This window comes from Vicia villosa, linkage group LG2 (assembly GCF_029867415.1).
Source record: "Vicia villosa cultivar HV-30 ecotype Madison, WI linkage group LG2, Vvil1.0, whole genome shotgun sequence".
Lineage (NCBI taxonomy): Eukaryota > Viridiplantae > Streptophyta > Magnoliopsida > Fabales > Fabaceae > Vicia > Vicia villosa.
Window position 1 is genome coordinate 201,823,844 of NC_081181.1, and position 144,179 is coordinate 201,968,022.

The following is a 144,179-nucleotide window of genomic DNA, read 5'->3' on the forward strand; positions in this document are numbered from 1 at the left end:
GCTAACCTCCCTATCGGTGTGTGGAGCAATAACAGCAGCAGGATTAATGGCAGCACATGGTAACAAGAATAGTTGTAAGAAGTATGGGATTATTACCCTCACTGACTGCCGGTCGACGCTTGACCCACCGCTCTCAACTCACCAATTTGGTATGTTTTTTAGATGCATTTATTAAACTGTTATTTATGTTTTATCAAGTTAGGCTCTACTATACTATATGAACTAGTTAATTGTAACAATTATAATTGCCATAGATTTCCATTGGCTGTAAAATTTGTGCGCCATTTCACCATTATAATTTTCATGGCCAGACTTTCATGGACGCTGACCTGAACCAAGATGGCAAAATAAACATGGTCGAGTGGCGAAAATTTGTACCTTATGTTTGGTGCTTTATGGAAATTCCTTTTCCGGGTCTGTTCCAAATGAGATTCAGAATCTTAAGTACCTTCAAACTCTTGATTTGTCTCAGAATTTCTTTAACGGGTCATTTCCTGATTCAGTTCTTGAATGTAAGAGACTTAAAGCTCTTGTTTTGAGTAGGAACAATTTTACTGGCTTTTTTCCTAATGGATTTGGTGCTGGTTTGTCTTCTCTTGAAAAGCTTGATCTTTCTTTCAATGATTTTCATGGTTTGATTCCTAGTGACATTGTAAAATTGTCGAGTTTGCAAGGAAATCTTGATTTGTCTCATAATCATTTTAGTGGTTCAATTCCGACTAGTCTTGGAAATTTGCCTGAAAATGTTTATATATACCTCATTTTGAATGCTAGTTCTGTACGGGCTTTCATTTGTTGATTATGTATAAAGGAAAATTGTATTCATCATGTAGTATCTCTCTTTACACATGAGTGTTTTGAATTTGATAGGGTGTAAAGGTTTAGGATCTCATGTATTGCACTGGTTGTAAACTTCAACCGGCACAAAGGAAACATCTATTAGGAAAGTTGTGGCAAACTTCTCTCGAAATCGAAGGTAATTAGATCTGCTTGTGGCCCTTTATTCCTCGTTGTACATGTTGCTTCAGGGTTATCTTTCAATCGCTTTTAATTTGAATTAATGATTTTATGAAACATTAGACATGGCGTTTTTTGTAGCGAGACATCAAAATATGTGGGAAGAAAAACCTTCTAACATTTTGAATCTTATTAGTTGAGATAACAATATATTCAATGACAAGGAGGTCTGAAATGAAGGAAGTCAGAATATTTTGGACAGAAGTATGTACAGACTTTAAAAATCCAATCCTAGAAATGAATAGAGTTCCTTTCAATATGTATTTGATTCCCATATTTAATTTTGAGGTTTTGGTGCTCTTTAATTGGCATGATTTATTTTTTATTTTATACAGATTATCTTCGGGATCAACTCAGTGCAAAAAACACGGAAGTGAACTATCTAAAAGAGCATGCTTGCGATCTTGATTTGAAGTTCAAGGAGATGGAAGATTTACGAAAAGAAGTTTTCACCTTAAGGGAGGAACTGAATATCTCCAATTCAAAGCAATTTTCTTTGATTCGTGAGCTAGAGACTAAAGAAGCGGAGTTAGAGCTATCAGCATTGTCCGTGGAGAAACTGGATGAACCATTTTCATCCATGGAGTCTCAGTTTGAAGTTGAAACTATGAAGCTTGATATGATGGCCTTGGAACAGGATTTATTTGAGACCAAGAAAGTTCAGGATGAAACTCTAGAAGAAAATAATAGAATGAGTAGATTGATTAATGAGTTACAGGGTGCATTGCATGAAGCACAAGATACTATCGTCTATTTGAATGAAGAAAATAAGGAAATTAAAGAGAAGTTTGACGCTGCCAACATGAATACTAGATTGTTTTCTCAAAAGGTTGAAGACTGGCTGGAAAGCAAGGACAGACTGCAAATCAAGGATCAGTCGAGAAGCAAAGCAGAGGACACAAGGTACATAAATTTTGTAATATGTTTGATGAATTAAAATGTAAAATTTGTGCATTTAAGTAACTTTACATAGGTTTTATTGTGGTTTGGTATTTACTCTTGCTGTTAAGATGGCTTGACCTTCTATTTGATAAATTAAGACACTGGAATTGCCAGTTCTGCTACTTCAAATGAAAAAACGGAAATTGAGTCTTTTCCCTTTGTTAGGAGCTTTTGTTAGCTATTGGTTTTTTCCCTTTGATTTTTTAGCTCTGCTGCTGTTTTGGTTTATGTTGCAGTATGTCCATTGTAATCTGTTTTTTCCTCCTTTCGGGTATACCTTGTGCTCGGATGTGAGTGTTTTTAGTATATTTGGTTATTTAAAAAAGAAAAACTGGAAATTTGGTTTCTCAATCTACTTTTCCTGCACTTTACCATGATAAATTTCCATTTTAACTCAAGTAAGCAAGTGAATTAAGTTGAAAAGAAACGAAATTGTACTTCAGGTATGACTGTTGAAGTTGAAAAGAAAAGAACCGAGTGAAATTGTACTAATTCAATGAAAGCTTGATATATGTTTAATGTTTAATGATATTATAAATGTCAATTTAATTCCGTTATAGTTAGAGTGATATGAGTGATGGTTCCTTTTACTTAAGCAATGTATGTTATTGTTGTTAAATTAGAACAACACATTATAAGACTTAACTGAAGAAAAATATCTAAATTCTTTGGCAAGGGAAGATTGAGAGAGACACTCTTTGGTGAGGGAAGTGTGTAGTATGTGGCATACTTGAGGGATGACTCTTGCTGAATTATAAAACTCTAATTCGACCATACTTTGAAATACAAGAAATGAACTTTAAATTATTATACTAAGTTCTGGCAACCATATGAGTTAACGTTTCATTTTTATGTAAAAGTAAAGTCCTAAAGCTCTAATGTTTAAACTTGTTTGGGAAAATCATCACCCTTTCAATCAACCTCTCACTCTTAAATGACCTGAAGAGTAATTTTTAAATCCTGTGGTTCTTCATTATTGGGGCATATGTAATATGTGGCTTTTGTGATATGTTTTTCTTACGGAATAGTTCCTGATCGTGATTCATGACTACAGAAATTTGCATGGAAATGTAGATCAGCGAAAATGAAGGACCTAAGAGATCAGCAGCCAAAAAGATACAACTGTGCCAAGTACTGGTACAGTTAACCTGCAATATTGGAATATCATGTTTATAATACCATAGACTGCTTTGTGTCCCGTAAGATAAGGTAGTAGGAACAAATCCCTAAGTGTTTGTAAAATGCTGTATACATGCTTGATTCTGATTTATTCAAATTTGAAATTTTATGAATAGTTGTCTCACTACATGAAAGAAATGCAACATAGAGATTAGACCAGAAATGCACTACAGAAGTGCAATAGCGAACGGTGAGAGTAGAATAAAAGTTTCTAATGGCATAATTATTAGTAATTTGAGTGGAGCATTTTGCGTTTTAATGAAATAATGATTGACTTTCAAATTCAAAGAACTGTCCTCATAGTGTTTAGCATATCAAGTATCAACAGTTGCATGTTAAACTCTGTTTTCAACTTGGGAGCCACCAGATGGATGGCTTGGCTTAAGAAGCACCTACTTTAGTCCCACTTATTTATATGAATCATGCCAACATGTAGCGAAATAATGGAATTGCACATTTACATTCAGTTGGCGGTCCAAAATTCACACACGGAAATGTGAAATCCTCGAATGTCCTCATAAGCCAAGATAACGATGGCTGCATTTCAGATTTCGGCCTGACACCAATCATGAATGTTCCTGCGACCCCTTCCAGAACCTCAGGGTACCGTGCTCCCGAGGTAATCGAAACTCGGAAACACACTCATAAATCAGACGTGTACAGTTTCGGTGTCCTCCTTTTGGAAATGCTTACTGGTAAAGCGCCACAACAGTCTCCAATATTAACACATTATAATAAACATACCAGAAGTTCAATCTTTGTTTCTATGTATAGATTTGTGATTTTGGTGTTTGAATTTGTTGAATGAAGAGAAGCGGAGTCGATCTCGAAGAGATCGCTACGAAACAACGCGGAGAAGTTTGAGTTTCAAGCCGAAGTTTCGCGACTTATGGATATTCTCATCAATTCGCTTTACAGTAACAAAGATATCTTCCTTAGGGAGCTTATTTCAAATGCTTCTGATGTAAGCTTATTTAGAATTGGAAAATTGTTGCATTTTGATTTTGTATACTGAAAATGAACTTTGTATTGATGGGAAATGAGTTGTCTATTTTAGGCATTGGACAACATTAGGTTCCTTTCTCTAACTGTTAAAGAGATTTTGGGTGAAGGTGACAGCGCCAAGCTTGAAATCCAGGTTAGTTTAGCTAAATATTTATTTATAAGCTTCTATCTATTTTAGTAATTATTTCTCTATAGTTTATTTCTTTGTAAATTATGACGGCGATTTGTGAAATATGTTTTAGTGCTGTTTTTGTAGTTTATTTAGTGAAACTAAATTCTATTATGTACTGCAACAGATTAAGTTAGATAAGGAAAAGAAAATTCTATCTATTAGAGACAGAGGTATTGGTATGACAAAGGAGGATTTGATAAAGAATTTGGGGACCATAGCTAAATCTGGAACTTCTGGTATGTTTATTATTATGGGTTTTTCTGAAATGGTTACTGCTAGAAATAACTTGTTTTCTGGTAATGGCTCATGAGTTAGGAATACTTAGAAATATTAACACATTATTTCATACTTTTAGATGAAGAAAGTGAAAAACAGAGCTAGTAAAATAAAAAGAACACAGCTCTGACATACTTTGTAATTCCATTCTTTCACGGATGAAGAAATATCAACAATAGCGGTTACAGTGGCCTCTAATTGAGGCTCCAGTCCAAACCACTGTCGCAGACCCTAATAGGGTTTCAGAGCGAAATTCCTCAGCTTTTTTTTCTTAAAACTGTCTTTTTCTTAAGTTTATAAATGTCAATTCGGACCATTTAAGGTAATAGGGTTTCAGAGCGAACATCCAATTGATGAACAGTAATTTGAGGTCCATAACGAAAGGTTTGTCCACTAATTCCAGCATTAGAGTAGAGAGTGTTCCTCCAACAGTCAAGTAAAGATAATCTGCCCAAGAAACAGGTGCAAGTCCATATTCAAGTGTTTCATATAAAACATCAATCCACAGTTGTTCCCCACCAACATCAACATAGTATCCAACCTTAGCATCTCCAAAAACCTTAATCCCCTCATTACCATTTTTCATTTTAATATTATTCTTAACCACTTCACCATATTCTCTTTCTCTTAACCCTTTCATGTCCACAACAACACTGTCACGTGCCATGGCTTGTCCCCGCGTGGAATAACTCTGTTGGTAGTGATGATCTCCATGGCTCTGTTGAACGACAGCTTGATGAGAGTTGCTATGTCGTTTACTGTTGTCGGTCGAAACACCGCAGCTGGTGAATCGTGTACGAGGTTTATTTGTTTAAGAAATGTAGAATTTGTTGTCGGTCGAAACACCGCAGCTGGTGAATCGTGTACGAGGTTTATTTGTTTAAGAAATGTAGAATTTTGGATTTTGTTTTTAGTTTATATAACTAAGTTATCTCTAAGAGAAAGAGGAAACGATAATAAATTAATGGGTTTAACATTGTTGTGTAGATACTCATACTGTAGCTCACTCAAGGAATAGGTCTTCTAAGACAACTAGTGATTTTGATAGTCCTCGTTCTGTGTTTCTTGAACGGGCATTTTTGTCATATTCTCGGAGGGGCACTATCAACGGCTCGGTATGGTTACCATTGATACATGTGGCTCTTGTAATAATTTCTTGTGTCTTGTTTTTTTGCATACAGAAAACAATTGCTTCGCCAGGACGTGGTATTTTGGCCATGGATAAATCCAATGCTACATGTGGAAAGCGGTTGGATTCAATTGAATTAGAGAACACCGAAGCTAACCGTCAAGCAAGGCGTAAAATTATATATGAAGAAAGTGTTATGACTTAGTTAAAATATAATTTTTATGTGTATGATTTTATAATACTTGAAATATTATGACTGTACATGATTTTGTATAATTTTTGGTTAATATTAAAAATATTTTGACTTAGTTAAAATATGATTTTTGTGTGTATGATTTTATAGTATTTACAATATTATGATTGAAAATAAAATATAACTAAATGGTGTTTATGAAATAGGGTGTAAATAGATATAATTGTTCATTCATAAATGACGTATTTACACCCGATTTTTACTAAAATAAGGGGTAATTAAGAACATATTTACACCCGATATTTATTAAAATAGGGTGTAATTAAAACATAATTAAGCCCAATTACACCCGATTTTTATTAAAATAGGGTGTAATTAAAACGTAATTAAGTCCATTTACACCCGATTTTTAATAAAACGTGTAATTAAAACGTAATTAAGTCCATTTACACCTGATTTTTATTAAAACATGGTGTAATTAAAACGTAATTACGCCCAATTACACCCAATTTTTATTAAAACAGGGTGTAATTAAAAACGTAATTACGCTAAATTACACCCGATTTTTATTAAAACAGGGTGTAATTAAAACGTAATTAAGCCCATTTACACCCGATTTTTATTAAAACAGGGTGTAATTAAAAACGTAATTACGCTCAATTACACCCGATTTGTATTAAAACAGGGTGTAATTAAAAACGTAATTACGCCCAATTACACCCGATTTTTATTAAAAATAACGGGTGTAAATTCGTTAGACATTTCTCACCCTGTGGATATACACCCGATTTTTATTAAAAATAATGGGTGTAAATTTAATAAAAAACGGGTGTAAATTAACATTTTTGTACTAGTGTGGGTCAAATATGCGGTCAGTGTATCATAATCATTCATAAATAATATTTTATATGTGATTAAAATAAAAGTCTTGAGAACTAAAAGTTATTTAAATTTATTCCGATTAATTTTTCTTGAAGATTGAAGTTGATTTCATTTTTCTAAATTATTCTTTGGAGGAGGATTTTTTTTCTCAGGAATAATTGTCTCTAAAAAATTATTTTAAAGAGACTAAGAGTTTGTTTGATAAAAATAGTGGTTGACTGATAAACTAGTTTATAGTTTATAGCTGACGAATGATGATTGATAACTTATAATTTATGGCTGATGATTGAGACTGAAGTTGATAAGCTAATTGAAGTGTTTGATAAAATTAGCGGTTCAAATAACTTATAAGTGTAAAATAACATAAAAGATATTTAATACGTAATTATTATATTTCAAATTACAATAAATTATAAAGGATAAAAGTGAGTTTTTACTAAAATAATAAAGATAAAAAAGAAAAAAAAATGATAAGCTATAAGCTAAAACGTTATTTGAAATAGCATACGAAAAATAAGTTATAAGCTAACAAAAAAGCTATAAGCTATCAAACATGTTTAAATTGTCATGTGAACTTATAAGCTATAAAGTATAAGCTATAAACTTAAAAATATGTCTTACCAAACAGAGTCTAAATTAGGTCTTGTGATTTTTTTAGAGACTAAAATAAGTCTCCGTTTTAAATAATAAATAACATATAGAAGTGGATATTGTTTCTGAAATGATTTTAACTTTTAAGTGGGGGTGTATTGGATAGAAAAGTTAGTCGATGAAGTATCAATTATTAACTCTCGATAAATTCGAGTATTTATCTTGCCACCCGTTAAGTTATACATGTCACCCCCTCCTATTTTTTATTTCAATTTTATCCCTGATGAGATACAAAGAAATTCCAGACGAAATTTCCGGTACTCCCTACTAAATTTTCGGTACGAGGAAATTTTCAGTGGTGTATTTGAAATTTCAAGTACACTGGAAATTTCAATTTTTTGGACAGTATCAGAAATTTCTTATAACTAAAATTTATGGATGTTTAAATATTAGGTTTTTTTCAACGGTTTAGATTTTGTCGACACTTTTGGAGGGTCTTGATTGCAAAAGTGTCTCTTCCTCAGTATTTGATTATTGTAGAAGTGTATTTCAATGGCTGCAACTCTGTTGTTGAAACCAAAATTCCATATGGCCCCAAATCCTTTGCCACCTTGAAAGAAACATTGAATAATTTGTTGCCTAATTCCGATAACAGAAGGGTGACAAAGATCGAGTTTCAGGAGGACTGGATTGATACAAATGGAAGGGTGAAATACAACCTAATCGAGTTGAAGAATGATGAAGATGTGAAGGCCATGTGGAAATCATTTCGTCGTAGGATAACTAAAGGTTCGATCGAGTTGGACGCGCATATCCGAAGATCTATGGATGACATAATGAAGTGTCTGAAACGTCTAGAGTCATTCGTTAGTGCCTAGGTTTTCATGTTTTGGAGTACTGTTTATGTTTGTTGTTTGTTATCTGATGTTTTGTTAACTATGTTTGTTTGTTATTCATGTTATTTTATTTTCTTTATCTAATCGAAACATGTACTAGCAAAAAAGATTATGCAATAAAAAAGATGTCTGTACAAAATATACATATAATACAATCATAAAAAAATAAATCTACATAGGCCCTCCACGGGAAATATCTGCCAACCTAGCTAAAATAGTATGAACCTCACCATCAGGGTTTACCAAATCCATGAGGCTATCTAAGTGAACGGCGATGAACTGTAGGCGGCTGTTCTGGTCACCTACGGGGGGTGGAGGTGGTGTTGGTGGATCAAAAGAATTCCTGATACTTGAAGGCCCTAGAACATCAGATGATGTGGCAGGTGGTTTGACCCTAGGGTGTGACACACTTTGGAACTACTCAAAGTATCCATCCTCGCACTGCCCAGGCTCCTGAACCTCAACGTCTGTATCAATGATTTCACAGGGGGAACTGATGATGTGACTCTGAAACCATCAATCAATGTCACCAGTTGGAGCCTCTGAGACCGGAAGTGGGATGCCATGTATATAACCATACTAGCGTAGACACCTCTCAGGCAAGTGTCTAGCCATATGGCTCTCCCATCTGACATACCCTGAATATAAAAGTAGATACATCGAAAGGACGATGGGGGTTGTATATGATGTTCAAATGACATCATCCAAGGTCAGAGCATCCAACCTCCGCCTGTACTCTATCAACCCTCCTGGAATGGCCTGTTTGGCCTTCCACCTCTTCGCACATGGGTCAGTTGCCATAACACGCTGGATCTTCCGCTCAAAGATGTGACGGAAGTGCTCGTAGATCCACCACTGCATAAATAAAAACCATCAAATAAACTCACCCAAATAATTAAACACAAAACCATCTAATAAATTATAATATACTTGTAACAAGCTCAGATAACCAACAAGTTATCTCGTGTCAGGACGAGATGCAACATCAAGTGTCGTATACAACATCATCAATGTCGCCACTCCCCAAGCCCTACATGGGGTGTCAAGGGCGTTGAATAGAGAAAGGTATTAAACATCTATATAAACTTTAGACTTGTCTGCAAGGAGAGTACATGCCACTAAATGTAGCATGTATGGTCTAGCGGCAGCCTGGTACCTCTTTGCATCCACAAGCACCTGATAAGTAGTCCTCAACGAAGACATCCTAAGATGAAGCCCCGAGCTCACCAAACTCAAGTAGCACATCCACCTCATCAACCTCCAAAGAATCTATACCCAAGTGCACCGTCGTCGCCTGGTCCTTATAAACTGGTGTAAAATATGTACCAGCAATCAGAATGTGAAAGAGGGCATCCTCGTCATCTCCTCAAATGGAAGATTGAAGGATGATATCTCCGGGTGCCACCTCTCAACAAAATCTGATAACATGGAGGTGTCCAACATCGTCAAGGAGAATCCAGGAAAGTCCATCAGATGGAAATCCTCAACTATCCTCCTCACCTGTTCAGGCATCAGACTCTCGAAGAAGCTCTTCAACTTCGTCCTGTGAGAAGCGACCTTCAAACTAGACGCTCCTTTAACAAAATAATATAATTAAAACAAATTAGTATACATTGAATCGCGTAATAAACATAAAAATTAAGCATTTAAACGAGACCAATATTACATACCTCGCTCTGCCTTATCCTATAAACGACATGGTCAGCGTATCCCGTCAACACGGACCTGTTAGAAGGTCCTCCGAGGAAACCTCCATCAGTGTGTACTGATGGCTCCGTAGATGCACGAGTGGTGGTTTCTGTATCCTGAACTATCTGATCCTGAACCAGCCCTCCGTTTCCGGTTAGAAACGGTCGGAGGAAGTCGTCCAGCACGTGGCTCTAAGGCATGCGCCTCATCAGCAACTTGAGCAACCGCACCGGCTCTATCGATGATCAATCCCACAATAGAACTGTCCATGCCTCTGGTCCTCACTGCAAAATTTAAAAATATAAGAAAAATAGCTTCTTCTTTTTAAAAAAAATTGAAATACAGGAAATTTCGAAATTTCCGGTATGATAATAGGTACCGGAAATTTCAAAATTTTCGGTAATATCGATAAATGATAATATTGGGAATTTTAAAATTTTTGGTACAAAAATACCAAAAAATTTGAAATTCCCGGTACAATATACAGGAAATTTTACAAAATATACCGTAAATCTTATTTGTTTTCGCCAAATTTTCGGTACGCCTTCAAAATTTTCGGTATTGTCAGAGAATTTAAAAATTTTGGTTCTTCCCATAAATTTGTGAAAATGTGGTAATGAAAATTGGTTGGACAATTTGATCTTTTCATAAATTTTAGGAGATGACATGTATAATTGGGGGTATAGCAAGATAAATTTCATTTGTTTTGAAGTGATTGTGTTAAGGAAAGAACTATTGCCCTCAACTTTGTGATTTTGGGATTTGAGCTACTGAGTTAAGAAATACAAAAAAAAAAAATAATAAAGACATAAAGATTAAATGATAAAATAATGTAAAAATATTATTAGTTTATGTTATAGAATGTTAATATTATTAGTCTTTTAATTTATAAATAATTATTGAATTTAATAAATATGTACAGATAGTATAAAATAGTTTTACACGGTCATCCAATAAAAAATCATTAATTTACCATGTTATTAAAAAAGATTTAAAACAAAAAGTGATTTAATTGAATATATAGTTGTGATTGATTGCACTTTAAAATTATTTTAAACTCTCAGTTTATCACCCATTCTCATAATTATTTAAAAATATTTATAATAGTTTTAAAAATCATTTTTATAAATATAAAAAAAATCAATTTTTTAAAGCAAAATCAAACGGGCCCATAATATTTTCCTCAAATGTAATTACTATTGCAACATGTTAAATATAATTTTTGTTATCATTTTCACATGTTCATAGCATACTAAACTATACTAGCACATTGAATTTTTCTTGTCAAATCCTCTAAAATGAAGTTTAATAATATATCTATGATTAATAATGCACTTTACATTGGATTTTTCTTGTTAAATCCTCTAAAAATGAAGTTTAATAATATATCTATGACTAATAACGCACGTTTGTATAGATATACAAATTTATCAATTTGTGCACGCTGAAGGCCACCTATAAATGAATCAAAGCTGTCTCAATTATAAGACAGTAAAAACATAATTCCATATGGTCTTGGTATCAATTTTTTTAAAGACAGTTCTTAAATTCTGTAAGTATTATAAATAAAGTTTGAACTAAAACATCTCTATAAAAGTAGGCATCATAAATATAAATCCCAACATTAACTAATTTTAATTAAAAACAAATTATATTCTACTTAACCGAACCTAAAAACTAGAAACTTATTAACTGAATCCAAATAAATAGCAACATAAATATAAATCACAACATTAACTAATTTCAATTACCTGCTTTCTATTAAAAAGGGTTGGATTGCTGTAGTATAATGCTCTTTTAGATGAAAAACGGTTGGTTTTCCATAAAGACATGAGTCTGTTTAAATGGTGTAGAATCTGATTCATTTCTTTTTCTTTTTTTATCGGTCGAGTGTTATAGATCAGTACAAGTTGATCCAATGTTTTTGAATATTTCGCCAAGCTGGGTGAGATTGAAGTTACTGGCAAAGTTACTTTGGCTTGTTTTGCAGTAACTAAACTAGATCTCTGAGAAATTCCCCAACCATTATCAAATCCTTTAAGCTCATCTCTTTCTTTACTTGGACTACCAGCTTCTTCGACTTGTTTGGAAATGATGTGCGTCTAGCCTTAGAAAGATTGTTTTTTAATTTCTCCATATCCACAACTACAGGTTCCATTTTTTTTTGTTGGTAATATGTTAAATGCTAAACCCTAACAAAATCCTAAAGAAGATAATAAAAGGACATATATGGCTCATGGGTCACTCTAGATAATAAAAGCACATGTATACGATGGCACCCTAAAGATAAACTAAGAAAATATAATTTTTTTTTTTAAATGTTCCTATAATACTATATTATATAATAAAAGCATTAGAGCTAGATATGTTCCGAAGGAAAGAAGATATGTTCCGAAGGAAAGTGATGGGGACTCTGGTATCAAAAGAAAAATAACACACAGGTATATTAGAGCTAGATAGTGCAAAGAAATGGTATAAAATTATTAGCCACTAAAAAAATAGTGATATAATTACCACATCGGAAAACCATTATACAACGAATAAAGCTAAAGAATTGGGGGAAGGTAAGCAACGTACACACCTGAAGTAGTCTTTGTGACCATATATATTCTATGGGTTTGTTTTTGGATTTCATCATGAGCTTAGGGCAGTCAAATATATATAACCCTGACCTATGATCACGAGATCCTGCTGCTATTTTACAATATCTTCCTCCAGAAGAAGCACTTCGTGAAGCACTTTGTGAAGATAGGAGTTCAATAGTTTCAAGCTCATGGCAATGAGATAAGTTTACATATGCTAGGTTGGGAAGAAAGTAGAAAATATCAGGTAATGAACGAAATTTGTTTCCTTGTAGATTTAGTCTTTCTAACGTGTATAACCTTCTAATAGTATTTGGTACTTCATGAAGATTGCAAAAGCTTAAATCTAAAAAAGTCAAAGATCTCATATGATTGGTACGAGTCCATTTCAGGGGTAGAATTGTAAGATTCGAGCAACCACAAAAATCTAGAGTTACCAGGGATGCCATCCTCTTAATTCTATCGGGCATTTCAACCAAATTTGTGCAATTTCTCAAACTCAAGAATTTAAGCTTTGTCAAATCCCCAATGGATTCATGAACTTTGGATAAAGTTGTACATTCATCCATATCAAAGTACTCAAGATTTGATGCCCCGGTAAGATCAGGCGTCTTTTCAAGTTTTGTACAACCAGAAAGGTGTAGAACTCTCTAAGAACTTAATCTTGATACACTACCAAAATCAAGGTCAACCAAATTGCTGCAGTTTTGCAAACATAAGAAAACAAGTTCTGTCAGATGTCCAATTGATGGATGGACCTGTATTAAGTTTGTGCATCCTGTAAAATCTAGCCGCTCCAGTTTCGGGGTCCAAAAAAACTTTGGAGTCTCTATAAGATACTCTGAGTTGCTCAAATCCATCCTTTTCAAATTAGGTAGTTCCTATAAAGAGAATTAGCAACCATCAATGAAAACGTTTCACCAAGACTTCAATTTTATTAACTAGTTTCGGGGTCCAAAAAAACTTTGGAGTCTCTATAAGATACTCTGAGTTGCTCAAATCCATCCTTTTCAAATTAGGTAGTTCCTATAAAGAGAATTAGCAACCATCAATGAAAACGTTTCACCAAGACTTCAATTTTATTAACTTGTCGTGGTGTGATTACTGATTACAAAATTAAGTGCAAACTTTTATATAAAAAAATGTTATTTAATTAGTAATAAGAGTTACCCAATCTCTCGAGCTTAAGTTATTGTCTGATAATTAGGCAGTTAGTAATAATTTAATTTAGTAACACACTTAGGTGTTGTGGTCATAGGATCAAGTGGTGTGATAATCTAAGGTGTTGCAACACTCACTAGAGCAGTAATAGAATGAGGAAATTGCTCTGCTGTAAGGTGTTGTAATCCCTCCCTCCCTCCCTCTAACCAACTAAATTTTTATTTTTATTTAGTGTTTTGATATATTCTTATGTTTTTAGGAACTGTTTTGGACCATTGAGACTATGGCATATGGATGACTAACATCTATATAGAATATTATATTAAGCTTGGAGTTTTCTTTCGGAAATACAATTCAATGAATGAAGAAAAATATTGTTTTTATTTTGTTAGTTAATGTCAACTACGAGACTAAGTGGCTACAAATTTTAAATTTATATGAAACTTTGAGTGTTTGATCTTTAATATGATATGACAGACAATAATCAACAATTAAAATGGTCAAATTTAAAAGTAACTAGAGTACCTTGCGCCCTTCCCACAGTCGTTGAATGCTACTATCAGGCATATTCAACTCCACGAGATAATCTGGCTCAAATTTGACGGCAAAGAAGTAAAAGGGTATCCATGCCACAAAAGATATCGCAAGTTGTTGGAAAGAAAATCCAAATTCCCTGAAAAGTTGTTATGATACAACATGAGAAGTATAAGGTTGCTCATATTTGAAAATCCTTCAGCCCTGCATTTGGAGAAATTTCCCTTTTGATCCAGAACTATAGCTTTAACATTGTTGTTTGTTCCCTGGGAAAAGAACAGAATAAGCATAACATGGAAAGAAAGTGTGTTTAAATTAACTGTGAAAAAACTACATAGTAAATGGTTTTCTTAAAATTATATTTTAAAACTAGTTTCCACTATGAATGTTACTTGAAATGAACTCCATGATGATGTTCTAAGGAAAAAATTGGTCTTATTATTTTGTTTTTAGGTCTATCTAATATTTGCTCACATTGAAATTAGTCAACATACTACACAATTAATTTCACTAAGAACTAATAGCATACAAGGTCTAAAACTAAACTAATGTTGACCAAAAACAACCTTTTCAATGTTCCTAGGATATAATGTGACCAAAAAATTACTGCATATATTTCTTATTATTTATCGTATCTAGAGAAATATATTTGTTCATATTTTCTTATTATTTTTAAAATTCAATACAATATTAATCATAATTTTTTATAATATCCTTAGTTATATATTTCCAAAAAAAAAATAAATAAATAATGAATTATTAAATATATTATACATAATGGAAAAACAATAATATTAAAAATAACAAATGCTCTATGAAATAATCAATGATTAATTATCATTTTCCCCGCATGACCCCCCACAAATTAAATTCACTCAAAAAGCATAAATGGCCCCCTCTAGATTTTAAAACATAATTTTTTTTTACCGTTTTTGTCTCCAAGACATGATAGAAATCATTGCATCGCCATACTCTACTCCACATTCCTGGATCGTCTAGATACCTGTGCCGAACAATTTTCTTCCCAAGTTCTTGTAACATATCATGCATATGAATCTCTTGGTTTTTAATGGTAATGAGTGACTTCTCAATGACTCTTTGAAGTCCTATGTGAGGGTATAAACCACATGCATCTAGAATTCTCTTTAAAAAAACAAGCAATGTGCAGAAATATTTCCTTCTCCTCGTGTTGTAGTCCATCAACACTCATCTGGAGCACTTCCATAACTTTATTGTCTGGATTGTTCTTCAATCTATCCAAAGCATCTCTCCACTGAGTAGCATCTCGAGTACACAAGAAAGAGCCCACTACTTTAATTGCTAATGGAAGATTTTGAGCATATTTTAGTATCTCTGGAATCAACTCCACACAATTGCTGCTTTGGTCTTCACCTTTGAAGGCTTTTCTAAGAAAAAGTTCAGAAGCATCATTACTATTCAACAGTGGAACTTTGTGAATTTTATCAGCCCCATATACTCTTAGAATATGCTTATCCCTTGTGGTTATGATTATTCTACTGCCACTCCCAAGTAATTTAGGATTTATACCTAATTCCTGCAACTGCTCTAATTGATCGACATTGTCAAGAACTAGAAGGACCTTTGTGCAACTGTGAAGCCTATTTATCATAATCCCGGAAATTTCACAAGTATCGTATGAGTCAAGATTTCTTTCGTCTAGAGCTTGTCGAAGAATTTGTCTTTGAACAGCAACAATACCACCATCCATATAAAGTTTGCTTGTGTTATTAATAAAACAACGAGCATCAAACTGATAAGAGATTCTATAGTACAAAAGAGTAGCATGAGTTGTCTTTCCTACTCCACTCATCCCCCAAATTCCTAGAACTCGGAAGTCATCATTCTTTGAGCTCAATTTTAGTAGCTTTTCTAATTCTTTTATGCGAGGTTGCATCCCAACAAGATCGCTTGTAGACCCTGAGAATTTATGATTCAAAGATTTTATTACTGCTTAAACAATTGTTTCAATCTCTATAGACTCTGGCCTGAAAGAGGAAAAACAAAAGGGTCATGCTAATGGGTTGTTTATAATTTAGTGAGAGTTAAAGAGTGCAACTTGGATTATGAAAGTTGATATGATGACATGCTATCAGACATTGTGATTCAAATAAAGGTCTAAAAATGCTATTGTTCTTGAGGCTGCATAGGGCATATTTCTCCACAAAATCAAGGATTGCATTGCAACTATAACTATTATTGCAACAACTACTTAAAACCATGCTGACTAGATATTGCTAATAATTTGAAAAAACAGAAATGATTGAATAAAACTTATGCGCGGAAACGTCTACAATAAAAAGTGTAGTTGCTAGGAAGATGACTAGTTATTTGCTGGAGTAGCTGTAGCACAAGCATCAGTATAACCAGGGGGAAAAGAGTAAACAGAACATGGGATTTTTATATTCTGAACCGGAAACATCACATATTTATTTTCATAAAGAACGTATAACAAAACTTGAGAGAAGATTTTTTATTTTTTTTTACTTACTTACCTCTAACATAAAATCCAACTAATTTGCCTAACTCAGGCAGAGCTCTCTGCCATTGATCAACCTTGTTGCTTAGGCCATATTTGAATTTCTTAGTGTGTAAAATCATCTTTGAAAACCCCAATATACTTTCGAACATAAGACAGATCAATACCGTAGAAAACAGGGATAACAGTCTTTTTCAAGTTTGTGCGGCCTTTTGCGATAGTATCCACATTTTATTCGAACTCAATGTTAACTTAGAATATCTTTTTTTTAAAAGACAACTATAGAATCCCTTGAATCTCAAATTGCTTGTAAAAGTTGTGGTGAAATTAATTCTCCTTTATGGAGATAGAGATGGTCGGTCAAAGTGTTGTGAGTGTCAGGGCCTTGAAAACTGAGAAATGTGTCGTATTTACAGATTCATAGAGAGCTGTTGCTAGTAGAATCTATAGCAAAAACTCCTGAGAAATGTCTTTTTTTATTCAAGAACATGAGGTTAAAGAAGCACGAAAAAGGATAGATAATGGAAAGGCATTTGGGCCCGACAACATATCTATTGAGGTATGGAAAAGTCTTAGTCTTGGTAATAGAGGTATTGCCATATTGGGTGGCTCACAAAGCTTTTTAGAGAGTCATACAATAAAGTTAGGAGAAAGAGTGATTGAGCAAAGACGGAGAAATGAGATTAAAATTACGGATAATCAATTTGATTTTATGCCTAGAAGGTCGATTACGGAAGTGATCTAATTACTACGACGTGTTGGGAGGCATGGAGCGATATCAGATGGATCAAAAACACTACATTAAGGATTAACTCGAATGCCTTATTTTTTTATTTTAGTAGTGGACGCACTTACAGAACGCATCCAAGTGCAAGCACCGAGATGCATACTTTTTGTAGATGATATAGTTATTGCGAACCCGAAAATCCGCAACATAGAGAATATAGAAGAAATGGATTAAAATGCACAAATATGAGAAATAGTGTATTATTTCTGAAACTGAAAGGTAAATGCAAGAGGATGAATATCCTAATGCCCACAGAGCAAAGATCCTACAGAGGCATGAAGCCAACTGTTCATAACAAACTATATTCTTCCATGATGATTTCACACTCCCTCACCTCACTCTATATACTACTATAGAGGCATAACAAACTTGCCAACTAAGCAGCCTACCCCACTCATTATTTACCATATAACCTCACCACACTCTTTATTACAATAATAGCCCTTTTCTTATAACTCTCATACTCAGGTCTCTATCAATATCGTCCTACTTGGAGAATCGAAAAAGGAACTAAATGGAAGGTTGGTGACAAGCCTTAGAAGCACATGGTTTCTCTTGAGAAGAAGCATGACAAAATATATGAAAAGAAATTTTAGTAAAAGGCAAAACATTTCTAACTTAAGGTGAAAGTTGGAGATTATGGCATTTCACAACTTACACGGTTTAAATATCTTGAGTCCATAGTACATAATGACTGAAGAAGTAAAAGGTGATGTAAACCATTGAATTCAAGTGGGGTGGTTGAAAAGGAGAAAGGGTCTCAAATGTTTTATGTGATACAAAAGTACATCTAAAGAAAAAACTGAGTTAGCTATAAAATCAACAATGTATTGGACGAAGAGTTTAGGCAGTAAAAAATAAACAGGCTGGATTTGTTAATGGCTATAAAAAAGTAATAAGAAAGGGAATTCAAGTAGAAAATGTAAAACAAGTGGCAAGAAAGGGAATAACACTTACTTCATAGCATTTGTCCATCTCACAACCTTGTTTGGATCATGCTTGAATTTCTTCTTATGTAAAACAAAGTCATTCTGGTACACCCCAATTTGTTTTCGTACATGAGATGGATCGACATCATAAAAAACAGGAAATACTTTTTGATTGAATTCTTTACGACATTCAGCAATAGTAGCCATCTCTTCCAAACACCACGTAGACTCTGCATATTAATTCTCCTAAACATAAAAATACATACATATACAAAAAAATTATTTGTGTCCACATCGGAACAGTGAAGAAGACTTCGTATCAATTTCTTTGAGGGCTGTGGAAACTACTAATTTGTGTGAGGGATGGAGCAGACATGTGAAATATAAGTTATCTGTTTTCATTCAATTGGATTCCAACATGACAATCACAAGAGGTGAGGTTTTTTTGTTCGGTTACATATTGTACATAATTTGTTTCTTAGTAATTCATATTCTAAATTGATTCTTCATGCATATATTTGTTCGGTTTCTTAGAATATATGTCAAAAGGTACATATTCTTAAAACCAAACTTTTCAAGACATATCTGCCAGATACTTGACAAAATAGATAGAAACAGAAATTATCAAAAGGAACAAAGAAAAAACAAAAACTCCAACCAATTATTTTGTCGTGAGTGAACCCCACTATACTCAAACAAGAAAATTCAACCCTCTTCTAGTTTTTAGGGAGAAGAAACCAACATTGATCAATACTTGTAATCCGCAACATGAAGACTCTCTGTGGCACCAGCACCAAGGTTAGAGGCACCCTTGTAAGTTCCAAGAGTAGCCTCGGAGTTAGCCTTAGCTCTTGTCAACAAAGCATCCTGAGCTGCCTTCACATTTTCTTTCTTTCCACCCCATGCCTTTAGGGTACTCTGTTGAAGTGCCCTTCCGAATGAGAAAGAAAGAGTCCATGGCTTCTTACCTTTGAATTGGTTGATGGCATTAAGGTTAACACTGGCCTCTTCCTCACTCTGTCCACCAGACAAGAAAACAACGGCGGGAACTGCGGCGGGGACGGTTCTCTGCAAAGCTTTAACGGTGTGCTCGGCGATAACCTCGGGTGCAACCTTTGGTGAGTTGGATCCGGGGGTCACCATGTTTGGTTTCAAGAGAGTTCCTTCAAGGATGACATGATGATCACTCAAGGCCTTGTAAGTTGCGGCAAGGACACGCTCGGTAATGGCGGCACACTTGAGAATATCGTGTGAACCATCAACTAGGATCTCGGGTTCAACAATGGGGACAAGTCCGTTTTCTTGGCAGATGACTGCATAACGGGCCAATCCGTAAGCATTCTCATGGATAGAATGCTCAGATGGTTCGTTGGCACCGATTTTAAGCACGGCACGCCATTTAGCAAAACGTGCACCGGCTTCGTAGTACTTAGCACATCGTGCACCAAGCCCGTCAAGACCCTGAGTGGTGGTTTCTCCATCAGTTCCAGCAAGTTCGACGGTACCCTTGTCAACCTTGATACCAGGAAGAACACCAGCTTCGTTCAAGACATCAACAAAAGGTTTGCCTGCAGCAGTGCTTTGATAAAGGGTTTCCTCAAAGAGGATAACTCCACTAAGGTACTGAAGAACACCCGGGGCAGTGAAAAGAAGCTCACGAAGAGCCTGTCTGTTGGATTCAACATTCTCAACATTGATGCTCGATAGACGCTTACCGATTGTTCCAGTTGACTCATCAGCAGCAAGAATACCCTTGCCAGGTGTGCCGATGTAGGCAGCATTGGCAATAAGCTCATCATGGTACTTGCTCTTGAAGTGCGACATGATCGAGGAAGAGGATTTTTTGGAAAAGAATCGAGATGGTTGGGTTAAGATTTAGGTGAGAGAAGAGAGTGATGAATTGAATTGGAGGGTTTTGGGTTTTTATATACTCCGTATAATGATATTGATGGATTGGGAAACAAGACCGGAAGTTGAAAAAGGGAAAGATGGCCTAATTTTCGATGTATTTTGGTATCGGTTATGTGTCTCTATGGACTGCGTTGGATTCGGTAACAACAAAGGCGGTTTTAGTTTTCAATTTCACCGGCCCGTTTTTGTTGCTAACAAAGCCCGTTAGGGTCCATCCATTTTCAAAGTCGTTTCTTTTCTACTACTCTAATCTAACTTTTTTTAAGCCAAAAAAAGGGCAAATTTCTAAAACATTGTGGACAATGGGGATTAAACCACGTCCCTTTAAATAGTATGAAACAGGTGCTGCCAGGCTATGCTGCTCTCTTTGAATTATTTTGCTATTGAGATCTATACATTACTTAATTGTTTGCCATATATTTTTAATAAATATTAAATTAATATTTTTTTAGAATAAACTGAAACTTTAGTAAATTCCAAATATGTGAACCTAGAGTATATTTTTAGAATCTATAGTATAATAAACTAATTTATAATAAACTGAAATTAATAATAATAAATTTATATAAATAATGTTCACATTATATATTTGTATAATGTTTTAAAAAATGTGAATTAATACAAATTTAAATAATATAAATGAATCTATAGTATATTTTTAGAATAAATATTAGAACCTAAAGTATATTATGAACCTATAGTATATAAATACGTATACATTAAAAAATAACCTATAGTATATTTTTAGACTCTATATAAATTGGAAATAATGTTTTAAAAAATTAATACGAATTTAAATAACATAAATATGAATTTTAAAATATTTAATAAATTATAAATAATATTCTTTATAATGAAAAAATATTTTTTAAATTTGAAATAGGGTTTCAAATTTAAATGTGAGGTTTAAATGTGAAATTTAAATAACATAAATTTAAATTAAAAGTAATTTGTAAATTATAAATTTTCGTTAAATAATTGTGAATTAATGGACTAAAATTCTAAAATTAAAAATAATAGTTTATAAATTAGAAATAATTTTCTTGTGAATTAAATAATTTTGAAACTAATAATATTTTATATTAAATAATTATGAATTAATAATAGTTTATAATATTTTATAAATTAGAAATAATTTCCTTGTGAATTAAATAATTTTGAAACTAATAATAGTTTATATTAAATAATTCTGAATTAATAATAGTTTATATTTTACAATTTATAAATTAATAACACTTTAATATTAAATAATGGTTTATATTAATTATTCAAAATATTTTCTAACATAGTTAGTTTTGGAATTATTTAATTCACAAGGACATTATTTCAAATTTATAAAATATTATAAACTATTATTTTTAATTCAGAATTTTCGTTAAATAATTTTGAATTAAATATTTTATATATAATTTGTTTCGAAATTATTTAATTCACAAGGACATTATTTCGAATTTATAAAATATTATAAACTATTATTTTTAATTTGAGAATTTCCGTCTATTAATTCACGTTTATTTTCAGAAGTTCATATTAATATAATACTGTTGAATATAAAATGTATAATAATTTACACACAAAAAATATATTGAAAATATGAAATATGAAAAAGAGGTATTGTGTAATTGATACATTTAAGTTTAAAAATAAATCAAAGCAAGTTGATTGGCCTAGTGCTAGCACCCTTCTCTCTCATTTAAGAGGTCATGGGTTCAAGTCTCGTTGTCCTCAAATTTTTGGATTAATAAAATGCCAACGTGGCATTTAAAATCATTGTTCTCAAATTTTTGGATTAATGCCACTAATAAATTTTCCAAACTTAAAATAATAATAAATAAAATGCCAACGTGGCATTTAAAATAATTTAAAAAATAATAAGAAAGACACATCAGCATTTTTGGAATTAAATAAAAAAATAAAAAGTTTATCCAGTCAGCGCACCACATAGGCACTTGGAGTGTGCCATTTGCTGCCAAGGTCTAAAACGACAGAATCTTCATTTGGCAAGGTTAGTTTTACAAAAAAAAAAAATTACAGGGGGGTAAACCAAAAGTCGCCTATATGGCAGGGGGCAAAAATGGTAATAAGCCAATAATCAAACAAAAAGATTACAAGGAACACAAGAGGGGGACAAGACCAAAACCTCTTAAGAGCAAAGCTTAAGTCTAGGAGTACCCGCCTTGTATAACAAGTAATCCGCCTTAATATCCAAATGAACACTATTATACCAAGATGTGTCTCTATTCGAAAAACCAATGTTTGCCAGGATATCAGCGCAAAAATTGGCCTCTCTAAAAATGTGCGTGATCATGAAATCTATGCGAAGAGTGTACGCCTAACACGAGAGCCAACGAGATTTGATTATCCAAGGCATAAGATGAACATTTGAGAAAGCTTTAACCAAAAGTAAACAGTAAGTTTCAATCCAAAGCTTATTCCAATTAAGATGCTTAGCCTTTTCAATAGTTATAATCGCTTCCATGAATTCTGCAAAAACAGGAGATCCCTCATTCAAAAAAACACTGAAACTTAACATGTGGATAGGGGTGGGAATAGGCTAGGCTAGGCTAGGCTTTATAAGGCCTGGGCCTGGCCTACGATAAACTTATAAGGCCTGAGTCTGGCCTATGGCCTACTATAGGCTCGTTTTTTCAGCCTGACTTGGCCTTTTTAAAAGTCTGGTCTGGCCTGAAAGCCTATTTAAAAGCCTCTTTCTTGTTAATGTTTTCAATTAATTCATATTACTTAAAAAGCCTTATAGGTCGCATATATATGAACATTTAGACTGACCTATTTAGCATTTTTTTCATATATATATATATATATATGTATATATATATATATATATATATATATATATATATATATATATATATATATATATATATATATATATATATATATATATATATATATATATACCAATCTATTTAACACTATTTCTAATATATATATATATATATATATATGTCAACCTATTTAGACTAATTTTAATTTATATGAAAATATAAGCTGGCCTACAAGGCTTTATAGGCTTTTTTAATAGCCTAGGCCTGACCTATTTTATTAAATAGGCTTTTGAAAAAGCTCAAGCCTGGCCTTTTTATCAAATAGGTCTGGCCTGTCCTTAACTAGGCTAGGCTATAAGCCCCTGTAGGTCGACCTGGCCTATTCCCACCCCTACATGTGGACAGCCTTATCATCACGGAAGATTCCACCACAAGCTGCAAACATAGGTGTTAGCTGAAGATTTCGTTTGGAAAGAATGTACTTCGAAGGTCTGAAATTCGAAGGAGATGGTTACTGATGACCATCTTTGAAGATAAAAATGGCTACTGATGGCCATGCTTCGAGAATGATGTTTAAAGTTGGAACAAAGATAGTTAGCACTGAAGTTAAAATTCGGAAAGAATAGTCTTTGGGACTTAGACGTTTTTGCGAAATATGCGAAGTACTGAAACTTAGCGTGGTTTCGTGGCATTCTCAATTCCGATTATGTTGCCACGCGTCGAAAGGATATTCAGGCGGGATGATTTGAATTTCGAAGTAGTTTATGTAACCGCACGAAGACAGATGGCATCCCTGGATTTTCTGCGGGCAACGTGGCATTAGATTAGTGTAGGACCGTTAGGGTCGAAACTAGTATAAATAAGGGTCTTAATGTTAGGATTCCGTGTGTTCATTTTGTACAAATCACTCACATATTACTCAAGTATCAAGTGTTAAGAGAAAGAGTTCGCTGAGAAATGTACGTATGACACCAACACCATTTTAAATACATGTGTATTTTCCTTTATTCAAGTATCTTTCGATATTACTGTGTTTCATTTACTTTCTGCCATTTATATTCCTGCACTTTATTTTCATGTCATTTATCTTCGAAGCACTTAACCTTTTTGCACTTTAAGATTCTTGCACTTTTACAGTTTTGTCTTATATTTTATCTTTAACTCACTTCTCACTGGTGTTATATTTATGTGTATAACAAGGTGATTGCTAATCTTTATTTCTTTGTTCAAGTATTTCTTATTTCGAGACGCATCAATCATAGACATAATTCGAACTATCATGAATAACAACCTTTTTGACTATGTCCTAGGATCAATCTAGTCGATCCTGCGAGTAACCAAATCATATTTATTATAGTTTGGAAGACTAACGGTTGTTTACCGGAAATCACCGTAAACAATAGGGGAACCAGAGGCAACCCTGTCTATGTTGCATTTAACCCAACCCGGAGCCGGCGGACACCAAAGTATTTCTCAAGTGTCAATCTGATTACGAGGGTGCAAATGAATACCAAAGGCTTTCAGCATAGAGAAACTAACCAAGGAACCATTGGCCTTTTTGGAAGTTTGATTACCCACTAGTTTGGCTCTAGCACCAATATTAGAAATGCAAAGTTTCCAATGAGTGATTTTGTTGTCAAACCTGAAGAGATTTCTAGCTTGCCATATTTGGTTGATTGTGTGAGCAAAGATATCTTTGATAACTACTAAGGCCTGGGGACTCCAAGGCTCATTCAATATCTTTATGCAGTCTGCCAAGTTCCTGATGGTGAAAGGTTGCTGAATCTGGGCACCGATCCATGTCCAAATTTTTGAGGCATATGAACAATCAAAGAAAAGATGGGAAGAGGTTTCAGTAGCAGCCTGACACAAAGAGCATTTGGATGGGAAAAGAATGCCACTACGTTGGAGTATCTCATCAGTAGGAATTTAATTATGTATGAGCCTCCAAACAAGCATTGAGTGGGCATGAGCAGTATCTTTATCCCAAGGGAAATCAGACCAAAAACCATAACTTGCAGGTTTGGTGATAAAGTCATAAGCCTGCTTGATTGCCAAGCAACCATTTTTAATGTTTTTCCAAGCTAAAAAAATCCTCCTTCTCCAAGTCAGAAACTGCAAAAGGAGATAGAGTTTCATTCAGATCCGGCAAGGCCATGAAGATGCTGTTATGCAGGTTCCAGCTACTGTCTTTCCAGCAATCAGAAATAGATGAGCTCAGAAGGTCATGAAGATGTTGTTATGCAGTTTGACACGTCTTTTCAGCACTGTCCTCACTCACACGCTATCTAGAAGGTCACTCATCCAAATACTACTCCAAGTCAAACATGCTTAACTATGGAGTTCTTATATGTTATGCTACCGAAAAGAAGATGCATCATATTGGTATAGGTAGTACAAATCAGTAGGCTACCGAAAAAGAAGACGCATCTTATTCGTATAGGTAGTACCACTCAATCATTATAAGTCTTCCTTCAACCATGAAGTCCCATACCTGCACAACCTAAGGATCCCTCTCATTCTGATATGAATTTGGTGACCACCCATCGCCCTCTTCGGTCTTCGGTGCGTGTCATTGTCATGCCTCGTGCACCAACTGAAACTGTGACCACTCACATGCTTTCTTGCTAGGTTGCTTGAGCAAAGGAAGTCTCTTATTAGGTTATTTGAGCAAAAGAAGTCTCTTGCAAGGTTGCTTAAGCATAAGTCTCTTTCTAGGTTGATTGAGCAAGGAAGCCTTAAGCTGGTTTGCTTAAGCAATTTGTAATCAAGTTTTGATTATAGTGGAAAATCTCTTGTGGGACAAAGGGAATAAACTATTCTCAGTTGTAGCAAAACCTGGATAACGTCTGTGCGTGCTTTTACTTATTACTTATGCACTTAACCTTTTTTGCTGCTATTCGCTCTATAATCAGATTCTGGTTTTAAAAATCAGTTTATGAAGTTGTCATAAAAGAAGAAAAAGATTCCACCATGCACAATTCAACCCCCCATTCTTGTGTATTTTTTTCACCTTCAAGATTTGCTAAAAAGATTTAATAAGACAAAATCAATTTAAATGAAGATTTAAATTGAATGAATATCAAATAAAATCAAATCAATTTTTCATCATAATCAAATTTACTGTTATCAAATTTAATGCTCATTGGAGAAAAGGCAAACAAATGAATTATTATATAAATACTCCTTCTAACATCAAAGAGGACATGAGCAATTATTGAAGATCTAGTGTGCTTTGAGTCTTTGTATTCTTGTTCTTCATTGTAAACCTCTAAAGAAGTCTAACATGAATATTCAAGGCATATAGGTTGATTGTTAGTTGAGTTGTAATTCAACAATTATCAATCTCGTTTTATGTATTAATCACTAGGGAAGTGATTGAAAAAAGTGATAGGGGTTCTCATATTTATTGAGAGTCCTAAATAGAAAGACACTGATAGTATTAGGAAGTAGGCATTGAACAATGTTTGTTCATCTAAGACTAATTGTACTAATACTATTGAGAGTGAGTTTCCTTTTTTGTGTTGGAAGCCCCCCGGACGTAGGTGACGTTGCATTGAAGTGAGTTACCAATTCTCGTGTGTTCTTTATTGCTTTATGACGTATCATCTTGTATTTGTCAAAATATTATAAGCTTGTTGTACACATTATCTCAGACATTGTGTCCAACATCTGTCCATGCGCTATAATAAAATTTCATAGGACATTGATGTAAAGTTTGACATGACCACAAGACAGAAATCAACTTTGGTTGTTTGCAAGCAGTACATACTAAAGATTTTCTTCTTGCTAGTCTTATTAACGGTCTAGGCCAGCATATGTCTCCGGTAGAATACCGTACCATCCTTAAATACCGGCTTATGATTCCCTTATTTCCTATAGATGAAGTTTGCCTTGTTTGTTGCAAGGCGTGCTCGGATATATTAGTGGAATACACTATTCTTTGTAAGGAGCTTCCAGGATTTAAATACTGACATGTCTTTGTTAGGAATGTCTTATTTGATATATTTGATCATGCAGAGATTGAGGACTGGAGGTCTTGCTATCGGACATACAGCTCTTGAAACCGTTCCAACTAAAGTGGACAAGCATGAGAAAACTTGTTGTAACAATAAACATGCTTTCATACCATTTGTCTTTGATACTTTTGCTTTACTAACACCAAAAGCCGTAGATCTTTTCGAGAGAGTGCAAAAGCTCGTGTCACCTAAATGTAGTTTTTAAGAGAATTGATTTTGTCATCCAAGAAGAATTACCAACACAATTTATTGTCCCGTTTTCCTGTAATTTCTTTATAATTTTGAATATATTAATATATATGAGTTGGATGGTTATAATTATTGTAAATTTGATTTGGTTTGAACTTTTTCAATGTTCATATAACTTAAAAAAAAGTGTGTGAACAAACTTACTTGAGTCAAGTTAGTAATATAAAATATCAAAATGAAAATGAATACATATGTGAACATGATTCATTACATATGTGAACAGGATTCATTTTATATTTATTCCGCTCTTTTCACACCCATTTTATTTTGTCTTCACTCTTGAATAAAGAATTTTGTTAGGAGGAATCAGATGGAAATAATGTGTAGTATATTCATTTATAAACTCATTCATACTTCTTTCTTCCTCACATGAATGAAATCATTCATCCATTGGCTTTGCAGTGACTTTTTGAAGATGGATTCAAACTCAAATATTACAGAATTGTTTCTCTCATGGAGCTCCACGCTCCTGAAACCTTTTTGGGCTCTGTTGGATCATTTTTTGCTATCCGACTTCAGCATGATGGAAGATACAGTTTCTTCCATGGATTCTAGTTTCACTCAAAACTATAGATAGGACGTGTTTATAAGCTTTAGAGGTCCTGACACGCGCAACACTTTCGTTGATCATCTTTATGCTCATCTAGCCAAAAAAGGAATCTTTGTTTTCAAAGATGACAAACGCCTTGAGAAAGGAGAATACCTGTCACCACAACTTCTGCAAGCAATTGAGAATTCTAAAACTTCTATTGTTGTCTTCTAAAAAAGATACGCCGAATCAGCATGGTGTTTGGAAGAAATGACTGCTATTGCTGAATGTGCTAATAAATTCAAACACAAAGTTTTCCCCGTTTTCTATCATATTGATCCATCGGATGTACGGAAACAAAGTGGACCTTACCAAAAAGCTTTTCTTTTACACACGAAGAAATTCAAAGATGATTTAGACAAGGTTAGGAGATGGAGGAGAGCTATGATTCGTTTGACTGCGTTAGTTGGTTGGCATGTCAAGGACATGTAAGTGTCGGAAGTTATTCTTCTTCTTCTTAGTTTGCATCTATATTAGTTAATCTATATAATTTGGTTAACGTATCTAAGTCGTATCTTGTTTTCTTACGTAATAGTTTAGTGTTTGATCTTTCCCCTCTCTTTCAGGCCGGAGTTTGAAGTGGTTGAAAGTGTTGTTCAGGAAGTGATAAAAACATTAGGTCATAAATTATCTGGATTTGATGACCTTGTTGGGATTGAACCTCGAGTAGAAGCATTGAAAGTTCTTTTAAAATTAGGCTCAAAGAATGATGAATTTCGGGTTATAGGAATTAAAGGGATGGGCGGAATAGGCAAGACGACACTTGCTAATGTCTTGTATGATAGAATATCTTGTATGTTTGATGCTTGTTGTTTCATTGAGAATGTAAGCAAAACTTATAAAGACGGCGGTGCCATTGCTATTCAGAAACAAATCCTTTGTCAAGCCTTCAATGAGATAAATCTAGAGAGATATAGTCCTTCTGAAGTATCTGCGATTATAGGAAATAGACTTGGCAACATAAATGTGCTCATAGTTCTCGACAATGTCGATGGATTAAAGCAAGTACAAGAGCTGGCAATTGATCCCAAACTTCTTCACCCAGAAAGTAGAATGATCACTACAACTAGGGATGCACAATACATATTCTAAAAGTGTTTGGAGCCCATGAAGTGTTTGGACCATTCACTGTGTAATGAAACCAAGGCTCTAGATACCAAATTGATAGGATCAATTTAATATCTAAATAGGGAAAATAGCAGAAACAGGATAATATAAGAAAAGACTGACGTTTATTTGAATTTCTCTAGAGTTCAAAGGGGATCTAGGGTTACAAATAAAAGTAGAAAGCTGTAGAAAAAATGCAGAAAAGATGAAAAGAAAAAGGAGGCTCTTAGAGAGGCCTAGTCTCTCCCATGTGGTATATCCACTACTAATTTCTGCGTACCCTAACCACCAGCAGCTCCAATCATTTATTCTGATTCCTAGGACCCTTCCTCCACTCACAGGCTGCCAGCTGTGAGCCAGCTGTAATAACCCATGTGCAGCAAAACTAACAATTATCATGTTCTCTCTCCTTCCCTTTTTGTCTTTTCCTTATATAAAACTTGCCATATCTACCAATTCTCCCCCCTTCAAAACTCTCCTTGACCTCAAGGAGAATGTTTGGAAATTCTATTCCCATCTTGTTTCTTAATTCCCACGAATTTTCGACGTCAGGCAGGTTCTTCCATTTCACCAAAACCTCTATCTCTCCCTGCTCGTTTCTCCTAGAAACTATCATCTTCTCAGGAGGAGGTTCTAAGTGCCACTCCTCATTCATACAAGCTGGCAGGGGCTGTGATTCCAGAGAAGATGAGACAGTTTTCTTCAATAAAGAAGCATGGAGAACTGGGTGTGCCCTAGTGTCTTCAAGTAGCTTCAGTTTATAAGCTACTGCCCCTATCCTTTGCAACATTCCATAAGGGCCATAGTACCTAGGGCTAAGTTTTTTATTCACTCTCTTAGCTAACTTCTTCATCTTATAAGGTTGTATCTTCAAGGACACATTTTTTCGTACTTCATACTCAACCCCCCTTCTATGCTTATTGGCCTGGCGTCTCATCACATCTTGAGCTCTAAGCAACTGATCTTGTAACTCCCTCAGCATAACATTTCTTTCAGCTGTCAATTTGTTAAATTCATCCACAACATAAAAAGGCGCGTCTCCTCTTATTAACTCAGGTGGTGCCCTACCATATAAGGCCTCAAAAGGTGTAGTCGTCAAAAAGGCGTGGTAATTGGTATGATACCAATATTCAGCCCAAGCTAGCCATTTAGGCCATTGTTTAGGCTTGAGACCAGTTGCACATCTCAAATAGGTTTCTAAACACCTATCCACCACTTCAGTCTGCCCATTAGGTTGGGGGTGATAGGCACTGCTGTACTTCAACTTAGTGCCTGCTAGTTTGAACAGATCAGACCAGAAATTGCTTAGGAATACCTTGTCCCTGTCATAAACAAGGGAATAGGGAAAACCATGTAATCTGACCACTTCTTGAATGAATAATTCAGCATTTCTCTTGGTTGTGTAGGGATGACTGACTGGGAGAAAATGAACATATTTTCTCAGCCTATCCACTACTACCATCACAGTAGCTACCCCTTGAACCTTAGGTAACCCTCGAATATAAATAGTATAGAATATCCATCCTCCATCCTTCTTTTTGACCAACAAAACCAGGCTAGAAAAGGGACTGGTGATGTGTCGGATGATCTCAGCTTGGAGCATGTCTCCCACTATCTTCTTAATTTTATTTTGTTGATAGAAGGGATACATATATGGTTTGAGATTTGGTATTGCAGCCTCAGCTTGGAGCCTAATGCCAGGGTCATATTCCCTCATAAGAGGCCATTCTGTAACCAAATATAACACCTCTTCAAAGGAATTTAACACTTCCTCCCCTATTTTTTCTTCAAGTGGGTCCACAGCTGTGTGATTCTCCAAAGATTGTAAATAAAAACCCATGTCTTCATCATTCAGTGCCTTGATCATGCTACCTTGCATTTGAAACTTCAGTCCTTCACAACTTCCTTGATTTGTGATTTTTTCTCCATTTCCCACTTCAATGACATAAGTGGGAGTGTCCACTACCTTAAACCTCAACTGTTCCACTAACCTTGAGTTAATAAAGTTGCTGGTTGCCCTTGAGTCAATCAAGGTCACCAACTTCTTATCCTCCACTGTCACTCATACCTTGAAAGATTTATTTGAAGTGAATCCCTCCCTACTTTGCAAGGATAGCTGCATAGTTTTCAACTCTTCCACCACTTTCTCAATCTTTTCTTGTTGAAATTCCACCTCCCTTTCCTTTTCATCTTCATCACTGCTATTGGCACACAATTTTAAACTCATATGCTTGAATTTACAAATGTGCTCTCTATTCCCCTTGTCCCCACATTTAAAACACAATCCCTTCTTACTTATTTCCTCCCGTTCTGTAGGGTTCTGTCCCCTACCCTTAGATTTCTCATTTCCTCCATTATTGGTTCTTTCTTCCTCCTTCTTATATCCCCCAAAATCTCCAGGATCCTTGATCCTTAGAGTTCCCCCTTTGTCTCTCCATGAACTGCTTTTCTTATTGAACACCTCAATTTTTTCCTCCTTCAATCCCTTCAAAAAAATGGAATCTGACATAACTCTCTCCTCCCTTCTCAATGGAGCCACCATCATCTCAAACTCTTCCATGTACTCCACCATTGTACCCTTCTGCCCCAGACTCAGCAAAGGTCCCATCGGGTTATGTAAGAGTCCCGGTTGAAACCTTATCATAACAGCTACCTTAAATTCCGCCCACTTCCTTAGTGGTGTCTGCTCCTCCCACCAGTGATACCAATTTAAGGCCTTATCTTCCATCGCCAACACCACCGTATCCAATTTGTCACAAACTCTTACCCCATTCAGCTGAAAATACCTCTCAACGCGTACGAGCCAACCATACACATCTTCTCCTTTAAAAATTGGGATCTCTAACTTTCGTCTGTTTCTTAAAAAACCGGATCCACTTCCACCACCATGACGACGATGTCGTGGTTGCGATTCTCGCGAAATCGTACTGCCATTGCTTCCTTCATCCTCTCCGTCGTCCTCGTAACTCCGCCCATGTGGTCTACCATATCGCCTTTGATTCCGAGCAGGTTGCTCTCGAATCAACTGCCTAATCTGCTCCACTGTGACCTGCGGTCGTGCTTGTTGCTCTACAATCAGTTGACGAATTTGTTCCATAGTTCCTTCAAAATTGTTCATCCTCTCTTCAATCGTGCCAACTCTGTTTTCCATGATGCTTCTAGTAATGACCATTCACTGTGTAATGAAACCAAGGCTCTAGATACCAAATTGATAGGATCAATTTAATATCTAAATAGGGAAAATAGCAGAAACAGGATAATATAAGAAAAGACTGACATTTATTTGAATTTCTCTAGAGTTCAAAGGGGATCTAGGGTTACAAATAAAAGTAGAAAGCTGTAGAAAAAATGCAGAAAAGATAGAAAGAAAAAGGAGGCTCTTAGAGAGGCCTAGTCTCTCCCATGTGGTATATCCACTACTAATTTCTGCGTACCCTAACCACCAGCAGCTCCAATCATTTATTCTGATTCCTAGGACCCTTCCTCCACTCACAGGCTGCCAGCTGTGAGCCAGCTGTAATAACCCATGTGCAGCAAAACTAACAATTATCATGTTCTCTCTCCTTCCCTTTTTGTCTTTTCCTTATATAAAACTTGCCATATCTACCAGTTGGTTCTTTCTTGTGCACCCGAGATGTTGCCCAATGGAGAGATGCATTGGATAGGTTGAGGAACAATCCAAACAATGATGTTATGGATGTGCTTCAGATGAGTGTTGACGGATTACAACACGAGGAAAAAGGAATATTTTTGCACATTGCTTGTTTCTTTAACGGGGAAAGGGAAGATTATGTCAAGCGTATTCTAGGTGCTTGTGAATTGCACGCCCACATTGGAATTCAAATCATGCTTGAGAAATCACTATTAACTGTTAAAAACCAGGAAATTCATATGCATGCAATGTTACAGGAATTGGGGAAGAAAATCTTGGACTGGATTATAGCAGTACAAGGATTTCAATCATGTCTTGATGACAGATACGGTAACGCATTTTGATTCCATAATTTTATTATTTCCGTTAAGAGTATAAAAATTTAATATAGTACATGCGGATAATTTTAGTTCAAGTAATTTCATTTTTTTCTTGTTTATGCATTATGTCTGTTCTATATTTTTTTTCCAGGGAACAAATAATGTTAGAGCCATAGTTCAATCTCTCATGATAATATATGATAATATTTGTTTATATTTATATATTAATATAGATAAATTTTTAATATTTATAAAATAATAACTTTTATTAAAAAGTACTACCACAAAATAGAAATTGCTAAGTAGAGCAGAAAATTAGTTAAAATTTTAAAATTGCTAGATCACTAACATGTAATACAAGATAACGAATAAAATTTACGATTTTAATTTTGGTGACTTTTCACATAACCAAGAAATTGTAGAATTTTTTTGATAGAAAACATGAGTAGAAAATAAGGGATGAAGACTAGTTAATTGGACTTAGAACCTCTCCTTTTTTTTCCTCCATTTTTCTCTTCTATTTTTTTTATTATAAAATTATTTTCGATTTAGTGAGAGTAAAATTAAAAGAGAGATAAAGACAGGAGGAGAGAAACAGGGAAAAAAAATAATAGTCAGTTTTGTTAAAATAATAATACAAGTATGAGTAAGTACAATTTGACATTGGATAGGAATATGATGACTTGAACATTTATAAGTGAAAGAACCTAGTCACGTATTATTTTTTTAGTTTTTTCTCTTTTTTTTATTATATATATATATATATATATATATATATATATATATATATATATATATATATATATATATATATATATATATATATATATATATATGCTTTTTATCTAAAGGAATATATTTTTCTTTTGGTTTATATTTTTCTTTAGATAGGGTAATAAAAATATATAAATAAATAATATAGTTATTTTTGACAAACAAATAATATTTTTTTATATTTTTATCAAATGTCAAAAGAAAAATATATTAGATATAAATGTCAATAAAAATAAAAAATATATTTAAATGTTAAAATTAATTTTTATTAACTAGAGTAGTAAAAAAATTAAAAACAAAAACACTAGACATTTTTAACTATGAATATATAAATGATCTTCTTGGGAATAGTTATAGTTGTTAAAATGGGTCCGACGCATCGGGACGGTCCATAAACCCAATAATTTAGCGTGGATCGAGCCGTAAAATACCTTAAAAACACGACCCTATCTTTTGGCCCAGCTCATCGGACCCATGTTTTTCATAGACTGTGTCGGGCCGGGCCAAGCGGGCTTCAGGCTGACCCATAAAATTTTTTTGATAAATTTTGAGGAAAAAAGATTGAGATAAGACATGATTGCATAAATGTGTTTTCAAGAGATAAAGAAAAAATAAAGAGGATGAATATATATTTTTAATATTAAGTGGCATCAAGTGGTTCGAGCCCCCTTCCGATTATAGTTGCGGGGATCGAACCGTGGTTCTCCCTTCCCAGTTCAACGTCAATCTCCACTGAACCAACTAACAATTGGTAATTTGATGAGTATTTTAAATATCACTTAATTAAGTTTATGATGACTCTCTACTTATGTTAGGTAGCTTTTATCCATTACATCCTTTTTTATAAAATTAAAACTATAGTATTGAATTACAGATCGGGCTGACCTATCGGGCTTCACGAACTTTTGATAAAAGGGCCGAATTCATTTTTTATAGCCTATTAAGAAATTGGACTGGGCCGGTGTTAGCTGAAGATTTCGTCTTGTAATATTTGTCCTTCGAAGAAGTGGAAAATCGAAGGAAAGATGGTTACTGATGGCCATCCCTTAAAAATAAAAGAATGTCTACTGATGGCCATGCTTCGAGAATAAAGATTGCTAAGTTCGTTATGAAGATAATGAATACTGAAAGCTAGTGAAAGTATGTGTCTTCGGGGACTTAGACAAAATTTATAAAATATATTCAAGTATTACTACTTAGCGTGTTTTCGTAGTGTTTTTAATACACTGCCACGCATCGAAGACGGACTCAGGCGGGAAGATTTAAAATTCGAAGACGGTTTCGTAACTGTCCAAGTAACAGACGGCGTCGCTGGAAGTTCTTATGAGAGACGTGGCAGCAGATTAGTGTAGGACCGTTAAGGTCGAAACTAGTATAAATAGGAGTCTTAATGTTAGGATTCTGTGTGTTCATTTTGTACAAATCACTCACATATTTACTCAAGTATTAAGTGTTAAGAGAAAGAGTTCGCTGAGAAAATGTACGTATGACACCACCACTTTAATACATGTGTATTATCTTTTGTTTTCAAATATCTTTCAGAATTACTGCATTCCATTTACTTCTTGCCATTTACATTTCTGTATCTTTACTTTAATATCATTTACTTTCGAATTACTTTCATGTCATTTATTTTCAAAGTCTTTAACGTTTCTGCATTCTAAGATTCTTTACGTTTTAACAGTCCTTTTAGTTTCATATGTTATGTTACTTATCTTTTCATTGAAATCATACTTACATATAACAAAGTGATTATCAAGATTACTTGTTCTTTAATCGAACAACGCTTATTGGAGAAGACGAATCATTAATATGGTTCAAATGAACATTGATAACAATCTTTTTGACTATGTGTCCTAGGATCAATCTAGTCGATCCTGCGAGTAACCAAATCATATTTATTATAGTTTGGAAGACTAGCGGTTGTTTACCGGAAATCACCGTAAACAAATTGGCACGCCCAGTGGGACTGTGTCAAGCGGATTGTTTTAATCAATTGATTTATTTTTGTCTAGACAATATCAAGACCTTGTATGAACCTTAGGAACGGTAAATTAACGAACAGTGCACAACCGATTCCCAAACGAAGGTACAACAAGAAAATGGTCGTTACGGCCAGTGCAGGGGGTGATCAAGATCCCCCACAAGGTTCAGGATCAGGAGCGGCAAATTCGACTTCCACTCAAGGAACACGGGATACAACGGGTCCAAATGGATCGAGACCTGCAGATAATTCCCAGGCTATGCCTGAAAATAATACAGGACCCTCAGGGACTATTCCAGTTTCAGTGTCGACAACCGCACCCTCATCCACAAGTGTAGAGGACGTACCGTTTTCCTTGACAAATGCTGCAAACAATTTGTTTGGTCAAGGCACGAATTCTGTTTTCGAATGGAGACCAAATAATCCATATGGAATGCCATACCAATATGGAACAGGCGTACGAGGGGCAGGACCTATATATGCCCCAACTAACAATGCGACATTTTCACCGAATGTTAGTTCAGTGGGTCGAAGTGCACACAACACTAGTTTTTCTACCCAGATGCCCCACTTTACCACAAATAACCAAGCAGCATTTCGACAAGAAATGGATGCAAGCAACCATGATATGCTAGGGGCTTTGGCCAGAGAATTGACTTCAATTTTAAACCCACTGGTGACAAATATTGCTACTACAAATAGGGAAAACGTGGAGACTTTCCAAAAGATATCATCTCAAATGAATCGAATGGCAGAGTTCATGGGAGTAACACCACCTAGAAGGAAAGACAAACAGCCTTCGAATCAAGAAGAGAGGCCCATTATGGAACGTGTACAAGATATAGTTCCGTTATCTAGGACAACCACTAGGGATGTAGGCCCCTCACGAAGAACAGAGACGATCGAAGGAACTCCAGTAATTAACTTAGAGGCTTCAAATCAAAGAACCATCCCCGTTCGACAGGAAACGGAGGAAGAGCGACCCAGATTAAGGGTTGTGGGTAGGAACGAACACCCAGATGAGGTTGTCCAAAGAGTCAGAAGAGAAAATCTGGCTACAGAAAATAACTTAACTGCCATGATAGAAAGGGTTATGGCCAATAATGGCCTTAGTACTGGACTTAGACGTCCAAATTATACATCCCCTATATCAGATTATATCTTGCAGACAGAATTGCCTAGGGGCACTAAGGTACCCAAATTTACAAAATTTTCAGGCGAAACTAATGAGTCAACGGTGGAACATATTGCTAGATATTTGACAGAAGCAGGAGACTTAGCGGGAAACGAGGATTTAAGGATCAAATATTTCCCTAGTTCGCTGACAAAGAATGCCTTCATTTGGTTTACTACTTTGCCACCAAATTCGATAGATGCGTGGGCATACTTAGAAAGGCTGTTCCATGAGCAATTCTATATGGGCCAAACTAAGATAAGTTTGAAAGAATTGGCCAGTATTAAGAGAAAATTCACAGAAACAATTGATGACTACTTGAATAGGTTCCGTCTGTTGAAATCAAGGTGTTTTACAACAGTCCCAGAGCATGAACTTGTCGAGATGGCTGCGGGTGGTCTAGATTATTCAATAAGAAAGAAACTAGATACCCAATACCTTAGGGACATGGCCCAATTAGCAGACAGGGTTCGACAGGTCGAACGTCTGAAGGCAGAAAAAGTTAGGGCAAATAAAAGTTATAAGAAGGAAAGGGTAGCGTATGTCGAAGCCGAGGACGTTGATGATGAGTCTTTCAATGACTCGTATAGCCTTGAAGAAGTCGAAATAGACTTGGCTGAGTTGAAAGAAGCGCCACCTTATGCCTGCAAATTGCTAAATCCTGCAAATGGAAAAAACCCAGTAGAAAACGATAAGAATGATAGGTTCCCTAAGAAAACTTATACATTCGACGTTACCAAGTGTGATGAAATATTTGATTTACTGGTGAAAGATGGCCAAATGATACTACCTCCAAATTCCAAAATTCCTCCGTTGGAACAACGGAAGAAAGGAGGTTTTTGTAAATATCATGGTTTTTTAGGCCATAAAACTTCTCAATGTTTTCTTTTCAGGGATCTAATTCAAAATGCTATCAATGATGGAAGGTTGAAGTTTGCTGACAAGACCAAGAGTCACATGAGGGTCGATACCAATCCCCTGAACATTGCTGGCGCTAGCCTCTGTGAGGTAGAAGATGTCAACATGGTGGAGGCATCTGAAGTCGAAGTGGTGGAAACTAAAACAATGTTCAATGGAAAGCAGGCTACTGAAAGCCTAAATAGTGACATAGTCTTCAATACTGATGTTGAAGAATCTTCCAAGACAGAGATAACTGAAGCATCGAAGGAAGAAAACAGTGAGGCCACTGAAGACCTCAGGATGAAACTCCAGAAAATCCAAATCTCTGAAGTTCCTCAAGCAGTGGTTAACATGGTCAGCGCCAGACGCCCAGTGTCTGAGTTTGGCGAACTAGAGACATGGCTGACGAGGCAAAATGGGGGCATCGAAGTTCCTCCAAAAACTGAGAGCCTCAAAGACTACCTCTGGAATTGCCATGAGAGGAATGGTGGTAAACAATGGATATGTCCAAGGTGTTCGATCATGCTGAATCGAAGGGTCGAAGCCAACTTCGAAAGGGCTCGACGTGAAAGATGGGAACACCCAGGAAGAGAGCCAAATCCCCTACTACAACTGTACCCAAGGAGGGAGGAAAGCTTAGTAGGATTTTTGGTCAGATGCCACAAAGGAAACACTGAAGTTGCTCTGTGCCCCAGATGTGGGGCAGTCTATGATGAAATGCTAGCACGATCATTCGAACGTGTGTACTGCTACATGAGTCGAGAAACTCAGGGGTTGCGTCCTAACCTGTACGGTTTCGACATATGGACTCCAACAAAGAGGCCTGATAGCCCACACCCCAGAGCTCGAAGGGTAACATTCAAAATCCCCGCAGATGCACCCAGGGATAGGTGGGTGCAAGCTGATGCAAGAACCAACAAATGACGAAGTTGGGACCAAGGAGGGAGAACTGCAATGGCATATAGGAAACAATTTCAAAGATCAAATCGAGAGGCGTATCGATTGGAGAATTATAAAGGAAAAAATCCTATGTCTCGGTCCCAGTGGAGAAGGCATCAGAGAATAAAAAAGGCTCAGAAGGAATACAGGCCAAGAGAAACTGGAGAATCTAGTACCAACCAAGTCCCACACCAGGGGGCAAAGTCAAACAAACCTCCAGTGGAATGCAGATTATTCAAAGCTGAAAAACTCTTGGATGAAGAAGAAAAGATGCGTTCAAATTCCTGGAAAGAAGAGGATAGAATGACAAATGATTTTGTTTCTGATGGAGTGTCATCTATAAACTTTAATTGCAATGTTGTATCCGTACTCCCTCACGAGTTTAATCAGGAAACTGAAGTGGAAGACTGTGAAGAGGCTGATATCGAAGAAATGGCAAAACACAGACCTGTGTGTTACTATGTGCTGAATAATGGTGCAGTTGAAGAACAGAATGCTTTCTTCGAAAGGCCTGATGAGGGTATGCGAAATCATTTGAAGCCACTCTATATCAGGGCTAAGATTGAGAACGTTGGCATTACTAAAGTCCTAGTTGATGGGGGAGCAGCAGTTAAACTAATGCCTCAATACATTCTAAAGAGAATTGGTATGTTCGATACGGATATAAGGCCACATAACATGGTTTTATCTAACTACGAAGGCAAAATAGGGCAAACACTGGGAGTCGTTCAGGTCAATTTGACAGTAGGCTCGGTTACCAGGCCAACTATGTTCATGGTTATACCAGCAAAAGCAAACTACAACCTTTTGCTTGGTAGGGAATGGATTCATGGGGTAGCAGTTGTGCCCTCAACAATGCATCAGAGGGTGAAAATTTGGAGGGAAGATGGTATAGTGGAAAATATCGAAGGTGATCAGAGTTACTATATGGCTGAAGTCAACCAGGTGAATAAAACCAACTTCGATAGGAACCTGGCAAACATAGGCCCTTGTCATGCTGCAGAAGAGATGTATACCCCAAATAAAAATGCATTGTACTATTTAACTTTACACCCAAATGGATTCCAATGGGATAGAGAGATCATGGATGGTCCAGCAGATACAGCACCATTGAAGAATTATCCAACAGTACGGCCAACAGGCTGGGACGATGACATTAATCATGTCTGAGTCTTCGTTCTTCGAAAAGATTTCGGCCTATGTGGCCGAGAACAAAAGGAAGGCGACTTTCGAAGCCGAACTATCAAATACAAAGATAGATGCAGTTCTAACCAAAGAAGGAATAACAGAATTGGAGATACGTACGAGTTTCGAACTCTCTGAAGACACGGCTCCAGACGAAGAGATCATAAGAGAAGAACCAAATCAAAGGTTAGATGCAATATACGACGAGGAACCTTTGGGATTCGAAAAAGACCCAATGGCGTCGAACATAAAGATGTTGGCCCAAGATCCACTTGAAGAAGTAAATCTTGGAGACAATGATCAAAAAAGGATAACATATATCAACGCGAAACTAGAACCAGAATTAAAAGCAACGGTCATCAAAATGCTGAAAGAAAACAGAGATTGTTTTGCTTGGGATTATGATGAGATGCCTGGTCTAGGAAGAGACTTAGTCGAATTAAAATTACCAATAAAAGAAGGGAAGAAGCCTATAAAGCAAACTCCCAGAAGATTCGTGCCAGAGATTCACTCGAAGATTAAAGCAGAGGTCGAAAGGCTCTTGCGTTGCAAATTTATCCAAACTACAAGGTATGTTGAATGGATTGCTAATATAGTACCTGTAATTAAAAAGAATGGCTCATTAAGAGTATGCATAGACTTTCGTGACCTTAATGCAGCTACTCCTAAAGACGAGTATCCCATGCCTGTAGCAGAAATGCTAGTAGACTCAGCCGCAGGTTTTGAGTATTTGAGCATGTTGGATGGATATTTGGGATACAATCAAATCTTTATAGCAGAAGATGATGTATCCAAAACAGCATTTCGTTGCCCAGGGGCAATAGGCACTTACGAATGGGTTGTGATGCCTTTTGGTTTGAAAAACGCTGGGGCAACTTATCAAAGAGCAATGAATTCTATATTTCATGACTTTATAGAAACATTCATGCAAGTATATATAGATGACATTGTGGTAAAATCTACCTCGGGTATGAGTCATCTCGATCATCTGAGCCAATCATTCGAAAGAATGAGGAAATATGGCTTGAAGATGAACCCCCTCAAATGAGCTTTCTTTGTGCAGGCAGGTGATTTCTTGGGTTTCGTAGTCCACAAAAAAGGGATAGAAATTAACCAGAACAAGACAAAAGCCATTATGGAAACCAAGTCTCCATCCATGAAGAAAGAACTACAATCATTATTGGGTAAGATAAATTTCTTAAGGAGATTTATCTCTAACTTGAGTGGACGCACGCAAGCTTTCTCACCTCTACTACGGCTTAAGCAAGGAAAATTTGAATGGTGTGCTGAACATCAAGAAGCTTTCGATCAGATAAAGCAATACTTGACTTGTCCACCAATTCTATCTCCCCCAAATGGGAAGAAGCACATGCGCCTATACATTTCAGTGTCAGATAAAACAATAGGCAGCATGCTGGCACAAGAAGATGAGAATGGCATCGAAAGAGCCATTTATTACTTAAGTAGAGTACTCAATGATGCAGAGACTAGATATACTGATATAGAAAAGCTCTGCCTTTGCTTGTATTTCTCCTGTATCAAACTTAAGTATTATATAAAGCCAGTTGATGTTTACGTTTCATCTCATTGTGATGTTATTAAACATATGTTATCTAAGCCAATACTACATAGTCGAATTGGCAAGTGGGCTTTGGCCCTTACTGAATATTCATTAATATTTCAGCCTCTCAAGGCAATGAAAAGTCAAATTGTGTCAGACTTCATTGTCGACCATGCGGTGGTTGAGAATCATCAGCATTATGTGGACTTAAAACCTTGGAAGTTATACTTCGATGGTTCAACACATAGAGAGGGTACTGGAGTTGGAATGTTGATAATTTCTCCTGATGGAATTCCAACAAAGCTCAAGTATAAAATCGAAGGTCCATTATGCTCCAACAATGAAGCTGAATACGAAGCATTAATTGCTGGACTTGAGGCTTTGTTAGAATTGGGGGCAACCATAGTCGAAATTAAAGGAGACTCCGAATTGGTCATCAAACAATTGACAAAAGAGTACAAGTGTATCAAAGAGAATTTGATCATGTATTTTGTCATTACAAATAGGCTACTCAAGAGATTCGAATATGTGGAATTAAAACATGTATCAAGGGTGAATAACCAGGAAGCAAACGACTTGGCACAATTAGCTTCAGGATATAAAGTATCAAAAGAAAAGTTGGAGGAATTGATTGAAGTAAGAGGAAGAGCAATATCTACTAAACTTTCTCCAAGTGATCTAGAGAACTCACAATTGGGTTATGCCAACAAAGAAGAATTCGAAGTACTAAATATAGACTCGTTGGCAGACACAGATTGGAGGAGTCCAATTATTAACTATCTGAAAAATCCTTCGACGGATACAGACAGGAAAATCAAGTATAGAGCCTTATCATATTTCCTGATGGGAAATGAATTGTTCAAGAAAACTCCTGAAGGGGTATTGTTGAAATGCTTGGGTGAAGCAGAAGCATACTTGGCTCTGTCGAACGTACATAGTGGGGCATGTGGTGCACATCAAGCAGGGCACAAAATGAAATGGCTCTTGTTTCGTTATGGGATGTATTGGCCTTCGATGTTAAAAGATTGTATAGAGTTTGCGAAAGGGTGCCAAGAGTGCCAAGAACATGCAGGTATCCAACATGCTCCAGCAAACGAATTAAGTACGATAGTAAAACCGTGGCCTTTCAGGGGATGGGCATTAGATTTGATTGGAGAAATTCACCCCAAGTCATCTAAATGTCAAAGGTACATTTTGGTAGGAATAGACTATTTCACAAAATGGGTCGAAGCAATACCACTGGCAAATGTGGATCAAGAGGCTGTGATTGAGTTTATTCAGAAACATATTATATATAGGTTTGGAATCCCAGAAAGTATAACAACCGATCAGGGATCAGTCTTTACTGGACGAAAAATGCAAGACTTTGCCAAAGAAATAGGTTTCAAGTTATTTACTTCTACACCTTACTACGCTCAAGCAAATGGACATGTTGAAGCAGCAAACAAAATAATAATTGGCCTTATTAAGAAACATGTGGGAAAGAAACCCAAGAACTGGCATAAGACTTTAGATCAAGCACTCTGGGCTTGTCGAACATCTCCAAAAGAAGCTACAAATACAACTCCTTTCCAGTTGACGTTTGGACATGATGCAGTACTCCCAATTGAGATATATTTGCAATCAGTAAGAATACAAAGACAAGCAGACATTCCTCCCAACGTGTACTGGGAGTTAATGATGAATGAGTTAGTAGATTTGGACGAAGACAGACTTCGAGCACTGGAAATGATAAAAAGGCAAAAGGAAAGAGTGTCCAGAGCATACAACAAAAAGGTGAAAGGTAAAACTTTTGTTAATAATGACTTAGTTTGGAAAGTTATTTTACCTATAGATCGAAAGAATCAGACACTTGGTAAATGGTCCCCACATTGGGAAGGACCCTTTCGAATCTTAAAAGTATTTTCGAACAATGCTTACGAAATTAAAGAGTTAGCAGAAGATCGTAGGATCTTAAGAGTAAACGGGAAATATTTGAAGAGATATAAACCAAGTATGTACGAAGTAAAGATTGCAAAAACGTAGATACTCAGGGTACTACGAAAGCCAAAATGGTCAGGCATGTGTCAAAACATATATGTCACATTGATCAAAATGGCTTTACAATCAGAATAGATTGTTAAATGGAAGGAAAAGAGTCTAAAGAGACACCAAAATATTTTTCATTCAAAACATAGGAGTACGTGCATTACAAAAGGATCCAAAGAACATGATCTGAGATTACAAAAGAAAAAGAAAGCATAAAAAACCTAAGGTAAATACTTGCTAGTTAATCCTTTGGTCTAAACCTTCCAAGGACAGCACAGGTGAGGGTTCAGCTTCGAACAGATCCATGGCCCCAGAATTGCGCATCCTCTTCACTACACCTTTCCTAAGGAAAATGTAACTGAGGAGTCTCCCGTATGGAAGACAGGTCACACTCCCTTGACGGTTGACACCAATAGAGACAGCCTTAACAAGTCCTTTAAAGATCATCAAAGGAATGTTAATTTTCTTCCCTCGAAGACCACAGAGGATAAACTCCAAGTCTTCAACCATGATGTTGTTTTCATCAATCCTCCGAGGTTGAAAGTTTCCCACGAGCATCTGGTGCCAGATCCTGATAACTTTGGCACTGAAGCGATCGTTATCCATAAGAGTTCTCAACATGAGATGAGTAGTCATGTTGAAACTGTTGTCATCAAAAGTTTCCCCAGAGTTATTGCATCTCATTAGGTTGGCAATAGTGGTGGGAGTGATGCTAAGACGAGCATGTCGAATAGCAGAATCAATGGTGGTCCTACCTTCAGGATCTATGCGTAGGGACGCATTCATCCAGAATTCTGCCAACATGTTGGGGTAGATAGCACCCTCCAAGACTTCTTCAAAATAGAAGTCCAGTTCTTGATTGACAAAGAGGGTTTCGATGTTGATGAAGTTACGAACAAGTTCATCCTCAGAGAGTCTGAACTCGTTCTTGATGAGGGCTTTGATGTTATTAAAGGAAAGAGGTTCAGCCATTGCAAGGAAAAGATAGGTTTTTGAGAAAGAAGTTGTGTGTTTTCTTTTTCTGTGTTTAGTTTGGAGAGAAAGCGCATGAATGAAGAAATGAAGGCAATATTAGACCCTTTATATAGACTGGGGATACTGAAGGGTGGTTTTAAATTGTTAATGATTGATTGGACTGCGTTTGGTTTTCCAAAGAGAGAAGTTATGGCTTCCGCCGTTTCCCGCCCTTGGAAGTTGAGAAGTAATCATGAAACTGATGCACGCACGTCTTAAATTGACGTTTTGGAGAAAGTGACGTCACTGTTCAATAATGATTATGGCTAGAGAAGTGGAAACGTCAAGTCTAGAGGCAAGGATGCTGCGAAGGATGTTCAGGGTCTTTACGTTGCATTAAATAAAAGCACTGTAGAAAATCTAAAGATATATTTTGGCAGAAATTGAAAGATTCGCTAAAATAGTGCTGGCGAACATTGTAGATATAAACGAAGAAAATAGAAGTCAAGCATACAAATAGATGTTTCTACAAAGGCTTCGATTACAAAACGAAAATGCAACAAGTTACAGGATTGGAAACAGCTAGTTAAAATCCTCAGGGAGATTGTTTTTGATCTTCAAGTATTGAGTTTCCCACGAAGACATACGAAGCTCAATTAATGCCCGTTGTTTCTTCAATCTTTCGATCTCTGGCACTAATTTCTGTGCAGTCTCGAAATGTTTAATCCCCGACTGCACCACTTCGAGCAAATCCTGTTGGTTGGATTTTTGTATGGCTGCCTGACAACGTTCAGCTTCCTTTATCTTGTCCTCGAGTACCTTTATCTCTTGTTTCCAGGAGTTGATGTTCTTCTCATAATCATCAAAAGCCTTCTGATTTTCTAAATGCTTAAGCTTGAGGGCCTCACCTTGTTTCGTTGCATCCACAGCAGAATTCCATGAAGAGTCATGAGAGGCCATTGTCTCAGATAGCTCTTTTTTGACATTTTGCTTTCGAAGAATGTTGGCCTGGAGTTGGTCAATTAGAGAACCTAGCAGAACAATTACCTCTGAAACTTCTGTGGAGACTTGAAGCAAATCTACTTTCTTTAAAAGTTGATTTAAGTTGTGACTCTTAATAGGTTCCCGGCTGAGAACATCCACAAGATTGACCCCAAAGAATCTCTCTTTTATTTGTCGAAGGAGGCTAGGAATATCTTCCTTGTCACTAGATTCTACAGTCACAGCTGGAGAGACATCAAGTTCCGAAGGCGAAGAAATATTCACATTCATGATAGCCTTTAGGAAACTAAGAGGATCAGTTTGCTTAAGTTGTTCCAGCTCCGAAGGAGTAGGCTTCGCAGGGGCAAGCGTCGAAGTTGTCCCAGGAATGGCTTCTGTATCAAGAGTCGAAGTTCCTTGAGGATCTTGTTTTTCTGGTTTAGAAGTCTCCTCCATAGCATCTTGCTCCGATGCAGTATCTTCGCTGTCATGTGGTTGTAGGTTCACATTGTCGCTGCCTGAGAATGGGTGATCTTCTTCCAAATTTTTGTCTTGGTGAGTAGGTGGGGATTCGTCAGTGGATTGGCTTTCTTCGACTGGTTCATTAGGAAATATGGTGGCGATTGGCCTAGCATCTTCGAAGACTGGGGAGAGAACATGAGTTTTGTTTTGAGAGGTATCTGTATTAAACGGAGCAGAGTTAGTCATAAAGATAAGCCTTTGAGGGGTTTATTAACGAAAGTTAAAGTTTGGCGATTACCGTAAAGTTTGTCAACATTAATGGTAAGGCCATGATCCTTAAAACCTGAAGTGGCAGTGCCAGCATCATCCTGCAATAACAAGGTAAAATGTCAGTTCAATCATTTAGTTAAAATTACAAGATAATATGTGGGGTGAAACCCAAATACCTTGGTTGGGATATTATCTGGACTTGAATTATGACTTTCAACAACGAAAGCATTGTTGGCAACTTTCAAAGGAGACTCTTCAGAGGATGCCTTATCGCCAGGAGAAGCAGCTTTAGAGGGACTTATCCCTTTCCCTTTTCTTGAAGGGGTAACTGTAACACCCGATATTTAATTAATTATTTAATTAAATACTTTCAAATTATTTTGAATTTAATTATTGAATTTGTGGAGTGTTGAGAATTGTTGACATGGGTTTTTATGATTAATTAGTCGATTAATTAATTAATTGATTAAGTTGTAGAAATAATATTGAAGAAATACTAAATTTATTATATGGACTTAATTAAGTGACGATGGTAGTAAAAGGTGGGGTGTGAATGTTAGGCCCAATAGATTTAATGAAATTAAGTTAAGATAAGGATTAGGTTAATTAGAAGAGAAAAAGTCTTGGGGAATTGGACATGGGAAGTTGTAGAGAAGAGAGAAAATAAGAGAGAAATTCATTCCCGTTTTTCTTGCAGCAGTCTCACTAAATCGAAGATCCCCGATTCGTTAACCGTTGGATCGCCACCAAATTTTGTGGGTAGGTTCGCAACACCTATAGCTAACTTTTGACCGTTGGGATCTTTAAAATAAGGTCTGAGTTGTGAGATATGATCATCTCACTGTAGCTGCATATTTGGGAAAATTTTCAACTTTTGATTCTGATTAAAAGAGGCAATGGTTGGGAGCTAAGGCTAGATGGCTTCGATCGGTAGAATTGTAGAAGGGACTCCGAATATAAGGTAAGGGGTGGGGTTCTAACTCTATAACCGGACTCATGATGAATGATATGTGGGGGTTAAATTCGTAGGAAATTATTCCTGATTATTTGTTGTGATTCTGTCGTGTTGATTCGATGAAATTAGTTGTTGTTGTGGTGATAATTGTTGTTGTTTTATGCGAAGTTGAAGGATGTTTCAGTGACGATGTATACCTCTATTTATTGGTATAGCGACGATATAGGCTTATGCCTTTGTGACGGTGATGTTGTTTTGTTTGTTGTGTGTGTTTGTTGCATTCATATACATATGCATTTTGGTGACGGCCTGGATTGGCAAATTAGCGACGAAGGCTTATGCCTTGATGCCTCTGTTTAACTGGCAATTGGCGATGGGGGCTGAAGCCCTGGGTACCACATGCATGTGCATTTGATAGAGTCTCATTATATGTGGCATGAGTGTGATTTAATTGTGATGTGTTGTGACTTGAGTTGTTGTTGAATTGTGATAATGTGAAGTTGAAATTATAAGTTGTTATACTAATGACGTATTGTGACAGGTATTGTCTGGAAGATGAGAAATAGTTGTTATAACTATTAATATGTTGTTGTTATTGATTTTTGTTAATTATAACTGTTCAGGTTAATTGTTATTATAAATGTAGTCTGAAACTGTAACGTGATAATTTCGTATGATTAAATTCTAATATATTGTTTATCATGCGTTTGTTTATATTGGTAGATATCTCACCCTTTCTGAATGATGTTTCCCTACCATGGGAAATTGACAGGTACTCAAGATAGCGGTGGAGGTTTGAAGTGATTTTATGAAGTCTTTAGTTGCTGTTATTCGAGTTGGTGTCTTGCTCTGATACGTAGCACTCGGGGGGATAAACTATTGTTTTAGTAATTATTATGTTTGATGAATTTTTAGTGATGTTTTATTTTGGTTGTGACTCAAACTTGTTTTGTGAAGATTCTATGATTAAAATAAATCATTGTGAAGTTTTGTGAATTCCGCTGCGAGATAAGATAATTATTTTGATATAGTGATTTTGAAAATTAATTTTAATTGTCCGTTTATGTCTATGTGCTATGTATCTATATGAAGGCGTGAATTACGTAAATGTTTTTGAGATGACGAATATGTGATACCTCAAATGAACTTGTTTGAAATTTATACTCTGATTTTCTGTATAATTTATCGGGTAGATTTGGGGTGTTACATTAGTGGTATCAGAGCAGGTCGGTCCGTCCGGCCAAGTTGTCTAATGTTATTTATTCCTCTGTACGCGACAAGTGTGTGAAACACTGTCGGTACTTGTTGCTTTCTGGTTGTTGCATGAATTAGTTTGAGCGAAGTGGGGGAGAAGCTTTGCTTCTCGGATGTGGTTCAGTTGCAAGTTCGCAAAGAGGATCGTTGTTTGGGTGTTTCGAAAACTGAATTTTGGCGAAAGAACGTGCCTCTCGAGTTATAAAAAGTTTGGGAGTGAGGAGATATGTTAAGAGTTATTGGAATATGTTTAAGTTGAAGAAAAACAGGTTTCGGAGTGAAATTTCCGTAAGCAAAACGTAGGAAATTGCTGAATTTGTTGTGAAACTTCAAAAATTCATAACTTGAGTTCTGGACATCCGATTTGAGTCCCGTTTGAAGCGTTGGAAAGCTAACGAGATGAAATTTATTTTAAAAATGGTTTTAGAAGCTATAATAGATTTATTTATAACAGGATGATGTTGGAAAGAGATGGAATTTGCGGTTACGCTTGTCCTTGGAACTGGACTTGTTTGTTGGTGCCGCACAGGACGTTAGCGTCAAAGTTGAGTGAATTTAAGGAGTAATTAACAGGTTTGTTGAAAATAAATTTTAAGAATTAAGTATCCCATTTGAGAAGTTTTGGAGATACCGTAAAGAGTGTCGCCGCATGGCGTCGATGTTCGCACTTTCGAATAGCGTTGGAATAGTTTACAAGTTAGTAACGGTTATGTTGAAGAAGTACCGGAATTGTCGACTTATATGTAATCGATTTGAGATGTGTTAATTGGTTGTTATGTTGGATGGTTGGACGTGGAAGTGAAGTAGATGATGGTTGTATCGGATAAATTTTCGAGGACGAAAATATTCTAAGTGGGGGAGAGTTGTAACACCCGATATTTAATTAATTATTTAATTAAATACTTTCAAAATATTTTGAATTTAATTATTGAATTTGTGGAGTGTTGAGAATTGTTGACATGGGTTTTTATGATTAATTAGTCGATTAATTAATTAATTGATTAAGTTGTAGAAATAGTATTGAAGAAATACTAAATTTATTATATGGACTTAATTAAGTGACGATGGTAGTAAAAGGTGGGGTGTGAATGTTAGGCCCAATAGATTTAATGAAATTAAGTTAAGATAAGGATTAGGTTAATTAGAAGAGAAAAAGTCTTGGGGAATTGGACATGGGAAGTTGTAGAGAAGAGAGAAAATAAGAGAGAAATTCATTCCCGTTTTTCTTGCAGCAGTCTCACTAAATCGAAGATCCCCGATTCGTTAACCGTTGGATCGCCACCAAATTTTGTGGGTAGGTTCGCAACACCTATAGCTAACTTTTGACCGTTGGGATCTTTAAAATAAGGTCTGAGTTGTGAGATATGATCATCTCACTGTAGCTGCATATTTGGGAAAATTTTCAACTTTTGATTCTGATTAAAAGAGGCAATGGTTGGGAGCTAAGGCTAGATGGCTTCGATCGGTAGAATTGTAGAAGGGACTCCGAATATAAGGTAAGGGGTGGGGTTCTAACTCTATAACCGGACTCATGATGAATGATATGTGGGGGTTAAATTCGTAGGAAATTATTCCTGATTATTTGTTGTGATTCTGTCGTGTTGATTCGATGAAATTAGTTGTTGTTGTGGTGATAATTGTTGTTGTTTTATGCGAAGTTGAAGGATGTTTCAGTGACGATGTATACCTCTATTTATTGGTATAGCGACGATATAGGCTTATGCCTTTGTGACGGTGATGTTGTTTTGTTTGTTGTGTGTGTTTGTTGCATTCATATACATATGCATTTTGGTGACGGCCTGGATTGGCAAATTAGCGACGAAGGCTTATGCCTTGATGCCTCTGTTTAACTGGCAATTGGCGATGGGGGCTGAAGCCCTGGGTACCACATGCATGTGCATTTGATAGAGTCTCATTATATGTGGCATGAGTGTGATTTAATTGTGATGTGTTGTGACTTGAGTTGTTGTTGAATTGTGATAATGTGAAGTTGAAATTATAAGTTGTTATACTAATGACGTATTGTGACAGGTATTGTCTGGAAGATGAGAAATAGTTGTTATAACTATTAATATGTTGTTGTTATTGATTTTTGTTAATTATAACTGTTCAGGTTAATTGTTATTATAAATGTAGTCTGAAACTGTAACGTGATAATTTCGTATGATTAAATTCTAATATATTGTTTATCATGCGTTTGTTTATATTGGTAGATATCTCACCCTTTCTGAATGATGTTTCCCTACCATGGGAAATTGACAGGTACTCAAGATAGCGGTGGAGGTTTGAAGTGATTTTATGAAGTCTTTAGTTGCTGTTATTCGAGTTGGTGTCTTGCTCTGATACGTAGCACTCGGGGGGATAAACTATTGTTTTAGTAATTATTATGTTTGATGAATTTTTAGTGATGTTTTATTTTGGTTGTGACTCAAACTTGTTTTGTGAAGATTCTATGATTAAAATAAATCATTGTGAAGTTTTGTGAATTCCGCTGCGAGATAAGATAATTATTTTGATATAGTGATTTTGAAAATTAATTTTAATTGTCCGTTTATGTCTATGTGCTATGTATCTATATGAAGGCGTGAATTACGTAAATGTTTTTGAGATGACGAATATGTGATACCTCAAATGAACTTGTTTGAAATTTATACTCTGATTTTCTGTATAATTTATCGGGTAGATTTGGGGTGTTACAGTAACAGCTTTTTGTTTCTTCCTGTGTCCTTGTCTAGTACGAGGAGGGGATTTATCTTCGCCATCTGAGGCAGCTGTCGAAGAAACTTTCCGCTTCGAACCTGTTGGGGGTTTCGAGCTCTGGAAAATAGATGATAAGTAAGATGAGTACTACTCACAGATTGTACAAGATTAAGAATATGAGATGGGTATGTACCGTGGGCTTCTTGTCAGTGACGATGGAGTCACTCTCACTTGGTTTGTTGCTCTTAGATGTCCCAGAGTCCTTTTGGGCAGGAGCTTCCTTAATCTTCCTCCTTCGTGCAACAGCTGTAGTTGAAACTGAAATCAGTATATCAGCAAAGAAAAGAAAAGTCAGTCGAAAAGATTGTCTGAATCCAAACCTTCAGGTATTGGAGTCAAGACACGAACATGTTCAAGATCTATATGTAGATGTCCTTTGAAAGTATCCAAGGTATGCTTAGTCGGAACCACTCGTTCGGCGCGTTTTTTAGTACTGTTTTGAAGGTCTTTTAGAACGTTGCCACACACAAACCAATTTGGAAAAGGAGGGCTCAAAGCCACACCAAAATCCGCACTTAGCAGTGGAGGGAATTTTGGAGGATTAAGTTTGAAAGCCACTTCATAACATAGTTCTGGTCGAACATACGAGGGCAATTTCAACTTATCCAGTTTGGCGGAAAACTTTTCGCGCAAAATGACTGCAGCCTCACGAACGGTCCGACTAAGATCATCAGGCCTGTAGATAGTTTCAAAGAATTTTTGAAAAGCTTGGATTTCTTTAATATGAGTTGAAGTACCTTTGTGAAAATTCTCCTGCACATCAGCAAAAGCTGCAGTTAGTTCTTGAGCAAGACTATCGGCATCAAAGATTTGGGAGCTATAATAATCCGTCCACCATTGGTGAAAATCTGGTGTAGAGTAAAAAGCAGGTTCGAAAGGAACAGGAGAAAAATTGGTGGTGCCAACGTATTTGTTGATTTTTGTTTCACATTCTCCTTCAGTCAAGTACAAGGTATGGAAACACATATGGCTCCTTTTCTCATATAAGCACTTGGGTTTTATTTGAACCAACCCAAACTGTCTCGAGACCAAATTTGGTTGATAGCACACGAGAATACATTGACCTTTTGATGGTCGAAGGCGATGAGAAAATAACCTTGGAGTCAGAAAGGCTTTCCAAATTTCCATAGACTCAGTTTGTTGATCCTGAGATGTTGATGGGAATTTTCGAGTAAACCATTCGGGACCTATTGTTCTGTGTACAAACGGGGCCATAGAAGGATCGAACTGATTACGCTGGGCAAACATCATTGAATACGCCAGAAAGTGTTCACGAAGCTTCCCATTTTCTTCTTTTGGAGTTAGGTAAGCTAACCTGGTCCCTTCTATAGTTCGATTCTTGATTTTGCTATCTTCCTCATTGACGTTTCCTCGAAAGGGAAGATGAGTTTCGAATGTAGCGTTAAGCCACAGTTGCAATAGCCAGAAAGGACCAGCATAAAGCAAAGTACCGGATTTGTAATTCTTGGTAAGGTTTGCAGCTTCGCTGAGGTTTTCATAAAGAAACCCTAAAAGCAGTTGGCTGAGGTTAAGCTTTTTTCCAGCATGCAACTGATTAGCCATGCAAAGGTATCTCTTTGCAACTTGTATGGATCTTGAGCAGAAGGCACATCGTGAGATCCATAGCGCTAAGAAAGCAATATGCTCTTCATCGGATACTTCCGTTTCGGTGGTGATATGGTGCTTCTGGATGAATGCAGTATAAGTGACTAGCGAGTCATTAAAACCAATAGTATCAGTATCCATCTCGTTGGGATCGAAGGTTTCGCCAGTTGGTCGAAGTCCTGTAATCGCAGCCACATCGAAAAGAGTGGGGGTAACCATTCCACATGGGAGATGGAAAGTGTTGTGAGAAGCATCCCAAAAGTGAACCGCTGCTACTAGCATGGGTTGGTTATATTCTAAGCCTGTTTTTGACAGTTGAATCAAATCGTATATTCCTAACGATTTCCAGAAGGATTCTTTCTGTTTCTCTACTTTTTCTAACCAGGCATAGTACAAATCAGGATCTTTGGCTAAAGGAATTGACCTAAACACTTTTACAAAGTTGGTCATATAGTTTAACCTAATTTTCGTCAAAGCCAAAGGGGTTACAGTTGAAGTTTCTTCAATGTTAGCAGATTCTCCTGAGGGAGAACAACCATCTTCATCTATCTTAGTTTTGCTAACTAATGGTCTAGTCTTGTAATAAGCAGGGAAGAATCTATTCAGAGATGAAATATTTTCACCTGGTAACGGACCCATAAAAGCAAGAGATTTTCCAGAAAGTTCAAAGGGAATGATTACCTGGGAAGCGTAAATAGTGCGTACTTCTTCGGTGTTAGGGTTTGGAATGTGCTCTTGTTCCCCAGACTGTGTTGTTGATTGGAGCTTCAGAACAGGTTGAAGAACATTTGAAGATGAAGCCATAGAGAGATTTTGATTAAGAAAGCAAGATTTTGAAAAGATTGAGGATGTTGGTTTTTCTGTTGAAGAAGATGAAGAAATAGGAATGAAAGGTTGTATAGAAGTGCAAGACCAAGTATTTAAAGGTTTAACGGAAACCCTTTTTAAATCTTTTGGGTAAAACCCAAAGAACACGTGGCGGCTGGTGATTTAATCCGACGGCGGTCGAATAAATTAGCTTCACTCCTAGTATGTAGGTGTAATGATCAAGAAGTAAGGTCAAAAACGTGGGAATGTAAGTTATGAGAAGACATCTTTGAAAATGACAAGACGTTTCGGGAACAGGGTCATCAATGATTATGACGTTAGTCAGCAGTCTTGGAACTCTCAAAGATCAATAAGAAACGAAATCTTATGATGACAAGAAACGCCTATTTCTGTTGATTTTCGAAACAGGCATTTATTGGGGGCAATTTGTTAGCTGAAGATTTCGTCTTGTAATATTTGTCCTTCGAAGAAGTGGAAAATCGAAGGAAAGATGGTTACTGATGGCCATCCCTTAAAAATAAAAGAATGGCTACTGATGGCCATGCTTCGAGAATAAAGATTGCTAAGTTCGTTATGAAGATAATGAATACTGAAAGCTAGTGAAAGTATGTGTCTTCGGGGACTTAGACAAAATTTATAAAATATATTCAAGTATTACTACTTAGCGTGTTTTCGTAGTGTTTTTAATACACTGCCACGTGTCGAAGACGGACTCAGGCGGGAAGATTTGAAATTCAAAGACGGTTTCGTAACTGTCCAAGTAACAGACGGCGTCGCTGGAAGTTCTTATGAGAGACGTGGCAGCAGATTAGTGTAGGACCGTTAAGGTCGAAACTAGTATAAATAAGAGTCTTAATGTTAGGATTCTGTGTGTTCATTTTGTACAAATCACTCACATATTTACTCAAGTATCAAGTGTTAAGAGAAAGAGTTCGCTGAGAAAATGTACGTATGACACCACCACTTTAATACATGTGTATTATCTTTCGTTTTCAAATATCTTTCAGAATTACTGCATTCCATTTACTTCTTGCCATTTACATTTCTGTATCTTTACTTTAATATCATTTACTTTCGAATTACTTTCATGTCATTTATTTTCAAAGTCTTTAACGTTTCTGCATTCTAAGATTCTTTACGTTTTAACAGTCCTTTTAGTTTCATATGTTATGTTACTTATCTTTTCATTGAAATCATACTTACATATAACAAAGTGATTATCAAGATTACTTGTTCTTTAATCGAACAACGCTTATTGGAGAAGACGAATCATGAATATGGTTCAAATGAACATTGATAACAATCTTTTTGACTATGTGTCCTAGGATCAATCTAGTCGATCCTGCGAGTAACCAAATCATATTTATTATAGTTTGGAAGACTAGCGGTTGTTTACCGGAAATCACCGTAAATAGCCGGGTCAGCCCATTTAAACATCTTGGCCCACTGGACCGTAATGGACTGGTCCGGGCCCCGACCTATTTGACAGCTCTAAGAATAATTGACTTAAGTAAATGAGAAAAATGAGAACAATAAATTAGAAATTATTTTATATATTGTTTAATTTATTATTATTATTTTTTACTAGTATATTATTTTGTTCTCTACTCTTATTTTTATTTTTATTCTTTATTATATGTTTATTTAAAAGACATTAGATTATATATTCTTTTGTTTTAGAAATTAAATATCACAGTAGTAAATAAATTAAAAAAAAAAGAGACCACTTAATCATTTTTAATATGCATATATAAATAGATTGTTAAGGAATAATTATATAAGATTTGTTTTAGTTATAAAAGATTTGATTGTATACAAATAATTAAATTGTAAATTCTAATCTAATGTGTATGACCAATCTAATGGTTAAGAAGAGCCAGACAATGAGGCTGCTGAGGAGTGGATCCAAATTCAAGTGGACCAACCTATCTGGTGAGGAATGGATAATGATATTGCGTCTGTCATTACGCGGAACCCTCCTTCGTTGACTTTCCTTCTTACAATCTGTTAGTATATTAATTCTATTTGGTGAGGAATGGATAATGATATATTGCATTACTTTGATTTACACATGAAGAAGTTCAAACGTGATCCTAACAAGGTTGTGAGATGGATGAATGCTATGAACATTTTAGCTAACTTAGTCGGTTGGGATGTCAGGAACAAGTAAGTGTTATTCCCTTTCTTGCCACTTGTTTTACATTTTCTACTTCAATTCCCTTTATTATTCCTTTTAGTAGTATCTTACAATTTTGGTTATGATTTGTCACCCCTTCTCACCCCCTCTCGATCTTACAAAAGTAATTCGGTAGAAACTTCCGATCTATTACAATATTCCTGTTTTTTTATATTCTTTTTCTTAATTAAATACAGTATGTTTTACACTGATATTTTTTTTTATTAAAACTTGTTGATCTTGAATTAATCAAGAGTCTTTTTATTAAGTTTTTCTGTTGATAATTTAATTTATGAATTTTGTATGGGTGTTGAGTTATTGGTTTAATTTTTCCATAAATATATGTTTATAGTTATTAATATTATTAATGTAATTTGCCTGGAAAAATAATCATATAGCTGTCATCCCGCTATCCCACTTTTAGGGTCGGACTCTCCGTTTTCCTATCCGGGAGACGCTTCCATCCATGTAGTTATATTCAATCATTTTTATTTATAAATATCTAGTTAGCACCTACATTTCTTTTGAAAAATGAAGAGGATCCTTATTAAGTTTTAAATGGTTGTTGCAATAAAGATTATAATTGCATCGCGATCCATGATATTATGGAGAAATGAGGCCAATGCATCCTTAATAACAACAGTGGTTTCAGACCTTTATTTAAATTGCAATGTCCTATATATGTGTCATTGCTTCATAGCATGTCATCATGTCAACTTTCATAGTCCAATTTGCTCTCTTTTACCTTCAATAAATTATAAACATTCTAGTAATATATGTTGTAATTTAAAGTGATAGTTTTGTGTTTTTGTTTTTCCTTTTTCAGGCCAGAGTCTATAGAGATTGAAAAAATTGTTCAAGCAGTAATAAAAACATTGAAACATAAATTTTCAGGGCTTACCAACGATCTTGTTGGGATGCAACCTCGCATAGAAGAATTAGAAAAACTTCTAAGATTGAGCTCAAAGGATGATGACTTTCGAGTTCTCGGAATTTGGGGGATGGGTGGAATCGGGAAGACAACTCATGCTACAGTTTTGTACGATAGAATCTCTTATCAGTTTGATGCTCGTTGTTTTATTAGTAACACAAGCAAACTTTGTACGGATGGTGGTGTCGTTGCTGTACAAAAACAAATTCTTTGTCAAACTCTTAAGGAAAGAAATCTAGAGTCATACGATACTTGTGAAATAGCCGGGATTATGCTAAGTAGGCTTCACAGTGGCATTAAGGTCCTTCTAGTTCTTGACAACGTTGATAAATTAGAGCAATTGCAGGAATTGGGTATAAATCCTAAATTACTTTGTAGTGGTAGTAGAATAATCATAACTACAAGGGATGAGCACATTCTAAAAGTATATGGGGCAGATACAATACACAAAGCTACCATGTTGAATAATAATGATGCCTGTGAACTTTTTCGTAGAAGTGCCTTCAAAGGCGAAGACCAAAGCAGCGATTGTGTTGAGTTGATTCCAGAGATACTAAAATATACTCAAAATCTTCCATTAGCAATTAAAGTAGTGGGGTCTTTCTTGTGTACCCGAGATGTTACTCAGTGGAGAGATGCTTTGGATAGATTGAAGAACAATCCAGACAGTCAAATTATGGATGTGCTTCAGATGAGTGTTGATGGACTACAACATGAAGAAAAGGAGATATTTTTGCACATTGCTTGTTTCTTTAAAGGGGAGAGGGAGGTTTATGTTAAGCGAATTCTAGATGCTTGTGGATTACACCCTCACATTGGAATTCAAATAATCCTTGAGAAATCTCTAATTACCATTAAAAACCAGGAGATTCATATACATGATATGTTACAAAAATTGGGCAAGAAAATCATCCGGGACCGGTTTCCTGAAGAACCAGGATTGTGGAGTAGATTATGGCAATACCATGATTTCTATCAAGTCTTGACAACAGGAACGGTAATAAATTATGTTTCCAAAACTAGAGGATGTATTTATACTTTTTGACTGAATTTAACTTGTGTGGGGGTATATGGGGTAAATGATAATAATAATTGATTATTTCATGTGGGGTGTGTAATGTGTTCTCTTTTAGGCTCAACTGTTTATTTTGCTCATTAAAGATACACCAATTTCATATAATATGTTGACTAATTTGGACAATTTTTTGTTTTTTTGAAGAACATGGACATGTAATAGAGGGACTAAATATAACTAAGTGATTGGGCTCAAGTGGTTACTGAACTTTAATTAAGGATAAATCGTTTGGGAGAATCCGAGTTTGAATCTTGACTATAACAATCATTGACTAAACTTTACTTATCTCTCGGTCAAACTCCAGATTATCTGGACCCCTTAGTTCTTACCCACCTAGGAACCGAAAGGCCTTACCAAACAAAAGTGAGACAACAAAAACAAAACAAAAAGGAACAATTTTTTAATCTGATGATTAATGATTAAAGCTAATCAGAATTTTTATTAAAGCTATTTTTATTATTAAATGAAATTTTATGTTGAGCTCACTTTATGCTAGTGGTGGTACCAATACGGGATTTCATTTAATAATATTAAAGCTATTAAAACTCAAGTCTTTGATTGATAGGCTCTTAAAGAGAGCACTATCAAAACTCTAAGAAAAGATGTAAATTTTTATGTTTCTAAAATGGTTAGGTCAAGTAATTTCTTTCTTTTTTCTGTCTATGTTATGCTTACTCTATTCTTTTCCCAGGGAACAAACAATGTTAAAGCTATAGTTCTGGATCAAAAAGAAAGTTTCTCCAAATGCAGAGCTGAAGGATTTCCAATATGAGAAGCCTTGTACTTCTCATGTTGTATCATAACAACTTTTCAGGAAATTTGGGTTTTCTTTCCAACAACTTGCAATATCTTTTGTGGCATGGATATCCTTTTACTTCTTTGCCGTCAAATTTTGAGCCATATTATCTCGTGGAATTGAATATGCCTGATAGTAGCATTCAACAACTGTGGGAAGGTAGCAAGGTACTTTAATACTAGTCCTTTTCCATTTAAATTTTGTAGCTATGTAGTCTACATCTAGTTATTTTTTCAAAAATAGTTTTTAAAAAGATCATTTGAAATTACTTGATATGGTATTTGTTAGGCTTTTTTTATGCTACGGTTATGAAAACTATAGGAATTAGGATTCTAAGACTAAGAAAGGGGAAGAAGAAGAGAAACTAACTAACAAAATAAATTAAAAAAACTCCATTCATTTAATTATATTTCCAAAAGAAAATATTAAACTAATATAATACTCTAAATAGATGTTAGTCATTCATGTATCAAATCTCACTGGTCCAAAAAGTTCCTAAAAACATAAGAATATAAAATAATAACTAATATATCAAAACACTATATAAAAATAAAATATAGCATTTAGTTTTCGAGCAATTTCATCATTCTATTACTGCTGTAACTAGTGAGTGTTGCAACACCTTGATTATCACACATCTTAATCCTATAAGAACACCACCTAAGTGTCTTACTAAATTAAATTACTTCTAACTGCCTAATTATCATATAATAACTTCAGCCCGAGAGATTAGGTAACTCTTATTATTACTTACATAATGTTTTTCTATAAAAATTTGCACTTGATTTTGAAATCACACTACGTCAAGTTAATAAAACTCAAGTCTTATTCAAACTTTTTCACTGATGGTTGCTCATTCTCTTTATAGGAACTACCTAATTTGAAAAGGATGGATTTGAGCAACTCCAAGTATCTTATAGAGACTCCAAAGTTTTTTTGGACCCCAAAACTGGAGCGCCTAGATTTTACAGGATGCACAAACTTATTACACGTCCATCCATCAATTGGACATCTTACGGAGCTTGTTTTCTTTTGTTTGCAAAACTGCAGCAGTGTGGTCAACCTTGATTTTGGTAGTGTATCAAGATTAAATTCTCTGAGAGTTCTACGCCTTTCCGGTTGTACAAAACTTGAAAAGACGCCTGATTTTACCGGGGCATCAAATCTTGAATACCTTGATATGGATGAATGTACAACTTTCTCCAAAGTTCATGAATCCATTGGGGATTTGACAAAGCTTAAATTCTTGAGTTTGAGAAACTGCACTAATCTGGTTGAAATGCCGGATAGGATTAAGAGGATGGCGTCCCTTGTAACTCTAGATTTTTCCGGTTGCTCGGGTCTTACAATTCTACCCTTGGAATTACCTCATACTGATGATATGAGTTCTTTGGTTTGTCTAGATTTAAGCTTTTGCAATCTTCATGAAGCACCAAATACTATTGGATGGTTATTCAAGTTAGAAAGACTAAATCTACAAGGAAACAAATTGCGTTCACTACCTATTTGTTTCGGTCTTCTTGACAACCTAGCATATGTAAACTTATCTCATTGCCATGAGCTTGAAAGCATTGGACCTGGCCTACCTCTAAAAAGTGCTTCTGGAGGGAAATATTTTAACATAGCAGCGGGATCTCGTGATCATAGGTCAGGATTTTATATATTTGACTGCCCTAAGTTCATTGTAAAATCCAACTACCAATCCATAGAATGTTCATGGTTACAAAGACTACTTCAGGTGAGTACGTTGCTTACACCAGTGGCGGAGCCAGGAATTTTAGGCAGCCTGGGCAAAAAATTTACACCATTAATTATTTATTTGTTTTAATTTTCACACCCTATTTTTACTAATTTTGCCCCTGATTTCGTCTGAAAATCGACTATTAAATTGGGGGAAGTACAAAGAAAATAGGGGTTGAGCCCGGGCGCCTGCCCGGGCTAGCTGGGCCTTGGCTCCGCCCCTGGCTTACACCCCCCAATTCTCTAGCTTTCATTCATTGCATTTTCTTTTTTACAAAAAAAAAATCCCGATTTAACTTGTGCAATCGGGAAGGCCTCTAATGCAACATATTTAAACCAACTTGTTGCATTCTCATAAACTCAAATATTTTTTTCATGCTCTCATGACTAAGAAGTTATTCTAGAATGGTTTTCCGATGTAGTAGTAATTATATTTTTGTTGGCTGCATTTAGTTTACTAATCATTATCTGCAAGCTGCAAGCTACTTAGTACTTTTCATGGCTAATAAATATATAACATTTTTTTGCACTCTCTAGCTATAATACACTTATGTGTTATTTTTACTCTGGTACCAGAACCCCCAACATTTTCGTGGTGGCTTTGACATTGTTGTTCCTTGTGGTTGGAATAAAACCGTTTCTCGATCACGTAGTTGTATTCCAAGATGGTTCAATCACCATTTTAATGGTGGTTTAATAGTAAGGATAGTAGATTTTGAAGAGTTTGACAAGAAGTTTGGCTTTGCCTTCTGTGTGGAATTTAAGGTAAAAAAAAACTGTCCTGCTAGTTCGTGTTTGCCACAGGATTCATTTTCCTCAGCACTCCCACATCCTTTATATCTTTCTTTTGAAAGTGAACACACAGAGGAACGCTTTGATATGCCGCTTAACTTGGAACTGCATAAAATTGATGGCTCCAAATATCTTTGGGTAATCTATATCTCTCAAGAGCACTGCCATTTCTTAAAAACTGGAGCGCATATTACATTTAAAGCCCGCCCAGGTTTGTCAATAAAGAAATGGGGATTGCGCTTGGTAATCAAGGATCTAAAGATATCACATCCTCTCCCTTTGGAGCACTCATCGGACACTGATGTGCCCCAACTTTTATTTGATTATGTACAAAAAACCAGCACGAAGTCTGGAACTAAAATCCAACTTCCTTACAATTGGTTGGTTACTGAAGAGGAAGAAGCTGAAAAATCTGGAGTCAAGTCAAAAGAATTTGATCTTTCTAATCTGGGCCTTTAGGTATGCCAACTACAGTTAAAATGCACAACACGTTCTGTGAGCCTTGAGGTAATTATCTCACCTAAGCTGTGACATATTGTTAAGTGATAACTTATTACCATTGCCAATTAATAATTAGTTTTATAACTAATGATATGAATTATTAGTATAGCATATCCATCTTTTGCATTACAAATTTATCTAATAATTTCACTAAAATTAATATGTTGAGACATTTTTAATATTTTGATTTTTGTAAAGTGAAGATGCCTGATTATTTGAGGTTAGGTTCTGTCCTGAACCTTATCAGGTGGATGAAGACATGATAGGTACTGTCATTCTATGTTTGTGGAGGATGGATGTTGTTATCTGTTGCAATTTAGGAATTTCTTCAACTTCGTAAGTGGGTTCGTAGTCTCATGTTCATGTTGGACAAATTCAGAATGGGATGCTAAACATTTGCTTCAAATAAGATGCTAGCGAAGCAATTTAAGCGGCTACTCAAGCATAATCGTACAATAATTAGAGTTGTAGGTGGAATTGAGAGGGAACAATCAATTTATGGAATTAGTTTTTTACTGTCACTGAAATGATGTTAATTTGATTCATATATTGATGCAGCTACGTTGGAATAGGGTGCTTTTTGGCCATTCTAAGGTTGTTGTCAAATGATTTCCACGTTTTGTGCTTGTGCTTGTGTTAATTGTTTAAATTTCATACACTATTTTGCCTATATATGCAAATTAGTAAATATTCATGAAGAGATTTGAATTGCCTATAATCGTTAACAATACATATATAATCGTTAACATAAATTTAACATTACATTTCATTAGGACATTCCAACAACATTAGAATATTTTCAATCGATTTTGCAATTGTCGCATCCATTTCAATTCGACCATTTGTTTCGTAATGGTGAAATATACTCCACACAACCCTTATATCTTCATCGGTCTTCAGCTCAAACTTGTTGAAATGGATCTTCCCTTCATTATTAATCGAATTCGAAGGTGAACGGTACTTAAGCTTCACAACTCTTTGATTTTATAAGTATTCTAGGAGACTCTCTAGTATGAATTTTAGATCTATAAGCGAAGTGTACTATGTGACTCTAAATTCAAGTGAGGGCTTTGCGTCGTCCTAAAGTAACCAAAACATCAATTTTAGAAGAGTAGCAAACGTTTATCAAAATTCTGGTAAACACTAGGATAATAAATGTAATTTTTAAGAGGATTGGTTTGCCATCAAAAAAAAGGTAATAGCCAACTTATTGTCCCGTTTGCCTGAAATTTCTTTATAATTTTGATTATATTAATACATTATATGAGTTGGATCTTTATAATTATTGTAATTTTGATTTGGTTTGAACTTTTCAATATTCATATAACTTAAAAAAAGAAGTGTGTGAACAAACTTACTTGAGTCAAGTTAGTAATATAAAATATCAAAATGAAAATGAATACACATGTGAAAATGATTCATTACATATGTGAACAGGATTCATTTTATATTTATTCCGCTCTTTTCACACCCATTTTATTTTGTCTTCACTCTTGAATAAAGAATTTTGCTAGGAGGATGGATACTACCTCAGATGGAAATAATGTGTAGTATATTCATTTATAAACTCATTCATACTTCTTTCTTCCTCACATGAACGAAATCATTCATCCATTGGCTTTGCAGTGACTTTTTTGAAGATGGATTCAAACTCAAATATTACAGAATTGTTTCTCTCATGGAGCTCCACACTCCTGCAACCTTTTTGGACTCTGTTGGATCATTTTTCGTTATCAGATTTCAGCATGATGGAAGATACAGTTTCTTCCATGGATTCTAGTTTCACTCAAAACTATAGATACGACGTGTTTATAAGCTTTAGAGGTCCTGACACACGCAACACTTTCGTTGATCATCTTTATGCTCATCTCGCCAAAAAAGGAATCTTTGTTTTCAAAGATGACAGGCGCCTTGAGAAAGGACAATACCTTTCACCACAACTTCTACATGCAATTGAGAATTCTAAAACTTCTATTGTTGTCTTCTCAAAAAGATACGCCGAATCAACGTGGTGTTTGGAAGAAATGGCTGCTATTGCTGAATGTGCTAATAAATTCAAACACAAAGTTTTCCCCGTTTTCTATCATATTGATCCATCGGATGTACGAAAACAAAGTGGACCTTACCAAAAAGCTTTTCTTTCACACACGAAGAAATTCAAAGATGATTTAGACAAGGTTAAGAGATGGAGGAGAGCTATGATTCGTTTGACTGCATTAGTTGGTTGGCATGTCAAGGACATGTAAGTGTCACAAGTTATTCTTATTCTATATAATTTTGTTAACATATCTAAGTCGTATAGTGTTTTCTTAGGTAATAGTTTAGTGTTTGATCTTTCCGCTCTCTTTCAGGCCGGAGTTTGAAGTGGTTGAAAGTGTTGTTCAGGAGGTAATAAAAACATTAGGTCATAAATTATCTGGATTTGATGACCTGGTTGGGATTGAACCTCGAGTAGAAGCACTGAAAATTCTTTTAAAATTAGGCTCAAAGGATGATGAATTTCGGGTTATAGGAATTAAAGGGATGGGTGGAATAGGCAAGACGATACTTGCTACTGTCTTGTATGATAGAATATCTTGTATGTTTGATGCTTGTTGTTTCATTGAGAATGTAAGCAAAATTTATAAAGACGGCGGTGCTATTGCTATTCAGAAACAAATCCTTTGTCAAGCTTTCAATGAGATAAATCTAGAGAGATACAGTTCTGAAGTATCTGCGATTTTAGGAAATAGACTTAGCAACATAAATGTGCTCATAGTTCTCGACAACGTTGATGGATTAAAGCAAGTGCAAGAGCTGGCAATTGATCCCAAACTTCTTCACACAGAAAGTAGAATGATCATTACAACTAGGGATGCACATATTCTAAAAGTGTTTGGAGCGCATGAAGTGTATGAGGTTCCATTGTTGAATAGTAATGATGCTTGTGAACTTTTTTGTAAAAAGGCCTTCCAAAGTGAAGAGCAAAGTAGCAGTTGTGTTGAGTTGATTCCCGAGGTACTCAGATATGCACAGCATCTTCCATTGGCAATTAAAGTAGTCGGTTCTTTCTTGTGCACCCGAGATGCTACCCAATGGAGAGATGCATTGGATAGGTTGAGGAACAATCCAAACAATGATGTTATGGATGTGCTTCAGATGAGTGTTGACGGATTACAACACGAGGAGAAAGGAATATTTTTGCACATTGCTTGTTTCTTTAACGGGGAAAGGGAAGATTACGTCAAGCGTATTCTAGATGCTTGTGAATTGCACGCCCATATTGGAATTCAAATCATGCTTGAGAAATCACTTATAACCATTAAAAACCAGGAAATTCATATGCATGCAATGTTACAGGAATTGGGGAAGAAAATCACGAGGAACAATTTTCCCGATGAGCCAGGATCTTGGACTGGATTATGGCAATACAAGGATTTCAATCATGTCTTGATGACAGACACGGTAACACATTTTGATTCCATAATTTTTTTATTTCAGTTAAGAGTATAAAAATTTAATATAGGACATGCAGATAATTTTATGTTTCTAAAAGGGTTAGTTCAAGTAATTTCATTTTTTTTTGTCTATGCATTATGTTTGTTCTATTTGTTTTTCCAGGGAACAAATAATGTTAGAGGCATAGTTCTAGATCAGAAAGAAAATTTCTCCAAATGCAGGGCCGAAGGATTTTCAAAAATGAAGAACCTCGCACTGCTCATATTGTATCATAACAAATTTTCAGGAAATCTCAATTTTCTTTCCAACAACCTGCGATTTCTTTTGTGGCATGGATACCCCTTTTCTTCTCTGCCATCAAATTTTGAGCCTAATTATCTTGTAGCATTGAATCTACCTGATAGTAGCATTCAACGACTGTGGGAAGGATGCAAGGTACTCTAAAATTAGTTTTCTCATTTTTAATTGGTTTAAAGGCATGCTAACCTGTGGCGGTTAATTCTCTCTGAATAGGAATTTCCCAGTTTGAAAAGGATGGATTTGAGCAACTCCAAATATTTAATAGAGACTCCAAATTTTGTTTGGACCCCAAAACTGGAGCGGCTAGATTTTACAGGATGCACAAACTTAATACAGGTCCATCCCTCAATTGGACATCTTACCGAACTTGTTTTCTTAAGTTTGCAAAACTGCAGCAGTTTGGTTGACCTTGATTTTGGTAGTGTATCGAGATTAAGTTCTTTGAGAGTTCTACGCCTTTCTGGTTGTACAAAACTAGAAAAGACACCTGATTTTACCGGGGCATCAAAACTCGAGTACCTTGATATGGATGGATGTACGAGTTTATCCACAGTTCATGAGTCCATTGGGGCTCTTGCAGATCTTACATTCCTGAGTTTGAGAGACTGTACAAATCTTGTTGAAATGCCCAATAACAGTAACAGGATGATATCTCTTGTGACTCTAGATTTACATGGGTGCTTGAAACTTAAAACTCTACCATTAGAACATAGTACTTTCCAATATTCGCGTCATCTGCATTCTTTGATTTTTTTGGACCTAAGCTTTTGTCGTCTTCATCAAGTACCTGTTGCTATTGGAGGGTTAAAATGTTTAGAAAGACTAAACCTACAGGGAAATAACTTTGATTCACTACCCGATGAAATCAATCGTCTTGAAAGTTTAGCATATTTAAACTTATCTCATTGTCACGAGCTTCAAACTTTTCAATGGCTACCTTCAAAAAGTGCTTCTTCGGGAGGAAGATACTTTAAAATAGCTTCTGGATCTCGTGACTATAGGTCAGGATTATATATTTTTGACTGCCCCAAGATGACGAAAAGTCCTGAAACCCAATCTGCAGATATACAATATACATGGTTACAAAGACTACTTAAGGTGTGTACATTGCTTACCTTTCTCCAATTCTCTAGCTTTGATATGTTTTAGTGTTTCTTTTCTTTCTTTTTTCTGTTCTAACTTGTGCTTTTCTTGGCCAATACTCTATATGCCTTCTTTTCTTCTCTAGCTCTAATATATATGTATGTTTTTTTATCTTCTGGTACTAGCATCCCCATTACTTTCGGTGTGGCTTTGACATTGTTGTTCCTTGGAATTGGAACAACACTCCAGGATGGTTCAATCACCGATTTGACGGGGGGTCAACAGTGAGGATAGTAGCATCTGAAGAGACTGAGAATTGGTTTGGTTTTGCTTTCTATGTGGCATTTGAGGTAAACAGTGGTGCTGCAAATTCTGTTTCTCTACAAGATACATTTTCCTCGGCATTACCACATCCTTTTTATCTTTCTTTCGAAAGCGAGCATACGGAAGAACGCTTTGACATGCCGCTTAACTTGGAACTGGACAAAGTTGATGGCTCCAAACATCTTTGGCTAATCTATATCTCTAGTGAGCATTGCCATTTTGTGAAAACAGGAGCTCATATCACATTTAAAGCTTGTCCAGGTTTGATCATAAAGAAATGGGGAATGAGGATGTTAATCAAGAGCATAATTAAAAATCCATTTGGGTTATTTCGTATAGAGTCTGCCCTCGGCTTATTGAATTGCTTTACAATGTCAGATGAACACAGTCTTTACTTTGATTCTGTTCAAGAAAGCAGTAGGTCTGGACCTAAAATTCAGCTTCCCTACAATTGGTTGGTTACTTAAGAAGAGGATAATGAGAATTCTCGAGCAAAGTTAAAAGAAATTGATCTTTATAATCTGGGACTTTAAATATGCTTTACAACCAAAGCCAAAACACAACATCTCTCACCTAAGCAGTGACACATTATTATAAAAAAATAATAATTCATTATCATTGTTAATTAATAAGTAATTACTATGTATAAATAGTGATATGATTGTTAGTATATAGGATATCCGTCTTTTGTAAGCCAAGTATTTCTTTATAATTAATAAATTAGCTTGATTTGGAGTGTTCTTGGCATATTTTTTGAATTGCTGGTTATGTGTTCTTGGTTGGCTAGTTACCTTGTACTTTTGGTCAATAGTCTTTATGCTTCTGGATTGTTTTTCTTTGGTTCATACGGCGGAAAAAGGATTGTTTATTTACTTGATGCATAAAAATTGTTATATAAGGAGTATAAATAGGAGTATAGGACAAATAATGCTGAAAATAGGAAAATTGATTCCCTATAAATGTTATCCTAATTCAGAAAATAAAATTATAACTGCAATCCTAATTATTTCATAATAATAGTTGTACAATCAGAAGGATCCGAACTTGATTTGGTAATCAACATTCCCCTTTAATTTGGGTGGTAGATATCTATCATGTCCAAATTTAAGAGAAACTCTTAATCCACTCCTGGGCTTTTTAGGCACCATGCGCGTTTTCAAAAATGCCTTCTACTTTCGGAGGTGTATCTCCGGACGCACCTTATTTTTTTCTCAAATTTGATTTGTCCGTAGGTGGATCTGCGGAATATTTTCATTTATGCACCTCCGAAACAATTTGTATTAAACTCGCGCTAGACTCTTTTCCTCCCTCGTTATCAACAATTTTTCATCTTCTCTACTCAAACTCTCTCAACTTCAAAAATCAATTTCCACCAAACTTGTTTTATTTCTCTCGAGTTCGACAGTGAACATCAACATCAAAGATCAACACCCTCCAACTCGTTCAAAACTCAATTTAATCGGTAAATTTTCGAGTTTCCGAGGTATTTTCGAGTACTTCCCGTAAAAGAGTTTGAATACGTTTTTAGGAGTAGAAATCATTAGATAGTTTTAGAAACATAGTTTAGAGACAATGTAGCTATTTGTTGTTGTGTCAAACAAACGATCTGGGGCTAAAAAATGGTTTTTCAAAGAAAGTGAACAATAATAGACGCCATTGTTGCGTTTCTGTGCTGCAGAACATTCTGTAGGTGCATTTACGGTCCCCGCCATCGAATCTATTCCCCATCCCCGCTTCGGGTCCCCGCTACAGGGGAATTTATCCCCCATCCCCGTCCCCGCGGATTCTCGCGGGTCCCCACGGATCCCCATGCGGAGATCCATAGACATGATTATTATTTTTTTAAACCAAGTTAACAGTAAAAGCTTCAAAAATTAACCACGAGAAATTTATAAATTATTCGTTTACGATAAATAATGTTGTTTTAACAATATTTAATTTATAATATTAAGTGTCATGACCACCAAAATTTCAAACTTAAAATAAACTTGAAATAATCATTTAGATCTCACTCTTTTACTAACAATGCATATATTTCAAACTTAAAATAAACTTGAAATAATCATTTACTTCACAGATGCCCTCCCCCCGCAGACGTCGTCGGAATATTTCTGCTCCTCCTGTGCCACCTCCAGCCGATGTTGGATCTCCTGTGCCACCTACGGATTATGCTGGTTCTCCTGTGCCCCCTCCTAATGGTGTTGACCCATTGCATTATGATGATGTGCCTGAGAATTACCCAGGGGGTCCTTCCGATTTATCCATGTTGACATGGTACACTAATCATACCGCCAGACATGTCTGGAACAGAGAGGTAACATTGCTTAGACTTATTACTTTTTTGTCATCAGTTGAAATTTATTATTTCCATCTTTGCTTGTTATTAACGGTATTTTCTTTAGAAATTTTCAGGATAGGGCTTCCCAAAAGTTCTATAACCACGGGCAGAAGATGTATCAGGTAGTGGAGGGTGAAAAAAGGATAAGTGGATTTGGTTTTATATAGCTTTTGATTGATGACCTTGGAGGTAGGGATGCATGTCTCTCATACACTTTTATATCAAATCAACAAAAGGTAAATATGCATTTATTTTTCTATTTTGTAAACATATTGTTGCTACCTGCTACCTATAAACAATTTTAGGAAGTTGTATCCTAGAAAGATGTTGAAGGAGACCATATGGAAGACTACCAAATCAACACACTCACAAACATGTGAAAGAGAGATGATAGGAATAATGGCTATCAATGAAGAAGCATATAAACATATGATGAAGACTCCACCAAGATTTTTGAGTAGATCTTATTTTAAAACCACAAACAAGTGTAATGTTGTTCTCAACAACATACCTGAATCTTTTAATAGTGTGATTCTTGAGGCAAGGGCAAAACCACTAGTCACTATGTTTGAAGTGTTCAGAATATACATTATGGAGAGATGGGAAACCAACATAATGAGATTTTAAACTTTAGATGATAATGTGATATTGCCTAATACTAGAAGAAAAATTGATGTCACCAGCATATACACCAACTTATGGCTTGTAAGGTATGTAAAATTGGCTTGTCGTTGTTTATTACTTATATGTAAATATTGGATACTGATAAATGTGAACAATTGACTTGTCTTTTTAAGATGTCTGATGAACACATATTCGAAGTAAAGCACTTGGAAAATCAAGCTGATAAATTTTCTATAAACTTGAAAGATCATGTATGTGCATGCAGAAGATGGGAACTCACCGGACTTCCATGTGTTCATGCATTGTCAGTTATGAAAAGTATGAACTTCAAGATTGATGGTTACATTCCCGAGTATTATAGGATTTCAAGGTACAAGTCACTACATAAGCATGTGCTCTATCGTATAAATAGATCAAACTTGTGGGTTAAGACACCATATCCAAATGTGCAACCACCCAAGTATTGGAAGATACCTGTTAGACCAAAGAAGAAGAGGAATTTTGAATAAAGAGAGATTGATGGGTCTGATCGCAAAATGAAACGAACAAGTTTCATTGTGAAGTGTAGTAGGAATATTTTTTTCCACTTCATGATATTCTTCATCTCACTTTCAAGTTTCATTAGTTGTTTCCCTTATTCTTCATTCGCCATTGTGACCTTTTCAAACTCTTTTTTTTTGCTTCAACAATTTCCTCTGATATCTTTTTCAACCTATCCATCCAAAATTGCTCCTTCTCATCTCCCACATCCTCATAAAACCAACCGAAGTAACCACACCCAGCCTACAAAGATCATTGAAATTTTTATTGACTGGAATTCAAATATAGGTACAAGATTCTAACTCAAAACACAAATAAAACAGAAATTATTTGCATATCTTATAATTTGGACAACCCTAGAAATATTTTCTAAAATTCTTAACCATTGTTGCCCTTCAAAGAACAACCATGTTTCCAAAATGACAGATGAGTTTCCATTGTGAGCTACTGTAAATGTTCGAATGACCACTTTTTGAGTTTTTCTGTTTCAACAAGAAGGATGAACAACCACCTGATTTCATGCTTGCCTAAACCCTAACTCCTAATTCCAAATTGCCCTAGGTCAAATTTGAGAAGCATGGAACACAAACACTCTGTGTAAATAGAGAAGATGAAGTTGCCTTGCCAACTCAGCTGCCATGTGTTCACACATAAACAGATGTTTGAAGGTAACTGGGAGAGAGGACTCATGTGGCACTATTTTGAAAATCAAAAGACCAACATAACACTTTTTAAAGTTAATGGACCAAACTAGAGCCTGACGTAAAGTTAAGAGACGAAAAGGGTAGGAAATTTCTTAAAGCACCCTATGAGGTTGAAAAACACCTTATAAAATTCCAAAAATACCTTTTAAATTTCAGAAATAAATTTCAAGACGCACCTCACATATACAATTCATTTATTTTTGAACTACACTCTAAATTTATTCCTAAAATACATTTCGGAAAGGTCCTCGAAAATGTATTCTCAAAACCATTAACAATTTTTTATCCAAATGTTGTTGACCGTATAATTCTCAAAAAAAAATTATAAACATTCTCCAATTTTGATGGTATTAATTATCTCCAATTTTGATGGTATTAATTATCTCAAAGAAAAAATTGATGACAATTAATAGGCGTGTCTAGTAGATGACAATTAATAAGGGTGTCTACTTCTATGATTTGAAATTAAGTTTGATATACACAGTATAGAGTAGACAACCACATATTTAATACTATTTTTCAATTGACTAAAAAATTACTTTATCCATTCCTTTTTAATTATCATTTTAGGAAAAAAAAACTCGCCATCAAAATAGTGAATTGTTAGAGTTATTTTTCCTACAATATTCTTATTTATTTTTATTTATTTATATATTTTCTTTTTTCAATAATAAATTAAAAAATGTCAGGTGGAATTATTGAAAAAAATAAAGATATAATTGAAAAATTATAATATTAAATTATAAAACAACACTTAAATAAAAATATATTTTTTTTTTAAACGACATTTAAAAAGTAACGGAGGAGGAGGGAGTAAGTATGTTCACGTTAAAATATATTTTCAAAATCTAAGATTATTTTTAAAATTTCACGATGCTCTAAAAGATTATTACATGGTGGTGGATCAAGAAATTTTCAAAAGGGTATTTTGGCTAAAGGTCTCTTTTTTTTATAGGTGCTGTCTTTTTCCATCGTAGCGGTCTTCCTAAGCAAATCACTAGTCAACTCGTCACTAGTTCCAATTTGGTTAGCTGGAAATTTTAAGCACCACCGCCTCACATCTGCTACTCATCTCTCGGAACCGCCATGGCTTCTACTAGCAACAACTCCTCCTCCCTCCGAGTCTGTAAATACGACGTGTTTCTCAGTTTTCGAGGCATTGACACTCGCAACACTTTCATCAACCATCTCTATCACCATCTTATCCGAAAAGGTATTTCCGTCTTCAAGGATGATCAAACTCTCCAGAAAGGAAAATCCATTTCACGGCAGCTTCTACAAGCAATTCGAGATTCAAGGGTTTCTATAGCTGTCTTCTCAAAGTATTATTCTAAGTCAACGTGGTGTTTGAATGAAATGGCTGTTATCGCGGAATGCCACACACAATTCAATCAAACTGTTATCCCTGTTTTCTACAATGTTGATCCATCTCATGTGAGAAAGCAGATTGGGCTTTTCGAAATTAGTTTTAACTCAAGTTCACAAACTAAGAAGTTAAAACCTGACCTAATTGATAGATGGAAGAAAGCTACGTCTGAATTGGCCAATTTAGTTGGATTTGATGTTAGAGACAAGTAAGTTAATAAATAAACACTCTTCTCTCAGCTTTTTGTAACTTCTTTATGAAAAATATGCTTTGTTTACTTTTAATGCAGTTATATTGTGATAAAAGATGATCCTCTTTTACTTTTATACCCTTTTATTAATATGCGTGAAATGGCCAAGTGACTCACTCATTTTGGAACAGAGAGAATAATTGTTATTGCAGGTTATCACGATCAAATGAGGCCGTATGCGGCCTTAGTTAAGGTCGCTTTTTGATATTGGTAACATTGAAAACCATTATAATGTTAACCAGTGCCCTTGGGGCACAAGAGCATTTTTTAAGTGATTAAAATAGTAAGTTTTTTTAAAAATGCGTGCATTGAAATCATGACTTTTATAAAAAATATTTTCTTTATTTAGTATGCTTAAAGAGTGCTCTGAAGGCACTCGTTAGCAAGACCCTTTTTTATTTGGTTCGGATACGATTTGATACACTTTAGCGTAGTCAGCTTCATTTTTCTTTTGGGAAAAAGCGTAGTCAGCTTCATTGTTTAAAGGGAAAAGCTAATTAGTGTCGTAGAGGTACTCTTTAAGTGTTTATTAAAGTGGTAAGTTTTTTTTGGAAATGCATGTATTCAATTTCAATGCATTGAAAATTAAAATAATTAACTTTTTTAAATAATCTTTTCTTTATTTAGTGTCCTTAAAGAGTGCTCTCGAGGCACTCGTTAGCACGACCTTTGTTTAAAACCCTTCTAGTCAATGAATCAGTCCTTCATAGCTGGTCATCATATCAACAATTATCATCCAACTTGGACTCTTTTTTCTGCAACAAGTTATACACAATCTATTAATTTGTCTTCTAGTAATTTAAAGTCATAATTTAGTTGTATTTTTGTTTTTCCTCTTTCAGGCCAGAGTTTTCAGAGATTGAAAAAATTGTTCAAGCAGTAATAAAATCATTGAATCATAAATTCTCAGGGTTTACCAATGATCTTGTTGGGATGCAACCTCGTGTAGAAGAATTAGAAAAGATTCTAAAATTGAACTCAAAGGATGATGATTTTCGAGTTCTGGGAATTTGGGGGATGGGTGGAGTAGGGAAGACAACTCATGCTGCTGCTTTGTACGATAGAATCTCTTATCAGTTTGATGCTCGTTGTTTTATTAGTAACACAAGCAAACTTTATATGGATGGTGGTATTGTTGCTGTACAAAAACAAATTCTTCGTCAAACTCTAGACGAAAGAAATCTAGACTCTTACGATACTTGTGACATTGCCGAGATTATGTTAAATAGGCTTCATAGTGGCATTAAGGTCCTTCTAGTTCTTGACAATGTTGATCAATTAGAGCAATTGCAGGAATTAGGTATAAATCCTAAATTACTTTGGAGTGGTAGTAGAATAATCATAACCACAAGAGATGAGCATATTCTAAGAGTATATGAGGCAGATACAATACACAAAGTTCCCATGTTGAACAGTAATGATGCATGTGAACTTTTTCGTAGAAGAGCCTTCAAAGGTGAAGACCAAAGCAGCAATTGTGTTGAGTTGATTCCAGAGATACTAAAATATGCTCAAAATCTTCCATTAGCAATTAAAGTAGTGGGCTCTTTCTTGTGTACCCGAGATGCTACTCAGTGGATAGATGCTTTGGATAGATTGAAGAACAATCCAGACAGTAGAATTATGGATGTGCTTCAGATGAGTGTTGATGGACTAGAACATGAGGAGAAGGAAATATTTCTGCACATTGCTTGTTTCTTTAAAGGGGAGAGGGAAGTTTATGTAAAGCGAATCTTAGATGCTTGTGGACTACACCCTCACATTGGGATTCAAAGAATCCTTGAGAAATCTCTAATTACCATTAAAAACCAGGAGATTCATATGCATGATATGTTACAAAAATTAGGGAAGAAAATCGTCCGGCACCGATTTCCCGAAGAGCCAGGATCGTGGAGTAGATTATGGCAATATCATGATTTCTATCAAGTATTGACAACAGAAACGGTAACAATTATGTTTCCAAAACTAGAGGGTGCGATTTTTACTTTGAGTGAATTTAACTTGGGCGGGGTTTTGTGGAGGAAATGATGATTTTAGGTTTCATTTGTGATTTCGCATTAGTTATTTGTTGGTTTATATCTTTGAATCATTGCAAATGCTGTTTTTGGTAATCATTTGTTTAGTTTTTTTATAGCTATCATTAGTTTAGTTTTGAGCCAATAGGTATTCTCTGCCTTGTTCCTCTGATTTGGTAGCATGACAGCATCTCTTACCATGACTTTCCTATCATTAAGTAACAATCTGTTGCTAACATTTGCTTTATGCCAAATATATATTTTGTTTATGAAGAGCTTTTTTTATAATTTTTATATATTATCATTTCGATAATATTTTGGTTATCACAACTTTACCAAATTTTCCTAGAACATCTTCATCGTATGACATATAGTACATTTCAATTAACATTCATACTGGGAACTTGTTTTTAATAAACAATTTCAAGAAAACCATATACTATGTTGTTCTTACACAATTAATTTGAACACAGTTTGATTCCATGATTTTCTTATTCCATTAAATGTTTTGACATTGTAATATAGGATATATTGGTAATTTTATGTTTCTAAAATGGTTTGTTCAAGTAATTTCATTTTTTTTTCTATGTTATGCTTGTGAATAAGAATTAGTTTGTTCCTAGAATAAGAGTTTGTTCTTAGAATAAGAGAAACAAATCGAAAATTGATTTGTTCTCATTAAATGTAATGATTTAGTGTAATTACCTGAATAGCCCTGAAACCTCTATATATAGAAAAAATAACAATGAGAAATGCATGAAGCCAAGAATTATTGACGATGCTTACTCTTTTCTTTCCTCAGGGAACAAACAATGTTAAAGCTATAGTTCTGGATCAAAAGGAAAGTTTCTCCAAATGCAGGGCTGAAGGATTTTCAAATATGAGGAACCTTGCACTTCTCATATTGTATCATAACAATTTTTCAGGAAATTTGGATTTTCTTTCCCACAACTTGCGATATCTTTTGTGGCATGGATACCCTTTTACTTCTTTGCCGTCAAATTTTGAGCCATATTATCTTATGGAATTGAATATGCCTGATAGTAGCATTCAACGACTGTGGGAAGGCCGCAAGGTACTCGAATTATTATTACATTTCTATTATTATTACATTTCAACACTAATATATTTATTAAATTATTTATTAAGTTGACTTCTTATTCTGCAAAGTAATCTCTACTAGAGATGCTCTTATGCACTTATTTAGCAACAGTTAAAATGCGAGTAAACTTGCTTGAGGATTTTTAAAATTTGCATTTCCTTGGAAAGCACACCACAACAAATTAATGAAATTCATCTTTTAGCGGGAAATCTTTATTGATAGGTGCTATTTCTCTTTACAGGATCTCCCTTTTTTGAAAAGTTTAGATTTGAGCAACTCCAAGTATCTTAGAGAGACTCCAAAATTTTTTTGGACCCCAAAACTGGAGCGCCTAGATTTTACCGGATGCACAAACTTATTACAGGTCCATCCATCAATTGGACATCTTACAGAACTTGTTTTCTTAAGTTTGCAAAACTGCAGCAGTTTGGTCGACCTCGATTTTGGTAGTGTATTGAATTTAAATTCTTTGAGAGTTCTACGTCTCTCTGGTTGCTCAAAACTTGAAAACACGCCAGATTTTACTGGGGCATCAAATCTTGAGTATCTTGATATGGACGGTTGTACAAGTTTATCCAAAGTTCATGAATCTATCGGGGCTCTTTCAAAGCTTAGATTCTTGAGTTTGAGGGATTGCATAATTCTTACGGGAATACCCAATAGAATTAATACCATGACTTCTCTTGTAACTCTAGATTTATGCGGCTGCTTGAAACTTGTGACTCTGCCCCTCAGACGGACTTTCAGTTCTTCTTATATGAAAGATACGACTCTGCCCCTCGGACGGGCTTTCAGTCCTTCTCATATGCAATCCTTAATTGTTCTTGATGTAAGCTTTTGCAATCTTCATGAAGTACCTAATGTTATTGGAGAGCTACGGTGTTTAGAAAGACTAAGTCTACAAGGAAACGACTTTAAGTTACTGCCCCATACTTTCAGTAAGCTTGGAAAGCTGGCATATCTGAACTTGGCTCATTGCCATGAGCTTCAAACTTTTCCACATATAAATACACTGAAAGATTCATCTCTAGGGGGAAGTTATTTTAAAATGACATCGGGATCGCGTGATCATAGGTCAGGATTATATGCTTTCGACTGCCCCAAAGTGAAGTTCTTCCTATCTAATCCCCAAGAGTATTTTACCAAGTATATTTATCAATGGTTAGAAAGACTTCTTAAGGTCAGTACTTTGCATAACATCCCTCTCTTTAAATTTGTAGGTTAGATAGTTTTTCTCTACCTTTGATATTTGTGTTTTTTTCTCTGATATATCTTTTGCAATCAAGGTCTACTCTGAAACATAGTTAAACTCGTTCCCTTGCTGCATTGACATAAGCTTAAATGTTTTTCTACTTCCCTAATCAAACATTGCTTCATCAGGGAGTCGGACTTTTAAAATGATTTCCTCTGTTAGGATTATGTATTTATAGTTTTTAGCCTACAGATAGTTATCCGGCAACAGCAAGCCACATAGCACTTTTTCATAGCAAAAACTTCCCAGATCTGACCTTTGGTTTTTCGCTGGTACTAGGAACCCCTTCACTTTCGGTGTGGCTTTGACATTATTGTTCCTTGGCCTGAAAATGTTAATCATCCACCCGCTCATCCTATTCCAATGTGGTTCCGTCACCAATTTGATGGGCATTCAATAGTAAGGATAGTACAGGCTAATCTGGGTGACAACTGGATTGGCTTTTCCTTTTGTGTAGCATTTGAGGTAAACAACCTTTCTGCAAATTCTGGTTCATCACATGGTTCCTTGTCCTTGGAACTGCCGCATCCTTTTTATCTTTCTTTTGAAAGTGAACAAACGGAAGAACGCTTCGATATGCTACTTAGTTTGGAATTGAATAAAATTGATGGATCTAAACATCTTTGGATAATTTATATCTCTCAAGAGCATTGCCACTTTGTGAAAACAGGAGCACATATCTCATTTAAAGCCTGCCCAGGTTTGATCATAAAGAAATGGGGATTGCGTGTTCTAGGCGAGAAGGGTACAGTAAAACTATCTTCTCATGGCTTTGAAGAATCTGAAGTGCATCATCTTATGTTTGATTATGTGGAAAAAAATATCAGCAGGCATGGACCTAAAATTCAGCTTCCCTACAATTGGTTGGTTTCTGAGGAAGAGGAAGTTGAGAATTCTCAAGCCAAGTTAAAAGAAATTAATCTTTCTAATCTAGGTCTTTAGATATGACAACCACAGCCAGAACACATCTTCCTTGAGCCTTGAGGTAACTATCTCACCTAACCAGCTACACATCATTAAGTAATAACTCATCTCAATTGTTAATTATTAATTAATCTTTATTTACAATAGTGATATGAACTACTAGTATTAAGTTTATCTAAGAATTTCTCTTTAACTAATATTTTTAGGCCTCTTCTATTATGGTTCAATTTTGCCACTCCTTTCATGAAGATGTTAAATTGGAATTCACGGTGCTACTTGGCTTAGCTTGGATCTCTAAGTTAACTCAAGGATCAGTGGTTATTGATTTTTTTTAAGGTCTTTGATTCAGACTTCTCTTAACTTCATTAGTCTGGGTCCATAATCTGGTGTTGGAGAAATTCAGAATGAGACCATGCGAAATGTTTCCTTCAAATTACATGATGGTGAAACAATTTGAGAGGCTGCTCAAGTTCTATAGTACAATAAGAGGTGTAGGGGGAACTGAGAGGGAATAATCAATTTCTGGAATTATGTTTTTTACTGTCACAGAAATGATGTCACTTTGATTCATTTATATTGATGCATATACATTCGAAGAGGGTGCTTTTTTGCCACTCTAAGCTTGTTGTCAAATGTTTCATGGCCTATTTCATTTGTAACTGGTTGTTGGTTTAGTTTTCTTTGTTTGTCAATAACCTTGTGTGCTTTTGGGTTTGTTTTTTGGATGCTGCTTCTTTGGTTTGTACATGTTTTTGTATTCTGTCACTCTGACCAAACTCGGTCACATCTTGTGCTTGTTTTAACTGTTTCATAATTAGCTCCCCTTTTTTATAGGTTTTTTTTCCTTATGGTTTGATATGATTAAAGGTGCTGCAAAAAGGCTTGACAAAGATAGAGAGCTTTTGACTTGGGGTGTTGAGAAGGAGTTTGTAAGGAAGAAGGTTGGTTGTATATGATTATGGTGCATGTGGTGTGGATCGCATGATGCAATTAAGAATAGGGAGGAGGTGAGAAGCCATGGTATTGGATGTTTCATGGAATTGGTTCGATGAAGATGCCGCTGAGAGGTAGAAAGAAAATCATTTGATGGTTTTATGGTGATTAATGGGTTCATAGCTAATGCATTATATAGCTCAAATATGTACAAGTTTTGATACTTGTATATATGATTTTGATGAGTTTGGTTGGGTTAAGATGAGTTAGGGCATTTGTAGAATTTTTTTTCCATGGAAGCTGAATGAAGCTTTTTTTTGGAGATGCATCTCCGAACTTGACTGTTTCAGGTGTTCGGAGATGCATCTCCGAACTCTTTCCTGTGTCATAATTTTATATGTTTTCTTTCCTGCATCTCAGCTCGTCGTGAGAGGGCTAGTCAGCACCAGTAGCTACAGTCGTCCCCCTGTTAATTATTTGTTTTTGGACTGCATTAAGTTTTTATTTATTTGTCATTATTATTTATTTATCATTATTGTTTCAGTTTTGTTTTAGTCAAATAATGGATGCTAAACTTTAGGAGCAAGTCTAGTCAGTTATTCCACGTTCCTAATGTGGTGGTGGTTAGTTTTACTTTTGTAAACACTATAAGTGTTCTCGCTGTTACGAATAAAATTCACAGTAAATTCCCATTTTCTCAATCTCTCTGCTATAATAAAACCAACACCCCCTTTGCCTCACGATAGGGAAACGCTGGTCTCTAGGAGTCGACTTCATGGGGGTTGAGATCACATAGTGGTGTGATCCATAATGAGGATGAGCCTGTTGCGTTCCAGGTTCCAGTTGTTGTAGTTGTCCCCCTTGCAGACGCGTTTCCTGAAGGGCGTCAAACACTTCCTTGCTCATATACTTTAATGAGCATGTGGTCCCCATGTTTGGGAAAGAGAGATATATTTTTAAACATTCTATATTATTTAATTTGTATCCAAATTAAACTCAACTAATCATGTTTTATTTTATTTTATTTTCAACAGGAGCGTGCAAGTCTGAAAAGTGTGAATCATGCAAGAAAGATTCATCACATTTATCAGCCTGATGATAAGTGGTTCTAAACTATATTTCAAAACTCTGGCCTTGCAGGTCTTTGCGCTTTCGGGTACACCAACATCATAAGTGGCATGTAGGTTGCTTTTATTGAGAGATGACATAGCGAAACATCATCTTTCCACCTGCCCATCAGTGAGATGACTATCATGTTGGATGATGTATCTTGCCTTTTACACCTTTCCATCAAAGGAAGGTTGCTTGATCATTCTAAGATCATCAGGGTCGATGCGATTGATATGATGGTGACTTTGTTGGGAGCGGATCTCAAAGGAGCATTTGATCAGTGTGGAACAATCAGGGGTGCACATGCCAAATTCTATTGGTTAGCAAAATTGTATCACAACAACCTGGAGTTAGCTGAAAACCCGGACGCCGATGATTTATTGGTTCTGTACCACCGGAAGTGTTCCCTGAGGTGCTACTTCATGTTCATGGTTGACACATTCATGTTTATGGACACAAGTGCAACCTACGTAGATGTTGCCTACCTCAAATGTTTCATTGACTTGAAGTCTATTTGTGAATTGAATTGGGGGGAAGCGTGCTTGATTTACCTGTACCACAACCTGAACGATGCTTGCAAATGGATTACAAGGCAAATGACGGGTTCATGCACCCTGCTTACGCTAATTTCCAAATCCCACTAAGTTACAAACTACTTCCTCCGTCCCAAAATATCCGTCATGTTTAGAAAAATTATTTGTCCCAAAATACTTGTCACTTTTAGTAACCAATGCAATTTTATTTTTAATCTTCCAATTGTACCCTCTAATAAATAATCTTGATTTATTATTTTCTCACTTAACATTAATACTAATTCGAAGACACCAATAATTGATAAGCATAATTTGGTAAAGTAACTATTCTCTCTCTTTCATTTATTACTGTTACTTAATCCGTGTCAAAATGTCAACTATGACACTTATTTTGAGATGGAGGGAGTAGTTTTTTTTACACTTGTTACGAAAACTTTTTTTCTCATTGTTTTTCAGGGATAAATCATGGCTCACTACCAGTGGATCCATGGGTTTGTAGGTGACATAGTCTATACTCATGACTAACCATATACTTCCAAGTTTGTCCCTAATAGAGAGAATGATCATATCTTGTTGTACCGTGTGTACATTGACCACACTCAGCATGGCGACATAAATGGAGGTCATACGGTGCTCACAAGGAGAGAGTTCCATTTGACCCCATTTTGATATACTCTGGATCCTTGGCCTGTGGGACCAACATCATGTGCAAGTATCTGCCCGAGCAGTGCATGAGACAGTTTTGGTATGTGCAGATTATTCTCAGGTCACTCTTCTAGGTTGTTTTTATTCGTACTGTCCGCAAACACCTAGATGATATTTTGGCGAACTGGGAGAATCATATGGTACCAGTGGAGTATCAGACTCATGAGGCCGTCTCTCAATGGAGTTTTGTTAAGGGGTACAAGACATGGTTCTATAAAGTGTCACACCGTTACACGACACAGGACGCTCTTGGGCACCCAGGTCTGCTCATGAGGAGCTCTTGAAGGATCAGAAGGCATTGAACGACCATTTCGTTGATTTGTTGCAGCGCTGTCAGACCATTATGCGGCTTATACTTCAGAGCATCAAGTCCAAAGTGTTTATGAGAGGTAAGGATGAAGCTGCCAGCCTAGCAGGGTTCATTCTTTTCGAGGCAAGGAGTGCAGTGAATTACCGTATGGAAATGAGGAACTAGGGCGTTAGGGTTAGGCATACAATGTAGAGTATGCATTTAATTTGTATTTTGTTTATTTTTAATCGACTTTAAGAATAATAGTTGTACAATTATATTCGGTTTTTATAATCTTCACGTTTCTATAATATTCCATTTTATTAAAGCTTTATGTGCTTATATAATATTCGTTTTTATTAATCGTTCAAACAAGTAACATCAATTTTAATCAAATTGAAAGTAGTTTCGAATGAAAACACCACAATCATAGAAAACTGATTCTGTCTAAATGTTACACAACTGACTTCAGAGAGGCATCTCCAAATTTACCATGGATTATTTAAGAGACGCATCTCTAAACTAAAATTTGTCAAAAAATAGTATTTGGTGCGTTCGGAGATGCACCTCTGAATTAACCTAGGGGTATTTTTGGAATTTTAAGGGTGCGCCCCATATAATAAGGGTGGGAAGAGAAATTACCTTTTTTGGTCACACTGCCCCATGTTAAGAGAATTTTTTTGGAAATTTGTTAATGAATCATATAGGGTGGAAAAATACCTTATGAAAAATCTGAAAAATGCCCTTTAGATTCCGGAAATGCATCTTTAAACGCACAATTAGTTATTTTAAGACACTTCGGAAATGTATTTCAGAAATATAGGCATTGTTCAAAAACGAATGAATTGTGTGTGTTTGAGGTGCATTCAAAAATACATTTCCGAAATTTGAGGGTATTATTGTATTTTTCGAGGTGTCCTAGTAATCATAGTATGCATTTCTATACATGCATGTGGTTTCTTTTAATATAAACAATTAGAGATGCGAGAGAAGTTTCGATGTGGTAACCAGGAATTCAAGGTTTGGCATTGTAAACAGAAGTTTCGACAATAGTTCAAATAAAAGACCAGCATTTGTAACCATGAGATGTGAGAGAAGTGGCACACATGTTCCCTCAATTCGGAAGTTGAAATGTGATGACACCGGAACGAGAAAATATGGTTGTCCGTTGAAATCGCGCATATATTGTAACATGCATAAGATGTGGAAATTAATTCGATTTCCGAAATACATAACCATGCCTTGCAAACAAAGCTAGCCAGTCATCCCATTGTATGTCGACTTAAGCCGGAGGAGGAGGAAGTCGTTTCAAACATGTCTTTAATCAGAGTGACGCCGAAAAATATACTTGCAGATTCGAAATGGAAACACTCAAAAAGTGTATAAAATATCAAGCAGGTACACAATGCGCGTCATCGAAATAACACAGTGGTAAGGGTCCAAGATCTGAAATGCAACAACTTTTGAAACTTATGGATGAAAACCACTATGTTTCTAGTTACACGGTTTGTGATGATAATGTCATTGTTCGTGACATATTCTGGACTCACCCGAAAGTATTTAGTTGTTCAACACATTTCCCATTGTCCTCATTATCGATTCAACATATAAGAGCAACAAATATAGGCTTCCACTTCTTGAAATTGTTGGTGTTACTTCTACTGAGAAGACTTTTTCAATGGGATTTGCATTTTTGGAATCCAAAAAAGAGGTCAATGTTACATGGGCCTTGGAAATATGTAAGACTTTGTTGAAGGATCAGTAAAACATGTCAAAAGTGATTGTCGTCGATCGAGATAATGCACTGATGAATTCGGTTGCAAAGGTGTTTCCTACATATCATACGCATTACTTTGTCAATATCACATTGCAAAAAATGTGAGGAGTCGATTAAAACCTGCGGTAGGAACCAAATAAATCAAGGGTGGAGACGGAAAAATGGTCAAACCAGGTGTGGTGGTGGAAAAGATAATGGATGCATGAACGAGTATATTAAATTCATCCGCATAAGACTTGTATGTTGCCTCTGTAATGAATTTTATGAGCGTGTGTTCCAAATACCAAGATTTCCTAAAATACGTTGGGAGTACTATTCTTGACCAAGTGAAGGAGAATATTGTTTGTGCTTGAACCAATCAGGTTAGACACCTCGACAATATAACAACCAACGAAGACGAGTATGCACATTTCACATTGAAGAAATGATTGGGTGATAGTAAGGGTGATTTTTGTAGAAAGTGGGACACCGTGAACCAAAGGACACCATGAAATTTCACATCAAAGAGCAGTTGAGGAAGATTGCATATCCAGAAATCAGAAATTTGAAAGCTCCTTTTAGATCGGTTAAAACCAAAGATGCCCCTAAAAAGGTAAAACCGACTCAAATGACAATTCAATAAAGCGGTTGCCATCATACTTTGAACATATTGATTCACATTTCCCAAATTCTTCAACTCTGAAATCTAAACAAAGTTTGGACAAGGGTACTTGAATTAGCAAACCACCTCGTTTACCATTGATGCCGAAGATTCAATTCATTGAAGAAATTCCGTTTTTTATGCACAAACACATTAAAAGGATTATGAATGTTAAGGATGATGGTAATTACGGTTTTTGGGTTGTATCCTTGTTGCTCGGTAAAGGACAGGAGAATCACCAATTTGTTCGCATTTCCCTTTTGAAAGAGTTGACGATGCATAGAGAATTCTACACAAAGTTAGACGGGACAAAAACATTTTTATTCAATTCAAGATGCACTTATTCCTAGTGCTAGCGGTCCCAGACCATTTTCAAAATGGATACGGTTCCCTGATACGGGTCATCTTATAGTAAGTACATATGACAGGGTGTGTATCGATCTGACAAGATATGGGTTCTTGGAGACATTTTTTCCACTTCGGAGTGGTCCACCTAAAGACCCTTCCTGATGCATCAAATGCATAGGGTGGCTTTCAAAATCGCTACATTTTGTTGAGGTTTATTTGAAACATGGGTGTCCAATAATAGCTACATCCTTGGAGCAGAAGACACATTCTACAAATGAGGCGGAAAATTTGCCGGATCAATTTTTGGAGAGTATGGAAGAATTCACCAAATTGAGCGAGCTTGAAAGAGAATCAAATCAGGAAAAGTTGAAGGCGGAACTAATTTTATATTTATGCGGTATTGGATCTTTTGATGCAGTTTAGATTGTAATTGATACACTTTTTTTTCAATGTATTATCGTCAACGATGTAATCTTGATATGATTTAATACATAAGTAATATATAACATCATCAATGATGGTGTAATTCTTAATTAAAATTTCTGATTTGCTTATGGTTTACATTGTATGTGCTAGTATACTAAGATTCTGGTTTGATTCTGGTGCATGTATGTTTCGGATATACATATCTTAATGAACCTCATGTAATTAAAAAAATCAATCAGGGACATTTTTTGGATATACATCTCCGAAGTTACCCATTTTGTAAAAAAAGTTGTGATTTTTTCGGAGATACATATCCGAAAAGTAACTTGATGATATCATAAGATTTCTAAGGTCCAAAGTGATCCAATACTTGTATAAATAGTGTGTCACTCAACCCATTTTTCTACAGAACACACAAAAACCTGAATTCAAATCTCCACCTTGCATTTGTGTATATCAATCGCGAGAAGCCGCCACTTCTATTTAGGGTCGCCGAGAAAACATCCTTCTCAGATTTGATATCCAAACTGAATACACTGCTGCGCGTTCTAGAAAATCTTAGAGTTGTCAAGCTCGAGTATCGATCACCCTTGTTCTACAGCGAAGGCAAGGTCCATTTCACCAACTTTGAACTGAAGCCAGATGGAGATTTAAAGGTTATGTGGAGTGTTTTTCTCCGTTATGAACCAAAGAGTCCGACTGAAGTGGATGCGAAAATTCAAATATCTGTCGAGGATATAATAATTATGTTGCAGCGTCCCGATGATAACATTATGTAATGTTGAATTTATTTTAATGACTTTCTATGTATTGCATGTTTTAATTTAATGTCGTGTTGATGTTCGATTTCTTTTTTAATTTGGTTCTGTCATGTATCTATATTTTAAGTTTTATGGTATCAGGTAGATCTGTTAAAATGGGCTCGGCCCATCGGGCCGGCCCATAATTCCAACAATTTAGCGCGGGCCGAACCGTAAAATACCTTAAAAAAACACGACCCTGTCTTTTTGGGCCAGCCCACTGGGCTTATGTTTTTTATCGGCCGGGTCGGGCCAAGCGGGCTTCGGGCTGACCCATTAAAAAGATTTTGGTAAATTTTGGGAGAAAAAGATTGAGATAAGATATGATTTCATAAAAATGTTTTCAAGTGATAAAGAAAAGTTAAAGAGGGTGAAGATATATTTTCAAGATGATGTGATCAAGGAAATGATTGTGAGATGGAGACAAAATTTGTTAAGAATTGATGATAATATTAAGTTACTTTGTACTTTTACATGGATGATTTTGTGGTATTCATATATATATTTATGGATAAATATTTTAAACATCACTTATATACGTTTATGATGACTCTACTTATTTTGTGTTGTATTTATCCATTACATCATTTTTATAAAATTAAAACTATAACATTGAAATACGGGCCGGACTGGCCCATCGGGCCGCATGAGCCTTTGAAAAAATGGGTCGGGCTCAATTTATGTGGCCCATTAATCAATCGGGCCAAGTCGGGCCAGCCCATTTAAACACATTGGCCCATCGGGCCGAAGCGGGCTGGGCCGGACCGATCCATTTGACAACTCTAGTAGCAGGTGATGTTCGGAAATATATCTCCGAACACTTTTAAAAGAATTCATAATTGCATCTCCGAATTTAATTTAGTGAAAAATGAATATTGATGCGTCCAAAGATACATCTACGAAAGCATGAAACATTTTTGACATTTTGCAAGAGAACTTAGAAAAAGTATAAGGGTGCACAGATAAATTCACCGGTATTTTTCTCCTTCAGGTTTGGGATCTACCCTTCGATGATAAATATTCTTTAGGGTATTTTTTAGCTCATGATAAATGAAAAGCTTTGAAAGCAAAAGATTTATGGGTCATGCTGGTAACACAACTCCTATCTCTAAAGCCGAACTTGTCAAATACGCTAAAATCATATCTTGGATCATCTTTTAGGTTGATCTCAACATTATTCTGAACCTTCAATCTTACAAAAATGTAGGAATGTAAACTTTGAAGAAAATCTACCATAGAACAATACAACTCAAAGATTTCAGCTTGAGCACGTCATAACTAATTCTAAACATGATAATCTCTCTATCTGATTTTTACAATTTCAACGTTTGATTACTTGGTGAGTAGAATCATCTACTCTTTATGGAATTGGGTTCATGGTAATTTGTTTCAGGACCAAAGGAAGTATGATTTTTTTTAGAGGTATTTACTGGTGGAGATAAAACTAAAAGCCAAAAAGAAAACGACAATGTAGGGTAAGAACAGAAAAGATACATTTAAGTGATGACATGAAAAAGATTATGGTAAGTAAGTGTCAGATGATGTTGATGCGGCATTTAGATAGTGATCATATCATTAATACAAAGATTATGGGTTGGGAATTGAAGGTCGGAATTGAAGTGAAGACGAGTGAAGATGATGGGTTGTTCACAAAGGAAAATATTTGTGAAGCTGTGAAAATTGTGATGGATGATGAGAATGAGATTGGCAGAGAAGTTAGGACTAATCATGCCAAAGCAAGGAACCTCTTAATCTTATTAATACATGATTTGGAGTCATCATGTGTTGATAGTTTCTGTGAGAAGCTTCAAGAATTAGTCAGGAGATTTCCTAACTAGTTGAAACTGTGTCCAACTCTAATATATTATTGTATGCTTGAATGATTTCAATAAAAAACATGCATATTCTTATCAATACGATTGGATTCTCATGAAAAGTTATGTGTATGGCTCTCTGTAGACACCTATGAAAAAAGGTGTGTCCGTGTCTGAAACCGACACTGACACTTGTCTTTACGTCTATTCATTTTTCTAAATTATTAGAGGTGTCCGGTGTGCATGCTTCATAATATGTGTTGCTAGATAGGCAAAAATATAACTGTTGAGATTTTAAAATGCAATGGAGATAAATTTATAGATACCTCACAAGGAGTTTCATGAACAATTGATAGGGCATTCTTACTTATAATCAAACTGAATTAGAAAGATTTATTATCACTGTAACTGAAAATGCTAGACCAAATCATAAAGTTTTTGACAGAAACTATCAACACATGAAGATTCTAAATTGTTGCCAAGGAGGAAGTTTCTCATTTTGTCATGATTCTCTCTCACTTCTCTTCCAACCTCATTCTTATCATCCATCACAGTCTTCACAGCTTCACACACACTTTCTTTTGTAAACAATCCATCTTCATCACCTTTCTCAACTTCCACACCAACATTCAACTTTCTACTCATTACTCTTGCATTTACGATATGATCACCATCTACACGCGGCAAGAACACCAACTGACAGGTATTAACAAGTCCCTCAGTAATAGAAGCAGCTCCACAGTGTGTTATGAAACATCCAACAGAAGGATGTTCCAAAATCAACTGTTGTTGAATCCAACTTCCATAAACAATCCCTTTTCCTTTAACTCTCTCACTGAACCCTTCAGGTAAAGCTTCTTCAATAGTCTCAAATCCATTAGGTGGCTTAAGGGCTGCAAGAAACGGAAAACCTGCTAACTCAAGGCCAAGCAACAGCTCTTGAAACTGATTATGCTGTAATTGACTTTCACTTCCATATGCACAAAAAACCACAGAACCATGTTTGAATTCCTTAAGCCATGCAACCCATTTTTCGTCTAAAGTAGTATTTGGTGGCTCAGGTAATAGAGGACCTGAAAGCAAAACGGGTTTTTCATAAATAGTTTGAAGATAATCAGCATATATCCCATCAATTTCTTGGCAACCTTTGAAAGCAAGTGCATCTGACAATTTTGCACCTATTCCCATACGATCGTATAATAAAACACCACTGCCAAACTCTAGTTTTCTTACTAAGTTTAGGAATCGAAGTTCGTGTGAATGCAACTTGATGCATGTATCAGGGAACTCAGAAGGTTGTTTCGCCAGATCAATTTCAGTTAAATCTCTTCCTTGACTTTGTCTTTCTAAATTTTCAACGTAAGCTACTATTAGTGGACCCAATATCATGTATTGGAGACTTTTAATGCCAAGGTTTCTAGTTATGTTTGGTAGCCAATATTGCCAATCAAAGAAAACAATTTGTGGCTTTACCTCCTTCAAAAGAAGTTCAATTTGTTCCTGAGTTTGGTCCATGGCTGTAGCAATAAGAGGGGCTAAAGAAAAGGGTACATCTGAAGTTGTTTCAGCGTTATGAGGAAGGCCATCAACATGTGGAACTTTGATAGGGAAAAAGGTAATAAGATTTGGATGAAGGTTGAGATGTTGTAACCTGTTGAGTGTGTTTTTAGGTATGAAGAATGAGATTTTGTGTCCTCTTTTGGCAAGTTTGTTGGAGAGGTGAAGATATGGAGTCAAGTGTCCCATTGCAAACCATGGAAACATTGCTATGTGCAAAGGAGGAGAAGGAGCATCCATGATTGATTCTGAATGAAATGAACTACAGAGAAGTGACTAAGTTTTGATGTGTTATGAAGATTTTATGGATAATGCATTTTGTCTATATGAGAAAGAAATAACTTCTAATAATGTGAGGCATGGTAGGTTCCACCACTCAACTGTTGGCAAGAAAATTTGATCAAACATTTGTGACTTTTGAGACCACGAGATAGCAACATGTAGCCAACCAAGAGATGCTGGGGACCGAGAGTTAAATAAGTGGGCGTAAAGAAGATTTTTGATGGAGACTATAACTATTGAAATAGTAGGCCAAAATGATACTTATAATTGAGATATTGTGACATCAGTTAGAGTACATAAAATTTGACAATATCTCAATGCACCCCATAGATCTCGTACATATCGCACGATATTTCATTTTTGTCTCCTGTTTCCGTAGATGCACTTCCAGAAACACCTTATTTTTTTGAAAAATTTAGTTTTATTTACGGAAGCGTTAAAACATAGTGAAATTTGAGATTTTCCCAATTAATTAGGAAAAATTCGAATGTTCCGTAGATATAAAACTACTTTTTTTTGAAAAAATAGTGCTTCCCAAAGGACATCTACAGAAGCACGAGGACATTTTAGTCAATTCAATATTGCATATGAGACTAATAGGATGTGATGAAAAATTGTCTAAAATTTAACTTTCATCAACAAGTTCAAGCCTTTAAAAACATCTAACAAATAAAAATATTCTATCTTATTGAAAGTAAGAAACATATTTGAAATTAGAGTAGTGCTTTTATTACAAAATATATTGTAGAAAAAAAATGCAAAAATGTCCTTTTGATCATACTCATAGCTTTAATACCTATCCACTAAGCTACTTCAATTTTTTATTAAACAATTGCACTGCATATTTATATATTACATAACCATATTATTTATTGTAATATTTATAATATTTACAATACTTTACGGATGCAAGTATGCAACTATATATATATATATATATATATATATATATATATATATATATATATATATATATATATATATATATATATATATATATTACATAAACATATTATTTATTGCGTTGAGTTAATTTGACAAGAAATTTTAAAAATATTTAAATACATTATTAAAGTGTGATTAGATATTTCAACTATTAATATTTGAAATATTAATAGTTGATAAATTAAATAGTCTATATATTAAATAGTTGAAATAATTTAAAAATTAATTATTTAATAAACTAAATAATTAAATATTAATAGTTTAAATATTTAAATAACTAATTATTTAATAAACTAAATAGTTAAAAGAAACTAAACTATTTAATTTATTAAATATATCAACTATTTAATATTTCTAACATAATTAAATATATTACATAAAAATATTTCAATTACACATTAATTATACTTATACTATTTAGTGATATCAAAAAATTAAAATATTTAATAAATTATTTAATAAATAACTGAAATATTTATTAAAATGATTATTTAATGAATTAGATTATTATAATTTTAATATTTGAAATATTAAATAGTAAAAATATTAATAATTAAAATATTAAGGTTTAAAATATTAAATAGTTAATAAATTAATTAATCATTAATAATTAAAATATAAATAATTTGTTAAATATTAATAGTTTAAATATTAAATAAATTAATTAATCATTAATAATTAAAATATAAATAATTTGTTAAACATTAATAGTTTAAATATTAAATAAATTATTAAATATTTTAAAATATTAAAAATTTGAAATATTTAACTAACAAAAAAGTTTAAATATTAATAGTAGAAATATTAAATAGTTCAAATATTAAATTTTATTAATAATTTCATAATATTAATAAAATTAAAATATAATATAAAATAATAATTATGAAATTAAATTATTGAAATAAAATATAATATAAAATATTAAGTAATTTATTAAATACTAAACATATATGTAATATATATATATATATATATATATATATATATATATATATATATATATATATATATATATATATATATATATATATAAAAATTGTTGCAACACTATGAGAAGGAAAGTTTGGCCTAGTGGACAGTGAGTATTAGACCATTTACAATGGGGGTGTTGAAAAAATTATTCAATAGTTGAATGTCTACAATGGTTTGTTGAATGAGGTGTTTAATGTGATGTGGATTAATTGGTGTTGAAAAGATTCAACATGTTGAATGAGAAAAAAGTGGGGTCACATGCAACAGTTTACACAATTTTATTGGTTGTTGTGATTATTTAGATTTTATTTTCTTTTAATCATTTAAAATTAATTATTTCATAGTAAATAAATTTTTTATTTATTTTTATTTTTATCAAAATTCATTATTTTTTTTCCTCTATAAATAGAGACTTGGTTCATTTGATTTGGACTCATAAAAAAAAATTCACTTTTTTCTCTCAATTTTTTTTCTATTTAGCCTTAAAAAAATCATTGTTTGTATAGAGAATTAGAAAAAAATTAAGAATAGAAAATTAGAAAAAATAAATAAATTATTAAATTTTAAAAAAAAAGTTTAAATATTAATTATTTTAATTTAATTTTAATTGATAATAGATATTAATATATAATCATAAAAACAAAACTTTAAAAGAAAATAAGAATATGATGTGGGGTAGGGTGTTGAATTTTATTAAACAAAACCATTGTAGTGAAAAAAAATTGAATAGGTGTTGAATTATTAGGTGGAAGAGAGAGAAGATGATGTGGAAGATAAAAAGTGAAAAAGTAGGGTGTTGAATAATGTAACCATTGTACATAGTCTTATGTTATTGAAAGGGACATTTTTCAATACTTGTTGAAGACAAAATTTTTAAACTTTTTGCATTTTAACATTTAAGATCAAAAAGTGTCTCTCTTTTTTTACAAAAATCACGGAGGTAGTGGTTGAAAACAAAGGTAGTGTTTTAAAGAATGATTTAACTTTTACTTTTTTTCTATTGAAATTATGGTGGTGGTCGTAAATAATGCAGTAATTTTATTCACGGAATTTCTTAATGCACTCTATGCATTATTATTATGACACCTTGTAAAAATACTATAATTTTTGAGATCTCAGAATTACTTCTCTAGACACAGAAAACGCATACAATCAATGCTGATTTTAAGCTAGGCGCTAGATTTGTGTCTTGTTTATTTCGGGCATACATCTTCTAATAGAGTACGAAGATGTATTTCTGATACTTCCTCAAGAATTTTGAAAACCAATAATTTTATGCAAGGATAAAACAGTAAAAACATCCTTAATGTGAGTGTGTCAGGTATAACTTGGAGGGTGGCAAGTTAAAAGGAAAAACTTATTTTAGTAGTGTTTATATATTCTAAGTGGGAAAAGTGGGTTGGATCCCAAGGGATACCCAATTTGTGGTTGGATGATAACACATTACCATGAAACTTTACACACGCGTCCGCCGTCTCAGACGTCTGTCCGGCCGGTTTAGCTCGATTCGATCTAGTTTTGGGCTTGGGCTTTTATCCAATATTTTTTGATATTGAAATGAATTTTTTTAATATTATTATTTAATATTAATTAATTTTGTTAATTATCGTGTGTGGTGTAGTTAATTAATTATTTGTATGTTAATTAATTAAATATAAATTAATAAATAATGATGTAAACATTAACATAATCCTAAATGTTGACCACGTTTTGCATTGTCTATCAATTCACCGCTCTTCCTTGCTGATCAAGCTCCATAACGACTAGTTTTGGATCGACGCACTCCACTTTTCTCACAATTCTTTCTCCATTCGGCCCAGACCCTCAACTATAAATAGTGATCTTTCCATCACTTACAATTCACTCTAGAATTATGTATTTGAAATTATATCTCTCTCTACTCTACTTCTTAAACTTTCTTTTCTATTTTCGAGTGGCTAGTCTACACCCTCACGATTAATGTTTTTTTACCAGAAATTGTGAGTAATTTTAACACCATCATTGACTAGTCTTTGTACCATTTGAGGGTGTACTCTAGAACGATTATCTACCTTGCAAGTAGTAATCATACAACTGAGTTGTTTTATGTTGGAGGCGGCGCGGTAGTTCATCAACTTTGTATAATTTTGAACAATGTCGAAAAACATTTTAAAAAGAGAAATCTAATTCGCAACACGACCCGATAACTTCTTATGTGGCTACTTTTCAAAACTGTGAAACAACACGTGGATGAACGTGAAAGGAGAAAAGAAAGGAAAAACAAGATGGAGACCACGATTTTTTAAACACACCTATTTTATTTATTTATTTAAATGAATTCATTTGTTTTTTTATTTGAAATATATTTTCCGTCTTATAATAAGTGATTCATTTGTAATAAAATAGGGTCTCAAAACGAACAATTTATTTCAATTTTCAATACACTTTTTTAATTCTATCCTTTAATTAATAAAAAAAATTCATCATTCTCAATATATGATAAAAAAAAAACTAAAGTAAAAACATTATTCTCTCATACTTTTTATACACTTTTCTAATATTTATGAAATAGTGAGCTGAGTCACTTACAGTGGGAGGAGTGAGTATTAAGAAAAGGGTCATGCTAACGAGTGCCCCAGGGGCACTCTTTAAGCATTCTAAATAAAGAAAATATTTTTTCAAAAGTTCACCATTTCAATTTTCGATGCATTAATTACGAATATTTCCAAGAAAAACTTACTTTTTAAAGCTATTAAAGAGTGCCCCAGGGGCACTTGTTAGCATTTCCCTTAAGAAAATAGTCATACATATAGTGTCGCATAGGTATCGAAAAAGAGACGTCACATCCGTGCTCTTATATTAGAGTGCAGCCATGAAAATAGTTCATGAGGATAATATAAGACGTGAAAAACATGCATTAAGAAAAAAGAAAAATTGCAAGCCATGGATTCAGACAAAGTAACCATGGATGTTCCTCCTCCTCCTTTTGCACATATCAATGTTTCCATGGTTTGCTTTGGGATACTTACCTCCATATATTCACCTCTCTAACAAATTAGCCAAAAGGGGACACAGAATCTCATTCTTCATCCCCAAGAACACACAAACCAAATTGGAACAATTCAACAATTATCCAAACCTCATCATTTTTTTCCCTCTCAATGTTCCTCATGTTAAAGGTCTTCCCTTTGGTGCTGAAACCACTTCAGATGTTTCTCTGTCTTTAGCTCCCCTCATCATGACAGCCATGGATCAAACCTAATCCCAAATTGAACTTCTCCTCACTCAACTAAACCCTAAAATCGTGTTCTTTGATTTCTCCTTTTGGCTACCAGAATTTGCTCAAACTTTAGGAATCAAGTCTTTTCAATACTTCATTTTTAGTCCAGCAACAGTTTCATATGTTGCATCTCCACCTAGGATGTGTAAAGGTACAAACTTAACTGAATTTGATTTTATGAAACCCCCAAAAGGTTAACCTATCTCATCCTTTAATCTTTATTCTCATGAAGCAAAGCACGTTGATTTAAAGAGAAAATTGGAATTCGGAAGTGGGGTTCTTTTCTATGACAGATTGTATAATGGTTTGAACTTAACTGATGCAATTGGGTTTAAAGGGTGTAGAGAAATTGAAGGGCTTATGTTGATTACATTGAAGAACAGTTTGGTAAGCCTGTTCTTCTTTCAGGACCTGTTTTACTGGAACCACCAAAAACTGTTTTGTACGAAAAATGGGTTATTGGCTTGGAGGATTTAAGGATGGTTCAGTAGTTTATTATGAACTTGGAAGTGAATCGAAATTAACACAAGAACAGTTTCATGAATTGTTATTAGGACTTGAGTTAGCAGGTTATCCATTTTTGGCAATTCTTAAACCTCCTGTTGGTTTTGAGACAGTCGAGGATGCTTTGCCAGAAGGGTTTATAAATAAGGTTAAGGAAAAAGGGATTGTTCATAGTGGTTGGATACAACAGCAACTGATTTTGGAACATTCTTCTGTTGGTTGTTTTGTAACACACTGCGGGGCTGGTTCGTTGACAGAGGGGATGGTGAATAATTGTCAGATGGTGCTGATGCCACAATTAGATAGTGATCATATCATTAATACAAAGATTATGGGTAGGGAATTGAAGGTTGGAGTTGAAGTGAAGAAGGGTGAAGATGATGGGTTGTTCACAAAGGAAAATATTTGTGTAGCTGTGAAAATTGCGATGGATGATGAGAATGCAATTGGTAGAGAAGTTAGGACTAATCATGCCAAAGTGAGGAGCCTCTTATTAAGCCATGACCTGGAATCATCTTGTGTTGATAGTTTCTGTGAGAAGCTTCAAGAACTAGTTAGGTGATTTCCTAACTAGTGGAAACTGTATCCTACTCTAATATATTGTTGTATTCACATGCATATTCTTATCAATCTGATTGGATTCACATGAAAAGTCATGTATATTGCTCTCTGTAAACACCTATGAAAATTGGTGACATTAATTAGGCAAGCATTACTCTTATTCTAAAGAATAAAGCTTCACAACAGTTATAGTCATTTACTACCTATTGCATTATGTAATGTCAATTATAAAGCTATCCCTAAAATTATAGCGCATAGATTACGTTATATGTTATGTCTTATGTGATAGGGCTTTCTTATAACCAAACTGAATTAGAAAGATTTATTATCACTGTAACTGAAAAATGCTAGACCAAATCATAAAGTTTTTGACAGAAACTATCAACACATGAAGATTCTAAATTCTTGCCAAGGAGGAAGTTTCTCATTTTGTCATGATTTTCTCTCACTTCTCTTCCAATCTCATTCTCATCATCCATCACAGTCTTCACAGCTTCACACACACTTTCTTTTGTAAACAATCCATCTTCATCACCTTTCTCAACTTCCACGCCAACCTTAAACTTTGCACTCATCACTCTTGCATTCATGATATGATCAGAGCCGACAAGTGGCAACAAAACCAACTGGCACGTGTTAACGAGCCCCTCGGTTATAGAAGCAGCTCCACAGTGTGTTATGAAACATCCAACAGAAGGGTGTTCTAAAATCAGTTGTTGCTGAATCCAACTTCCATAAACAATCCCTTTTCCTTTAACTCTTTCGCGGAACCCTTCAGGTAAAGCTTCCTCAATAGACTCAAATCCATTAGGTGGCTTAAGTGCGGCAAGAAATGGAAAACCTGTTGACTCCAGACCAAGCAACAACTCTTGAAACTGATTCTGTTCTAATGGACCTTCACTTCCGTAAGCACAGAAAACCACAGAACCGTGTTTGAATCCCTTAAGCCATGCAACCCATTTTTCATCTAAACTAGTATTTGGTGGCTCAGGTAAGAGAGGACCTGAAAGCAGAACAGGTTTTCCAAAAACAGTCTCAATGTAATCAGCATAGGATCCATCAATTTCATTGCAACCTTTGAAACCAATTGCATCTGCCAAGGTCGTACCTATGTGCAAACGATCAAAGAAAAAGACGCCACTTCCAAATACAATTTTTCTCGTTGAAGCTAGGTATCGAAGTTCGTGTGATTGAAACCTGATGCATGAATCAGGGAATCCGGACGGTGGTTTCGTAAAATCAACTTCAGTCAACTCTCTTCCTTGACTTTGTTTTTGTAAACTTCCAAGATAAGCTGTTGATATTGGAGTCAATATAATGTATTGGAGAGTTTTGATGCCAAGTTTTTGAGTCAAGTTTGGGAGCCAATATTGGAAATCAAAGAAAACTATTTGTGGGTTTACTTTCTTTAGAAGAAGTTCAATTTGTTTCTCAGTTTGGTCCATGGCTGTAGCAATAAGAGGGACTAAAGAAAAGGGTACATCTGAAGATGTTTCAGCACCATGCGGAAGGCCATCAACATGAGGAACATTGAGAGGAAAAAAGGTGATGAGGTTTGGGTTAAGGTTGAGATGTTGTAATTTGAATTTTGTATTTTTGGGAATGAAGAAAGAGATTTTGTGTCCTCTTTTGGCTAGTTTGTTGGAGAGGTGAAGATATGGAGTTAAGTGTCCCATAGCAAACCATGGAAACATTGCTATGTGCAAAGGAAGAGAAGGTGAATCCATGGTTAATTTGATAATGAATGGATTGAACCAGAGACACAACTATACAAATACTAACATATTATAAACTGTTTTAGCAATTTGATGCATAATGTTCCATCACAAAATTTGATATATAATGAAAATTTTGTTAGTTGTGTCCTTGATCGGTGGATTTGAATATTATTGTAATAGTTTTTATTTTGTTGAATAAGAGACATATGAGTCTGTCATACTAATCAAATTTTTTACTCAAACAAATCCCTCACCCTAAGATTTTCAAGTTATTTTATGTCTATTGATACCATTTTAATATTCCACAAGTTTGATCATCATATATTTAATTGTTTCTTTTTAGTTTATAATTTTAAGATGTAATATTATGTCCATTGGTACCATTTTAATACTCCATTACACGAGTTTGGTCATCATATATTTACTTGTTTCTTTTTAGTCTATAATTTTAAGATGCTATAATTTTGTCCTATATGTTATTTTTAATAAGCTAAACTTATATTGATGCATTATGAACATTTTGTGAATATGCATATCCATATGAAAAAGACAAATAATTCTACAAAACATGGGACAGGGTAGATGTTATACTAATTAATTAATTAATTATGGATTGACATAATTAATTATTAATAAATTTGTTCCCACAAGAATACTCATTAAAAACTCTTCTTATACAGGTCTGAAAGAGAAATAATGGGTAACTTCTCTGTCAGACTAACGTGTAACTTCTCTTTTAGAAGTTGAGTCTGACTTCATCGTATCTTGAACCTCACTTTTATGCTTCCTTATGGCCACCTGACGGAGACAAAGACAATAATTGTCATTACTCATCAACATGAATATTCATGGTCATTAATCTGATTCATAAATGATATTTACTACACTCTGAAAACAGTTTTGAGTATGTTGATATCTTGCAATAATGACCGATAAATACTTGTTTATTGAAATCTCGCCTAAGGAAGCTTTAAACTCGTCAAGTGTCTATAAATGGACTATGTTATTCTTGGCCATGGCCATAATTCGACCATGATATTTTTGGAATATACACAGCCTCACAAGCATGAGGCTTAGTGGGACGAGATGCTTAAGGAGAAAGTCATATGGGAAATTTGATTATTCTACACGAACGAAAACTCTAAATCCTACCATCGTAAATTCTCGGGATGAACTCAACCCTCCAAGCATGAGACCCAACGAGGCGAGATGCTCTAGTATTCTTTTATGGAGCTTTTAAAACACCAGTTGCAGTAGGAAGACCCCCTGACCCAGGGGAAAACATATGTCCTTTTTTGCTTTATAGTGCCACAAGAAGCAACAGAGGTAGAGGAAAAGGTCAATTCTCACTCAATGTTCCTCTAGTAAGGCACCATCACCAGCACGCATGAGAAAAGGCCAGGAGAAAGTCATATGTGAAATTCGACCATTACACAGGAACCGAAACTTCAAATCTGACCATTGTAAATTCTCAGGATGTACACATCTCCTAAGCATAAAGCCCAATGGGATGAGACGCTCAAGGAGAAAGTCATATGTGGCGTGGATCATGTATGACTCCATTAATGTTTAAATCCTTTTTTTTTTCGGGCTACTGTCTGCCTATAAAATCTTAGTCTTTTGCGTATAAGAAATGACTTAATGCTAAATGATTTTTTTATTGGGACTTAAAGTACACTTCTTGTCATCATTACACTTATCTGTTAGGTTTTCTAGCTTCTAATTATGATGTATATCTAATGTGCTTTTAAATAGTGATTATCCATTTCAAACCATTCATTACCTCTTTCCAAAACTTATGAAATTAGTTCCATCTCCCTCCACACTTCTGTTTACGAGTTTTGCGTGTCTAGTTTCACGAAAAAAATCCTCTCAACTCTTCAAGGCTCCCCTCTCTCTCTCTCTTCCTACTTCAGGTGTTTTTTTTTCATTTTTATTCTTTGTTTAACACTTCGAATGGTCATGATTCATCAGCGTCATGATTGGGGGAGGGTAATTTCCCCTAAAGCTATTTTGGAGAGAGATGGAATGTGGCAACAGTGCGGGGAAACGTCTAAACCTGATATGGAAAAAGTGAATTAGGATTTTGTGGAGAAAGATGTATGGCGTCTTTGATAACATTGAAGTTGCATTGCATGTCTCTGACACCTTAAGGGTTATTGTTTTGATTGTTTGTCTTTTAATCTTTTGGTGTTTTTATTTATTTTTGGTATTGAGTCACCTCATCAATTGTGCATATATGGGTTGTTTTTTAAATTTGTGTTTAAGCATGCATAAATCAGAGTGTATGCTCTAAGTTTAATCAATATGCTTTAAGTCATTCTATTGAGTTCAGAGATCAAGAACTATGTACAAAAAATGGTTCAAGTCCCGACTGTGGTAAAGTCTCATAAAAATTTTGAAAACCTAAAAAATTGAAGTTCTATTAGTGTGACTCCAATCACATTATTCATCTGATTTGAATCAGATCTCCAGGGAGTTAAAGGAATTATTTCCTGATTTCATGAATAGAGTCACACATTTCCTCACACAAACTGCACACTACGTGACTAGAATCACAAGACTATTTGACTTGAATCACACTAAACTGAAGGATTTCCATTTTATTCTGGAATTTTAACTCGAATCATAAATATTCATGGCTCAAATAATAAGACTCTAATCATAGATTGTGTAAATTCTCAAGTTAGTTCGTGGTATCCTGTGTAAAACCTTGTTTCAGTTCGAGATTAACTTGCTATCAAAATCTCAAGTTTGTTTGTGGTTATCCTGTGTAAGATCTAGGTCGGTTCATAAGATCATACCGGTTTAAAAGCTTGTTAAGGTTTGAGATATGCCAGGTATTAAATGTCATAGGTTTGTGGTCAGCTTGTCAAAACCCCGATTCGGTTCGTGAGCTCAGCCCGGATTAAAAACTCTCTTGGTTCGAGATAAGCCCGTATAAAATCTCGATTCAACTTGGATACTAACTGCTTCAAGTTTTTGTTTGAAAATAAGAATAACCAATTCAATACGTCGTTTGGAAGGAAGACTAACCGCTTCTATCCATGTATGTTGTTTGGTTGGAAGTTAGCCAAAAAATTAGCTCTCCTTGTATAAGTGGGTTCGAGAGGTCAACCTACTAAAACCTCTTAAGTTTATTAGATACTCTCAAGGTCAAATCTTGGGGACATGACTAAGTCTTCTTGACTGAAACTGTATAATTCCAATTGTTTTCTCTCTTCCCTTAGCTTTTACTTTCCGCATTCATTCTTAATTTTCGTTGCTAATTTCTAAAATCTTTTAAAATTATTTTAATCTCTTAAAATGATCCTAAAGTTTTTCAAACTACCATTTTTTAAAACACACAATTCACTCTCTCATGTGTGTAGTCATATGTCCGACAGTAATTTCCCCTTAAGGAATAAAGGATCTTCTAGAAGAAGTCCAACAATGTATTACCCCTTAGGGCAACAAGGATCTTCTATTGGAAATTCAGCAATGAATTATCCCATACAGCAGTAAAAATCTTCCAAGTCTTTGAACTTAATCTCCATAACATCCATGCTTATGATATATTTTGATCCTTCAAAATCCATCACTTATTATAACCCTTCGCCCCTTCAAGATAATCAATTAAGACACTCTTCATAGCCCTAGCATAAAATTTTATTTTTTTATAAGAGCAAATGACAAAGCTAAAAAAAATCAAATTTAAGTAGTGTACTTCTTTCCCGCTCCAAACTTCCATAGGTGTTTTGAAGTTTATTCTCGTAGATGGAGATGTGTTAATCAAGTAAGTTACTTTAGCAACAACTTCACCCCAGAAACTCTTTGGTAACCCATCTCTCAAAAACATGCATCACACTCTCTCCAAAATGGTTATATTCGTGCATTTAGGTAAGCCATTTTTATTGAGGTGTTCCAACAATAGTTATATGCCTCTTGATACTATGTTTCTTGCAAAACTTATTAAAATGCTCCCAAAGAAACTTCGGGCTATTTGATGTTAAATATGGTCAAGGTACAAAATTCTAGAAAGATAACCGATTACCAATTTATGGTCGCTTGGAGAGAAATTTTGGTATCATGGTTTCTATCCGAAAATATAATTTTAATGTTGCTAAATACCACTTTTATACAAATTAGAATTGAGAAAAGCTACATAATTTATTACCCCGTTAGTTAAAGATTGTATGCACCATATTCAACCTCCAACTCCAAGGGTGCATGACTATCCACTAGTTGCCTGTCTCTCTGATGATATATTTAGTCTCAAATCTGCTTATGATTTTCTTGACTCCTATCCTAAAATTTCCATAATTATTTCTTTGTTTCAAGTTGTTTGGAAATGGAAATGTCCAACTTCTATGTGTACTATACTATAAAAATGGCGCATATAAAACTTCTCACTAATGAAAAACAATCCTGAAGAGGTATGCCTCCTGATAACTTATGTCTTAGATCCAGGGCCGGTCCCGACTTTTTGGAGGCCCTGGGCAAATAATGAAAATGGCTCATAATATATAATATAATTTTCTTTAAAAAAAAATAACATCAATAGCACCACCTAAAAAAAGTTCATATTTTAATCAATATTATCAAAATACATTCTAACTACTTAAAAAAAGTCTTCCTTCTAGCATTTTTTGAAGCAAATTCTTCGATCAAGTCTTCATATTATATATTTTCCAACAAATCATTTTCAATCGCTAATAATGCTAACCCATTAAGTCTTTCTTGTAACAAGGTAGACCGCAAGTAAGACTTCAATAAATTTCACAACGTTGACATTGAACCGATAAATTTCACAACATTGAAGTTGAACCGATAAATAAAAAATTAAAAAATAATTAGTAAATAAAATTAACATTTACTTGAAATTGAATTTGTATAAAGAATTTATACCAATTGAAAAATAAACAATAAATAAGAAGAAAAAATTACCAATTAAAAAAAAAATTGAACAACTAACCTTAAATTTTCATTTATTTTTTTTGTTAGAGATAAAGAGGTGAACTTTTATTAGGTTAATATTTATCTATATATTAATATTAATATTTATTAGTTTTAAAAATAAATAAAAAATGTATATTATTGCAAATTTGGTGTGTTAGTCAACCACCGGTGCTTTGAGTGCATCCAAAAAGACAGAAAAAACAAACAAAAAATAATTTTGCAAACACCAGGGCTCGAACTCGAGTCCATTCAATTACAAGATTCCACACGCTTCCGCTAGGCTACATTCATTTACTTGTTAGAATCTCAACCCAAATTATATATTAAAATTTTAATCTTTTTATTTATAAGGCCCATAACCAAAATTTTGAGGCCCTATTTTTTTTGAGGCCCTGGGCTGTGGGCCTGGTTGCCCTGGCCCAGGGCCGGCCCTGCTTAGATCTAATCTTGCACCAAAATCTATCATGCATCATCAAACCTGATTATTGAAACAAACTTTTCTGCTTAAATACTCTTGCATGGTTGGAATTGAACCCATCATCCAACAATTTAGGTAACACTATACTCCTCTTGCGTCGCAGGAATAAAAACTTTCATCCAACAATTTGGCAACATAGAAGCAAATTGAATTTCTCCTCATTCAACTAATTCCTAAAATTGTTTTTTTTCTTCCTTTTAATGTCATCTTTTGACTCAAATATTCACATTTTTCTAAGTTATTGACATTTATTTTAGCTTATTATCAATAAAAGTGTTGAAATAACATTTATTATTTCTAGTTAAAGTTTCATCTAGTTCACATATATTTGAGTGTATAAGATCTAAGGGATCAAAATCTCTAATAACTGATTTAAGCATTGTCTTATTATTTTAGCTTGACTAAAATATTCACATTTTTCTAAGTCATTGACATTTAATTCTGGAATTAGGCATAAAATACTTAAATTAGAAAAAAAATACGCTTATTAACATGATAAAGTCTAGCTTGCCAAACATAAAAATCACACAAGAAGTATACAGAAAAAGAAATTTTATTCAGTTAAATATTCAACTTAAACATGCCATTAATGACATACGTATTCTTTCTCAACAAAAATATCATTCTTAGAGATAGTGTACACATCTGCTCCTATAGAGTGACTAAACTTGCCTTATACAGAAAAAGCCTAGAAACACGGTTCTTTCTATTCACAGAAACATGCATGACATCCTTTTATATTAAAGTCTTCCCGAAGGTGAAATTCAGCTCCACGTCTATAATTCCAACAATATTAGTAGTGTGATCATCTATCACAACACTTTCTTATCGTCAACATTTATGTATGTTTTGAACATAACAAACATAACAAGAGGTGTCATTTTTTATCCATCAACCATCAGATCCTCCAACCATGTTAATTTTAGTGATCATAGCAATAAATTACCCAACAGTTAGGTTAGCATGTGCACTGGAGCCAACATCAGGCTTAGGCCCGCTCTTACATGTCTTAGCAATATGACCGGATTTTTCACAATTAAAGCAAGTGAAAAACAGGAGCTTCATTTCTTTGAGGAGGTGGATGATACCTATCAATTTGAGCAATTAGGGCCTTATAAGGGTTCCCATTTTTAATTCGGCTCACAACATTATGATTTTGTTTCTATAGTGGTTTGTCAAATGACTTCAAATCCGCATCGAATTTTTGCTGTTAAAACCAAGATTTCATCTTTCTTGTCTCCAATATTCTTCTTCAATCCAAAGGGTCATAATCAGACTCTCAATTCAAATTGTTGTTGTTGTTGTGATGAAACATATATTTAGAATCTTTCCAACCAATGGATGATTTGTCAATAATAGCAGCAATCTAAAATTGTTCATCTAAAGGCGTACCTTCAGTGATGATCTCGTGCGTCATCTTTTGAAGTTCGTGACTTTGAGCTTTGACGGACCTTTCATCTATCATCTGATACTTGAGGTAGAGATTAACATCATATTTCTTTGCTCCAACTTCTTCGGTGTCATACTTCTTTTTTAGAGCTTCCCAAACCTGTTTTGTGGTCTCATTGTTAATGTAATATTCATACAGATCATTAGTGAGTTCATTCATAATATGGTTTTTGCAAAGATATGCAGTCTTTTTACAATGGACGATTTCTTTCTTGCGTTGTGAATCATTCGCTTTAGTTTGTGCAGTAGTGGAATCCAATTCACTCGAATTAACAATTCCATTTTAATTCACATATTTCTTTATATGTTAGTTGTTTGGTTGATTCAGAAGGAGCAACATGTCATCGGTCAGAATGTTGACAAATCTAAGAAAAATCACATATTTTGTTTTCATCATTTGAAGTGACTTCCCTCAAACTTGAATGATTTGTTAAAGACAACTTGACGATTTCTTGAAAAAACATTTACATTTTAAAAGAAAAAACATAATGGTATTCTCTCTGTGACAACCCCTTATCTAACTACTAGGCCTTATCTACCGAGTATTGTGACCGGCACACAATTATACATATTCCCACGCTTATAAGACTTAGAACCAACTTTTTTTTTTAATCACAGATTATTAGTGATCAATTTTAATATGTAAATAAAAGGACTTTAAATCTTAGGCCAAACTACTTTTGAACAACAAATTGTTAATCTCGATGGATAGGTTAAATCCTACTAAACTAACCAATAAAAAGCAAATCATTTGTCACGATGCAATCATGTGAATTACCTTTTCCTCCATGGTCGTTAATTAAGTATTAAAGACAACTGTTTGTAAAGATAGTGCCTGCTTACGCCACTACCTTATTCTTATTAATTACTTAAATATATTTAATCTTTTTTATCACATAAAACACATTTTCTATGAAACATCAAATAATATAGCTAATCATAATCATAATACAAGCACACAAAAATAAATAATCATAAAACACAAAATAACAACAACAATAATACAATTATGTGCAAAATAACTCACAGCAACAGAAATTTATATCAAACCTTGAAGCTTTTCACAGAAACTATCAACACATGAAGATTCTAGATTCTCACTCAACAAAAACTTCCTTAATTCATTCTTATTTTTTCTCACTTCTCTTCCAATCTCATTCCCTTCATCCATCACAATCTTCACAGCATTACAAACACTTTCTCTTGTAAACAATCCATCTTCATCACCTTTCTCAACTTCCACACCAACTCTCAATTTCTCACTCACCATTCTTGCATTCATTATATGATCAACACCTACACGTGGCAACAAAACCAACTGACACGTGTTAACTAGTCCCTCAGTTATAGAAGCAGCTCCACAGTGTGTTATGAAACATCCAACAGAAGGGTGTTCCAAAATCAATTGCTGTTGAATCCAACTTCCATTAACAATCCCTTTTCCTTTAACTCTTTCATTGAACCCTTCAGGTAAAGCTTCTTCAATTGACTCAAATCCATTAGGTGGCTTAAGTGCTGCAAGAAACGGAAAACCGGTTAACTCAAGACCTAGCAACAGCTCTTGAAACTGATTTGGTTCTAATGGACCTTCACTTCCATATGTACAAAAAACAACAGAACTATGATTGAATCCTTTAAGCCATGAAACCCATTTTTCATCTAAAAAAGTTGTTGGTGATTCTGGTAATAGAGGACCTGAGAGAAGAGATGGTTTATCATAAAAATTTCCAAGGAATTCAGCATATGGTCCATCAATTTCTTTGCAACCTTTGAAACCGATTGCATCTGCTGAACTTGTACCTATGTGCAAACGGTCGTATAATAATACACCACTTCCAAATACTAGTTTCCTTGATGAAGATAGAAACTCAAGTTCATGTTGATGAAGCTTGATATATGAATCAGGGTAGTTTGAAGGTGGTTTTCTGAGATCATCTACTGTTAATCCTTTTCCTTGGCTTTCTCTAGGTCCATTCCAGAAGTAAGATATAGAAAAAGGACTAGCTATCCAGTATTGAAGACTTTTCATACCTAGTTTTTGAGTCAAGTTTGGTAGCCAATATTGGAAATCAAAGAAAACTATTTGTGGTTTTAGTTCTTTTAGAAGAAGTTCAATTTGATTCTGAGTTTGGTCCATGGCTGTAGCAATAAGAGGGACTAAAGAAAAGGGTACATCTGAAGATGTTTCAGCATTATGAGGAAGTCCATCAACATGAGGAACATTGAGAGGGAAAAAGGTGATGAGGTTTGGGTTAAGGTTGAGATGTTGTAATTTGGTTTGTGTATTTTTGGGAATGAAGAAAGAGATTTTGTGTCCTCTTTTGGCTAGTTTGTTAGAGAGGTGAAGATATGGAGTAAAGTGTCCCATAGCAAACCAAGGAAACATTGCTATGTGCAAAGAAGAAGGTGAATCCATGGTTGTTTGTTATTCAATGGAATGAAGTGGACAAAGCTATATATATAGATATATTTTACAGAATTATTAGTTTTTGATCAATTATGTTAATAATAACTTGAAAGAATGAATGCATGAATTTTGTGTATACAGGAGATTTAATTTTCAATATTTATACTTTAAACATATAATGTATTATATTCCTTTAGTTTTTTAATCTGTTTTGGGTCCTGGGCAACCGTAGCCAACTTTTTAAATATGATATTATTGGGGTGTTATTGTATTCGGTGTTGGCATATATGTTTCTAGACATCATAGCTATAAAATAATAACACTACAATACATTTAAGTAGGTTGGATTTATCTTTTTTAATTTCTAGTTTGGATTGAAAACTCGAAAGGGCGTTTCAGGCAAAAATTAGGGATCAAAAGCGAGAGGCTAGAGTATGAAAACTCTTCACAAAATAACAGTGTATACCCCTTGAAAGTGGACGGATCAATTCAATCGCTACTTTTCTGAAGCAAAGCGTTGAGACAATCAAAGGATATGGGAACTATAGTAATATCAGTTTTAATGGAAATTCGAGCATTTTTCATTGTCATTTTACCTAGTGTATTTTTCCTTTCTTTTTGCAACTACCTCATTTAGGAGTTGCTTCCTTGTACAAAGGCCTATTCACAGGAACACTTTCATCAATAAAATGATCCCTGCTAAAATCTTTCTTTGTTGATTTTCCATTTTTGTATGTGAAACGTGATTTAATTCGTTATTAAACATTATATTGAGAACGTTGGAGAATAATAATCACAAGCTAAAAATGAAACATAACTTTACATTGACATGAAAACATTCCAAAGGAACCCAATTGCATCCAAATGTTGTTGTTTTTTTTTTGTGCAAGTAGCAAGTCATGATACATGATAATATTAGGGATTGATCTTGATGATTCCATTTATGATTACTTGTTTGTGTGATTATTTTGATCCATATTTGATTACTTGCTTGCTCATATGCCCCCTTAGGATTTATTAATTCGTCTCCCGATTAATTTAAATTAATTAGACCTTAGGATCTCAATCCAAGCATGATAAAAATTAGAGTTAGTTCCCTTAATCTCAACCTTAGGTCAATGGTGCATGATAACATTAGGGTAGATTTTTCCACTTAGTCATTTCTTTTGTATGCCATTTTTCTTTCACATAAAAGACTAAAATCTATCTTTCTCAACCAAACTTCAAAAAACTTAACAAAATTCAAAACACTTTCATAATTAAAGAAGAAATACTCATGTACCTCTTGCTTAAGAGGACCACTTGAGTATTCTTCTAACAAAACACCAACAAAGTATTTGCATCGTTGGCATCTTTTCTTTTCAGGGCTAGTTATTTCTTCTCTACCGCATCGAAGGTCGTGTCTAATGCTAGAGTGCGAACGTTAACTCCGCCCATTAAAAAACACAAACAAACAAAAAGAAACTGTTGGGAAGAACTATGTAACTTTGATTTCTCTATTGCATGTTAGAGATACATAGACACATGATTCGAATAATTTTGGTGAATTCACTTATTTATAACCCTTTCTTTTCTCTTAATAAGCATTAGATATAACACACTCTTTGATTAGAAACAACAAGAGTGGATCCCATAGAGTACTACGGACGCGATGGATGCTAATACCTTCCCCTCGTGTAATCGACTTTCGTACCCTTCTGTTGTTGTGATACCATCCTTTTCATATTTGAGGTTTGCTGAATATTTCCTTTCTCTTATTGAGATAAATAAAGTTCAATGGCGACTCTGTTGTTTTTTCGCGGTAGCGACATCGACATGAGGATATCTCTGGTATCTTATGTAGGGATTTACTTGAGTTTGGTTTTAATTTATTTGTTTCCAGTAATTTAACTTCTAATGTCTAGTATTTTTTTTTTTGAAGTGGTTAAGGGTGCAGTCGACTTTTCATAGGGATCCTAGAATTTTTTATTTTGAGTATTTTCTATTCTTACGAGCTAAGGTTAAATTAAGGGGAAGTTTTTTCTTTGATTTGACTTGCAGTGGTGTGGACCGGTCCAAAAATCAGATCAAACAAGTGACTTCTCTGATTCTGGGTCTGACCGGTTCAGCCCGATGTGCTATCTCATTTTATGTCATTGATAAATCCACCAATATTTCAAGTATCCCTCCTAAATCAGTTTAAACTATCTATTGGATCATTACAGAAACTGTTACTGCTATAAACGATGCATTATCTTGTCATAGACTACTCAACAATTGGGTACAAGATGAATTTAAAAACGCCCCTGTAAAAAAGTAGTGTAGTGTAGACACTTTATATACTTTCTACTGTCTCATTTCTTTTTCTCCTTCCTTACCAGAATCATAAGTATTGAAAAGATTTTATACAAATCTTATTATTGTTGAGAACATTTTTTTTCTTAATGTTGCCATATCACATTGTGAGTTTTCTATGCCATTTTACTTCTCTGTGGCCTAAACAGCTACCAGATGAGAATGCACTTTTGTTAGAGAGACCTAGAACAATTTGCAAGAACCCTACATCAATTGATGAACAAAATCTTATTTCATGGTGGTAGAAAATGAAATCAATAAAGCCAAATCAAAAGAAATAATGTAAATTGTTAGGTCCTTTACTCTACAGAATTTGATGCAGTGTTCTTATTTATAATCAAACTGAATTAACCACATTCATTATCATTGTAACTGAAAAATGCTAGAGCAAATCATACAGTTTTTGGCAGAAACTATCAACACATGAAGATTCTAAATTTTCGCCAAGTAGGAGGTTTCTTATTTTTGCATGATTTGTTCTTACTTCTCTTCCAACCTCATTCTCATCATCCATCACAGTCTTCACAGCTTCACACACACTTTCTTTTGTAAACAATCCATCTTCATCTCCTTTCTCAACTTCCACACCAACCTTCAACTTTCTACTCATCACTCTTGCATTCATGATATGATCAGAGCCGGCACGCGGTAACAAAACCAACTGACACTTGTTAACAAGTCCCTTGGTTATAGAAGCAGCTGCACAATGTGTTATGAAACATCCAACAGAAGGAAGTTCCAAAATCAATTGTTGTTGAATCCAAATTCCATGAACGATCCCTTTTCCTTTAACTCTTTCACTGAACCCTTCAGGTAAAGCTTCTTCAATAGACTCAAATCCATTATGTGGCTTAAGCGCGGAAAGAAACAGAAAACCTGTTAATTCAAGACCAAGCAACAACTCTTGAAATTGATTTTTTTCCAATGGACCTTCACTTCCATATGCATAGAAAACAACAGATTCGTGTTCGAATCCCTTAAGACATGACTCCCATATTTCCTCCAAATTAGTATTTGGTGGCTCGGCTCGGGTAATAGAGGACCTGAAAGAAAAACAGGTTTTCCAAAAACAGTATGAAGATAATCAGTATATAAACCATCGATTTCTCTGCAACCTTTGAATGCAACTGCATCTGAAAACTCTGTGCCTATGTCAATGTGATCATATAATAAAACTCCGCTGCCAAATTCTAGCTTCCTTGCTAAAGCTAGGAATGAAGGTGGTTTCATGAGATCAACTTCAGTTAACTCTTTTCCACGGCTTTTTCTTGGTATATTTCCAAGGTAGGTGGTTGATATTGGATTGCATATCAAATTATGAAGACTTTTGATGCCATGTTTTTTATTCAAATTCGGTAGCCAATATTGAAAATCAAAGAAAACAATTTGTGGTTTCAGTTCCTTTAGAAGAAGTTCAATTTGCTTCTCAGTATGGTCCATGGCTGTAGCAATAAGAGGGGCTAAAGAAAAGGGTACATCTGAAGTAGTTTCAGCATTATGAGGAAGGCCATCAACATGTGGAACTGTGATAGGGAAAAAGGTAATAAGATTTGGATGAAGGTTGAGATGAAGTAACTTGTTGAGTGTGTTTTTTGGGATGAAGAATGAGATTTTGTGTCCTCTTTTGGCTAATTTGTTGGAGATATATATGAAGATATGGAGTTAAGTGTCCCATAGCAAAATGTAAACATTGCTATGTGCAAAGGAGAAGGATCATCCATTGTTGCTACTGAATGGAGTAAACCAGGGACACAAATATATATAAATATAAGTGGAAGTTAATTAAGTCCTTTCATTATTTAAATTTGTGAAAATTGTGTACTTGATGATACCTCGACAAATTGAATGTTACAAAATATGCCGCTATTTGATTCCACAACTCAACTGTTGGCATGCATGAAAATGTTCTGAGATTCTTGGCTTAAGAGACATATTGTCTATTGGCAAGGAATTTGGAATATGCACTAGAAAAGTTTTCCACCTACTATACCGAAAATTAAATATGATAGAATCAAATTTAGTGTCTTTAACTCTTTCATTCATCATCACTATTTTGACACAACTTTATCCATCACAGAATGTCTTATAGAAGTATCTTAAGAGAGTCTAAATGTAAAATTTTTTGACACACTAATCTGAATACGCCTAACCTCAAAGGTATATACTTAAGAGCACATTATAAGATAAAGTTTGTTGAGATTGTAATAATTCATGCTATCGAAGCATTCAGCTGTCAAAATACCTAGTGGTGTAGAAACGTCGAGGCAGGTTGTTTGACAGAATTTTCGACTTGGTTTATTTTTTCTGTATTTTGGACTTTTGTGTTTTGGATTTTGATTTAGGAAGCAAGTTAACCTAAACCTATAAATAGAGGGAGTAACCCCTATTATTGTAACACTTGCAGTTGCAAAGAATAAAATTACAATTTGTGAGCAGAGAGAAATTCTACAAAAAAATCTCTTCTTCCCTTTATTTTGTTCAAGCCCTAATTTTCTTACTTCCCCAATTGATCTTTTCTTTTCTTCTTCCATTGTTAATTGCTACACAAAATCATCTTGCACCAAGGTTGGTGATTCACTCGAGTGAAGAGTGAAGAACAAGAGAGAATTCGTTTGGATTAATTGAATCTTGTTCATAAAGGTTAATTCAGAATTACTTAAAGTCTTGGGTTTATTTCCATCAAAATTATCTCTTGATGAATCGGACTAAGAAAATATATTTTCATGGATTATAATAAATGAGGAGAAGAGGTTGCAGGAAAGTGTGATCACATCGGATGATGTGGTCGGTAATGAAGGTGAGCTGGTACATTATGTTTTCTATGCAGATGTCGAACCAGTCAATGCAGGTGAGACATTGAATGATTCGAAGTGGAAGAAGGCAATGAATAAGGAACTGAAGTCCATCGAAGTCACTTGTTGAATTGCCTCAAGGGAAGAAGGCAATCGATGTGAAGTGGGTATACAAGGTGAAGTTGAATTCAAAAGGGGAAGTAACTCGACAAAAGGCTGGACTTGTGGCAAAAGGATTTCTTCCTAAAGAAGGAATCGACTTCGATGAAATTTTTGCACCTGTTGCTTGGATCGAAACAATCAGGTTGGTTGTTGGTCTAGCGAACATGAACAATTGACACATATGTCAGATGGATGTGAAATGTGCATTCCTAAATGGCCTCTTAAACGAAGAAGCTTATGTCGCACAATCATTTGGGTTTTTGAAACATGGCGAAGAAAGAAAGGTGTACAAGCTTCATAAAGTTCTGTATGGACTCAAACAAGCTCCAAGAGCTTGGAATAAGAAGATAAATAACTTTCTAAGGGAGACGGAATTGTGAAGTGCACAAATGAGCATGGAGTATATGTAAGAAGAAGCAAGAGTGAATTGCTTATATTATGTCTCTATGTTGATGACTTTTTAATAATAGGTAGCTGCAAGAAAGAGATCGAAAACTTCAAATGTGATCTTATCAAGAAATTCAAAATGTCTTATCTAGGCGACATTTCATATTTCCTTGGTATCAAATTCTACAAGAGTATTAGAGGCTTGTTGATGCATCAAAGAAGATATGCAAGTGAAATACTCAAGAGACTTGAGATGGAAGAGTGTAATTTAATTTCGACACCCGTTGAGCCAAGGCTGCAACTATCGAAAGAATCAGATGAAGATGATGTCGACCTAACACAGTACATAAGGCTTATTGGATCAATAAGATATCTTTGCCACACAAGGCCTGATTTAGCATACAGTATATGTATGGTAAGTAGATTCATGCAAAATTCAAAGGTATCACATCTAGCAACGACGAAGAGGATACTAAGGTATCTAAAAGGAACTATCGACTATGACATTCTGTTTCCACAGCTGATGAAGGAAAATAATGTAAGCTATTGGGTTACACCGACTCAAGTTGGTGTAGTAATGCTAAGGATAGAAAATTCACACCTGGTTATATGTTTATGCTTGGTGGTGCACAAATTGCTTGGAGTTCGAGAAAGGAGGCAGTAGTAGCATTGTCTTCGTGTGAAGCAGAATACATACTTATTTCTCTCTGTGCATGTCAAGCAACATGGATGGTGAATCTTATCGAAGAGATTACAGCGAAGGATCATGGAGAAATTACCATGAAGATCGACAATATGTTTATTATCAATCTAGCGAAGAACCGGATAACACATGGACGAAGCAAGCACATCGAAATGAGATTCTATTATCTTCGAGAGCAGGTAGCAAATGGGAAGCTGAACTTAGAACATTGCAGATATGAGAATCATATTACAAACATCATGACAAAAGGAGGGCAAGTCGAAGGATTCAAGAAATTAAGATCAATGATGAATATAGATAGCTTTGACGCAATGAATTTGGAGGTGTGTTAAGATTGTAATAATTTATGGTGTCGAAGCAGTCAGCTGTCAAAACACCTAGTGGTGTAGAAACATCAAAGCAGGTTGCTCGACAAGATTTTCGACCTAGGTTTATTTTTTCTTTATTTTGGGGTTTTGTGTTTTGGACTTTGACTTAAGGAGCAAGCTAACCTAAAACTATAAATAAAAGAAGTAACCCCTATTATTGTAACACTTGAAAACTTGTCGTTGCAAAGAATAAAAACACAGTTTGTGAGCAGGAAGAAACTCTGTAAAAAAATCTCTTCTTCCTCTTATTTTGTTCAAGCCCAAATTTTCTTTCTTTACCAATTATTTTTTCTTTTCTTCCTCCAATGTTAATTGTTGCATAGATCTTGCACTAAAGTTGGTGATTTACTCGAGTGAAAAGTGAAAAACAAGAGAGAATTTGATCGGATTGATTGAATCTTGTTCATTATAATTAATTCTTAATTTCTCCAGATCTTTGGTTTAATTCCTACAAAATTATCTCTTGATGAATCGGACTAAGAAAATATATTTTGTATGGATAATGATAAATGAGGAGAATAGGTTGAAAAATGGTACTAAGCATACTAAAAGGAATCTGCCATTGGAAAGAGCCTAAAAATAAAGGGCACTACACATTTGTGCAAAATTATAACCCTACTACTCTTATAATTTGATAAATATATTCAGGTTTGGTTTCAATTATTGTTTATAAATATTCTTGAGAGGATAATTTAAAAAAATTCATGATACCACTTTTTCTTTTTATTTATTTATGTGTTACATAACACGGACAAAAAAGAAGTAAGATTAAAAGGAAGTAAATTTTCTTTAATAATCTTCATTTCAAATCTAAAAAGATGAGAATGAGAGTATAATTAAAGACAAAATTTATATACAGTTCTTTAGGCGTGGTTCTTACTATTTTTTAATGAAAATGTGACAAGTGTATAATTTCCTCTTACACGTAGGCAAATTTCTCCTATTTTTACTCACTAAATCATATTTACGTATATTTGTCATATTTTTATTGAAAAATAGTAAGAACCACACCTAAAGAATTGTACATAAGTTTTGTCCTATAATGGAATCCAAGAATTATACCTAAGTTTTGTCCTATAATGGAATCCCAGTTTTTTGGACTTGTGAACTTTGATAGGTTAGCGATATGAGCTCTAACTTGAATCATAGAATCCTATCATGAAGGTCTAGTTGCTTTGCTCTAACTTGAATCATAGAATCCTATCATGAAGGTCTTTAGTTGCTTTGGTACAGATTTTTGGACTGCAATACAGGTATTTTGCATTTTTAATAATCAAAACTACGTCTCCAGAAAATACAAAACAACATTTTATTCCCTAATTTAAACAAGGGAGAAATACATAAATCAGTATAAAATCATAAAATCATCTCAATATTTATAATTCTGTAAAGAGGTTAGCGATATGAGCTCTAACTTGAATCATAGAATCCTATCATGAAGGTCTAGTTGCTTTGCTCTAACTTGAATCATAGAATCCTATCACGAAGGTCTTTAGTTGCTTTGGTACAGATTTTTGGACTGCAATACAGGTATTTTGCATTTTTAATAATCAAAACTACGTCTCCAGAAAATACAAAACAACATTTTATTCCCTAATTTAAACAAGGGACAAATACATAAATCAGTATAAAATCATAAAATCATCTCAATATTTATAATTCTGTAAAGAGGAGAAAAGAATGAAACAAAATAGCAGTAGCACTTTCTGTAATAATCAGATTAAATGAGATATTTCATTACTAGTAGTACTATTTCCCTTATCACCTTTTTTGGTATCCTAAACGCAATTACACTGTTCGGGTTCGATCCTTTCGCGAGATGAAATCATTGCTGATTTGTCTAGCGGAAAAGCAATTACATTGTGCTGATTTGTCTAGCGGAAAAGCAATTACATTGTCCGGGTTCGATCCTTTTGCGAGATAAAATCATTGCTGATTCGTCTAGCGGAGCATAAATCACGTAAAGGTTAAATTTTAATGGTAGAAGCTTCTTCACTTTGTAGGTAAATAAGAGAAATTAAGCTTGCACTTGCTCGCAGCAAAGAAACGTGATTCTCTAAACGTTCGCGGAAGGTCATGCATGCAAATTGTTGAATTGAAAGTGAAAGTGATTGTGAAAGTATATCCACTACATAAAATAGTAATAACAAAAGTTTTGTGCGGAGGAAATTATGAACTTTCAATTAGACTCTAATGTACTCCCTATTCTAAAAACCATGTTTAGGATTAGGGTTTAGAGGGTAAGTTTATTCTTGTTTAAATATGGAAAAATAAAAATAAATTTTATTTTATTATTATTTAATCATGAGATTCTTTTTACCACCTTTTAAATTGTGAATTTTTTTTTAGATCATGTGACATTCTATCAACCGCGTTACCTAAGGTCTAAGTCATTATTTATTTATTTTTGTTTTTATTAACTTTCGTTCTCATTGAGAAAAATAAACCAAATAAAATATTATATATTTTCAAAGAATAAAAAATCCAAAAAATAATTTTGTATAATTATTATGATTTGTGTGGTTTCGTTAGCGGTTTTAATAGTACTAATCATTAAAAGGATGGTTACATACTTTTTAGGTAATCAAATGATAATTAGCCAGTAATTTAATTTTAGAAGCATAATAAAAGTAGTTATATTTTGATTTTTGTCGATATATTAATGTTTTATTAAGGTAAAATATAGTGTGTTACTTATTTTTGTTCACTAAATATTTGATTCAAACAGAAATCAATCTGATATGTTATAACTGTGCCACACTTAAGCAATAAATGTTGTGTTAATTTCAACTCCATGCTTATTGTTGTCTCTACTTTAACTTTGGAGCTTTTATTATTAGAACTTTAATTTTAATTTTGATCATATTAATTAAATATATATTTTTGATAAAAAATACCAGAATTGCCTTCAATATATAAAAATTAATTGGGTTTTTTAAAAACCAAATAATAAAAAATACACAAATTAGAGAGAAAATAAAACAGAGAGGATAAATCAAAATCCTTGCAAAAAGGTTAATGAACCTATAACTAAGACATATATATATAAATCTAAATCCTTTTAAAGCAATTGATTAAAAAAATTCTGAGTATCAGAAAAATAGAAACGAATAAAAAAAGTTATGGTATATTTACAAAGTTTATACAAATGTATATTTTTTATTAATGATATATGACCATTTATGTTTTCCTAGAATATAAATAATAGATAACAATGCTAATATGTGCACTTTTCTAATGAATAAAATATGATATTTTCTATTGAATAACATCTGACTGATATTATAATACAAGGAGCTCATAATTCATTCATGATTCAACCACTAATATAATACTTATGACATTTTTTCTAATAAAATTTATAAAGATACTTGTTTTTCTTTTATTTTTTTAGTTTGGGAAAATATAAAATTTAAAAGATCGATTAAAGGCTGTAAAACCGAATATCAAAACTTTAAAAAAAGTTTTGTACATACCAAATTTTAAGGGATTGTTTGAGAATTGATTTTTTGAAGCATTTTAGAGGGGAATACTTTGGAAGGTTACACTTATATATAAGATCATATTGTTTTTTAAATTTTTAAAAATATCAAATATATTTCTAAATGTTGGCATGTCAATTTAAAGGGTTAGGGTCTAATATTTAAGGCCCTCAAAATATAAGGGGTCTAAAATTTTAGACAATTTCTTTATAGACTCGCATGACTTCTTAAGAACCCGTAGTGAAATTCCATAAATGTTCCTATATTTCGGAAGTGCATCTTCGAATGTACATTTTTCTGGAAAACAAGATGATTTTGGATGTGCACTTTAAGAAAAAAATGTGCATTTCGAAAATGAACTTCCAAAGACACCTTAAAACTCCACTGTCCACTTCCTTTTAACCACCTGCCACTGTACCTAAAACCAACACCGATACTCCCTTCACCGTCTTTCCCTTCCTTTTCCCATGATATTTTCCTTCAACTCAGTCGCACCACCTTCTATTACTTCTTCCTCTGCCTCAACTTCACAAACTCACAACATCGAACTCACAAACACCATAACATTATCACCACTAATCACCCAACTTACACCAAAATCAACCCGAGAAATCAATGGCAAGGAAATTGATAATAAGGAAGTGGGAGAAGATTCAGAATTTGAATTTGGTGTGGATCGAAACCAAGAGATGAAATAGATTTGTGTGTTCTTGATTTTGAAGGGGGAGAGGAGAAAAAAGGTATATGAAGGGTTTTTTCGAAGATACATCTACGAAAAGACACCTGACAGTTGAAATCCTACGTTTAAATTGAAATATAGGTACTTTCGGAGATGCATATCCGAAAACATCCAAAAATGAGTGATTTTGAAGATGCTTCTCCGAAATAATTAAAAATATGAAAATGAATGGTTTCGGAGATGCATCTTCGAAATCTAGGGGTATTTTTAGATTTTCAGCAGGAGTCTTCACCCTATGGGAATGTACAAAGAAATTGTCAAATTTTAAAAGTAAATGAGCCCTAAAATAAGTAGTGCCTTGGAATAAAGGCTCCTAAATTTTAATTAAGGCCTCAAGGCCCAAACTCTTTCACAAAATATTTTTCATAAAAAATTAACTTTTTTATTTTTTATTAAAAAACTGACTTTTTGTTTTTGAAACAAACTGACACTTTTATTTTTGAAATTGAGATTTTTTTAAAAAAACAGTTGGACCTTTTTACATTTTTGGAAAAAAATGATTTTATCGATAAAAAATCGGTTTTTTATCGAAAAGTCGACTTTTGATATTTTTTAGCAAAGAAATCATTTTTTTCTCAAAAAAGGTCGAGTTTTTATATTTTTGACAAAAAATCAATTTTTTCTTGGAAAATCAATTTTTTATATTTTCGACAAAAAAAATCGATTTTTTTTAGAAAAGTCGACTTTTTATATTTTCGACAAAAAATTAATTTTTTTCTCTAAGAAGTCGATTTTTTATATTTTCATCAAAAAGTCGGTTTTTTCGGAAAGTCAACTTTTTTTATTTTCGACATAAAATCGGGTTTTTTCCGGAAAAAGTCGACATTTTATATTTTCGACGAAAAATGGGTTTTTTTTTTTCAAAAAAGTCAACTTTTAATATTTTCGATTAAAAATTTTGGTTATTTTTAAGAAAAGTCGACTTTTTATATTTTTGAAAAAAATCGGTTTTTTTTTTGGATAAGTCGAATTTTTTCATTTTCGAAAAAAATCGTTTTTTCTATTAAAAAAAATGGTTTTTTTACAAATAAATCGACTTTTTAAATTTTCGCCAAAATATCAATTTTTTTCCAAAAAAAGTCGGCTTTTTAATATTTTCGACAAAAAATCGTTTTTTTTTAAAAATCAACTTTGTATTTTTCGACAAAAAATTGGTTTTTTCTCGAAAATGTTGACTTTTTTATATTTTCAAAATAAACAATCGTTTTTTCTTTCGAAAAAGTCGATTTTTTATATTTTCAACAAAATATCAGGGTTTTTTTCAAAAATTTTGATTTTTTTATATTTTTCGACAAAAGTTTTTTTTTCTCGGAAAGAATCTAAAATTTTATATTAAAAAAAACGGATTTTTTTATTTTCGAAAAAATACAATTTTTTTATATTTTGAGAAAAAACGACTTTTCTTATTTTCGACAAAAAATCGTTTTTTACGGAAAAGTCGATTTTTCATATTTTCGGAATAATCAATTTTTTTTTTAATTTCTAAAAAATAGTGAGTTTTTTATTTAGTAAAAAATATTTTTTATTTTTTAAAATAAAATTAATTTTAAATCATTTAGTTTCAAACAAATTATATTTTGGGACCCTTACTTTGGCCCAATAAAAAACAAAAATATGAGAGGGCTTTGAAATATGGGGCCAAAAAATTAGACAATTTTTTTATCGACCTCTATAACTTCTTAAGAACCCGTGGCAATTTCCATAAATGCCTCTATAATTCGGAGATGCATCTCCGAAGACATCAAAAAGGGTGATTTCGGATATGCATCTTTGAAATCATTTTTTTTATTTTTAAAAAGATGTTTCCGGAGATGCATCTCCGAAATCACCCTTTCGAAGATGCATCTGCGAAAACACCTGCGTATTTTTTAAAGGGTTAATGAACTTTTTGGTCCCTCTAAATATTGCAGATTTCGTTTTTAGTCCCTCCAAAATTTTCCTTTAAGAAATCGTCCCTTCAAAATTTTTCTTCTAAACTATTGGTCCCTAACGTCAAATTTGCTAGAGATTAGCTACGAATTTAGCCACCGATTAGCTACAAAATTTGACGTTAAGGACCAATAGTTCAGAAGAAAATTTTTGAAGGGACGATTTCTTGAAGGAAAATTTTGGAGGGACTAAAAATGAAATTTGAAATATTTAAAGGGACGAAAAAGTTCATTAACCCTTTTTTAAATTCAAAACAACCTCCCCCTCTTTTCATTCTACCCAAAACACAAACTTTTCAACACAACCCCCATTTCTTCCAACTTCTACACAAACGAAACCTGCTCTACAACTCATTTCAACTATTGACAAGCATTCAAAGTCTCATTCAGCATCAACTCCAATCATCAACAAATTGTAAGTTCTCTTATTTTGAATTCTAGGTTGTTTATGTTGTTAGGGCACTTATAGATTAGTAAAATGTTATAAGTTTAAGTTATTGTATGTCAATGAGTGTGTTTAGATAGGAAAAAAATGGATTTTGAAGCATTTAGGGCAAGAACTGGGTTTCGGCAGAAATAGAATATCGCAGGTGTTTTCGGAAGTGCATTGTGAAATCACCTCTGACCAGTTTCATAAATGCACTTCAGAAATGTAGTCTGAACTGTTTTTTATTTTCTAAATTGTTTCAGCATCTTACCGGTTTCAATTTTTTTCAGGAAATTGTCAGGAAAACCAGGCATGACTTAGACAGGATAGGGAGACCCAGACGGCATCGGCTCGAAACGAGCGGGCTGCACAGCTAGCAGCGACACGGGGACAGGATCTAGTACGAGTACCCGTCCAAAATGGATGAGGCGCCTGCAGGTTCCTCATCTGGATCGAGGAGTAGGTTGGCTCTGGCGTCTTCCTCCCGTGAGGTAAAGGAGGATGTGATGGAGGAGCATCAGTAGTAGATGGAGGCACCTGAGGAGGAGGGGGTACCCAGGGTGGAGGCTCGGGACGATGAGGATGAGGGCTATCCGGGAGGGCCTTCTGACACATCTCTGTTAATTTACTACCACGAGCACGTCGCTCGACGTGTTTGGGAGGGAGAGGTAGTTTTTTTAATTACACTTTATAATTTAATCGTTTTTTATTTAGGTTTTTATTGCACTTTCTTCTAATGGTCTAACTAACATTGTTTTTTGTTTCTATTTTTGTTGTGACAGGAATGGGCGACCATAAAATTCGTGAACCATGCGCGGAAAATATTTGATCTGTTTAAACCATGGGCCCAGTGTTTTAATGACGTTGTAGCTAAGAGCGGGTTTGGTGGGTTATGCATGACCGAATATAGTACCATAAGCCACGACATGCAGGGGGCTTTTGTCGAACGATGGCACAAGGAGACATCTTCTTTCCACTTTCCTGTTGGGGAATTGACGATCGCCCTACACGATGTGGCCTGTCTGCTCCACCTGCCGATCAGAGGGAGGTTACAGGACCATTTTCGGATACAAAGGGTTGAGGCCATAGAGTGGATGGTGGACTATCTGGGTATGGACCCAAACATGGCGGATTATGAGTGCAAGAATGAGGCGCATATCCGATTCTCCAGCTTGAAAGAGCTTTATGAGAACCACTTGGTGGCGGCAACGGAGTCCGAGCAGGAGGGTGACGGGCTTTTATTGAGTATCACCGTGGTTGTGCTCTGCGGTGTTGGTTCATGTTCTTGGTAGGCAGTACACTCTTTGTGAACAAAAGTGCAACCTACATCGACATGACTTATCTCCAATACTTTATTGATCTGACTACAGTTCACGAGTGGAACTGGGGGGCCGCCATTCTGCTATACATATACTAGGAGCTAAATGAAGTCTCCAACTAGAGGACCAGACAGTTGACTGGATCTTGCACACTCCTTACGGTTATTTCACATTTAATTATGGTTCATATTTTTTTAACATATTATCGTATTTGTGTATCAGGGGTGGATCATCTCATACTTCCACCGCATCCACGGCTTTGACATTGATCTTGTGTACGATGACGCCATGCTTAGGGCCGCACGATATGTCCTCCAAAGGGGGAATAACAAGGTGGGCCCATATCGCGTGTACCTCGACCGCACTGTTCACGATGAAATCTATTGGACACCCTTCACTGATTACGGAAATGTTGTCCCATTCGACCTCACCGCATTATATTCTAGATGGTTGGCATGTGGGACCAACACCATGGTCAGGTATATGCCGGAGCAGTGCATGAGACAGTTTGGACGTGTGCAGATGATATTGAAGTCTCCGTTTGAGGTTGCTCCTGACACCGTTACCCGAGTGGGTCTCATCGCTATATTTGAGGACTGGGCGCATCATTTGGTGCCATAGGAGTATCGACTTATGGTGACCACCAAGAGCTGACACTGTGTAGATGGGTACGTGACATGGTTTTACCGGGTGTCACATTCTTTGATGACGCCTAATGCTCTTGGAGAAACAGCAGGTCGAGGATGACCATGCCACTTATCTCTGGCTGATATGCTAGCGGATACAGATGCTTGGGCAAGATGCATTGGACAGGGGTATCATTGAGCAGGGCGGTCCAGATGCAGTTGCCATTGTGGAGAGGATGGTCAGTGATGAGGCCGACGCGGCGGCGTATAGGAGGCAAAGGAGGTCGCAGGGTGTTCGCATTAGGCATACTCAGCAGCAGTTGCCTATTTATGTTTTATTCATGACTTTTTTGAATTCTTGTTGTAATATTTTGACACTGATCACTTACCTGCATATTTATAATATTTTTCGTATTTATAATATTGGTATTTTATTCTAATTTACGTGTTATATTTTGTTGTCTAAGTTATATTTTGTCGATTAATGTAAAATTTGGGATTAATCATTGTTTAGAAAAGAAAAAGAAAAACTCAGAGCATATTTCGGAGATACATCTCCGAAACTGGTCTATATGTTATTTCGTATATGCATATCCGAAAAAATCCAAAAATAGATGTTCTCGGAGATGCATCTCCGAAATAATTGAAAATGTGAAATGGGTGATTTCGAAGATGCATCTCCGAAATCTAGGGATATTTTAGATTTTTTAACAGGGGTCTTCACGCTATGGGGGTCTATAAAGAAATTGTCAAAAATTATCATTTAGTAAAAGGCCTAAAAAAATGGGTCATATAGGGGCCTAAAAAAAATGGGCCATATAGGTTTTTTTTTTAAAATTTCTTTGTAGACCCCCCTATGAAGAGGACCTCCAGCGGAAACCCAAAAATACCTCTGCTTCGGAGATGTTTCTCCGAAGTTTTTTTTCTCAAAATTTTTCCATAATTCAGAGATGTATCTCCGAAAACATCAATTGGGGGTGTTTCCGGAGATGCATCTCCGAAAACACCAATTTCACATTTTTTTGGTGTTTCAGAAATGCATCTCCGAAATATGCATAAACCTATTTTTTTCTAAACAATGTTTAGTCCCGTATTCTATATTAAACGAATGCTTAATGTAAACATTGCTTGATAAAAACTAAATATAACATGTAAATTGGAAGTGTCCCTAGGCCCTCCCGGGTAGCCCTGCTCCTCCTCCTCCCCGTGCGGAAGGTCAACATCAGGTATCACCTCCTCCTCATCCTCCCGTACTGCCTGATGGGAAGAAGACACCCGAGCCAGCCGACTCCTCGATCGAGATGAGGAACCAGGCTCATCCATCTGGACGGATACTTGTGTTCTACCCCGTCCCTGGGTCGATGCCAACTGTGTCGTCCGCTCGCATCTAGCCGACGCTGCCTGGGTCTCTCTGCCCTGTCTAAGTCGTGCGGGGTTGCCTGCCATTTTCCTGAAAAATTGAAATCCATTAAAATGCGATACAATAAAAAACTTAAAAAAAAACATTTCTGGGTTAATTTCGGAAGTACATTTCCGAAACTGGTCAATGAGGTGTTTTCGAAAATGCACTTCCGAAACCCCCTACGAACTCCATTTTTGCAGAACCTCCACACCTTGCCCTAAATGCTCCAAAATAAAAAGTTTCCTATCTAACTATATACAGTGACATATAATAACTTCAATGTAATACATTATACTAATTTCTAACACCCTAATATCAATTTCAATCCTAAATTTCAAGTTTTGAAAACTTACAAATTTGAGGTGTTGTTGTGGGTGCTTTAGAAGTGGTCTTTGAATGTTGGAGAGCAATAGGATGTTGTTTTGAAGTAGCCTTTGTAGTGTGCTTCTGCAAATGCTTGAGAAATTTGGAAAATTTGAAGTTTAGGGTAAAATGAAAATGAGGGAGGCTGTTTTGTTTAAACAGCAAAACGCGCGATATTTCGGAAATGCATCTCCGAAGTGGTGTATGTATTTCCGAAATAAATTTTTTTAGGTAAAAAAAAAGGTGTTTTCGTAGATGCATTTCCGAAATCACTCTTTTTTTTAACTTCGGAGATGCATTTCTAAAATATAAAAGCATTTTGGGAATTTCACTACGGGTGACCAAGAAGGATGTAAAAGAAATTTCCTTTTTTTTACTCCTCCATTTTACTTCTCAATGGCTTTAACAATTACCCGTAATCGATGAGAATGCACTTTTGTTAGCGAGACCTAGAACAACTTTATGTTAAATTTGCAAAAACCCCGCATCAATTCTTGAACAAAATCTTAGTTCATGGGGGTAGAAATCAATAATACCAAATCAAAATTCAAAAGAAATAATGTTAATTGTTAAGTCCTTTACACTACAGAATTTGATGCAGTGTTCTTAACAGCATTCATTATCATTGAAACTGAAAAATGCTAGAGCAAATCATACAGTTTTTGACAGAAACTATCAACACATGAAGATTCTAAATTTTCGCTAAGTAGGAGGTTTCTTATTTTTGCATGATTTGTTCTTACTTCTCTTCCAACCTCATTCTCATCATCCATCACAGTCTTCACAGCTTCACACACACTTTCTTTTGTAAACAATCCATCTTCATCACCTTTCTCAATTTCCACACCAACCTTCAACTTTCTACTCATCACTCTTGCATTCATGATATGATCAGAGCCGGCACGTGGTAACAAAACCAACTGGCACTTGTTAACAAGTCCCTCAGTTATAGAAGCCGCTCCACAGTGTGTTATGAAGCATCCAACAGAAGGGTGTTCCAAAATCAGTTGTTGTTGAATCCAACTTCCATAAACAATTCCTTTTCCTTTAACCCTTTCACTGAATCCTTCAGGTAAAGCTTCTTCAATAGACTCAAATCCATTAGGTGGTTTAAGTGCGGCAAGAAACGGAAAACCTGTTAACTCAAGACCAAGCAACAGCTCTTGAAACTGATTTGGTTCTAACGGTCCTTCACTTCCATATGCACAGAAAACAACAGATTCATGTTTGAATCCCTTAAGCCATGTTTCCCATTTTTCCTCTAGAGTGGTATTTGGTGGCTCAGGTAATAAAGGACCTGAAAGAAGAACAGGTTTTCCAAAAACAGTTTGAAGATAATCAGTATATAAACCATCGATTTCTCTGCAACCTTTGAATGCAACTGCATCCGAAGACTCTGTGCCTATGTCAATGCGATCGTATAATAAAACACCGCTGCCAAATTCTAGCTTCCTTGCTGAAGCTAGGAACCGAAGTTCGAGTGAATGAAACTTTATGCATGAGTCAGGAAACTCTGAAGGTGGTTTCATGAGATCAACTTGAGTTAACTCTTTTCCTCGGCTTTTTCTCGGTATATTTCCAAGGTAAGCGGTTGATATTGGATTCCATATCAAGTATTGAAGACTTTTGATACCATGTTTCTGAGTCAAATTCGGTAACCAATATTGAAAATCAAAGAAAACAATTTGTGGTTTTAGTTCCTCTAGAAGAAGTTCAATTTGTTTATCAGTTCGGTCCATGGCTGTAGCAATAAGAGGGAATAAAGAAAAGGGTACATCTGAAGTTGTTTCTGCATTATGAGGAAGGCCATCAACATGAGGAACATTGAGAGGGAAAAATGTTATAAGATTTGGATAAAGGTTGAGATGAAGTAACTTGTTGAGTGTGTTTTTAGGAATGAAGAATGAGATTCTGTGTCCTCTTTTGGCTAGTTTGTTGGAGAGATGAAGGTATGGAGTTAAGTGCCCCATAGCAAACCATGGAAACATTGCTATGTGCAAAGAAGCTGCTGAATCCATTGTTGCTACTGAATGGAATAAACTAGGGAGACATATATAATACAAGTGGAAGTTAATTAAGTTCAAATTGTGTACATTGTGAAAAAGACAAATTGAATGTTACAAAATATGCCGCCTATTTGATTCCACTACTCAGCTGTTGGCATGCATGAAAATATTCTGAAATTATTATTTATAAATATTTTTTAGAGTATAATTTAAAAAAATTAAGACACCACATTTTTTCTCTTTTATTTAAGTATGTGTTACACCCATAAAAAAGGAAGTAAGATAAAATATTGAACACATTTGCTGGTGCTAGCCTATATAGTGTAGAGTACTATTATAAAAACAAAAACGCAACAATTATATGCTGAGTGGTGGTGACAACTTTCGGTAGAATATATTTTCGTAGACTAGTTTGGTCATTTGGTGGAGTATTAAATGGATATTACATAAAATAAAAAAGCAATTTGAAAACCTTATAAAAAAACAGAAAATCTTATGTCCAGGATTTGTTTGATTAAAAAACTAATTAGTACAACTCTTTTCATTAACTTGTATCAGTATGTCGCTTCTTCACTAAATTTTTTTAATAATCTTCATTTCAAATCCATAAACATGAGAATGGGAGTATAATTAATCAAGAGTTAATTTTATCAACGAAATATTTCTAAATTCAATGTCCTTTTTGGAATTTCGGTTGGGTCGGTCTCCCATTTTTCTCCGACTTATCTGGGTCGTTATCTGGGTCGGTCTCCCATTTTTCTCCGACTTATCGATTTTGATCGGTTGACAATAATTCTAGCAGTATGAGCTCTAACCTGAATCCTATTATGTGGATTTCCATTGCATACAAAACAATTGCAAAGACCCTATATTGTGACTGCATAACAAGTGAGATGCAAATGTAACTAAAATTGTTCTAAGGTCTCAACAAAAATACATAAACCTCAACAATCATAAAATCTGTAACATCTCAACATTTTATTACAAAAATTGTATGACATAACAAAGACAAAACAACATTTTATTCCCTGATTTAAACAAAGGGACAAATATATAAATCCCAACAATCATAAAATCTGTATAAAATCATCTCAATATTTATGATTCTGGTAAAAGAGGAGAAAGAGGAGAAAAGAATGAGACAGAATGTATATAAAGTCTCTACACTGCACTACTTCTTTCCCGCGCCATTTTTCAACTCATCTTGCACCCAATTGTTGAGTTGACTATGACACGATAACGCGTCCTTAATAGCCGTAACAGTTTCTGTAATGATCCCATAGATAGTTTGAACAGATTCAGGAGGGATACTTGTAATAATGCTAGCTTTGTCAATCAGATTAAAAGATATAGTAAGAAGACTTTCGTTACTAGCAGTACTATTTCCCTTATCGCCTTTTTTGGGTAACCCTCCCGGATTATCGCCTTTTTTGGGTAACCCTCCCGGATTATCGCCTTTTTTGGGTAACCCTCCCGGAATTATAGCGAACCCCGAAGGAAATGCAATTACATTGTCCGGGTTGGATCCTTTCGCGAGATGAATCAATGCTGATTCGTCTAGCGGAGCATAAATCACATAGGAAGCTGCTTCGTCTGCGTAACTCTCTTGCAGGTAAAAGATTTCAGTCTTGTCCTCGGAGTTCTATCATTGACAAGTGAAAAAAAGGTTAAATTTTAATGGTAAAGAGCTTCTTCACTTTGTAATTTGAATGGTAAATAAGAGAAATTAAGCTTACACTTGCTCGCAGCAAAGAAACGCGATTCTCTAGATGTTCGCCGACGGTCATGCATGCGAATTGTTGAATTGAAAGGGATTGTGAAAGTATATCCCACTACAAAAAATAATAATAACTAAAATTGTACTAACATTGTGCTATATTGATTGATTTGTTTAGTTTTTTTGGACATACCTTGTTTCTGGATTTCTCGTGGCGAAGGAAGTTGAATAATCGATTCGGGGAGATATTAAGCCAAATAGTAGTACTAAAAACGATCGTTGTTCCAACGGGATTACTTGAAGTACTAGGCATATTATTCGGAATCATAACTCTAATATCGGTTGAACCGGGAAATGGAGCGAGTCGCATCCATGGATTGGTAGTTGTTGCGCTAAGATTTGCGCAAAATTTTCTCATCATTCTATCAGCCAGTTTCAATAAACTAGCCCTTCCCCTTTGAGGTATAAAAACTGTTTGTATCAAAAAAAGAAACTAGTGTAACAAATGAAAGCATGTAACATGATTTGTTAAGTTAAATAAAAAGACTTAAAACAAACATTCTATGATGGTAAAAGTGACACATGTGAGGTGTGACTTTTAATTATATCATTTTTTCAATTCCCAAATTATTATCATCAATGTGTTAGCGTCGTGTCTGGTATAAGTGTTTGTGTCAGTTTTTTATAATTACAAAGTAACTGTTTGGAAGAATCCAACTTCAAAACAAGAAAAATAAACTTACCCTTCCCATCTGAATAAAATTGTGTAGCCTCAAGTGTTTTAGACCAGTCAAAGTGTCGAACAATGGAAGCTAGCCACCGCGTTGCACCAAAAGACAAACCAGAGGTAACTAATGGCTTGAAAAGATCATTCAATTGGCTATGATCAGCTTCCACATGCTCCACCCATGTAACCTAAATTGAATACAACATCAAACCAATTTTTAAGTACTAATAACAAGTATTCAATAGTACTTATGCTTGAACTAAATAAGTATCAATATACTTTGCTTATAATTGAGATTGAAATGAGTATATGTATAGAACCTTAGAGCATCCATTAGGCATTCCTTTGATCAAACAACCGGAAGGTCTTCTTCGAAAATTGTTAGATGGATAAGGGAAAATATCCTCCAAAGATACATCAACAACAACCCAGTCGTTCGGAGAGAATTGTTTGCAGTATCTTGCAAAACAACACTCTCGAGTCGGTACAACAGGACTAGGTAAATGAAATTCCGCATTCAGCTACAATATACAATACAATTAAATTAAATGTGAATATTAACACCTATGTTGAAATCTTCATAAATATCACAAATTATTATATGCTAAGGTATAGACATATAAATGAGTAATTGTTGGAGGAAAATCTCATTGATTGCAACTCAATCCAATAATTGTTGGAGGAAAATCTCATTGATTGCAATGCATTAATTCATAGAATCAAACCATTATGATAAAATCTTTTGATGATATTTAATTTCCTTTATGTAAAACAACAAATACATTCTCAATATCATAGTAAAAAACTTACCACATGCAATTTCCCATCATAGCTTCCTTCTACACTATTCATAAAGCTTCCAAGAATCGTAGCTCTTGAAACAATTTTGTGAAATGTCATCCACCATTGATTCTAATCAATAGCAAAATAAAAAATTTCAAAGAGAGCTACTATCGTTAATTGTTGATTGCACTATACTAAAATCAAAAATAAAAAAATAACATGATTGAAGGAGAAAAAACCCTACCACATTCATAAGTAATTCAACAATGTCTAACGGACCGGCGTTAATCATTGATGTATCTCGGGAAGCTTCCATCCGTAAACCTTGTACGGAATTTTCATTTGACGTTGAATTGATTGGATTTCCGTACAAATCAAAGCTAGGTAAAGCTTGAAATTCTCCGACCTCAGCCAATTTAACAATATCCATTAAAGCCGCATCAACACGGCCAGAATATTTCAAATATTCAATATTGTTAAGAGTTTCGTATCGATCTGGTTTATGTTGATGCCATAAAGGTTTACCTCTAATTCCGATATTGCACAATTCATTCATAGCTGAATTAGCGCGATCGAAGATTTTAATGCTGACGGGCTCGGCGAACATTGAAACGCCGAGAAGAAGATCACTTGCTCGTTGCATGTTGAGTGACAGGGTTTCGGCACAAAGCTCAAAATTCTTAACCCTAAAATTTTGTTTGTATTATATTATAATAAAGTAACAATAGACAATCATTTGATAAATAAATAAAATAAAAAAATACTCAATCTTTTGACCATATACATCATCAGTTTATATATTTAAATAAAGCCAGAAACAGGAATATTGAAGCAGAGGGATTAGGCAGGAAAGGTTTATTAACTAAAAAGTTAAGAAACTATGAGTATTATGGACTTAAAATTTTAACAATTAGTCGAAATTTTGTTTCTTGATGCTGATGATTGGAATAGAAAACTTCTACTATGAAATTTCAGTTAGAGTGTAATGTAACAACTTCATATACTCCCTATTTTGTAGTTGTGACTAGAAATATTCTATTCTAATCTTTAGAATGAAAAACCAGGTTTAAGATTAGGGTTTAGAGGGTAAGTTTATTCTGGTTTAAATGTGGAAAAATAAATATAGATTCTATTTTATTATTATTTAATCATAATAAATATTTTGTGAGATTCTTTTTGCCATGTTTTAAATTGTGAAATTTTTTTAGATCATGTTACGTTCTAAAAACGGCCCTACCTAAAGTCTAAGTCATTATTTTTTTTTAAACTTTTTGGTCCTTATTAATTCAAAAAAAAAAAGGTATAGTTATTATGATTGAAGTGTTTCGTTAGAGGTTTTGATAGTACTAGCTCAATCATTTGACCTACATCAAAATAAAAATAACTGAATCATTTGGCAATGTATATCTGTTCATATATATTTAATTAATTTACTTTAATGAAGGAAAAATTATAGCTGAATATTTGTATTAACATTCAATATAACAACGATTTTTTATAAAGATAAGACTAGACCATATAGTTAAATAACATGCCTCATATATTCATAATATAAAATAAAGTTAAATGAATTTTTGCTATTGATAAAAAAAATCATCTAAAACATTCTTTTATAGTAGTCCTCAAAATTTATGGTGTACAAATCCGATCCAAAAAAAAAAAAAAACAAATTATTCCAAAAAAAAATCAAAATCACAAAGAAAAAATCTAATATTTTCTATTGTTTGGAATCCTTTTCATGAAAATCGTTATATTTGATTATAATTTTGGATTAATTTTTCAAAATCGATACAAATTGAAGAAGACTGAATCCATATATTTTAATATTTATTTGTTTTTATTAGTATGATATATCACATCAATTTATTTTTCTTTAATGTTTAATTTGATTTAGTATTATTTATTACATCAATTTATATTTCTTTAATATTTAATTTGATTTAGTATATTTATTTATTTATTTTTAAATATTTCTTAAACGTAATCTATTGTTTTGTAATTTTAATTTTTAATATATTATATGTGGATATGACTTTAAATTTATTATTTATAGTATTTTATAATATTAATATTAATCAAAAAAGATATAGTTTATAATTTTGCTATCCAAAAATCAATTTAAATTAAATCATCCAAAATTTGATCGAATTGATTTTTTTTTAATTACTCATCAAATCTATTTTGACTCATGGATATTATTTGTTTTATCGAATCCTTACTTAAGTTTTTTTGGCGATAAAGTGACGGTGTGCATAAAATCTATTGGATTAATGGGATAAAGTGTGAGAAATAGGTGGTTTAGGGGAGTGGAGGATAAGACAGTTTAATTTACTTCAGTGAAGATTGCATAATGAACGGGATGATTTCCGATATAAGGTTTTAGTCCTTTAAAAATAACTATTAAAACAAAAATTTAACTTGAAACTTTTATAAAAAAATTCTTTGTAAATTTTTTTTTTATAAAATTATATAATACTATAAAAATTATTTTTTTTAAAAATCAAAACAAACGGTTAGGAGTCTAAGGATCTAAGTATGTGGCGGAGGAGACTGACTTTTCCCTTGAAAGGAGCAGGTGATGGGGGTAGAGTGTTGTTCTTTGTTGGATAATGTTGCAAGATGGGGGTAGAGTGTTGTTCTTTGTTGGATAATGTTGTTTTGCAGGATAATGTTGTTGATCCTAGAGAATGAGCTATAGATTGAGATGCTACTTATTCGGTGAATGGTAGATATCACTAGAAGATTAAATTGATCGTAGCTCATTTCGAACACAAAATCACTGACACTTGAAATATCTCATCAGCAATAAAATTCTTACCAAAAACAAATAAAATTCCTACTAAAGACAATATGGAGCGAAACATTTATTCCTTTAGTGCCAATTTTTTGGCCAAATATAGAGCAGTGTCGTGTAGTGGCATAGGATTCTCAAAACAAAAGCAATTCTAGCACAACAGCCATAGAACCTTTTCTTAAACCCATAGAAGTAAAGGGTTTTCAGCTCATAGCGGAAGGCCCTGGCTCAAAAGGAAGAGTTAGCTTCCGGGAGGAATTTATCCCCCAAAAGGTGCTCAGCACATCTACAGTCCTTTCCACAATCACTCTGCATATCTGGCATAGCATCTCCCGCCCCCCAAAAGCGGGAGCCCGAACTACATTAGCAACGACATCAGCGCTCTTGCCCTTCAATTTTGCGGAGCTCAACCTTTTAATAAGGAGGCTCGAAAGTGCTTTCAACTTTCAGTAAGGAGGCTTATAATTATTTCGCCCTTTCATGCATAATTAGTAGATGATCCATAAATTTTTGTTGAGGAAATTAAAAGAGTAATTTTTTGGTTGATATAATTAACCATAATTTGTAGTGAATCCAAAACATGGGAATTATTATTTGCATAATAGTTAAGAAAATTTTGCTAGCTAATATTACGTACCTAATTAACAATGAAATTTACTACTGCTAGAGACCTTTTCATTAAGTAATATTAGTTTCTCAGCAAGCAGGGACGACCCAACACATCTTGAAGTCTGAAATAAAATTTAAAATTAACAGAGGGCGAGAACATATTAGTTAGGCATAATAGCTGAATGCAGTGTTACTTTTAAGAAGCATTGCGAATGTCATTCGACCAACTCCTCCAGGAACAGGTATAACTGAAGAGGCAACTTTTATGGCTTCTTCATAACAAATATCTCCGAACCCGAGAGCTACTTCGATCCTGTCACGAGAATCACACAAAAGTGCAATGGTTAAACAATCTTCCTATCAAAATATATACGTCAAATATGAAATTCGTTCACCTAAAAGATGGAACAAAAAGTATACAATAACAAGACCTTGAAATAAATCTACTCACATCTACTGGGTTGATTCTAACATCGATAATAATTGCACCCGGTTTTATCCAGCTTCCCCCCTAACCATGTTTGGTTGCCCAACAGCAGAGATGATGATATCTGCTTGTTTTGTGATATCTTCTGGGCTACTTCCTCACATGGCAAGTTGACCAATATTCAATGGGTAAAAAAATCTTACATCTTTCTGATTCTAACTTCAACAACAAAATCATTAGGTTATGGCTTATATAGTTAAAGTTTAGGTAACAGTAAACCAAGCTACTAGCATAAGTTATTGTTGAGGATCAATGAGATAAGGCATAAGAATGTATTTTTTACGTGGAAGGCATTTGTAAGGGTTTAGTCCCTTTTGGAAATACTGAATATAGAGAAAATATTGACAATTGGGGAAATATATCTTTGTATAGAATTCTCTTGAAACAATACAACGGAAATAGAGTGAATACAAATGCAAATTGACAAATTAAAGAAATAGTAGAAAGATAGAAGAAGATTAAGTATAAGACTTAATCATTACTCTCAAGAGAGTACCAAAGAGGAGAGAGGAGTGATTCATCAATTTTCTTCCATACCTTTGATACCAATCAATGCTCCCTTTATAGAAGATTAAGAGAATATTTCTTGTTAGCTCTATTCTCTTAATTGATGGATCAAGTGACACATGTCTCTTTTCTCTAACCATTTTAATGACTCACTTTGATGACATGGCTTTTCTTCAATTTGGATCATAACATTACCACCCCCATTAAAAATCAACCTTGTCCTCAAGGTTGAAGTCATAACAATGCATATAAGTGATAAAAGCATCCTTTCAAGTGACTTCCATGTCAAGTGAATCTTCATAATGAAAATAAAATACCCACCTGGATCCCATTTAGCAATTGTAGCATTAAACAATATATAAAACTTTGGTGCAATTGGCCCTTGTTTAGTCCAAACAATTATTGCCCATGTCACAAAAGTATCGAGTCTTCCGTTGTTTATGACTTTGGGGTATAAGGTTTGAATAACAGCCACACATCCTGCATCTAATGTATATCCCAAATTGCCAAAGCATGTGTCTTTGTAATTCAGTCCATTGATAAGTCTCTCATACAACTTTTCAAAGAAAATAGGTGAAAAAGATAAGACATCATGTGTTGCATGGACATGAGCTAAGCAATTATCATTCTTATTGGCAGCCAATGAACAAAGGTGATCCTTACTAAATAACTCATCATTAGAAACAAACATTACCATTTGGATTGTAGTGATGTCAAGTACAAGAAGTTTGGCTCTTAAACCCAAGACAGTGACCTTCCTCCACCCTTTTTCCTTCTTGGAAACCACACACATATCTTGGAATGTGATTTTAACAACAAGGAAGTGAATATGCATTACTTTGAACTGAACCAATATGTATAGTTCATGGCAAATCCAAAGTCTATATATTATCATAAAATATACAGCAATGACAATTTTTGAGAGATATTTATATGTAAGCCATTTAAACTTTGTAGATTGAAACCAAACATCACAGTTAATGGTAGGAAAAGCACATTGTGAAACAGGATATCCAAATAAACCAACCATTGAAATGGTAGAGAGGTTGAAATTACCATTATTAACAAGCTTATCCAAGCCAAGAAAAACACCAGAAAGTTCTAACTCAGAGCCAGAGCCAATGAAATAGACATAAATTAATTCCTTGCATTCCACTGAGATGCTAAAGTCCATGTTCTTATATCTTGAATGTGCATTGTGATTACCACTAGAATCATCAAAACTTTGTAGTGGCATGGCCTTCCAACCCAAAACTCTATTAAGAGTTAAGTCATACACAACAACCACATTCAACAGAGCAAAATGATGGAAGCTCGATAGTTTGATTAGTTTGACTTCACCAATTCCTTCAACAATTAGAATTGACAACAAATTCCAACCCTTGAGTTTGGTTTGGCAATGAGATGAGTATAATACTAGTAAGAGCTCAATGTGGCAGCAATAGAAAAGACTCACAAAATCATGACAGCTCACGTTACGATTCAGAATCATACCACAAGAACTACAAGCAAAGCTAACCAATAAATCATATGAAAGGGGGAGTGATCTAACAATAGAAATTAAACCAAACTCAAGTCCAAGTCCACGAGATGGAAAACCATTACTATAAACACGATAATTATGAAGCAAATTATTACTTGGAGAATACTGGGAGTCCATATCTATTTGTCCAATGATTTTCATCATACTCAACAAGCTTGTAAAAGTGTCAAAAGAGAAATCAACTGTGAGGGGAATTTTGACAAACAGATGGTGGGCATCAATTAAGGACACAGTATTCTTATAAGCATAAGAAGAACATGTTAACACACAAACACTTGGAATTTGGGGATCAATTATGGGTGTGTTGTGATATTGAGTTCCAATTAAAATCTTCTGCTTAAATTGGAGATAGTGAATAAGGTTGTTTACCTTGGTTGAGGTTAATGAGTTAAGCGGTCTTGTAAAAAGTGAGTGATGTAGCCATGGTGGTGCGAGTGGCGGCGGCAGAATGAAGACTAAGTGCAGGGTAAGCATCACAATGGGACTGAAATTCCTACTAACAATCACCGGTAAAGACCCCGGTCTCTTGCTATCGACTTCGGTTGTTGTCTTCTCCTTGCTATAACAATCGTGTCCGACAATGGAAGGAATAAAACCTTTGATTGTGGAAACCGCATAAAAATTGGAAATCGATGGCTCAATGACTCGATCACTACTCAGGTTAGAAGCATCAACAACTAGTAAGGTTTCACTTAAAGCTTCTGAAAGAGTACTCATCTCAGTAGTCGTGTATGGGGTAGTCAGGATCTCAACATCGAGCAAATCAGAAGCATCGTTCTCTTCTTTCGGTTGGTCGGTCATTCTTGGAAGAATCACCAACGATTGATTCTCTGGAGATTGCAGAAATGAGTCCAAATCACCATTAGAAGCAGAGCTCACTTTAAGTGCAACCAATTGCTCCTCAACGCGGTCCAAACGCAAGGCATTAGTTGTGCGTAACATCTTATACTCAGCATACCGTACATCTTCCTTTTCCATGAATGTTTTCATTGTGGCGTTGAGTCTTTGGATGGCTGCCTCCAAACCATTCAAACAAGTATTATCTGCCATGGTGAGAAATGAAAGCACCAATGTAAGGGTTTAGTCCCTTTTGGAAATACTGAATATAGAGAAAATATTGACAATTGGGGAAATATATCTTTGTATAGAATTCTCTTGAAACAATACAACGGAAATAGAGTGAATACAAATGCAAATTGACAAATTAAAGAAATAGTAGAAAGATAGAAGAAGATTAAGTATAAGACTTAATCATTACTCTCAAGAGAGTACCAAAGAGGAGAGAGGAGTGATTCATCAATTTTCTTCCATACCTTTGATACCAATCAATGCTCCCTTTATAGAAGATTAAGAGAATATTTCTTGTTAGCTCTATTCTCTTAATTGATGGATCAAGTGACACATGTCTCTTTTCTCTAACCATTTTAATGACTCACTTTGATGACATGGCTTTTCTTCAATTTGGATCATAACAGCATTCCTCGCCTTTCAAGTAGATTTTGTCGGGTTGAATTAGACGCAACCAAAATTGTAATACGGTATCAAAGTCTATCCAAAAACAGCTGGGCCACTCATTATCGACCCACTAGGGTCACACTATATGTCTAGTCCAGGGTGTGAACGTGTGTGTCTTGAGAGTACAATATTGAAAGAGATTGCTTAAAAAAGTGTTTTTATATGGGAGACGGAGACATCTGTCACCTTACAAATGTGTTTTGTCGGGTTGATTTAGACCTAACGCAAATTCTAATAGCCGTTTTTCAAATGATCAATGATTGCTGTAAAAATACAAATAAGCTAATTATGGGGTGAATGAGTGTAGTAATATTCTTTCTGAACAAACCTAACAAATACATATACAACGGAAGGAAGCTAAATTGGAATAGACCATGTTTCCCGGCATTCATTCTTCACTGCATTTACGTATTCGGTATAATCGGGATTGTTAGATCAATATCAGACGGTTCAAATTTTAAATCAATATTTTTTAGTTTTAAAATATATTAAAAACTACATTAAATCTAAAGCGTCTAATCTTGATCCAACGACTGCGGATGGACGGAATCCGTGAATTTGGCCAAATAGTAACAGCTGGGAATCTATTTTCAATTGGTACCACTCAAGATTAGCAAAACTACTAGCAACTACACCACATATGCAATCTACCAGAGAACAAAGGAGAGAGAAAAAATTATAACTATAACTATATCTAACAGCTCCAAAAAGGAAATGAAGTTAGAGGTCTCGAAACATACAGATGGTAAAGGCAGCTGAACAAGAATCCCATGAACCGAAGGATATCATTGTAGCCTAAAATATACTTCAAAACTGCCTCTTCTGTGGAATTTTTTGGCAAATTGATTTCAAAAGAATTTATTCCAACAGATTCACAAGCCCCCTTCTTGTTGGCACATAAGTTGCAAAGTCCTTTCTGATCTCCAACAAGGATAACAACTAACCAGAGTCGTCTTGAGTTTTTGAGGCTTTTGTAAATTGGCCAAGGTCCAATCATGACAAAACAATTAGAGCTCCTATTTAACCATTTTTTAACAATAACAAAGATCTTATGAGGCCTTTTTTAAGTACGGTTTAACCATGACAAATTTTAGGCTTATAGAGTAGCCTGTGTTATGCATGCCTTCAAAGACGGCTCTGCAGCTGATCCTTAGATTACACCCAGGGCTTCTTTCATCTTGGAGACTTCATAGCTACTATCTCATCTCTAATTTGCTTTGCCTCTGATTTTCCATCAATCACCTTAGCAGTATACTCGGTGGCACTATCCGCTGCGTACAGTCAATACAGAAACATATAATCATAGGTAACAAAACCTTTTCCTAGTCAATAGTATGCAGAGAAAAAATGCATAAGTATGAACATGAAATGTAAATACAGGCACTTAAAAAGACTGATATAGGGGCTAAGGCTAACTCATGAACCTACAATATCAAACTAAGAAGCGATTACAACCAGTTAACAATACTCTAATGGCTAAAAGAACAAAATAACCTTTCAAGAAAGTAATAATCCCTTTCATCCATAACTAATATTAATTGTTGACTCCTACTGCTTAAGAATGTCTAAAAGTAGGGACAAATTATCATAGTATTAAATCTAATAGGAAGTTCATTCAGACAATCAGACAAACAACAATTTAAGGCAACACCAACCAACCACAGTCACAGTGACATAGATGCATGCAGCATCTCAAAAACTCATCAAAGCACTCATAATCTATGACTCAGAAAGCTATATATTAGTAAAAATAAGTACAAGAAAACCATGAAGTAATCCAAACTGTCTACACGCTTGGCTTTGTTGTGCAATGTTGATAGGTGGCAGAGAAGCGATCGCGGCGGTGCGGAGCAGAACTGCCTATAGCCACTAAGGGGGTGCAGGTGCGGCGCGTGTGGTTTGCTAAGAAGGAGACAAACTCCGGCCCCATAAAGCCTAAACTTAATTAAATACGTTGGTTTTTGACCATCTTAGACTTAAAAAGATAAAAAATAAAATCACCACATTTTTTTTTTTTGGATATTTTTGGAGATCTATTTTTAAATTTATTAAATTTATTATTTTTTTAAGCGAAAAATGGGTATTTTCGGAGTTGCATTTCCAAAATATCTTAATATTTGATTTTGGAATTTTTTTTTAGATATAATTTTGAAATAGTCCAATATTTATTAAAAAATTAAAATAAAAGCATATCAATTATATTGATTATATAATTAATTGTACTAATCAAAATATATAATTAAATATATAGCATTTTAATTAAAAAGTTATTTTTAAAATTAAATATAATATTTATATTATTAATTGAATAATTATTTTTTTGGTATGAGTTCGTTAAAAAGATTTCTCAATTAGAGACATCACAAATTCTTTTTAATAGGTGGACTTGAATGCAAACACATCAATATAGGCAATTATTATACATTTAATTTTCTTTTGATATTATAGTGAATATTAAATTTAATTTAAATTGTATTTCATTATATAATTATATAAATCAATTGATAATTAAATTATATAATTATATAATTAAGTACAAGAGAATATTAAAATACAAGATAATTAAAGAATGTTTACATAATTTATAATAATTAATTATTCAATTAATAATATAAATATTGTATTTGAATTTTTTTTTTAAAAATTATTGAATTAAAATGGTATATATTTAATTATATATCTTGATTAATACAATTAATACACTTTGATTTTAATTTTTTAACAAATATTGGATTATTTCGGAAATCCATCTTAAAAAAATTCCAAGATCAAATATTAGAATCTATCTCTGAAAACATCTTGATATGAGGTATGTTCGGAAATACACTTCTGAAGGATATTTTCGAGTTCTCACGGGTTTTTCCCACCCCTACAAGGTGCACAAGGAAGTTTTAAAAAAAAAGAGTTGTTATTTCGATTCATATATATTAACCACACCACCGTGAAAAGTTTTTAATATTTTTAATGTTCAAAGTTACATCTTCGGACACACATTTTTACACACAATTTAGCGAAATTATTGAAAACCCTTGTCATGTTTAAATTTGGTCCGGAGATGCATCTGCGTATGTGCAAAAGGTTAATTCAGAGATGCATCTCCGTAACTCCCCTTAGTTCATTAATCTATGAGTTTTTCGTAGATGCGTCTCCGGAATATGTTATATTAGTTCAAAAGAGCAACATGTAAAAACAATGGCATAACGGAAAACCAACATAAATAACATCAAAATAAATATTACATAAATTTAACATTTCATGTCATTACAAACAGGTTCATTACAAAATGGAGTCTTTTCCAATAAGTACAAACTTCATTCCTACGTATTGGTTTTTCAAGCTCCATCTTCTTTGAAATTAAACAAGCACATGGAAGACCAAAAGTTTTCCAAAGTGTACATCCTTACATTGAGTTATATGAACATGTTTTATACGCTCGCTTGACTTCATGAAAAATAAAACTCCATGTCGCCTGAGATACGTTACTAACCAACTATGAATAAATGATGTTGTCTTTGAATCGGTGTTCTAACACAGTAATTCTCTGACCAAAAGATATATGTATCTCATTATGTTGGTTTCGAAGCATTTGGTTCATGGCGTCACAATCTCGACAAAAATCACCTTTACTGTTTCCCAACCAATTTTTTAATTTAATATGTGCATATTCAACTTTTTTGTATTCCAAAAATACAAAACCAACTGAGTAAGTCATCTCCATAGAAGTGACATCAACAATTTCTAAGAATGGTAGTCTACTCTTGTTTGTTTTGTATGTTAAGTCAATGAGCACGTAGAGAAAAGGTGTTGAACAACTTCTCTAAGTCAGGATGACTCCAAAATATATTTCGAACACTGACTTTATCATCACAAACTTTGTACCTCAAAACATAGTTTCCATTTTTCAAAAGCTTCAACAACTGTTGCATTTCAGATCGTGGTCCTCTTACCACCTTGTTGTCTCAAGCACGCACGTTGTATGTTTGTTTGATATTTGAGATATTTATAGGTCTTTTCCATTTCAAAGATGTGAGTATGTTTTTCGGCACCGCCATGTTTAATGTCATGTCTGAAACAAGTTCTTTCTCCTCTAAAACAACGCGACATACAATGGGATAGGCTGCTAGCTTGTCAGTCTAGGCATGATAATGTCTAGCGGAAATGACATTCAATTTCCATGTCTCGTACGTCATATGGTATCTGCGCAATTTAAACGGAAACTCATAATTCCTCGATCATGTGTCATCTTGTTTAAACTTCATAATCCTTGGTTGGTACATGCCACTTCTTTCGCATATCATTATTACAAATGCTTGTCTTGTATCCGAACCATTATCGGACCTTCCCATTACAACGTCAAATCTCATTTTTCTGGCCTCTCCACGGGACCATTGTAGCATATATTCACGAACAATAAACACTTCTTTATTTGTAGATTGTGCACGAACATCTACCTAGACAACAATTGGTTAAGCACCCAGTTTAACATCATCATTCACTTCATCTGATTTAACACCAACATTCACTTCATCAAGTTTAACGTCATGCTTGACTTGGATCGGTTTAACATTCACGCTCACAATAGCTTTGGGAAACATATTTGGATGCACCATATCTATTACCACCAATAATAGAAAAACAGTGTGAAAACTCAAACTATCAGGACAATCCAAAGATGCACATCCAGACCACCAATAACTTTGTCCGAAGATGTATCTCCGGACTAAACGTTCATTTAAACGTTCATTTTTAAGCTAAAAACTAAGATTAATGCAAGTAATAAAGGACGAAATAAATGATCTTTACCTGCAATTCCAGCTTGTTTACAAGAATGATGTTTTTGGTGTTGAAAAGTTGATTGAGAATTAGAGAAAGGTTTTGTAATGATTTCTTGTTTTAGCATGAAGATGAAGATCATGCAAGGCATTATTTTATCACCTTTTTTGCTTGGCATTTTCGGAGATGCATCTCCGGAAATATAACTGAGTTGTTATTTAAATTAGTTGAGTGAATATCAAAACCCCATAAAAGAAGTGTAATGGCGTATTTTGGAGATGCATCTTCAGATACACCTAAACAATATATGGAGATGCATCTCCAGGAAATATTTTTTGAAATTGGGGTGAAACTCAGAAAAGAAAATATTTATGTGATTTTAGGTGTGTTCAGAGATGCGTCTCCGGACGTATGAATGGAAATTTGGATTTTCAAAGGTGTAGAATGCTCATATAAGGGTGGAGAAAGCATTTCCTTTAATCCAACCTCCCTTATTAGTGAATAGCCACCTTTATGAAACTTGAAAATATTCTTGAAAAATACGGAAGTTAATATTCGGACGGTCCCAAAACACACCAAAATACATTGTAAGTCAATTACTTTATTTTTGCCAAAATATAATATGGAAGTTAACATCAGTATTTATGGAAGATGAGTTTGTAGATAAACTTCTGCAATAATCCCTTAAAACATTTTGAATTCAAAAAGTGTGTTTTTTTTCTCTTTTGAACTTAGGCTCTCTTTTTTACCAAAAAAAAAAAAGTGTGTTTATTTTAGAACTATCAGTGGATAATACAAAACTTCTTATTAACCCTTGTGACACTAAATTTCTCTCCTGGGCAATATTTATGTTAAGAATTTGACGTACAATCAAAATATCATAAATATATGTAATCAAATCATATAAGATACAATCAAAATACCATAAATAATTAAACTAAATCATACACAAATGTAATTCAATCAAAATATCATATATTAATTCAATAAAAATGCAAATCATATATTGTTCACAAAATACCACAAGTCATTAATGTTATTTGAACCGATGTTAACCATTATCGTATCTCGCGAAGCTTTGATTTGTAAACCATGTACAAATTTTTCCTTTGACATTGAATTGATCTTATTTTCATATGAATCAAAGTTAGGTAGAGCTTGAAGTTCTTCGACCTCGGCCAATTTAACAATATCCATTAGCGTTGCAACGACCTGACCAAAATATTTCAAATGTTCAATATCGTTAAGAGTTTCATATCGATCTGATTTATGTTGAAGGTATAATGGTTTACCTATAATTTCGATATTCCATAATTCATTCATAGATATATTATTTTAATACTAATTGGCTCAACAAACATTAAGATGTCGAGAAGATCATTTGCTCGTTGCATGTTGAGAGACAGTGTTTCGGCACAAAGTTCAAAATTCCTAACCTTAAGATTTTGTTTGTATATTATTAATAAGTATCAATAGTCAATCATTTTTATAAGTTTTAAAAATATAAGGTCAAATTAAAATTTTGAAAAATAGGGACCATGCTGCAATTTTAAAAATTTAAAGTCCAAATTGTAATTTTTGAAAATTATTAAGGACCTGTTTTCAAATTTTTGAAAACTTTAAGGGTCAATTTTTAAAATTTGGAAAATACGTGATCCAACATGCAAAATTTAAAATAATAATATATAATTGACATTCACATTCTATGGAGTTTTCGAAAAATTTTAAATTCTTTGATTTTAGGTGTCAAAATCATTAAATTTAACTTGGACAAATTACCTAATATAGATTTTTATCATTTTAACAATTCTTTCTAATTTTTTATTCAAACATTAAAACAATTTTCATATCATTTTAAATTCCTTTAAAACATTATATTCTCTCTTTAAAATGTTTCATCCAAACACATTCTTAATCTATAATTTTATGTTTGTAAAAACAAACAAAAAATGATTTCTTTTGTTTTTGTGAAAACAAGTTATATGTTATAGGAAACTCTTGATATTTTTAGAACATAACCGATCTCTAAAAAAATGACTTTTTTGTGACACTAAAAATTTATCATTGAAAGCCAATATTTTGTAGGTAAATGTCATTAGGATTTTGAGTGACACTCACCGAGTCATCGTTGACGTAAAGTATAAGAGGGCGTGGTGTTATGCCATATTGAAATTCACAATAGCTTTTTAGGTAGGTCCAACAATTTAGCTATAGTTACCATGATTGACATTATATGCTAGGTTAATATTCAAATTCTTGAAGATGTATCTACAGTTTTTTTTCCATGTATATGTGTCACTATAACTTCAATAAATAATCTTTTAATTTACAATATTAAATTTATAATTTTTATAAAAAAATTTATATTAAAATAAAATTACTTACTAAAAATATTTTACGAAGCTAAATATATAAAATTAAAAATTTATGCCACTTTATACTAAATTCAGATATTTTAACGCAATAAATTTTTATATTTAAATTAATCAGAATTACTTACAAAAGAATTTTTTTTTACAAAAGAAAATTCAGCGTATTTCATTCAACACATGATATTCAATACAAGGACTTATCAAATAGATAACATTACGCCTAACTCAAGAATTGGACGTCTTCGCAAGGGAATGAACAACAAAATTTGCTTGACGCCTAATAAACTTCACCCCAAAGTTGAAAAACATGTCATAAACTTTTAATAGACATAATAATCAAACTAAACTCAGAGCCACCCCTGTGGTTGGAGTGGATGGCTTGAACCACCTTGTTGAGAGACGCTTTTGAAAATAAAGGTATCAAGTTTGTGAGAATTTGATTAAATTCTACTGGGTCGAAGAATAACTTCTGGTTCGACATGATTTATGCATGTCGTCGAAGTATGTTCACATGCTGGTGTTGAAGACCTATATAATAAAGTCGAAGTGTGTTATGGTATGTGGGGGTCAAAATGCTAGGGTTGTTTGTATTTGGAATTGGGCCTACTTGTTATGTCCAATTGTTTAAGTTAGCTTATACCCTAAATTAGCATGTAATGAGTATTTGTGAAAAATCCAATTAGTCTAGTATGTTAGGTTTATTATAAATAGCATACCAGTCTCTCATCATTGCATACTGCAAATCCTAATTTAGGGTGAGAGGATTATTTGTTATTCTTGTAACACTTGTAATCTTGATTGAAAGAGAAAGTAAAGAATAGCAGTTATAACAAATTCCTTTGTGTTCTTCTTGCTTCCCATTATGTTCCCTATTATACTCTATTCTTGAC

The 144,179-nt window shown here is 34.5% G+C and overlaps 10 protein-coding genes, 2 long non-coding RNA genes and 5 pseudogenes across 24 annotated transcripts in view; 7 read left to right on the plus strand and 10 right to left on the minus strand.

Moving 5' to 3' along the window:
* LOC131653618 (uncharacterized) overlaps nucleotides 1-4,017 on the plus strand; it is a 5,755-nt gene extending 1,738 nt beyond the window's left edge. For 2 of the 8 annotated variants that reach the window (XM_058923862.1, XM_058923865.1), the window contains exons 2-5: nucleotides 1-149; nucleotides 312-976; nucleotides 1,353-1,920; nucleotides 3,014-3,251. The exon at nucleotides 1-149 is cut by the window's left edge and continues 188 nt beyond it. In XM_058923862.1, the coding sequence (XP_058779845.1) occupies nucleotides 892-976; nucleotides 1,353-1,920; nucleotides 3,014-3,047 (687 nt within the window). In that variant the 5' untranslated portion in view covers nucleotides 1-149; nucleotides 312-891 and the 3' untranslated portion in view covers nucleotides 3,048-3,251. Of the gene's footprint in view, nucleotides 150-311; nucleotides 1,222-1,352; nucleotides 1,921-3,013; nucleotides 3,252-3,605 lie in introns of those variants that run through there. The other 6 variants (XR_009299116.1, XR_009299114.1, XR_009299115.1 and 3 more) reach the window with 6 other exon arrangements.
* Nucleotides 4,018-4,036: 19 nt separating this feature from the next.
* Nucleotides 4,037-4,551, plus strand: LOC131653619 (uncharacterized). Its single transcript, XR_009299117.1, has 2 exons — nucleotides 4,037-4,102; nucleotides 4,196-4,551. It is a non-coding gene; the product is annotated as an uncharacterized LOC131653619 (long non-coding RNA).
* Nucleotides 4,552-8,459: 3,908 nt separating this feature from the next.
* LOC131647959 (uncharacterized) lies at nucleotides 8,460-10,235 on the minus strand. Its single transcript, XR_009298004.1, has 3 exons — nucleotides 9,953-10,235; nucleotides 9,439-9,856; nucleotides 8,460-9,137 (listed from the first exon to the last, which is right to left on the minus strand). It is a non-coding gene; the product is annotated as an uncharacterized LOC131647959 (long non-coding RNA).
* Nucleotides 10,236-11,026: 791 nt separating this feature from the next.
* LOC131653620 (disease resistance protein RPV1-like) lies at nucleotides 11,027-18,839 on the minus strand (annotated as a pseudogene).
* A 264-nt stretch (nucleotides 18,840-19,103) lies between these two features.
* LOC131653621 (fructose-bisphosphate aldolase, cytoplasmic isozyme 2) lies at nucleotides 19,104-20,384 on the minus strand. The gene has a single exon (XM_058923867.1). It carries the CDS (start codon nucleotides 20,283-20,285, stop codon nucleotides 19,209-19,211), a length of 1,077 nt encoding a protein of 358 aa, XP_058779850.1. The 5' UTR covers nucleotides 20,286-20,384; the 3' UTR covers nucleotides 19,104-19,208.
* A 7,312-nt stretch (nucleotides 20,385-27,696) lies between these two features.
* On the plus strand, nucleotides 27,697-29,107 carry LOC131651090 (disease resistance protein L6-like). Its single transcript, XM_058920760.1, has 2 exons — nucleotides 27,697-28,443; nucleotides 28,582-29,107. Exons 1-2 carry the CDS (start codon nucleotides 28,226-28,228, stop codon nucleotides 29,105-29,107), a joined length of 744 nt encoding a protein of 247 aa, XP_058776743.1. The 5' UTR covers nucleotides 27,697-28,225.
* Nucleotides 29,108-55,611: 26,504 nt separating this feature from the next.
* Nucleotides 55,612-62,389, plus strand: LOC131653626 (disease resistance protein RUN1-like; annotated as a pseudogene).
* On the plus strand, nucleotides 61,590-68,021 carry LOC131653622 (disease resistance protein RUN1-like; annotated as a pseudogene).
* Nucleotides 68,022-71,972: 3,951 nt separating this feature from the next.
* Nucleotides 71,973-79,427, plus strand: LOC131653625 (disease resistance protein RUN1-like). 5 transcript variants are annotated; one of them, XM_058923871.1, is made up of 6 exons: nucleotides 71,973-72,644; nucleotides 73,529-74,630; nucleotides 75,504-75,776; nucleotides 76,045-76,983; nucleotides 77,335-77,520; nucleotides 77,726-77,900. In XM_058923871.1, exons 1-6 carry the CDS (start codon nucleotides 72,157-72,159, stop codon nucleotides 77,759-77,761), a joined length of 3,024 nt encoding a protein of 1,007 aa, XP_058779854.1. In that variant the 5' UTR covers nucleotides 71,973-72,156; the 3' UTR covers nucleotides 77,762-77,900. The 5 variants fall into 5 exon arrangements, with proteins under 5 accessions (XP_058779854.1, XP_058779856.1, XP_058779852.1 ...); XM_058923869.1 differs by adding an exon at nucleotides 78,814-79,427 and having other exon boundaries at nucleotides 71,974-72,644; nucleotides 77,335-78,040; XM_058923870.1 differs by adding an exon at nucleotides 78,847-79,427 and having other exon boundaries at nucleotides 71,974-72,644; nucleotides 77,335-78,040.
* Nucleotides 79,428-86,897: 7,470 nt separating this feature from the next.
* LOC131647960 (cyanidin 3-O-galactoside 2''-O-xylosyltransferase FGGT1-like) lies at nucleotides 86,898-89,270 on the minus strand. The gene has a single exon (XM_058917771.1). The coding sequence runs from the start codon at nucleotides 89,149-89,151 to the stop codon at nucleotides 87,772-87,774; it is 1,380 nt and encodes a 459-aa protein (XP_058773754.1). The 5' UTR covers nucleotides 89,152-89,270; the 3' UTR covers nucleotides 86,898-87,771.
* Nucleotides 89,271-94,053: 4,783 nt separating this feature from the next.
* LOC131653627 (cyanidin 3-O-galactoside 2''-O-xylosyltransferase FGGT1-like) lies at nucleotides 94,054-95,466 on the plus strand (annotated as a pseudogene).
* Nucleotides 95,467-95,660: 194 nt separating this feature from the next.
* On the minus strand, nucleotides 95,661-97,292 carry LOC131653628 (cyanidin 3-O-galactoside 2''-O-xylosyltransferase FGGT1-like). The gene has a single exon (XM_058923874.1). The coding sequence runs from the start codon at nucleotides 97,159-97,161 to the stop codon at nucleotides 95,782-95,784; it is 1,380 nt and encodes a 459-aa protein (XP_058779857.1). The 5' UTR covers nucleotides 97,162-97,292; the 3' UTR covers nucleotides 95,661-95,781.
* A 5,902-nt stretch (nucleotides 97,293-103,194) lies between these two features.
* Nucleotides 103,195-106,536, minus strand: LOC131647961 (cyanidin 3-O-galactoside 2''-O-xylosyltransferase FGGT1-like). The gene is made up of 2 exons (XM_058917772.1): nucleotides 105,068-106,536; nucleotides 103,195-104,117 (listed from the first exon to the last, which is right to left on the minus strand). Exons 1-2 carry the CDS (start codon nucleotides 106,431-106,433, stop codon nucleotides 104,089-104,091), a joined length of 1,395 nt encoding a protein of 464 aa, XP_058773755.1. The 5' UTR covers nucleotides 106,434-106,536; the 3' UTR covers nucleotides 103,195-104,088.
* A 2,553-nt stretch (nucleotides 106,537-109,089) lies between these two features.
* LOC131647962 (cyanidin 3-O-galactoside 2''-O-xylosyltransferase FGGT1-like) lies at nucleotides 109,090-110,479 on the minus strand (annotated as a pseudogene).
* Nucleotides 110,480-124,062: 13,583 nt separating this feature from the next.
* On the minus strand, nucleotides 124,063-125,506 carry LOC131647964 (cyanidin 3-O-galactoside 2''-O-xylosyltransferase FGGT1-like). The gene has a single exon (XM_058917774.1). The coding sequence runs from the start codon at nucleotides 125,472-125,474 to the stop codon at nucleotides 124,098-124,100; it is 1,377 nt and encodes a 458-aa protein (XP_058773757.1). The 5' UTR covers nucleotides 125,475-125,506; the 3' UTR covers nucleotides 124,063-124,097.
* Nucleotides 125,507-126,558: 1,052 nt separating this feature from the next.
* LOC131647963 (homeobox-leucine zipper protein MERISTEM L1-like) lies at nucleotides 126,559-129,349 on the minus strand. The gene is made up of 7 exons (XM_058917773.1): nucleotides 128,934-129,349; nucleotides 128,717-128,818; nucleotides 128,227-128,427; nucleotides 127,923-128,094; nucleotides 127,373-127,650; nucleotides 127,199-127,294; nucleotides 126,559-127,104 (listed from the first exon to the last, which is right to left on the minus strand). Exons 1-7 carry the CDS (start codon nucleotides 129,330-129,332, stop codon nucleotides 126,634-126,636), a joined length of 1,719 nt encoding a protein of 572 aa, XP_058773756.1. The 5' UTR covers nucleotides 129,333-129,349; the 3' UTR covers nucleotides 126,559-126,633.
* Nucleotides 129,350-131,514: 2,165 nt separating this feature from the next.
* LOC131653629 (uncharacterized) lies at nucleotides 131,515-138,072 on the minus strand. Of its 2 annotated transcripts, none has more exons than XM_058923876.1 (4): nucleotides 136,885-138,072; nucleotides 132,544-135,672; nucleotides 132,287-132,405; nucleotides 131,515-132,214 (listed from the first exon to the last, which is right to left on the minus strand). In XM_058923876.1, exons 1-2 carry the CDS (start codon nucleotides 136,931-136,933, stop codon nucleotides 133,175-133,177), a joined length of 2,547 nt encoding a protein of 848 aa, XP_058779859.1. In that variant the 5' UTR covers nucleotides 136,934-138,072; the 3' UTR covers nucleotides 131,515-132,214; nucleotides 132,287-132,405; nucleotides 132,544-133,174. The 2 variants fall into 2 exon arrangements, with proteins under 2 accessions (XP_058779859.1, XP_058779858.1); XM_058923875.1 differs by having other exon boundaries at nucleotides 131,516-132,405; nucleotides 136,885-137,415; nucleotides 137,903-138,072.
* Nucleotides 138,073-144,179: the final 6,107 nt, after the last annotated feature.

Excerpts from the sequence above, each read along its gene's own strand:
- LOC131653628 (XM_058923874.1), bottom strand. The coding sequence starts at position 97,161 with ATGGATTCACCTTCTCTTCCTTTGCACATAGCAATGTTTCCATGGTTT.
- LOC131653629 (XM_058923876.1), bottom strand. The coding sequence starts at position 136,933 with ATGATATCCTTCGGTTCATGGGATTCTTGTTCAGCTGCCTTTACCATC. Across the intron at positions 135,673-136,884 it reads TTCAGCTGCCTTTACCATCT|ATAATACTTGTTTGAATGGT; the intron begins GTATGTTTCGAG and ends TCACCATGGCAG.
- LOC131647961 (XM_058917772.1), bottom strand. The coding sequence starts at position 106,433 with ATGGATTCACCTTCTTCTTTGCACATAGCAATGTTTCCTTGGTTTGCT. Across the intron at positions 104,118-105,067 it reads TTTCTGTGAAAAGCTTCAAG|GTTTGGGAAGCTCTAAAAAA; the intron begins GTTTGATATAAA and ends ACCACAAAACAG.
- LOC131651090 (XM_058920760.1), top strand. The coding sequence starts at position 28,226 with ATGACTGCTATTGCTGAATGTGCTAATAAATTCAAACACAAAGTTTTC. Across the intron at positions 28,444-28,581 it reads GGTTGGCATGTCAAGGACAT|GCCGGAGTTTGAAGTGGTTG; the intron begins GTAAGTGTCGGA and ends CCTCTCTTTCAG.
- LOC131647963 (XM_058917773.1), bottom strand. The coding sequence starts at position 129,332 with ATGCAACGAGCAAGTGATCTTCTTCTCGGCGTTTCAATGTTCGCCGAG. Across the intron at positions 127,295-127,372 it reads ACGAGAAATCCAGAAACAAG|TGGGATATACTTTCACAATC; the intron begins GTATGTCCAAAA and ends TATTTTTTGTAG. Across the intron at positions 127,105-127,198 it reads TTTCTTTGCTGCGAGCAAGT|AACTCCGAGGACAAGACTGA; the intron begins GTAAGCTTAATT and ends TGTCAATGATAG.
- LOC131647960 (XM_058917771.1), bottom strand. The coding sequence starts at position 89,151 with ATGGATGCTCCTTCTCCTCCTTTGCACATAGCAATGTTTCCATGGTTT.
- LOC131653621 (XM_058923867.1), bottom strand. The coding sequence starts at position 20,285 with ATGTCGCACTTCAAGAGCAAGTACCATGATGAGCTTATTGCCAATGCT.
- LOC131653625 (XM_058923869.1), top strand. The coding sequence starts at position 72,157 with ATGGCTTCTACTAGCAACAACTCCTCCTCCCTCCGAGTCTGTAAATAC. Across the intron at positions 72,645-73,528 it reads GGATTTGATGTTAGAGACAA|GCCAGAGTTTTCAGAGATTG; the intron begins GTAAGTTAATAA and ends TTCCTCTTTCAG. Across the intron at positions 75,777-76,044 it reads GACTGTGGGAAGGCCGCAAG|GATCTCCCTTTTTTGAAAAG; the intron begins GTACTCGAATTA and ends TTCTCTTTACAG.
- LOC131647964 (XM_058917774.1), bottom strand. The coding sequence starts at position 125,474 with ATGGATTCAGCAGCTTCTTTGCACATAGCAATGTTTCCATGGTTTGCT.